The following is a 106583-nucleotide window of genomic DNA, read 5'->3' as shown; positions in this document are numbered from 1 at the left end:
TCCTATCATATTATTATATTTTAATTTCCTCATATTTATTACATATCCTACCTTGAACCGATTGTCTCACTTGGACCATAGGAATACCTAGGACAGAGCTTGTCAAGATGAATAGCTGATTACTGCAAATCTCTGGAAAACGTACATATATAGTATTCACATGTGTAATTCACATGTTTTTGACAATGATACAGAGGTTTTCCCAAAAATGGAGTGGATGTATGAACAGCCATATCTCAGGATCCAGCAGATTTCAGTAATTTTGACAATGCGGCTCTCTAACCCTGCCAAGAAAACTCAAAGCTCATCAGCCGTTTTACACCTTGCACCGATCAACCACAAAATTAAAACCAGTTACATATTGTTTTAATGTTGCAGATTATCACATTTATTAGTTTTAAAGGGCGCTAAGATTATTGAAAAATGGAGTCGTGCAACATTAATTGCAAATTGAATTTTCGAGAAAATGTCTCGTAATAGACAAACACATTTTAATTGTTATTTTTATGATGAGGGTTGACTGTGTGGAGACAGCAGGGACAGACAGCTTTGAACCCTGTGGTACTGTTATTCTGTATGTGATGTATTAAAGATAATAGATTAAATCTAGATGAGAGGCAGAGAGAAGAGAAGATGGTAAAAAAGTTCTGCTAGGGTATTCAGTGATGTAACGTTTTCCACTTCATCGACCAGGATGGCCTTAAAAGAGCAGACACCTGAATAACCACATACACAAAGATGATCATTTGCAATATCTTAAGGTTGATCCTGACAAATGTTACCCCGACCCGCATATGTTCTTGGTCCCGTTCTTTAACTTCTTTAATGGAGCTATTATTAACTTTCCTGCAGAGGTGAAGCACTTTCTGGCTCTCAGACATTAATGAAAAGGTAGTCAGCACATGAATAATTCAGGCTGATCCTCCTCATTCATTGCTGAACTCGGGCACATATACCCTCTTCACCCAACACTTTCTCCTCCTTCAAGATCTTTCATTCTGCTGGTGAGATTTTCATTACGCGACTGTGAGGTTTTATAGAAAGAGAAAACTCGTTGCAGGATTATGATCATATGTGCACCGTGAACACAAAGAGGAATCTATGATCAGTGATCGGCATCACTTAAGGCCGGCGCATGCTTCTGCGTTTTCACGGGCCCGCAAGCGCAAGAGCCCTTCCGGGCCCCTTACGTGCTTATGTATCTCTTCTTAAGTGCTTACGTGCGTCGCCCAATTTTTCTAACTATACGACAAAGCGACGCGAGCCTCACGCAGCCCGCAAGGCTTGTGATTGGTCTGCCTACTACATCCCGTCCGGAGTCTAGTTTCCGGTTTCATGTCCCATAATACCGGCAGAAACAACGGAAGATTTAGAAGAACGAATATGGACCAAATAGAAGAGCACTTGGAAGAAGAGATCCGGTAGTATGACCGCTTGTATAACCCGTCACTGACTGGCGGATTTGTCCGCTAGAAAAAGGCTACGAGGAGCCGCAGTGGCTATGTAAATAAACAATCGACGAAGAGGAAAGAAGGCGTCTCTAAGGTCGTCTTCGTCAAAAAAAATTACTCCGCCTAGTGTTCTGGCGGGGAATTGCTGTATAAGACGCGCAGTGCTTAGGGAAGGTTGGGGAAGCATGAATGACAAAGAGTCCTGCGACACAGCTGCATGATATGCCGCCGACGCAGTTGCAGAAGCATGCGCCGGCCTTTAGTAATGCGTTAAGGCCGGCGCATGCTTCTGCGTTTTCACGGGTCTGCAAGCGCAAGAGCCCTTCCGGGCCCCTTACGTGCTTATGTATCTCATCTTACGTGCTTACGTGCGTCGCCCAATTTTTCTAACTATACTGCAAAGCTCCGTGAGCCTTACGCAGCCCGCAAGGGATGTGATTGGTCTGCTAACTACATCCTTTCCGGAGTCGCATTTCCGGTATCATGCCACATAATACCGGCAGAAACAACGGAAGATTTAGAAGAACGAATATGGACCAAATAGAAGAGCCTTTGGCAGAAGAGATCCGAAAGTATGACCACTTGGATAACCCGTCACTGACTGGCGGATTTGTCCGCCAGAAAAAGGCTACGAGGAGCCTCAGTGGCTATGTAAATAAACAATCGACGAAGAAGAAAGAAGTCTTCTCTAAGGTCGTCTTCGTTAAAAAACATTACTCCGCCTAGTGTTCTTGCGGGGAATTGCTTTGTAAGAGGCGCAACGCTTGGGGAAGCTTCGGGAAGCATGAATGACAAAGAGTCCTGCGACACAGCTGCATGAAATGCCGCCGATGCAGTTGCAGAAGCATGCGCCGGCCTTTACTCTAATCTGACCACTTGTTTCAGTAATGAGTAATCTAACGCGTTACTATTTCCAAACCAGTAATCAGATTAAAGTTACTTGTCCAAGTCACTGTGCGTTACTATTTTGGTATTTGTGGTTAAACCGCTGGGCACGAGCCGCGGCTGGGGGAGCAGTCGCCCCATCGCCCTCTTCTCTACGCCGCCGGAGGCTCGGTGTGCGGCACACCTCAATGTTATTTTCGGGGGGGAGGTCCTCGTCCGCGGCGCCGCTGGTGCGGGGGCTTTCCTTCTCTTGGGCCGCGGGGCGGAGTCCATCGGCGGTGCGGAAGGCGGGGACCGGTTGGAGGGGACCGGGTACGGCGGTCGGCGGCAGCGACTCTGGACGCGTGTCGGTCCCTTCTCGCGGATCACCTCAGCTACGGCGCCCACTGGGGGAACCCTCCGTTCGCGCGGGGGGGCCCCCTCCAGCGGCTTCTAATAAAGTGCGTGTTGGCAAAACCGGTTGTCATTTTTATGTTGAGGCGGCGGGGGTGTTGTTGGCTGCTGCTGAATGTAACTAATAAAGTAACTTGTAATCTAACTTAGTTACTTTAAGTAATCTGTAAAGTAACTAAGTTACTTTTTCAAAGTAACTGTGGCAACACTGTCTATGATAATGTGAGACTTTCAAATTGTTAAGCCTCAGCAGTTCAGAGCTGTTAGGAAATCATCATTTGAGATTTGTCTCACAAATTCTTTCTTTATACTATAACTTCAAAGAATTTATAGATGCTTATTTGTAAGTTGTTTATTTATCTTCAAACACAATTCTTTTAACAAAGTCCCAGTGATTTTGATTCATTTTAACGCTGCAATACATTGAAAGTGTTGGGTTGTCGGATTGTTACAGAGCAGTCATCAGTTTAATTTCATTAAAAGGCGTTTTCAGACATGACTTGCGGGGTAAAGTTCAGAAAATTGACTATGGAGTTTACCCAGAGTTTCCCTTTCACACATGCACAGGACAGCAGGAGTTTTTTTAGCATTTCTCTTTTTTGCGTCTGTTAGAAGTATCATCTACCCCCCCACACTCATTCGCGATGAATCCAGATGGGGATACCCCCGGTGTGTTTACACATCGGATTCTCCTGGATTTCTACTGATTTTATAGTAGGAGGCCAGGTAGAGAAAGTCCACAGAGACTGTGGAGCATCTCTCTCTGACTTTTGTGTTCACACCTCTTCCAGGAGAAAATACAGAGGGAGTAAGGAGTTCAGTGCATGTCTGAAAGCAACTTTAATCTGCTTGCATCCTCACTGAGAGCACAGAGACTGTTATTAAATGACACAGCAGAACTGCAACTTGTTTTATTTTTAAAGGTTAAAGTCTTGCAATGCCAAACCACCCAAAAAGATATGAGTCTCAAAGGCAGTTTTAGTTACAGCCTTTCAATCTATGCACCCTTGAAAGCAGCGGGGACCTACTTGACTACTGCAGCCTCGTCAGTAAAAATAATGCAGTACAATGACATCATAGCAAGGCTTGGGAAAGCATGCAGAGCATTTGCAAGACTCCAGACAATCTGGAGAACAAAAGTCAAACTCTACAACATCATCATTGGAAACATGGTCTCCTTCATGGTTCAGAAATGCTGGCGCGTGACATGAACAAGACCCTTCACCTTACAAGATGGATGCCTCAGGAAGACATGCTGCATCTTCTTACCTGAAACAATCTCAAATGAGGAACTTCACAAGAAGAGAGTGTGGTGCTAGAGATCAGATCCTGGCATATACAATTGCTTGGGCATGTGCTCAGAATGGACCAGAACTGCAGACCTGAAGGCCATGAAAGAGAGGGGTCTGACAGGGAGAGATCCAACACATAGCCCATGAAGACAGGCTCACATGGATGCTGATTGTGGATAACTTTCGCCCTTCAAGGGATAAAGAGGACTAGGTCTAGAGTCATTTTTTCAGTCTATACATCAATCACAAAATTACAACTGTTATTACCAATAGAAAAGAAGGAGTTGGTTTCATGTTGACAATTAGATAATTTTGAAGGAACATATCTGATCTGACATGGAGGTCTATCTAAATGTTGAATGACCTCAACACTTCATTAGCTTGATAACATTAGCCTCCCCACTGCCTGGGAATCAGTACACTGTGATTATAGAATCAATGGCTATAATCAATGTGTATGTGCAGCGCTGTATCACTGGGAAAATCCCTTGTCCCAAACCACAGAGGTGCTTCCTATTATCCGAAGTTCAAAGTTATTTTTAAGCTGTTGTCCTCTAGTTCCTCAACATCTGACCCTAACCCAGCGTTTTCTGAGCAGTCTCTTGGGGCCAACATTCACTCTGCAAGAGGATTGATTACAGCTTGAGGGTTAACTTCAGAGATGCAGCACGTGTGCTAGAGGGTCCTCTAGTCCCTCGGCTAAAAGCTTGAAGGCAACAAAGGACAGTGTTTTGTTCCTCAGCGATGATGGATGTCAGAGAACCTGCTATGGAGGATATTGAATATTGTTAGTGTATCTCCCTGGATGGTTCTGTTTATCCAAGCTATGAAAATCCACCAAGTACGATTCATTTTGCCAGTAGACAATGCCCAGTGTAAAGAAAAGAAGGGCAGATGATCAATACACAATGGCAAGCTGCTAGATTCAGCTTCAGTACCAAGACACGATGGCCCTGATGCCTTTTTTTTCGACCAAGGTGAACCATTGTCTGTCTCGTAGTTCGTGAAACTTACAAACATTTTAAGAACCAGTTTGCTTTTCTACAGGCTAGAGGCACCATAATCTCTATTAACAGATTCTGCATGTGAATATGCCGAAGTAAGACATCTACAAAAAGTATCACTGTTTGTGTGGAGAAACATTTGACTTGGGTTAGCAAAGATACTAATTGGATTGTACATTACAGCGAACAGTGTACAGTGAATAGAATTTGGAGTCTTGGTCCAAATATCAACTGTTTACACCAGAAGCCCTTAGAATATTGTCCGCTGCCCCCAGAGGCTTATTCATCATCAATTCACAACTATAGCCAATCGCATCGAAGATTGGAACCACGTCACTGTGTCACTGTATCTAAAACTCCATATACTCACACTATCCTAGTTGTATGTGCTCGAACACAGACTTTGTTCATGAAGCTCCCTTCTAGTTTGGTCTGCACTTCAGCTGGCGACAGGACACAGTGGACAGTGTCAATGAACCGTTGCTGTTTTGCTTTGACATTTTGAGTTAAAAATCTTCAATCTTCTTTGGAGACTACAAATGACAAGCTGTATTTATTTTTTTAAATGGTGGTCAGAATGTTTTGGTTGGTGTCATGGGTTTTGTTGTTCACTATAATCCTGTACCCAGCACCTGATGTAAGCAGAGTGGAACTAGCTTCTTGTGCTGAAACCCAAAGAGCTGGTTTGAGATGAGGCACTGGCTCCTGACCGGCCCTTGAACTGCCGCGATACAAAAGCGATATTTGTTTCTGCCAATTGTCTTCATGACTCTTGTGCTACACCATGTTTTACTTGGAATTGCAAGTAGGAGTCAGATGTGAGTGTTTTTTTTTTCTCATTCAGCTGCTTCTAATTATGATCTGAATGATATGATGTTAACATTATAGCCTCTTAGCAGGGGAGAATATGTGGAGGAGTATGATATATATTGAATGGGAGTGGTTTCCAATCTAGTGCAGGAACCATCCATGTTTTTATCTGTGAGAGACATCTTTCCTGAGACCTAACTGAGATGCATAAACATGAGTCACCTTCTAGATATTCTGCAGCAGCACATCTCTAAACAGTCATTCATATCATATCATGTAACTGCACAAATGATTACAGCTGTAGTCTCTCCTGGCATATTTCAGAAGCTGATGTGCCGTCCCAGTGACCTTGGCATGTATAGATTAAGAAGGTTGTCCTTAGTGTCTCTTTCATATGTGGTTAATACAAACAGATGGAACGGCGGTCCATTCAAAATGAGGATTCATGACTCTTTTTGCCTGGTGTTACCGGCAAATGGTAAATGCCCACTGTTGTTGCTCCCAGTTTTAAAGACAACACCACACACAGTAATTTAAGACACTTACGTGGGCATGTAAGGTAAAAAATCCGCCAGAGAGACTGGTGATGAATCACGGGGTCTTTTTTTTCCTGCAGATTTCCTGTCGAGTAAATGCATTTTTTTTTCTCAGTTGTTTCTACAGATGCCAGTAATTTTGCATGAAGTTAACCTATGCTTCACTTCGGCACAACTAAATCTTTTACATGCTAAATTCCACTGATCTTACATCAAATAATTTAATCATTTCCAGGATTTTCACGAGAATTATGTCTGTAAGTAAATTGGCCATATATATCCAGTGTCACCTAAGGTTAGTGCAAAGAAAGAATGAGATATCAATGGATTTCTTTGTGCCATCTGAGCGTTTGAACTGAAGACAAAGAGGCCCCAATACCCTGGATCAAACTGGTTCACCCTGACAGAGTTAGTTAAAGAGCTATGTTCTTTTAAACTGTCTGAAAGAACAGCAATATTATCAGTCTGCATTGTTATTCAAAATTTGCACCATTAAACAACTAACTCTCCGTAACTGAGAAATGTGATAAATGCATTAACACTACAAAGCTGTGAAGATTCACTCAGCAGGGGAACAGGAGGACGCCCAAACCTCCGCCTCCGCCAACCTGACAAATTGCAAGAAATATGGTCCCATCCTCGCTTCTGCTGCTGAGTTGTGGTGTTAAATCGTGGTGAGAAAAGTGTTTTTTGTTTTTGTTATATCGCAGTGAAGGTGACCGTTGACCCTTAGGATACAACATTTCATCGCTTCTTCATAGATAGATCTTGGTGTGATACTTTGTCAGAATTAGAATGCAAATTCCAGAGTTGTAGCCAAAACACCTATTTTGTGAAGTCACAGTGAAGGATTTCACTCAAACATAACCTTTGACCGACAAATTATAATTAGTTCATCCTTGAGTGTATTCCTGAGAGTTTGCTTTCACAGGAATGGTATTGATAGATGAATGGACAAATGGACAACCAGCACCAGCATGGATACATACAAAATGTGGAGGCTCCATGTACCCCAAACTGCATGACACATCCTGGTGACTAATGTCTAAGTAGCCTCATGGACCTGCACCACCTACTTACCGAGTGTCTATATGAGGGTAGGAATGATTTGAATCAACCTGATCTGTAAATCCTTTAAATGTCATGGCTAATTTTCAGTGCAGTGCTTCCACAGAACAAATCCATGATTTATCTGTAATAAAACTCCCTTATTAAGCTACCTGCTAAGGATCCAATGTTTTCAAGCCTCTCTGTTCGTTAGTTGGTTTGCAAACAAGATTACGCAAAAAACTACATTGGCACTGATTTCCCAAGGAAGAATGCATGGATCTTGATAAAAAAAAATCTAATATCTAGAGTTGCAAAGGGGCGGAAAATTTCCGGTAAATTTCCGGGAACTTTCCATGGGAATATTAAGCTCGGGAATTTTGGGGAATTTTGAAAAAAAAAAATACATTTAAATACAATTAAATGCTGAGCAATAAAAACATCCTTCAAAACTCTATTTTGAAGATGTATGGAATGCAGCACACGATGCACGTTGAATTTCAACCCTGCACTGTGCAGATAATTCCCAGCACCCTGCACACTACAGCAGGGCTATTGAGGCCTGCTGTAGTGTGCAGGACTAGTCAGGTAAATTTCTATGATATTACTGGGGGAAATATATTAGCATGCTGATTGAGGATTGTTCATCTGTTCATCTAGCCTATTTCTATTCATTTATCCATCAATTTTTAAATATTTTTAAAGACGATTCCAATTGGCCAACTATTTATATCTCTGCCATTGCTTTAGTGTTACAAGCTTTTTTCTCATCTTATTCTACAGAACAATTCCACGTGCACTATCTCATGTGTGGAGACATTTCACCCCAGCGAATGTAGAAGGAAAGGCCGTGTACATTTGCAAATATTGTGCAAAGACCTATGTTAAGAATGACAAAAAGATGCAGAAGCATATAGTCAAGTGCCCAAAGTTTCCTGAGGGCTCAAATCAGCCTATGACAAAACAAAATGTTATATTTATGTCTGTATATGACAAGGTAAATACAGTTAGTATAAACTACCAACACAATTTCCAGTTTATTCCCGTTAATTCCCATGGAAAGTTTCCAACTTTGAATATTCCTGGAATTTTGCAACCCTACTAATATCTACAAGTAGGCAATTGAATCCAAAGGGACCGTGCACTCTATTAAGGATATATCAGAGAGATATTTAGTTTTATGATTATTGGTCACTTTTCCTTGTTGACTCCAGATGGCTCTATCTGATTTTCTAGTTACTCTAATATAATATACCATTTATTAGATAATGGTGTGTGTGTAAAGTGATGTTTATGCGTTGTTTTTAAACACCATGTGTTCTTCTGGAAATCTCTCGGGTCTTCTCTCTCTCATTTTTTGTCCTATATAATAACTCAAAACGTGGGTACATCCATAACAGAAGGCAACACAAGATATTAATAATGCGCGATATGGTTCAAGTTTTGAATCAAAGGAGGAGATGAATATATTTAGTCTCTAAATTACACAGAAGAAGAAACTTCAGAGATCATCTGTTCTGCGTGACACTCTGTGTTCGCCATATGCAAATTCATGTTCCTTCCATGTCAATAGTAAATCACGCCCCCTCACAGAGAGTCAGAGGAGACTGCTGGACCAGAGTGGGAGTGAGCCTATGATTTGAGGAATCTCTCTCACAATCGGCAGGCGCCGACTTAAATACCTCTGCTTAATTGCTGTGTCATGACGGGGTAATTACCACTGTCGTTCCAACCATTCACAGTGACTGACAGACCCGCACACTACCCAATGCTCCTGCCTGTTTGCATGGTTCTGCAGGGAACTGTGGGGGCTCGTTGGCGGCTAAACAACAGCAGAAGAGAAATTAACATAAGAGTCAAGGTGTGTTTCAGGATTAGTGTGTGTGAACATCAGAAGAGGGAGAAATGTGCAACTCAATTCCACCTCAGGTTGACGCTTTTTCATTTGTGCTAATGTAGCCTCCTCACACTTCACACAGCCACAGCAACACCATCCATGTGTCAGACATCGGAGGGCTTTAACACATATCTTGAGGGACAGTTGCCATATTTGCATTGAGTTAAAACCTTCAAAACTTCCACCTCACCTTAACTGCCTTCTGCCATTGAAAAAACGACATCAATCTAACACTCAAATGGGGGTTTATAGATGTACTTACTTATTAACCCCTGTGGCACATCTGTCTGGTAATAACTTTCTTCCTCCTTGTGCAAGTCGAATTTACTTGTGCTATCTAGCTGGTTACTTTCGCTGTTGGTTCTGTTCCCAAGAAATTCAAGCGCAAAGAAGAAACAGAATGGCATCAATCTTGTTTTTGACAGACGTGTTGCCTAAATATAAAAGAAGGGCAGAAGAGAACTATAATCAACGTGAGCATGAACTGAAGCTGGGTGCAAGTGTGTAGTTTTAATACAAGCAGAGCAAATGTAAGCACAAACAGGGGATATTTGATTGTGAATGCATGGTTTTGAATGCATCATAAAATCTGAATGTGAAATCAATAAGTCCTGCTGTCAAACTGAACACGCCCTTGAATAAAGATAGGGGAAAAGAACCATATTCTTGTACATGTCCTCATTGGATATTTAGTATGGCCAGTAGATAATGATTCTCAGGCTGATGTTGTGGAGGTTGTTGACTCTCTGTACTGCTCTCCACCAATCGGAGCTGGAAAGGAACACTGACTTAACATCACTGTTATAAACCCCAATCTATGTTTTGATGTTAATATTGTTTAAACTTCCAGATGCTCCGCAGTTGACTTCTGTGTTATGTTTTATGGGTTTGACCGGATAAATTGCAGGCACCAAGGGCAGCAGAAGCCGTTCAGTTACACACAAAGACTTTGAGTCCATCAACACAGGAAAAAACCTGAAACAAGGTTAGAAACACAGAAACACTGGAAAGAGAAACATCGCAAGGAAACAATTACTCACAGAATAGAGCGCGAATTGAGCAGACGGACTGACACAGAATAATGCAAGCAGAGAGACTATATACACAAGGGAGGCTGCAGAGATAACTGAATGCAGGTGAAACACAAAAGGTTAAACAAAGACAAGAAATTACTCTTAGTGTTAGGGAAGTACATACTTGGGACACTTCTAGGAATTTATCATAGTAGCAAAATGCCTAGAAATGTTGCGACCAATCACAATGAGCCGGACACTTCTAGACACTTATCATTGAGGAAAAATGCCTAGAAATGTCCATCTCTTGTGGTTAGGGATCTGCAATACTTGGGACACTTGTAGGAACTTATCATAGCAAAATGCCTTTCAATTGTCCCACACTTGTGGTTAGGGATGAACAATACGTGGGACAATGGTAGGCACTTAACATTACAGCAAAAATGCCTAGAAATGTCCCGACCAATCAGAATGAGCCGGACACATCTAGGCACTTATCATTGAGGCAAAATAGCCTGGAAATGTCCCACTCTTGGTGTTAGGGAAGTACAATACGTGGGACAATTGTAGGCACTTTACATACTCACTTATCATTGAGGCAAAATGGGTTAGGGTTAGGTTAGCACAATAGTATCCAGAGCCTGACTTAACAGGGCCGCTGTAATGCTCGGGCCATCCAAGGACCTCAGGTGGTGCTCCTAAGCTGATAATACAGTTATAAAATTCTGAAATTACAGATATATGGAAATTTATTATTGAACTCTGAAAATACAGTTAAACAAACAGTAACAAAGCATTTATGCATGGTTATGTCTCTCTCTAAATCACCATTGATGGTAATTCATGGGTTAGGAATTTATAAACAGCTCTCAGTTACTCTGTTCCAATTTAGTATATTTGTTTTATAACTGTTATGTCACAAATGTTTTCATCTTATGTCTTTAACAATAAGGGCTAGATGATTTAAAAAAAAAAAACTTGATTATTTCCCCTTTAATCATTTATGTCGAAATCTGACTTTATGAACTGTAGTTTTCCAAGTCTGAATATTTTCCTTTCCTGGGTGAGCAGCATCTTTATCTTTATCTCAAGAGAACTGAGTGTTCAAGGACAGAATGTTTAAAAAAAAAATGTGTGTGTGTGTGTTTTAAAGGAAGTAGGTAGCTTGTTTGCAGGCTAAAAATACACTTCAACACCGATGTACCAATGAGTGACTGCCACAGTCAGAACCAGACTTGTGGTGTTTGGCTTCTTTCCTCTTATTGTGTAACATAATGTAACTCAACACACATGCTCAGTCTGTATCACCATTTGTCATTTATACGAGAAGAAATTTCTCTCCAGCCTCAGACATTCAGCTGCAGTCTTTTACCTGATGTTGACAGTAACAAACACGTGGCTGCATTTGTTAGGAGACTCCGCAGATTTAAAAAAAACTGTTAAACACACTAATAAATTATAAATGCGACGCGTAAAACCTGCATCTTAACTGTGATTGCTGGGACAGGGTGACGCTCAGCATGAGCCGATAAGATCAACATCAGCTGTCTCCAGCACTACTGTCACATGGCTGACCACTCCCAGGACAAGAGACCAAAGGACAATAGTAAGTTTCATGGAGGTTAAGAGACGTGAAAGGTCATGCCAAATGGATGAATTAAATTAATAACGTGAAAGCAATGTAAACTCAGAGTGAATTTCACAGGATTCTTAGCTGTGATTTTCTTGGCAAGCTGAAGCAGTCGGGGGAGCTGGATGCATTTCAGGTTCTATGGAGGAGAGAGGGAACAGAAAAAGGAATAGGTGATGAGAGGGATTTGTGACTGTGCTGTGCAGCGCAACGTGGACACAACACCTGCTCCTTATTTATCAAGTCAATAACCTGTATAATCAATAACCTGTGCACCTATACACCAAGGAGATTAAAGGCTAACTGCAGTTTCCTCTGGTCATGATGAACCATATTTGAGCTTTCTTATATGTGGTCACTGTGCTTTGGCCTCGTGTTGGTGAGCAGGAAAGATTCATTGAAATCTGCAATGATCCCTGTGGAGTTTATTTCCATTTAATCTGACGTCTATGAAAAAAAGCTGAACTTCCTTGTTTCTATCATAATAAAGTCTCAAAATGGGATTCAAATGTTTGTGATATTCAACTGTTTTCCTTTGATAAATGTTATATTTCTAAAAGATGTGCAGTAAATTATAGGAAATAAAGGCACCAAACGGCAAATTCTTCATTCGGCAGAAAATTATTCCAACATATTTTTATCGTATGTACACAAGTTATTGCTTCATGCACATGAGAAAAAAAAAAGATCACACATTTCAAGACATAAGGGGCTCTGTAGTTTTTCTACAATACTCCTTTCAGGTTTTAAGGGTTTGAAGACACCATTTTCCACACTGAGGCACATTTGTAAATAAAATAAGTTTATAAAAAATGACATCATGTAGAAACAGGTCTGTACTGGCAGGGTTGAACTCAGAAGAGTGTCTGCAACACAATTCACATGACAGATAAACAGCTTTTCAGTCACAGAGCTGTGTTGATGAGAACACAATGCCCTCATCAGAAAACACAGCCCCTCTGACACGTAGGTCCTATTGATAGCTTTGTGGGAAATTATTGCTTTTTTTTTTAATCTACATGGACTGGGCTGCAGGTGGACAAGAGAATAGAATGATCACAAAGGTGATTACTGAAGCAGCATATTGGTACTTTACATCCATCACCCCACCTCTACTTAATGTAGACTCTAAACAGCAAACAGTTTGTCATTTGATGTCATTTCATACATGAGCTAGGTTGGTTATGCTGAGATTTAAGAAAAAATGACTCCAAAATAAAAATCTCAACTCCCCACAGAATGTCAAGATTGTACTGCCCTCTAGTGGATAAATTACACACATCAAGATAAGGCCGTTTTGCATCTGTTACATTTTTTGTTTGAATAGGACAAATCAAATATTTCACAGGGAAACATGTACTTTATTTCTAAACTAATGTCTGATGAAATCGGCATACTGTTATTGTTTGTCAAAAATGTTTTGAAACATGGCCCAAATCAATCACGTGAACATGTGTTTGTTCCATTTGTCGCAGAGCACTGCACGGACATTGTGAGAGCATTTCAAACCACTTCACAGTGAGCACAAGCTTTGAGGTTTGAAAAAAATCTAATCTAGGTTCACTGCAGATTTTCCTCGGCTTTTAGCCACATCTCGGTTGTCATGGAGATGGTTCAGTTGAAACACATGACTTAAGCTTGAAATTTCATTCACATGATGTCAGGATCATTTCACCACTTGTTTTGTGCTGTTGAAATTAGACAAGGTGAATGATGGGTTGTGTAAAAAAGCACATGGGTCATCATCTTCTGTGTGACCATCAGCAACAGTAGATTAATAGTTCCCTGTATTTCTCTAGGGCCTTGTATTACTGTACCTAAATGTAATTGTGATTTACTGAGTACACAAATCAAACAGTGTGGTCAGATTTATTGCAAATGATGAATATATTCTTTTAAAAATCTCCTTGTGGGAGATTACAGATAGAGATTTGTGTGGATGACACAGTGGTTTGTGTGGTATTATAAACATATGTTGCATTCTTGTAATTGGACAAGATATGTCACAATAATCTCAACTCAAAAGTTAAATGACAATCATTTTGGGAGATTTTACTTGTTTCTTACAGTCGTCACGTTTATAAAGAGTTAACCTGCCTCAAGTGTCACGATGCTCTGACCTAAAGAACATCTGTCACATGATAACGGAGAGTTGTATACAGGAAATGGATGGTCAGGAGGTCAACTGTCACAAGGGCATTAGAAAAGAGTGAAGGCCCCAGCTGCCCCAGGTATTGTCATGATAAACGCAAACTGAAAAGTCATATTGTATTATATTATTATAGGCTATGTCGTTTTACTTGATGTATTTGCATAATCTTAATTATTCTTCTTACATATTAAGTATTCTAAGACGTCTGAGCCTCTTTAAAGTGTGGTCTGTAATTATTACCGTTTTTTATTATTTATTTGTTTGAGTCACTTACAGGTGAAAAACAATAGACTGTGCATAAATAAATCTTAACGAGCCGCTTGTGGGGAGCCGAAGCTAAGTTTAGCCTCCAGACTACACTACCCAGCATGCAGCAGCACGTACACTGGCTCTATTGGTTGACGTGCGCACGCCCCTGACAGCGTGCTGCTCCTCTGCTGCTAACTGAGGTGTCTGAAGAAGCCTGCAGAGCTGCAGTGGACATTCCAGCCAGTCAGCAGCATGGCGGCTCCCAGCAGCGTCTTCTGTCGCTTATTACACAGGCACAACTCTTCTCCTCTGAGGAAACTCTACCCGCGGCTCGTGAGCAGCGGCGCGCGGCGGCCATACTCGCACCAGGAGACTGAAGTTGAACTTGGGGAGTCGCGTGAAGCCGCTGCAGCCAACTTCGGTCCAACTGTGACGAGCAACCAGAGACAGGTAAACACGCAGGATTGGTTCTGAACATGGGGCTGTGACACGCGAGCTGACGTCGGGGCTCCGGTCGCTCACAGGCCAACACGGGCGCAACTCGGTAAACCAGCAATAGCGATTGCGACACAGTCCTCACTCGCACCACCTTTAAAGGTCAGTAAGTTGAGCCTGTATATAGTGTATGTGGAGAAAGCACCAGCTCCACTCACATGTGCGGACCATCCTCTGGTCAACTGGATATCCCTCAAAACACCAACACAGGCTCGGAACTCATGTCTGCAACTAAATGTGCATTGTTTCACAGCCACGAAACTATTGGTTAATATTGTAATCTTAAAGTGGTTCTTATACTGTATATCCTATTAGATTGTATGTATGTGATCTCAGGGTTAAAAAGTATTTTATGTTCAAACAAAAATATATAAATGGAGACATAAATAGCAGCAATTGTATTTTAGGGTGAGGTGATATCATATTCTTTGTGTAGCTCCTCCAGAGTTTAATGGTGCTTAGCAGAGAGAGAAAAGGAGAAAATTCTAAGAATATCTACAATTGAATAACCAGTTCATAACAGACAGAGAAAAGTAAAATGAGGTTACACTCAAAAAGATAAACGCCCATAAAAGCCTGTTTGTCTCATCTTAATAGGTAAATGTCCTGATCTGGGAAAAACCAGCAGAGCTCCATTGGCCAAACACAGGATTTAAAAAATGAATTGAAAAGTTGTTACACATTCAGATATAGTTACTAATCAATAATAAAGATCAATAATTCCAATTTAAGATAATAAAATATGTAAAACCAGCATTACAAGTTTAGAAATGCAACAAATAAATACTGATAGAAATATCAGTATAAACAATTAAAACAGTTAAAGTGTTACTAGCTTCCCAAATAAGAAAATAAGAATGAAACAAGAGGAATGCACTCAAGTTAAATATCTAACCTGCTGCCGAGTCCCATGCTGGCCTTTGTGCGTCTGACATAACAGCAGCCCACTGTAGAATGTCAAAGGTCTGGATCAACTCGCAGTGTGACTGATCCTCTCAAGCCTTTTAATGTGTGGATGCTTTTATTCTAAGGTCACAAAATCAGGATTGTCACCTGTTCCATGTTATAACACACAGACAACACAGAACTGCTGTTTCATACTCTGCAGGGAAATCCCTCAGCCACAGACTGAGCACAAATATTCCCAGACAAGACACCGATAAGGAGAAAATAAACATACTAGTGTGTCAATAGTAGAAGTTCTTGTGGTTGACGAAAGAAAAGTAAAAACACTGCAAGACACAGTGGTGCTAGTGTACCCTCATTTCTACTGGGTTTTTGTGTCAGATCAGCTTATATCTTCCCTGTTTTCTTCATCTCCAGAAGCGACTGAGAGACGACAGTTTACTTCCCTTCTCAGCGTTCTTGACCGACAACTTTGGCCGGAGGCACAGTTACCTACGGATCTCCCTGACAGAGAAATGCAACCTGCGCTGTGAGTACATGTTCTTGCTGAGATGTATTAAAGATGTCATTAAACATTTTGGTTATTTAGTGACAAATGCATCTACAGCTGCTACTGCTACAACACCTCATTTAATTCTCATGGGAAGACCGGTGTCAGTGTCAGTTGTCAAATTCTAAAATGCTTTAGCAGACGGATATCTGTTGACCAGGCTGTAGAACTTGGATCTTTGTCATCTTACTGAAAGACAGCTCCATGCGTCCAAACATATTGGGAGTCTGTTACAAAGAAGAAGATACAGCGGAAGAGGGGAAGTGGCGTTATAGTTTTTCAAAAAGCCATGTATCTTTTCTTAAAGCCAAAGTTTTGCTCAAGGCATGTTATTTGAAATAATTTCCCTGCATTATAAATGGAATGCAATTTTGTATTGTTTCTAGCAATAAAGGCAGATCAGTTTCATAAAAAACTGGTTTAACTTGTATGTAATGGCTTGCCGCAAAATAGTGTTAAAAATCTAATCCTATCAAGATGGCACTGACGTGAGTGGCAGCCAGACCCCCCCTCAAAGCACACTGACTGGGCAGAGGAGTACATACAGTGGCAGAGTGCTGTCTCAGTCCTGCTCAACAGACAGACTGAGGTGGTCTTTCATCCCCCAGTCCATACAACTTGCACACATTAACCGTGTCACCATTACAGCCTATGTTTATCTTTTATTGACTTTATAGTTTTTATATCTCTAGTCTTGTATTTTAAGTTTTACTCTTGCACCTTTTTTCTCTTAAAAAAAAAATACACTTAGATCTGATGTTCTACTTGTACTCAAATTTCAATGCAAGTTGTGATGACACAAAAACCCTGAGAAGACAATGTAGGATGTATTCAAATTTAGATCTCTGGTTTAATATTTTCCTCATGTTACCTGCAAATCATGTTAATCCACCTCAAATCTACTGCTAATGTAAAAAGACTTTACAATTACATCAGCACAATTATCAAAAATACAAATCAAATCTGCTCACTATGGGGCCATCAAACAAGGCAAACTCAGAGCTGTCATGTACACAGTTCAAACCTGAAAGGATGAGGCATCCGCCATGTGGCCAGCCAGGTCTCTTTGTTCAGTAAGGAGTGTGCCAGGTCAGGTGACTTCTTATATGGGTTCTGTAGGTGGAGCCACAGGAGGAAGTAGTAGGCCAGGTAAGCGAGAGGAGGGGAAGTAGAAGATTATCCAAAGAGTTGTTTGATGAGTAGGAAAATGATGGGAACAGAAAGATGGTAGTCAGTGCTCTAAAACACATCCTTCAAAACAACAAATGAGATAATATACTTGGTTGAATGGACTGAATATTATGGGTTAAAGTCTTGAGAAGTTTTTTTTATATTTCACTCCTCTTTCACTTATCAGGTCAGTACTGTATGCCAGAGGACGGGGTGAAGCTTACACCACGGAGCCAGCTGCTGTCCACCTCGGAGGTCCTGACCCTGGCTCGCCTCTTTGTCCAGGAGGGGGTGGACAAAATCCGCCTCACCGGAGGGGAGCCCCTCATTCGACCCGATATTGTGGAGATCATTTGTAAGAATCCATTTTTGGTTGAAAAGGGGATCCTATCCCCCACTGATTCCTCAAATGATTGTGCTTGACACTTTTCATAATACAGTAAAAGCAGATGTAGTGACAGTCTTTTCAGAGGAAAGATTCAGCATTTGGTTTAAGACTGAAGATTCAATATCATTTTTAGCCTATTGACAAGATTAAAGTTTTCGTGACGTGAGGAGAGAACAAGAGAGGAAAACGATTTTTCAATGCAAGTCTTTGTGTAGAGACACGATGCAGGAGCAAATTAGTTTTCACAGCTTGGCTATGTGATTCGCCGAATGACCATTGTCACCTAATTCTACTGTAACAGGCTAATTAAGCGATGAATGGGTTCAGTCTCAGCCAAAACAAAGCAGTGTGACCGGTAGCTAATGTGTTTGTAGAAAGAGGAGCATGGCCTCGTAGAGTTTAGCAATTATGACTCATCATGTGCCTGGCCTCACATAACTCCCATTAAGTTTAGTGGAGTGGATCATTTTGATTAAGTGGAACCAGTATCTCAATAGTACATCTACCACAGTTGTTTCCTGGAAAAAAAATAGTTAAGAGCCATGCGGAGAATCATGAGATCATCCATGACATTTGCTAAATTTTTGGAATCAAGCAAGTGACGCATCTATTCACATCTTTGAATTGACTTTATATTCAATCTTATCAGGCTTTGTGTTTGGTCTAAACACACCATCCTGCCTCATGTATGGTTCAATTATTTTCAATTTATTAACACATTCTTCTCGACTTAATTAAGACCTGTATTGGGATTAGGTTAAGTTTGACCTTGAGAACTTCCCTGAGGATTTCTTTACTCACGTCCTCATGCTCCACCACAGTTTTCTCTCTTTGGGTCTCATACTCACTCTCCTGTTCCTCTTTCTCATTCCTATTTTCCCTCTATAGCAGAACTGAAGAAGCTGAAGGGCCTGAAAACCGTAGCGGTAACAACCAACGGCATGAACCTGGCCAAACTTCTGCCCAAGCTGAAAGATGCCGGCCTTGACCTTATTAACATCAGCCTGGATTCACTGGTCCCCGTCAAATTTGAGTTTATCGTCAGGCGGAAAGGTAGAGAAAACTATTTGATCCATAATATCAGCTGAAAGACATTAGAAACAGTTAAGTTTGGAAAGGTAATGGCACAAAAAACAGGGATGAATATAGGACAAAGAGATAAAGTACAGAAGGTCAGTGTAAAGTCGTTATTGCTGTCAATATTTAATTTGATTCAGTCTGCAGTTTCTTCAACAAATTCCAGCTTTACCTCTAGTATATGATGTAATATCCTCTTACTCTCCTGATTCTCTAATCCTTAATATGATGTTAACTAAATGAATACTGTATATATGTGGCTACAGTTGTGGTTCCATTAAGTTACAGAAGGAGCCTGTTAGCTCTGAACACTTAACAGCAGGTGAGCGCGCTGAGGAGTTGGCTTGTAGGAGGCAGACACAGATGGATTGGCAGAGATTAGGGAAATGATGGAGAGAGAAAATAGAGTAATGGCAACATTGGTAAAAAGAAGCAGCTTTCTGAGCCAGTCCTTTTCTCTAACATCTGATTTTGAATTTGTCTAGAAACAAATGCCCAGCCTCAAGATGGAAGGCCAAAGCAAATTATTATTATTCAAATCCTTCAATATTTCTGAATGCAGTGAGGAGTCTTTCATTTCAGTTCCTTTTCTCACTTCAGCTAATGGGTAATCCTTAATGAGATCATTGTTACAACCCAGTCCAGAAGAAAACCCAGTTGCAACATGATGAATGAGTCTCCCTTCTTCTCAGCTCCCAAGAACCACCATCAACAAATTATTACATCCTGTTTACAGGCTTATTAAAACTCTTTCATCAGGCTGGGCCAACAGCTTAAACTTACCTACTCAAATGAAAGAAACAAAATGACAAGTTACTAACCTAACTCCTAATCCAAAAAACAGGAGAACCCTAGGGTCAGGTCTTAACACATTTCACAAATTACAAGTCTGGCTTGCAGGAGCTGGGGAAAGCCGTCTTCTTAACCTGTGAGTTGGGAGGCTGGAACCAATCAGCTCGCTGGAGACGAACCCACACACTCCCAGTCAATCATCCACTCAGTCAGTCATTGAGCCAAACATAACTGCAACACATCACAAACAAGCACCACCCCAGGGAGAGAGATCCACACGGCAGATCAAAGTACATACACCTATGCACAGGACCTCTCACACGACCTCTGGGTTGTTACATCATAAAAACATTTGTTGCTTTTTATACACATTTTCTAGCTGTTGGCAACGACTTATACAGGTCCTCCTCTGCCCTCTATTGATCGTGACTCTGAAGTGATACCAAAGCCAATGTCACATCATGATCTTTAATATTTAGCTGTCAAGAATACTTTTTCGTCTTATTTGTTATGTTTCCCATGGTTTGGATGGTTGAGTTACTCCTTTGCATAAAGGCAGTGAAAAATCAACGCTCAAAAGTTGCATAATTATATATAATTATATCCAGGGATTTTTGTGAAGCTACAGAACCTCACCTTGTTCAAATTCAAAAGGTGTCCCACAAGGCTCAGCCCTAGGACCTGTAAGTGACTGTTTTGCAAAGAAGTGCTCACAGAGGTACAAACTCTAGTTCATATCTCCTCTGACGTACAGTTCAGAACATTTGAGCAGAAGGGGGCTTTTTGCACTGACCTCTAACCTTGTTGTTGCTTGTGTTTCATAAACTCACCAGCATATTCCGACATAATAGCAGACGTTTTTTTCTTGCACAGTAGGAACATAGCAGTTACCAATTAGTTGGGGTCTAGTTAGTTCAAACAAAGAAGCCCATGCTGAGAGGTGACAGTGCAAACCACTTGCTCCAGTATGCTGCTCCTTCTAAAATACACAAAAATATCCCAATTAATCACACACCATGTCCATCTTTCATTTGAAATGATAGCTCTAAATTTGAAGATACCACACTATGCTGACATGTTGGATGCAAAGTGTTGATTTCTTGTCTGAGCTAATTTCTGTTTTTTTCCTCAGGGTTCCACAAGGTGATGGAGGGCATTGATAAGGCCATTGAAATGGGCTACAACCCTGTCAAGGTATCTCATTCAGCTTTGCTTGCACCTGTTTACTTTTAACCTTCCCCACATTATTAACTTTTGCAAATGATTTCACTTGTTTTAAATCTGTATTTGTGTTAAGAATAGAGCAGTAAGTGGAGCCAAACACACAACTAAGAAAACGGTGCTCTGTGAATAAAAGTTTAATGAGAAGATTTCTCAGAGTGGTTATACGGTGACTGGTTATAGGAAGTCTCTGGCACGGTCGTCGTGCTTTGCGTTGTTGTGGATGAAGCCAGGGAGATCACAGAGTGATCAATAGGAGACAGGGAGAAAACAGGAAGCTGGTGTTACAAATCCCCCCCCCATGTTGTTCTCCTTTTGTAGTTCCTTACGGCTACTCCCTCACATCTTTCCTTTAGCTTGTGACGTATTCCATAGGGGTCAACAAATAGTGGTCAGGAAAGGAGATTATCTGACTTTCCAACCGCAGCCTCAGTATTAGATGGTGTCAGATGTGTGATGAGTTGTTAGGAGTTCCAGGGACCCAGAGAGGGGAGACCATGACAATCTGTCCTCTTTTTCTTAATGCTGTTTTTAATGATTTTTTCCCTCCATCATTTTCACAACGTGAACAAATGTGTCAGGATCACAGAAGCACTTTTTCTCAAACAAATGTGAGCAAGAACTATTTTTCGTGAAAAGTTCCCTAATGCTGTCTTGATTATTGTCAGAAGCAACAGTGAAGCTCTTTATAAAACCGAATTATAGATTTGTATAATTTTGTCTTGAGGAAAACATTGGCTGTTACTTCCTTTTGATTGAAAACTGCTGTGGCAGCAGAGTGTGGTAGAAAATAGTGCTGATGTAACCTTTCATCCGACACTTTGCCCTCAAACCTTAGTTACTTGGCTGCTTCCTGATTTTACTATATAACACAGCTAATATCTCAACAATATTAAACTGTGCATTGAAGAAATGTTATGACAAACACACTAATGAACACATTTACATCTAAACATCACTTGCATAAGCATCAGCCTTTGAAAATCCCTCACTGACTATAAAGCAGTGGAGGAAACATTTAGCGAGCAGCTTCTAATTTTATACCAGGAATGAGCTTATTCATGTTAATTCTGTCAATAAGTGAACGACCGGCCTAAAGTGAACCTGGTTATTGTTTGTGTGATCTCAGCTCGCCATTGTCAGAGTTCGTAAATCATAGTTTGTGAGGGAAGATTCTTCACACTGTAACATCACTGTACAACCACAAGTGTTTCTCTATTACCAACAAATCCAGCAGAGTGAGACATCTTCTTTCTAGCAGAGAGTATCACGTCTCTGAACTTTCCCCATCGAACTTTCATTCATATCATATCAACAATTTCATCATATACAAAAACTATGATAAAAGCATTTATTTAAAAACATGTGAGATTATGTACGAGATCCAAATTGTGGGCTCGTTGCAGAATTAAACCACATGTCTTATTTTAGACTGCAAAAAATATGTCTGAATGAGATATCAGGGACATCATTAAGCTGTCGGTTTATTTTGGCAATGTCTTGTCGTTTGAACTAATTGATACTTTCATTTCCATTAAGTAATTTGACCTGTGCGGGTGCTAAAGTATCTCACCACTGTGGGACTTATCCTTGCAGCTGAGAAACAACAGGTTTCTGAGCCATGTCTGAGCAGCTGAGTGATATGTGGCTTATTGTTCTGTGCTGCCCCCTGCAGGTCAACGTTGTGATCATGCGAGGCTTCAATGAGGACGAGCTACTAGATTTCGTGGCGCTGACAGAGAAGAAGCCTGTGGAGGTTCGCTTCATCGAGTACATGCCCTTCGATGGTGGGTGCTCACTTCAGTCTCTGTTTTACTCTACAGGTCAGAATTCGTATATAGGCTTCTTTTACCGGGCCGAACATGATTTACTACTTTGACATTCAAGGTAATTTAAATATGGGAATTTTGCAAGAATAATTCTGCCTACAGTGCCCATAGCTGCTACAACAGATTTGTTCACAGTGTTCACAATGTTCACAGTGTTCTGGTTTGTTTCTGGTGACTCAGCATAGCTTGAATTTTTGCTACAGTTTGTTCTTATTGTGTATGTTTTTAATAGTTTTTCTTTATTTGTGCTTGTATTTACATTATTAACGTGCTGCTCATGCAGAAGTCACTTTGGTGCTGGTTGTAAAGTTAGTGTAAGATACCACAGCTTGTGCTATGCTGCACGCTACACTGACCCCCACTGGTTCGTCCCCTCTCTGCAGGCAACAAGTGGAACTTTAAGAAGATGGTGAGTTACCAGGAGATGCTGGACCGCATTAAGCAGCAGTGGCCCCAACTGGAAATGGTTCAAACTGTACCCACAGACACAGCAAAGGTCAGTGAATACAACTGTATTGCAGATTAGTAGGAATTCAGTTCATCACGGCATGAATTCCACAAGATGTTAGAAATATTTCCTTTGGGATTCTGGTATTTTATCAGCTGACACAAGAAATAATTCTCAACCACGTTTCTGTGTCTTGTTCCAGATATTTAAAGTGCAAGGCTTCGAAGGTCAGGTGGGCTTCATCACCTCCATGTCCGAGCATTTCTGTGGCTCCTGCAATCGCCTGCGCATCACTGCAGACGGGAACCTCAAGGTAAAGCTACAGTGCTTCTCCAATGATTTAATAGAAAGATTGTTTTTTCTAATTAAGGGTCTCACTCCTCGCTGTTTGTCTTCTCTAAGGTGTGTTTGTTTGGCAACTCTGAGGTGTCTCTCAGAGACGTCCTGCGTTCCGGAGCACCAGATGAAGAGCTACTGCAAATCATCGGAGCAGCAGTGGGCAGGAAGAAGAAACAGCACGCAGGTAGATTTGTGTGAAGTTCATTCATACACATCGATAGTGGGGTGTGATTACTGGAGAGTGTGAAGTGATCTCTCCCTGTTTGTCATTTTAGGCATGATGAGTATCTCCCAGATGAAGAACAGGCCTATGATCCTCATTGGTGGGTGACATGGCTGTACGTACAAATGTCACACACTCACTCTGTTCTCTCACTGCTCACTTCAATACCAGTGTTAAGATGATACGTTTAAAACCGCAGCGATACCTAAACCGCGCCGGAACACGACGATTCATAAGAACTGCTTTTTGATTACTAGTATAAATTGGAAGTTGACAATTAAAAAGTTACAAGTTTAAAGTTTACTTAACTTAAATATACAAATATCAATATTTAAAATTGATGACGCTTTAAACATGCAACAGATGCGAAAAGAAATACGATTTTGTAGGCTAACAATATGTTGAGTGTCTGAGTGGCACCGGATCTCTACTCATGATTTATTGTATCATTGTCATCGCAGCACCACTGTACATGTTTATTTTGACATGAATGTTGTTTGTTTATGTTGAGCAGTTTCAGTGACTGATGTCCTTTTGCCAACAGAGTCTTTGACAGCTTCTCTGACAAACTCACATGAGAGTCAGAGGGCTTCCTCCATTGTTCCCCGGCTCGCAAACGACACACTCCCCTCTCGCACAACGGCTCCTCACGCAGGTCTTTCAAGCAGCAGAGTCCTGAGTAGAGAGCGGTTTCTGTGCCTTTCAGATCACATCGCTTCAACACCAGCAGACATCGTTGGCTGCTCTACAACCTTAACGAGTGGGGGAACCCATTTGTGGAGGGAGAAAGAAAAACCTAACGTTACGGACGACCTCCACAGTGTAGCACCGCCCCTCCGCACCACACGCACAAATGTCACAGGCCACATTAATGAAGACTGTCTCAGGTACGCACAAGCCAGGGGTCCTAAAGCTTTTAGGAGCCATGTACACAGGGACCCAGGAATATCGATTTTTTGCACATTGATGAATCCCAAAATATATCTTAACCATCGCAGTGTTCGACTGTGCCTCAACCACAACTCCAGCCAAGACCCCAGCGCCAAACTAAGACAATCCGTGAGTGATCAGAACAACACTCACCTGAATGGAACCACCGAGGTCCAGCTGACACACACAGACGCCCAGGGCCGAGCCACCATGGTGAACGTCGGGGGGAAACTTCCCACACGTCGGACAGCCACAGCACGTGCCACTGTCGTCTTGGGTCCCACCGCTTTCCAGCTGCTTCGAGATAACCAGCTGGCGAAGGGTGACGCCTTGTCAGTGGCGCAGTTGGCTGGCATCATGGCTTCCAAGCAGACCTCGGCCCTCATCCCGCTCTGCCACCCGCTCCCTTTAGACCACACCTCTGTCACCTTTGACCTGGAGGAGCTGCAGCACGCCGCGGTCATAACAGCAACGTGTAGCACCACGGGCAGGACCGGGGTCGAGATGGAGGCTTTGACGGCTGTGTCCGTGGCAGCGCTGACCGTCTATGACATGTGCAAGGCAGTGAGCCATGACATCATCATCACGGATGTGAAACTGGTCAGTAAGACGGGCGGGAAGAGGGACTTTCATCGACATCCATGAACACATCCTCAAACAGTGAATCTGACGCAGGAAAACTGAGAAGCTTCAAAACTGACTGTTTGAATTTTCACTTGGATCTTAATATTTTTCTACTAAATCAAATGAATACCATGAAAGTGATTTAAAAGAGGTTATAATCTCAAAGAAATGCCACATTAAGTGTTTTTGCCTGCATCTGCTAAACTCTGGCTGTAGCTCACTTTATAACCAGTGATATTTGACCTGTTTAGTTACTAAAACCGCACTTATCTCCATGGACCGTATCTAAAGATGGACGACGCATCACCACGACTTCCAAATATCCAGAAATGACTTAAACTTAAAATATCCCAGATACAAACGCCATGTTGCACATTTGTAGCCATAGTCTGTGCAGCACCAATCAGGACAGTAGCAAGGTAAGATAACGGAACTCGACCAATCACGGGTCAGTACCAGCTGACTACCAGTCAGTCATGATGTTGCCTTGTTATCATGTCATCAACAAACTAATTTAAAACAAATTTAGCAAAAAAAGTTTGCACTTGAGCAAACATCAATGAAAATTAGAACTTTACTTTAACTTTAGTTTGGTTCATGCCCCATCAACTAACATGGAGGAGGCATGGTTTATGACTTAAAGTGCAGCCAGCCACTAGAGGGCGATCAAGATGCTTTGGCTGTGACGTTGTCCACCTTTATATACAGTCTATGCTTCTCTTACACTAAATGAATCATGTTATTTAAACAGCATTACATGTTATCATGTATCTAACAGTGTTAAGCAAACAATTACAGTGTCATATAAGAGATCGTTTATTTTAATACATTAACAGTACGATCAACAAGTGGAGGGTTTGGAATAGATTTAGGGCTGCAACGTTTCTCTTTGCCTCTAGAGGGCAGCCTAGTATTCCTTTTAAAAAGCCTCGGGGAGGTTTTCAATGAAGAGCAAACGACATGAATGTTAAAGTTGATTGAATAACTTATGAAGGTCTACACAGAATGAAACAGAGTGACGAGAGCAGAGAAGTGTGTGTTTCTGTGTCCTGGCTGTTTCTCTCAGGTTTGTGTCAAACCTATGTCTTCCTCTCAGTACCTGCTGGAATTAACAGAAGGTTTTTGTGATTTTAATTAATTTGTATGTTACGTGAACCTTCTCAGTTATTTGTCAATGACATAATTAGTGAAGAAATTGTCTCGAATTGAGCATTTAATTGACTTTCATTCTTTTTCTTTGTTTCAGTTTACCTCTGATATAAAATGTTAATGACTAAAATGACAAATAACAAATTACACTGCCTAAAAGAGTGTAATTAATATTATTTGTTGTTTAATATCGGCTTAATATATATATAATATTATATGAGCATGAATGAAAACCCTGATGCAGCGTATTTCACAGTTACAAACTCTAGAGCAGCAGCTCTAACATATTGTCTTTGAAGAACTCAGTATTGCCATTTTTGTATTATAGCTTTATTGCCTCCAGTTCACTGAAATGCACCGCTCTGTTTGAAAGAATTTAATACAAACTGTGAGTCACTGGAGGCTTGTAGAGCATCTAGGCACCATTTTCTAACATCAAGCATTCTACTGTTTCCTATATGATGTCTTAGCTTAGAAGATGAGAGTTGTGTGACTCCACAAGTGTCTGGCGTGTCCAGCACTCACCTGGATGTAACCACAGGAGTCACAAAGTACAGACTTTTCTGTTTATCAACAAAGGACATCATGAAATCTTTCAGCTGAAAAATCCTTGTTTTTGTAACAAAATATATTTTTAAGACTAGCAGACAGTTAATCCTTCAGCTCCTGAATCACAGACTATTTGCCACTCTAGGTGAAGTCCCCTGGCTGGAGGAGAAGGATAGCGGTGTCCTGTTGTCCTTTCTGGTGATTCTTTATTTGAACAATCGGTTGCTGCTTGTTCTCACTTTCCTGGGATTATACCACCGTTGCCCTTTTTATACATATTAAGTAATTTCTCATGCTGTTAATCCCTCTGTTGTCCATGGTGGAGGTTTATCCAACCATCTCTTCCAGTACACATGTCATATAACAGTTTGTCATTCTCTGAATTATCAACTTCTTAACTGACTATAGGATTGATTAAATATAATCTGGAGTCAATACAGTAGGTAAGACATGTAGGTAAAGAAATGCACCAGTCTCGATACTCAAGCCTCAGCTCAGGACAGACGTGTCTGAAGTTGAATACTTTAAGATCCAATAATCTTTGGACTATTCTTTATTATAAATGCTTTGACATTAGCATATATTTAAACAGCTTTAGTTTGTATATATGCTAATGTAACAGGAACTCATATATATTGAAGAATAGACTTAAGGTTATTGGATATTAAAGTATGCAACATCAAACACGTATTATCTCACCTGAGGCTTGAGCTTTAGTCTACTCTTCATTATATGTGAGGTCCTTTAACATTAGCATGTATTAAAAACCTAATATAACTGAATGTACAGTATTGTTAGATCTTATGATAAATTTATCAAACACATTTTACTTCCACAATGTCTCAAAGTCTACAGGTTGTTTTATTCCACTGCATCTATAATTTGATAATTTATACAATTATATCAAACTAAATTATACTTTTTTAGGCCTGCAAAAGATGTGGGTGTGGTCAAAAACACAGTAGAATTTGTTGTGATAATTGACACTAACCAATATGTAATTAAATTATTTGAATTGATTCTGTTGATGAACAAATCAATGAAATCAACCATAGTTTCAGCACCTTTATAGATTAGATTAGATTAGATTACTGCACTGAACTCCAACACTCAATACCATCACCATCCATGTGCAACATCATATCCATGCTATTGATTTCCATAGCAAAGAATATCTAAGTCTATACTTAAGTATATTTGTATATGTTGTGTTTCTTTAAATGTATTTGTTTTTAATGCACCAAAGAGGATCAGTGATACTAATTGTTTTACATGGAGCACTGAATCCAGCTTTACAGTACAATATACTGTATATACTTGTACTTAAAGCATGTAAGCATTATTCTCACATTGAGTTCTGGTGATAGTGACTGAAAAAAATAAACAATCACTTGTAAGGGACAAAACTTTATTGTAACCCTACAAAAAGACACAGGGTGAGAAAAAAATACAAAACAAAAATAAAATTATGGAAACGAAAAAGAAAAAAAAGATTCTCATTCTTATACAAGTCTCAAAACTATCCATCATACACGGACCACAGTTTAATTATTCATATTTCATATTTTTAATATAACATTTTGCTGTAATGCTGTGTGTACATACAAAATATAGCAAACTAAATAAGGCAAATAAATAGAGGTACAATATACAGGAAAATTGAACATTCCTCAACATTTTAATATCTTTTTTTGTATTTTTTTTTAATCAATCGAATCTCAAACATCAAGCATGGTGTACAAAATGTTATTTTTTCCAACTGTACATTTTCTGTTGAGGATCATTTTTTTCCCAACCATAAAAATACTGACTCCTCACAATTATACAACCTCTGAAAAGTGGGTGCAACTTTTTTCTCAGGCAGAACTGATTGTGTAACGGGTTCGTTCCATGTCGTAGGCAATCCTCGACCAGAGTCCACACGTCACAATCACGTTTTCTCAGGCATGCGGGTCAATGCCAAGTGTGTCGGAGTGGACAGAGATGTTGAGGGGACAGAGACCGACGCCCACCCCGCCATTTTCTTTTTATTCTACAAAGTGGGTGACAGACAGGCGAGGATTTTAAACTTAACGTAGGAGTGTCACCTCTTCCCACAAATCCCATCTCTGCCATCTGACAGACTACTGATGTGTTTCCAGCGGCCCAGCCGGGGTCCCCAACACCTCACGTGCCCTTTTCCGTTTTTCCTAGCCCCGCTCTTCAGTTGCACCCTTCATTCGTTCCGAGGAGTCTCAGCCCTCAACTAGGCGCCGCAAATGGAAATGTCCCATAATAAAAAAGTGCATTGAACAAGCTACTAATTTCATTCCTCTGATTTCCATCTTTACACTCCAAAAAAACAAAACAATAATCAGCCAGTCAATGGCCAAATAAAACATCCAAACATGTAACAACACAAACATGAAATAATACTGACAATGTTGCGATACCCCTCAGTAAATAGTCTGCACTAGGATACGGGTTAAAGCTCTGGATTAGGGAGTTTAAAGGGCCTGGTATACGAACTCTGATTAACTCGGAAAAAGACATAGGAGAAGAGGTTAGAAAATAGAAGAGCTCGAATATACATGAGATGCTGGTTAAAGAATAGGCATTCATACCACATTTCCCCCCTTCAGACCCTACAGGGGCTTTTCTGATTTCTTTTTAAAGTGTCGGAGAGTTTCAGTCTTTTTGGTTTCCTGGTTAATCTCTGAAGTGTGTGGGGGACACGGCAGCTCAAAGATCCTCTTTGCAGTGTCTCACATCGTCTTGACAGCCTCACGTCAGCTTCTCTCTGCTGCAGTTTGACTAATATCGGAGGAATAAACTTGTGATGGGAGTTAACTCCTGATCTCTGGGACAGAACTCAGTTAAAGCTTAAGTGCAGTGAGTTGGGTTTTCTCTGAACGGGTAATGGAGGAAAGGGCAGCCGCACTGAAGAACACCACATGGGTTATTTGGGAGTTTTAGTTACCTAGAGCCAGGGTCAAGTGTCACACTCTGTGGAAGCCACAAGATGGCGCCAGTTCATGAATGTGTATTGAAAAGCGACTAGCACTTAAACAAGAGGGAATGGAACATGTGAAAACAGCGTCAGAGGCACTTAAAGGTGAAAAAAATGACAAAGAACAGAAAATAAATGGGAACGTCATTATGAGAGATACATATAAATACATAAGGAAAATGGGTGATAAGGATGATGTCCGTCAGTTCTTTCAGAAATGCTACAAAGGAAAAACACAACTGCATTTCTTTGGAAATCTCTTGTTCTTGTGTCTTGTAACACTTCTGAAAATGCAAAATGTGATTGTTGAATGAAGTGCAGTGGGAACAATTTCTACTTTGAGATGGTGGTGAGTGGGTTTTACTGTTTTTTTACTGTAATCTTTCAAACCTATGGGATTAAAATCAATTTTTATTAATCAAATAAACCGAACCAGGTATTGTTCTACAAAACCTAGTCATTTTAGATGAATCTATATGACAAACGGTGACAAGCCAAAACATAAAGAAACATTAGGATTTACACGTGTTATAGATTATTATAACACACGTATGACAGGGATACCAGAGGAGACTCTAACATCTCGTATCTAGCCCTATACTGGACTACATTAAACATACATGTTGCCATGAGGATGAAACAAAATAGATCATCCAAAACTAAAAAAGGTGACAATCACTATCTTTCCATTGAACTTAAACCCTCTAATGGCTTACATGTAGATGTAGGCTCAGACGTGGTGTATGTTTCTGGTTTTAAACCGATCCTTGCTTTCATTCCAGGTCCCTTAATGCAGTCTGAGCCCATCAGCTTACTTATCCTCCTAAGCACCGGGAGCAGGAAGACGTCCGAGCCACCGCAGTGGGCTCGCCCCACGGTTCAGACGCCGCTCTGTGCGGAAGCTTCCAGCCCTTCTCTGCAGCACGATACTCTTATGTCCATTTCAATACTTTACTGAGGTGACCACATACATTCCAGCCTCCTTCATGCCTGCTGCTAAAGTCTTACGGCTGTAAATAAGCATATTTTTCCATGTAAAGTTGGAAGTATCATGTGAGGCTTTTCCTCAGTTGTTGTAGAAATGAACACATCCTAGAAAGAGCGTCTCGCCCGATGTAAACAAACATGTGAGAGGAGCTGGAAGGACAGATGTTTCCTGTGATCTCTGAGGCCGAAAAACCCTGAACACGGCAACAAGCCTCAAGGAAGAATGTCAACAGACTGCAAGTGCTTTCGTTGATCCCTGACTTCGCAGTAACAGACTGAATACGCGGGGCGGTCCCATATCACAACGTCAACTCAAATACAAACACAGATACTGTGTGAGGATGACTGAGCGATCATGCACTCCTTAAAAGTGAGGGTGACAATCCTGAACTGGACTCGTGGCTCTGTGCAGAGACCACATGTTTTAGCACCAGTGAAACAGATCCCACACACCGTACATGAGAACGGCTGTGTACACACAGTCCGATGTGAATCAGACAGTGCAGCAGGCAGAGAGCATTGTGATCTCACTGCAGGCTGATCCCGTGAGACTAAATGATGGCGTTCCTTCATAAACCTTGTTGTGGATAAAGTTAATTTAAGTACAGAGGGGACACGGTGGGTCGGCGTGTGGAAAAGCTACAGTGCAAACAAGACGTACGTGTGTGAAAGGACGAGCGATTATCTTTCTGTTTTTTTACCTAAAGCGCAAAAATGTATAGAAATTCACTTCAACAGCAATGTGAACTTGCAACACCAACAAATAATGCATCGTGTGTACAAAACCCCAGAAAATGCCATGAAAAACATAAAAAACCTCTACATCTTTGCAATTAGCTTGTCTGCATCTAAATATAAATATATATATCAAGGTCTAATTGCAGTATGTTTTTTCGTATTAATACATTTACACGTGTTTTTTCTCTTTGCTTTGGCACTGCATCATGCCAGAACAAACGTTGAACCACTGAAGAGTGTTTGGCGAGACTCGACCCTCGTGGCACAGTCATGATTTTTATTTTTCTTCGGGTGGATCAAGCAACGAAGCGTTGCCTCCTCTGAAGTGGAAACCTGGGGAGGATTTGTGCAGCACATCCTGCCTGGGAATGCTGTGTGCTGGGTCGAATCCTCTGTTTTAGAGCCATCACCTCAACAACTTGTGTCCATTCTCCACTCTTTTAGAAGCCTACCAAGCATTCTGAGACCTCCATGTCCTTCTTTGTAGAAAATGAAGTCCATGAAAATCTATTCTGTGCCAAAAACTCTCTTTTCCGGGGAACACTTGAAGCAGCCATGACTGTGGAGGTTTATTCCCCCTTTCTTCCACCTTCTTGTTCTCTCTTTCTTTCTGACTCGAGTTTCCTCCAAGTCCTTTTCTCTTTGTCTCTTGTCTATGTACAGTGTGACAAGCGGATCCCAATGTTTAAGAGACAGGTAGCAAAAAGACGGGGCAGGTCCAGCTCCAAAGATCTTACTGGGGAACGCTGCAGGGTTTGCAAAGGGATAAGAAAAGGAGAAGTGGAGTGAAGGACACAGTGTTAAAGGATATGGTCATAAGACAGGGGATAATGTGTCACAGTGGTCTGTCCGTCAATTCCATCAATGTCCCTTGTCCTTCGTCCAGCTCAGGAGATCACACAACTTCCAGGACTAACCAATCAGAGGAGATCCTTCAATCAATGGTGTGGCCGTCCATACACGTCCAGTCCAGCCATTATTTACATCCTCTCCAGCGTCACTGTTCAGAGGACCTGGACTAAAAGGTGCTAACAGATCTACGCCACGGCAGAATTTAGGTGTCTAGTGTTTTTTTTTTTGTCCCCTTCTTTTTCCCAGCCTAGTAGTTGACCTTGGTGACGGCTCGCTCACGGCCACCTCCCTCCACCAGCTGGTTGACCGAGCGCTTGCGGTTGCGCTTGAACTTGTTCAGGTCCTTGTCGAAGACCTCGCCTGAACGCAGGGCCGACACCAGGTCGTCGAACTCGCCGCCGACCTCGTCTGAGGTGCCGGTCTTCTTTGCCCGTCGCTCCCGCTCCCTCTGCTCTTTGAGCTGGAAAAGATAAACACATGGCAAACGTTTCAGCATCGAAAGCTATCATGAAAATTTAACAACAACCTGACAGCAAAACAGCCTGATGCACAACAACGCAACGTACATCGTAAGAATGCCTCAGGTCTAGCATGTGTATCTCACCATGGCCTCCATCCGGGCCCGCCGCTCCTCCTCGTCCTTGCGCCGCTGCATGTTCTCAAGGTCTTGCCGTGCTTCGCTGAACGACTGTAGGAAAGTGTCGAAGATCCCGAAGAACTCATCAGGCTGCATCCTCCCTTCGTCCTCCCCAAAGTGCTTCAGAGATTTGGAGAACTACGCAGGAAAAAAGACATGTATTTTATTAATATATTTTAAAGTGACCTGTACACACCTATCGGTAGAGAAACATAGGGGACATACACAACCGCTTTTGTTGTATTTGACTCTGTGCTTTACCAGATTTCTTTTTAAGTCTGCACTGCATAAGTATGTCTTTGCGCAAACTCATATGCTGGCATGCATACTTGATCTTCCCCCGAAAAAACAGTAGAGACACACACACACACACGCACGCACGCACGCACACACAAACTGACTGCATGATTTGACCACCGTATTTCCACCCTCTTCTCTTCAAGCTGTTCAGTGTTCTGTGCCAGGACGACGCCTGCAGCCAAACTTCCTCTACATTCCAACACGCCAAGCTTTGTACTGCAGTGTTCGGCACAACACACAGATGGACCCCATCAATATCCTTATATAATATCAAACAATATAACACAACAAGTATAATATTGTTACTTTAATTCAAAAGGTCCAAGTTAGTTTCACTGGCTTATTAAAAGACACCTGCAGGACATGAGGACAGATTTGCAATTTGATACAAGTGGCTGAACAATTCTGCTGAGTTCTAAAAATTATTATTGATGCTCATAATACTTATTATGATTATCTAATTATTTCTATTAGAAGAAGCACCTTCATTAGTTGTCTCCTTATTGCAGCTCTTATTTTCTTAATTAACAAATGAGGTTGGTGGAAAAAAAATAGAAAATAAAATCCTTTATTAATTAATTTAGGTGAACTATTATTAAAGTGTAGGTGATGGTATTATCAGCAACATGTATATGTTGCGTATATTTTGGCTATGTGGGGGTGACAGAACCCCCCCCGCCGAAGGGAACAACACCGTGATATAATCATCAATAAAGTTGATATGGTGGTTAACAATCCAGCAGACCCACAAGAACATTAGCTTTCATGTGATGGATCTAAATCCGGTTTTACTTTATCGCTGTCTTGGTCTCCACTAACGACTAAGTTCAACAGATACTTCATAACATTGGTCAACTGTTCAGTGCTGTGCAGGTAACAAACAGTGGGTTCACCAGAGCTGATGGCAGCTGTGAAGTAGGGGGCTGTAGAACCAACCAACTCTGGTGATAACAGGGGTGGATCCAGGGGCAGCGGCAGGGGGGGACTGTCCCCTAGCTGAAAGCTGATTGGTCCCTTAAGTGCCCCTGTCCGGTCAGTACGCTCAAGAACGTGATGTGTGTCTTTGCTCAAAGTTATAGAGCTAGCAGTAAACAAGGAATGACTTAAATATGAGCCTTACTAAATCAGGAGTTGTGCATGGAGGTTGGACATATAATTGGGCCACTGGGTGGTAATTCTCTATTAACTGCTTTAAAAATATTGATTAAAACTACTATTATTACTAAAAGCACTACCTAGAATATCATTCAATGCTTATTTAATTCATTGTGATGTATTTAATAAAACATTTACATAAGTTGAATGAAATATTATCTATAAATCTATATCTATAAATATCCCCTACACTATTGTCTGCTTCCTTATGTTCACTTTTACTTTGGATGTTGCTCATTATAAGGTCGTGATCAGACAGAGACGCACAGGAACTTTCAGTGAAGCTGAAAATATCCCAAGTCAAACAGGCAGTGAAGAAAAATGAAAAGTGACAACCCTTCACGTGTCCATTAATGTGCCCTGTAATCCAAGGATTACTATTGATATGAAAACAAGTTTCCCAGTGAGAAAGCTGCAGCCTCTGCTTGATTCTCATCGTATGTGGGATTAAAGTGACAGAAAACATCACATCACTCCAGTTTATTTGAGGAGAGTAAACTGTATGTGGTCCTCGTGTTGTGATATGAAGGAGTTGGGGCTCGCTCTTTTCTGAAGAATCAAAACCATCCTGTTATTATGGGCTGGTCACCCCGGCAACCTCCACCATCATCATCCCTCTCTCTCTCTCTCCTGTAATTATGTGTCTGGTCAAATCTGTTTCCTCTCGTCCCCTCGGGTCTGTGCTAAATGAGTAAAAACACACACACACAGACAGACACACAATCATACACACAAAGTGGAACGGGAAATAAGAAGTCACACACATTGAGCTCACCTCACACAGACAGACACACAAAACACTGCAGCGCTCTCTGAGATGCTAATTACATTTTTCTCTTAAACTCCGTGGAGAGTTTCTTGGGCTCTGACGGTTTGAGTTCAACAGTTCTCATATTTTTTAACTATTAAAGTTGACATGAAACATTTTCAGACACTTAAGATTTAAAGTTATCAGAAATCTATAGATTTTTTGGATCTGAAAACTGTTTCAGTCCATGTCCATTGCAGCAGCTCCTCTTTTCAGCCTCTGACTGAAACACTTGGTTTAAGCTCCTGTCCCTTTAAGGGTCCCCTTCTGATAAAGCCAGGCCTGCTCTGATTGGCCAGCTTGTTTACTGTGTTGTGATTGGTCAACTGCTAACAGCTTGTGTAAGAAATCACTTTATCTGGTTTCCTAAGGGGACGCGCCAAACTAGCTGCTAGGCAGGCATTATGCAAATGTGAGGCATGTGACATCACAAAGGTACAGGCCAGAGTATTGAGGCGTTTCAGGTTTAATGTGGAGAGAGGAGCTGCCATCCTCCCATGTTGGGCTTTGAATTTGTTGAACTTTTCAAAAACTATTTCAAAAACTAACACTAGAGAAGAGAAACCCTAAAGAAGAATAAAACTCTTTGTGTAATTTAAATCACATTAATTACTATGCAGATTCAAAAAATTAAATAATTATGAAACAAAATTTTGCATCTTTTTATAAACATGGAGCTCGTTCTTTTTTTAAATCCAGTACAAAGACCAGCTGTCCTCAGACAATCACTGTTTTTTCATTAAATGTGATCCCTCATCCTCCACAGACACTAATCCAGTGAAGAGCAGCCAAAACAAATAAAGCTCTTCTTAGCCCCACACCTGTGAGGTGAAAAGTTCAATGATAGTGGGCAAGTGGGAAATAACCCTTGGAAATTGCTGCTGAGCTACAAATACACACATGAACATTTCATATTTGGGGACAAAAAAAAAGCAGTGGAGTCAGTTCCTGATTTGCTCAGATGCTGATGTAGAAAAGGAAGCAATACACTTTTTAAATGTATTTCATAGCTAAGACCCTTTTATCAAACAAAAGACTAGACTCCACATGCTGATTTAATGTTAAAAATCTGTTTTTCCATTAAGGTGATATGAAAACTCTGCATACTGCCCATTCGCTGTATGACAAGTTACATAAAGGATTTGCCAAATCAAAACCACAGTGTTTGCAGAAATGCAGATATCTTGTCCTCTGACATTCAATGTTTGTTTTGTTTACGTTTGAAGCCCTCTACCCACCCCTCCTTCAGCATAGTGGTGAGTAGATAATGAGTGAGTTTTCATTTTGTGGTTAACTATCCCTTCAAAGTGACTGAAGTGACCAACTGGCACAATACCAATAGCCAGGGTGGTAAATGGTTCAGAGTTCTTGACGCGCAAACCGTTTGTTTTGTCCTCGTAACTCGTCTTGCTGCTACGTTGCAGTTGCCAGGATGCTATTGGGAATGTGTTGAATTCAAAAATGACCTTTGTTTGTGCCTTTAACCGTTGCTCCATGTGCAGTAAGAACCAGATCATCCCCGCGATCCAGACACACAGAGCCCACACCACTGTGTCTACTTGTGACTGCCCCCTTGTGGCATGGCATAGCAATAACCACAAAATAAACAATCTAAACAAATCTCAAATCAAGCTGCATTTACAATTGAATGACTTGAATGACAATAAATGTTGTAGTAGATAAAGTCTGGTACCAGGGGCAGAACGGTATCTGTAACTCACATATCATATACGAGTAACTCTGCTACACACCTGTATTAACCAATAACCATATTTACCTAAATCAATAAAAGCCTCATTCTTACAGTGATATTCATTTTAGGCATTAGTGATTATCGAACAGGGGCCTGTGAAATACAAATATTGTGATCATAATTAAAGTAAAATAATGTGCTTGTAAGGAGGAAAAACACAAACAACACCTCAGTGATGTGAAGTTAACAGCAAAATGGGCTAAAACATGAAGGGACATTTGTCTGACTGATCAAATCGCACAGGCAGATCGATGATACACTTCTTGAAGGTGTTTATATATAAATGACATTTTTTTTTCTAATCCACCATTCACCATTGCTGCTCATATCTCTCCCTGTCATCTTCATATTTCTCCTTGATCGGCACATGTGGGATCGTGAAGCGCTCTCTGTTCTGTTTGGAGCTTAGCTGTGTTGCTCATGGATAGATAAAAATAAAAATCTTGTGTTGTCTCTGAACATGCCGATGTGATGAATGTGTGTGATTGTGCTGTCAAGAGTAAATCCAACAAATCTCTCTGGATGAAAGAAGAAAAAAATCCCCTCACGCCTCTGGAAATCTCTGTCCCAATAACCCACATGGCCCCGGACAACTGTAATCCTTTGTAATGTATGTAGTAGTGTCTGGCGAGGGTGTGTGTGTGTATGTGTTTGTCTTTCTTACACACACATGCACACGCACACAGATTTGTTGCCATGGAGCTTCATGAGCCTCAGCAGACTGCCTGCTCTGTTTAGTCACCCTCCTCCTCCCTTCTGAACGCCTGGTGCACACCCACACTTCCATATTTGTATTCCCCTGGAAACCTGACAGAGAGCGTCAAACAGCCTCGACAAGCACTGAGTTGATGCGTCACGCTGCCCATTTACCAACCACACACTCTCACATACACACAGTTGTGCTAAAGAAAAGTGCGTGTTGGGAGTCTGGGCCGGCGAACACAGGTTCTTTTGTTTTACAGCAGCAACCGGTGGCCCGCTCCTCCAGCTCTTTCTCCCGTGACGTCCCGACTGACCTGTTTTCCCTCCATATTTTCACCGACCTCCTCCTTGAACAAATAATTAAGAAGTAGGGAGGCTCTGCACAGAAAACCAATGGCCCTGTCCTCCCGTCTCTCTCTCACAGCCTGTTGATCCTTTACAGCAGTTTGGGGCGTGCAGCATCATTATGTCAATTATTTTGGAAACAGGACATGCCTCATAATAAAGCATTTATTACTGCAGAATTGCAACTATTGAACTCAGCCTGCAGGATTCCAAAAGCTTTCACTGCGTCAGCATCACAATGCTGAATGTGCAACAGAGCACCGAAGACTTGGATGTTCAATAACGTGTCTGCATAAATCTTTTCATCGCTGTCTTACTTTGGGATTCCCACAGTCCCAATGATGTCTTCAGCTGACATGCTTCCTATAATACATCAGCACATGAGCCAGCAGGGTTCAAAGGTTTCGTCCCAGTTGGGCAAAAAAAAGGGCGCAGATTTAAAACGGTAAATTTTACCACACAGAGAGAAAATGTGGGCGGAAATCCAGGGTCATCTGTCAGTGCTGGGTTTCACCAGCGCTGCTGAACTCATCACAACATACGAAGAAGAACGTACAGAGGTTTCCCCTTCAGTAATTTATCCCTCCTGTGTCAGTCCCACATGAAGCTAGGGGCGATGCATTAAAGCCACCCACATGGACATATGATTTTCTGTCAGGCTAAATCCATACCTTTCATTTGAAAACCGCATTTTGGCTCAATATCTGTTTTAATTCATGTCAGCACAAACACGCCTGAAAACGCACATCACATTATTTCACAGACACTGGGCATGCACGTGCTGTTGTGAACAGGAAGGTTTGCACGTCCCGTTTCGACACAATTGTCGCGGATTGCTCGAATAACAGTTCTTCTCCTACACATGTAAACAGTTGTATCATTGTAAGATATGGAATTTAACTGCACAGCAGCTGTTAGCAAAGACAACAGGGTCAGCTACACTTGTAATTGATTATCCATGTTGGGTTCTCCACTGGAAGCCAAGGCTGATGGGAGGTCATGTGATAGGACCCTGACAATTAAGCGAAGACTACATCATGACCGAAACGACCCAATCAGCAAGTTGTTGTGTCTGCATGATTGTTTTCTAACGTCTCCGCTTCTGCCCTTCCAGATTTAATTGGTGTGCCAGAATTTTCAAAGCGACCCTAAAACTCCAGAGTAGTGTGGACAAGTCGTAGCCGTTGCGATTGAATGTGTTTTTCAAACAAACACGTAGTGGTATGGATGCAGCCTCGTATTTCCCACTTGACAGGTTACACTGGCACCTACCTTGTCCTTAGCTTCACTCAGCTGGTCCTCCAGTTCAGAGAAACTGAAGCCCGCCACCGTGATGAAGTCACCGATCACAGCCACAAACTTATCCCCACGTTCCCTTGTCCTGCTCTGCTGGTAGAGCAGCTCCTGGAGGTGGACAAGCAAACAACGAAAAAAACATATGAGCACGTTATTCATCTCAGTTTTGCCTTGAAGTGCAATGTATGCACATTTGTTTCTGTGTGTGGCTGCAATGCCAATGTGACATTTGCTGTTCCATGTCACGGTGCGTGGAACGATACCAGCGTTTAAAACACCTCACCCTGCCGTCTGCCTCTGCCCAGCTCCAAAACATAATAACAGACGAGAGAAGACCCACAGGGAGGGAACATGACACAAACACACAACAACTCACCGCTTCCAGAGCCTTTAGTCCACTTTTAATATTGTGCACTTCTTTTTCCAACTCAGACAAACTAAGAGAAAAACCGAAAAACAGATGCTGAGACAATATTTACTTAACTATATTATATTCTAATGCACTCTAAACATGTATAAACTATTGGCAATACAGCAAAAGTTGCATTGAGAGATACACACAGGTTTAGTCAAAGTTCATTGTCCCCTCATCCCTACAGTGGAATGCTGTGCACTGCACTCACTTGACTTTGGCCGCCTCTGATAAGCTGCAGAGGTCCTGCTGGATTTGAAGCGTGTCCGGGTAGTTCTTCTCAAAGATCATGATCAGGTAGTGCAACATGGTGATGTTCCTGGTCAATCAGAAGTAAAGACGTCAACGCAGAGTCAAGCAAACTCTACCTAGAGATTTATCTTGGTAACATTATTTCATGAAGAGCTGCAAAGAAACAGTATATTATTCTTTCTTTAAATCTGCTGGTTTTGATTTGTAGTTGTTGTCCGTCTCTTTATTATGTCTCAGCAGTGAATTCCTCTTTAGCAACCGTTGAAATGACACTGATCAGTGATTGAGTGGCAGCCTGTTACATTATTTAAATTTTTACAGATTTGAGCAGAAATAAACATGATTTAACCACTCATTCATTGAATTTATAAAAATGTATTTTCTGATTTTGTGGGAAGATTTTAAAAGTTCATGAGTCATGACAATAAAAGGGGAGTTTTTACCTCCATCAATGAGGTTATGTTTTCATTTGGGTGTGTTTGTCAGTTTGTAAACTGGATATTCAAAGACTATGAATGGACTGGAAACCTGGTGGAAGGAGGTGGTATGGGTCAGGGAAAACCCATTAGATGATGATGCAGATTTGGATCAGGAAGTGGATCCATGATTTCTTTTCACTTTACTTAACATTGCAAGATTTCTCAGAGAATAATTCAAGTATCTTGATTAAAAAAACTTTAAGGGGGGGATTTTTCTTCTACTGAATGTCTATTTCTAGTTTTTGATGTTTTTAAATGTGCTGGCAGCTGCTGTCTACAACAGAGGTTAAGGAAACTGAGAAACTAGCGCTATAAATAGTATCTTATTTAATATTTTATAGTACAGAATATATTGATGAGGTGCTGAAGTGTACAGTCCCCCTGTGACCCACCTGTCTATGCTGGACTTTGTGTCTGCGATCTTGTTAAGGCTGGAGACCTTGAAGCCGAAGGCATTGCCTCTCTGGCCCTTGTTCATGAAGTTGCCGAAGGCCAGCACCACCTCCAGGATCTGAGTCAGCCGCTTGCTCTGAACAACCTCCTTGGATGCGTTCAGGATGGCTGCAAAAAACAATGGAGAGTGAGAAACAGCTGGAAAGATCATATAGTTAGCGTAGGATATGCATGCATTTTGAGTAGCCCCGTCAATTAAACTTTCATCTTGCATAACAAACTGGCCTTTCTCCATTCCCTGTCATGGTTTCAACCCATCACTGACTCATGAAACTTAAGGCTCAGTGGTCTGTGGCCTTAAAGTTCTCATCCCATCCTTCAATTTTAAAACACCCTTGTAATGATTGATCAATATTCCCCACAACGACTGGGCAGCTCAGTGGGGAAACCCATAAAGTTCTTCCATCCAGCCATTAAACAGCAGGGGGAGGGCAGTATTCCAATGCAATCCCCTGCTGTCCACTCCTTCACCCCCTGAGAACGCGCTCGTCTGGCAGAGCGCAGGTGCTTCCCGCTCTCCGCGGAGGAAATCGCGGCGTGAATGTGAAAATCATTAACAGAATCCATATTGTTATTTTTACAGTCCTTCCTGCCGTAATAAAACATGGGAACTAGTCCCCTGGCTCTGCCAGCCGTATTCTGTTGGATGTGGACAGGCTTGGCCAGACCCTCTACTGAAATACGTCTTTTTGAACATGTTGGGTGGTCCGGAGAAACATCCAGAGTGTATTTCAAAGTAAGATGAATAATAGATGAACACGAGAACTCTTCTGTATTAGGGGCACTGATGAGGAGTCTGGGAACATTCTGAATCCAACTACACGTTTTCTGGAATCAATACTCACTGGATTACGCTGGCACAAGACAAAATGTGTTGTGCTCATCAGTGCCCAGAAAGACATTAACCCCACCAGAGACGTGACTTTCAAGTAGCTGGGGCTCAGAGAGACACTTCGACAGCGCGGGGGAACACAAGTGTAATGCACACATGTCTCACTGGAAGCATTTTCCCCTCAGACTTTGAAGTGAGCAGCAGTGTTTACGAGAGAGGCTCTCCCCCTCTCAACGTGGGCCAGCTTTCCAAAACAGCCTCCCTGGTAACCTGGAAGCTGCTCTGGCGAGGGAAAAACTGCAGAAGCCCAATATACAGTTGGCCACTGCAGCTCTCTCAGTGCACAAACACACATGCACGTGCACACACACTTACACACTTTACACACAGAAGGGATTTCACGAGGCACTGGGAAAAGCATCGGTCAGAGTGTTCGAAGGTGATGACATTTTTAGTGTTTGAGACCTCGTCTTTTTGTTTGTTTGTAATCTTTGTTTCCGGGAGTGTAACTGGGAGCAGAATCGGTGTGGTGTGACCTCCGAACATGTTCTTATCTTCTTGCTCCAAAAGCCTGTACAGCTGCTTTTAGACATGCACCGAAGTCAGGACATTTTCCTGAAATTTTCCAGAGAGCCTGTACTTGAGAACACAAATGTAAGAGTCAGTTCCTCCAGACGTTTTCCTGAACTTTTCCTGCCAGCCCCCCACTCAATCCTTTGCCCACTGACTCCTACTCAAATGGATGTACAGCTTCATCTTGTTAAAAGGGGGAACTATGTGCATTTGTTGCACTGTATGAGTGAGTGAAAATAAATGTAAGCGGTTGTCGTCATGATATGTTTTTAGCAGATCTTCTTAAACAAAAATAAAGCTCCATGTCACAGGGATGTAAGCTATATCAGGCTTTGGCATAAAATACTTGTTATTATGATCAATTAGCTTTTGTTTTTGGTCTTTTCTTGGATTTGTTGACATTAAAATCACAGAGAGTTCACCTCTGCTTCCTCTGTATTTTTCAGTGGCGTCTAAAGTCTTTGTCCTTACCTTCAACTTTAGGCTTGGTTTCACCCAGACGCTCGGCGAACTTCTTCTTAAAGAACAGAGCCTGCAGTCTCTGCTGGTAGTGGTCAATTCTGGGGAAGGAGAAAAGGGGGAAACATGAAGGGAGGTGAGTTACATTTGTCTCCAGGGGAGTGTCGATTCAAAGCTCGAAGTCAATCAGGCGTACAAAATTCCCTCTCTCTGTTTTCACAGGGCTTTTATCGTCCAATAGGCTGCCATCAAGCTGGAAAGTTGACAAATGGGTTTGTTAAACTTGCTCAAAAGTTCACCAAAGAGGAAGTGGGAATTTCAAAGAGGGACCAGGGATATTAAATGGTGTTCAAAAAAAGAAGGAAATAACTAATTCCCAAATGCATTCCTTCAGACCAAAGGAGATGTGGTCAAAAGGAAAGGAAGGGGACAAGGTCATATTTCAGAAAAGGAAATGAAAAGGTTTAATTATCTCTGATACAGCAGATTCAGAGATGGTTTGAGTTAAAATGCCTCTGCTCTCTGATGTGACTGCAGCCACAACTTCTTTTCTCAGCTTAATGATGAATCACCCTGAAGTTCAAGGCTTGCTCTCGGGTCCAAACTCCCCTCACTGCTTCAAAAGCTCAATCTTATCGAAAAGACGTCACACTCGTGACTGCTTGATGTCCTGATTTGGGAGTACCATCAAAATTCTCAGTGTTGGACTCGTTCATTTAACTACACGCCATAAGACTGTTGGACACTGAGGCAGATACTGACTTTATGTAGCCGATTCATCACTTTTATGTCTCTCTTTCTTAAAAATCCAACACCATAAGAGTTTCTGTGCAGCTTCATGGACCATCAGTGTTTCCAATTTATTAGCTGGAGTATTGTGCTCTGCCATATTCTAATTTGTCCTGCCACAAATGTTTCACAATTAAAAAAAAGGAAAGTACACCTCTCATAATAACATAAGAGATCTTTGACGAATTGTTTTTCTCTGTATATTCCATATAGAGCTTTCTGCAAGCTTGCTGCCTCACGCTCAAGTTTTTACCATCCACGCAGACAGTCAGACCTTATAGTTTCAGCTTCAGCTGTGTACAAACCTGCAAGTGGCATCAGTGGAGTTATCTTACAAAAGAATCTTACAAATCAATCCTGTTGGAAACTCTGCATCATCACACAGATATATAGTCCTGCGTACCTGCTCATTTCAAAGAGGAAGCGATCAGCCCGGGCCATGCGCTCCAACTCATGTTTGTGCTCCTCCAGCAGGTCGATGTCGCTTTTCTCAGGGATAAACTTCAGCAGCTGCAAATACGCAAAGTAACTGTTAATACAAATGTAAGTGTCTGATTGCCAAACTGTTTTCTTCCCAGGACATTCTGAATGAGTTTTCACTGTGTTTGATTAGCTGTATTACTTTGAGTGTGAGTAATAATTGAAATCTATATACATTATACAAAAGTACACACAGAAATAAATCACATTTCTCTGTTTCCTTGCCAGGAATAATGGCACCTAAACTGTCACTTTAATTGGACTTGCTGTAAATTGCATCAAAACCCATTGAAGGGGTATTTTACCCCTTCTTGATTGGACAGCATGAGTCTGAAGTGGGGAGGGAGAGTGGAGAGGACATATGGGATGCCCGCTAGCTCACCTGGAAGAGCGGATGCCCAATATACGGACGCTTGAGCCCTCCTGCAGCCTCTTTATGAAAACTAAAAATTCTAGTTTCTTGTCCTTTATTTAATTAAATCCATACGCACTGTCAGCCAGTAATAATAGACCTGTTCCTGCCTGCTGCTACATTGCTACCTCCCATATGTCCCCTATCATCCATCAAACACTGAACCGTACCTGCTCCAGCATATCTTTGGCCAGCTCCTCCCTCTCATCCATCTCCAGGATCGCCCTCTTAATCTCTTCATTGCTCATTTTTAACCTGAAAAGGAGAAAAAACTTTTTATTCAAAGTTGTTTCAATTACAATCGTTCTTTTAAATGTGAATCATTACGACACAACAACAGATTCTGAATCATTGAACACGATGAGCAGGATTCTAATACTCTGATCAGCTGCTCTGGCCCATTGTCAAGCCCCGGGAGCCCTGCCAGCTGTTATCAATGCATCTGTTCAGTGTTAAGTGTGCTGGGTTGTGATCAATAACAACATTGGAGTCCTATTGACATACCACTGACCCCATTAGGGTCTGGTGTGCACCCCCGGGTAATTTTCTATGGATTGGAAAGTGAGTTGAGGGACCACGTATCAGAGAGGTCTCAGAACGCCTGTTTATTGATCTGTGATGGGACTCTTTGGACCGTCAGCTGGTCGGAGATGGTACGTTGTCGAGTAAATGGGGACAATTGATTCCACTTCAGATATAGTGGAACTCTATGTCCCTCTGGAAAGGGGTCAATTTTATGCGTCTTAATTGATTTCACATGGCTTCATGTTGAAAATGGGAAACTTCGAAAACAGACAAAAGCCTTGTGGAAATCTGAGCACTGAACTTCCTGAGATGCAGCCTCTCTCCTGGGCCATGTTTTGTGTCTGCTATAAGACAGAGACAGGATGGTAATTCACTTACACTGACAGATGTCCTAGTGGGTCTATTAAAAAACCATTTCCTTGTACCAGACGCACTGAGCACCTGCCTCAAGCAGCTCCACATCCAGCTACCTCTCAGCCTCGTGACCCAAACACTGCAGTGCCACAGGTTTCGTAACAGGCTGTGCTGGGGCAGCTTCACCAGAGTTATATTCCAACTAGTGCAGTGCTCAATCTAAACCTGCCTGTTGGGAATGGGCTGTGTTATTGTTAATGCTGTGGAGCAACTTCAGAATTATTCCTTGTCATTAGTGAGTCCTTCTCAAACAGTTCCACAATATAATGTCCCTTTTTATTGTTTGTGTGCTGGATGTTGTGTGCAGAGGTTTTTATAAACAGTCTATGGTGCAGAGAGAATGAATTTGCTCTGTTACCTGTGTGGCTCCTAAATAAGTTTGAATGATTTATTGGACTGCTGTTATTTTTTCATACATAACATGTCAGCCATTTCTGATGTCTGTTCAGCAATTGACACAATCTTCTGACCCAAGTTCACAGCTTTTCAAAATAAAAGCTCTGTAATTCAGCTCAATAGAAAACATTGCAGTAACAAAATCAACATTATGGTTTTACTCGGAAGACAACTTGCTAGAGACAAAGGGATTCCATTAGGGATGCACCGATATGGAAATTCTTGGCCGATACCGATATTTGTTTATTTTTTTGTTGTTGTTATCATTCACCCTTTTGTGCCAGAAAATAATTAAATAATTATTTAAAAAGCACTATTAAAAAAAAATTCAGCCCTTTATCACTCTTATCTTTTAATGAGCCGTGAGGCGCCACCGGACAAGGAACTCCCCCCCCCCCAAAGACCTTGAGGTGTGCCGCACACTAAGCCTCCGGCGGCGCGGAGAGGAGGGCGACGGGGCGACTGCTCCCCCAGCCGCGGCACGGGCCCAGCGGTTTAACCACAAATATGAACATCGGCCAATGATATCGGTGAAAGTCATGTATCGGCCGATGTTCGGCCGATACATCGGTGCATCACTAGATTCCATGAATGTTGCTGCCATAATGGAGATCATCACCATCAACCCTTGTGAATATCTGTGTCAGTCTGATATGGTGAAATAAAAAGAATGTGACGGCTATTTTGACCTGTAGTTTGAACATGCTGCAGACAAATGCTGTAGTTTATCCAAGGACATAGAAGAAGACATGTTCAACACGGTCCACAGACTGAAGGCACGCTGCTCCGCCCCCAATAGCTGCTACAGAGCGCTGGTGGCCTGTTTATTCATGGGCCCTAATGCATCAAATTCAGCACTGCACCACAGGCCAAGTGTGAAGCAAATAAGATCAACGGTTTGCGGGATGTGTTGGAACGTTTGTGGAATTAGAAGGTAGATGAACAGTCTACTAGCATCCCTCCAGCTGTCCACTGTGCGTACGGTACAGCATCATCCATCCTCCTGACTGGGAGCCTTACTTTGAAAGCAGGATGACACAATTCTGTGCACGTCTCCCGTCGATGACTGACAGCTCCTTGACCTTCCGCGTGCTGACGTATAAGTCGTCCATAGAGCCCGTCTCCTTCTGCAGGAAAATACAAAATAAAGACACATTCACTTTGCGAAACAGTTGCATTTATGTGCTCTTATAAAATGCAAAGCCAGCACAGCAAGAGCTATCCTCCCCACATCTGTTTGGCATCTTTACCTCGATGAGGGCTGACATGACCTCCTTCTAAGCATTTAACATCGTGTTAATTTGGAGCAGATTAAATAAAAAACAAACTCAAACAGAAACATGGCCAGTAGTTACAGTTTGATCACTGCCTCAGAGTCGATATAAAGTGCAGTCAAAAAGCCTACGATGCAGCCAAAGACTTCACTTGGCCTCAGGTCAAGTTCCCTGACCTGTTTTTGCACTGAATGCGACTGTCAAGTGTTATGCATCAATTCTCAGAGGCCGCAATGCACGTCTCATTAAAAGTTATAAACCCTGGACTGGGTTTATAGGAAAACACATTTAAAAAATTCGTGGAAATTAGAAAAAAAAACGGTGCAAGAAAAAGATCTAAAGCAGTTCTTCGGAGTTTTTTTTGAGTGATTCACCTCAGCAAAAACAAAGGAGGCAGAAAGGCAAGCTGCACACAAATGTAGTAAATTACAAATCCACAAGGGGAAAGTATACACGTCTGAGAAAAAAAAATGTCTGAAGCTGCACGTTAAACACATTCTATTTATGGTGCGAGCTGCTGCCTGCCAGAAAATGTCCATTTTGAGGTTGCTGGGTATGACGTATGTAAAACAGATGCGGCTTGTAAAGAAAGTGTTGTTTTTCCGTTGGAGGGGTTGGCACTGGTTGGGGGGGGGGGGGGGGGGGGGCTACTCCTGTTCACTGTGCCAGCCAAAGCCAAACTCTGCCAACGCACTAAAGGCAACTTTGCCAACTTGTGTGTTGCATGTTAACTTAATCCAATAAAAGCCAAGACTAGCACTTTCGTCCTTTGACAGTTATTAAGTGATCACACTGTGGTCAACTGGTTTTTTTCTCTTACGCAAGACGACGAGATTGAAAGCAATTTAAAGCCATGAAAGATGATGATGTAATGATGGTAATCAACTCCATAACTTGGAAATGGAGATGATAATGAAAAATTGGATTATGATGATTAATGCTCCATTTACATTTGGATTGTCAGAGCCTAAACAAAGGCAAAGTGTCTAAGTCTAAGTCTAGCGGCCGACAAGCTGTAAGCCTTCATTCATTTGCTTTATTATTTAAGTTCAGCGGAGCTTTACTCAGTACATCGCCTCAGTGATCACCTGAGTTTAGTAATACTGAGCAATTTGCATGTCAAAATTGGACACTACACTTCCTTGGGCCCTTTACAATGCACATGCTAAGTGTGATGTCAAAATACATGAATGTCCTGGAAGCAGTGAGACTGAACCAAAACTGTTTTAGATGTAAAACTAGGACATTTTGAGCTGAAAGATGCTGAGAAGCTCTGTAGGGCTGAGGAGAAACTGCTGATTCATAAAGAAAAAAAATAACTGAATTGCTGGCTGACATTGCAGAGGAGAAGATAAGAGACCATGAGAAACGTTGCCAGAAGACCTTTGACTTACCTGTTTGAAGGATTGGTTAGTGAGCAGGTCCTACCAGGGCAGTCGGAGCGAGCGCAGAGACACAAACAAATTGAAAACACATGCAAAGATTAGCACTTCAAGCAGAAAAAAGTGGTGGCTATAGAGCAAAGAAGAATAACTCTGCACACTACAAGCTGAGGCTGGGAAGCCCTCTGTGAGAAAAACAATAATCATGTGCCGTCCAAGTCATCAGGAGCTCATGAAACTTGCACTCAAATATCTCTGTGTTGCGGAGTCGAAAAAGCTTTCCGCCCTGTTATGATTTATTCTTCTGATTGCATCTACATACTGTCTTGACATGCAAAAACAAGAGCATGAAAAATGAGCGATGTAACTAATCCTACAGAGGCCAAATGTAAACAAAAAGCCAAATTTTTGTAAGAAAAACCAACGACGGGCTTTAAAAAAATGACGAGGGGGGCCATGACATGTATAAACACTGCAATAATGTCCTGTTCAACTGAACGTCGCTCTTGCCAAATGCAACTGACATGTCAAAGCCAGGAAGATCTTGGGATTTTATGTGGCGACATCCACAAAGATCTGCATTTAACCGCTCGACCAGTGCCAATAAAAACCTGCCCCGTATAAATAAATAGCTGCAGTATATCACTGTCAGCAACTGCCTCAAATGAGCCATTACTCTTAAATAAAAGCCTGTAAAATACAGTTGTTCTTTCAGCTGTCATGGGACTGTCAAGCAAGGCAGTAAATACTTTATACATGAATTCAACAGGTTCAATACTATTACAGGGATTATTATAATGTATTGCTCCTCAATCGGAGGTTACTAGGAATACATTTGGGTGCATTAAGATTCCAATTAAGACCACTTGTAAAATACATCAATTCGTGCAATCGCACCCAAGATAATCGTATGACAAGTGGTGTGTAATTAGTTTGTAGCACAGAGAGAAGTAATTGCTATGTGCTGAATGGTGTTACCCCAAAGGCACTCATACCATAATTATCCTATTAATGCACACGCTTCAGGACGAGGTTTCCTGTATCGACTCTACTCGTGACTTTCAGCTGTGTTGCTGCTTTGACTCATGAGCCCCATGAAGACCCGGGCAGTTCAACAGTTCTCACACACAAAGCTGTGCAGATACGAGGGCAAAGCTTGAGCTCTGTGGCATCTCTACAGTGAAGCACTTAGCAGTGAACAGCTGCTCGTGTTAGCCCAGAGCTGGACCCCCAGGCCCTCCACCTCCCATCCCATCTGCCCACACACACACACACACTCACTCACTCACTGTGTTTACATGAGCACTACTATCCTGGTTATGAGGCTTATCCCGGTTTTGACCATATTCAGGATATGGTGTTATGGTTATACATATCCTGGTTATTTATTACTGTCTGTTGTTTGAGCAGGTGCCTATGACGTTTAATGTTACCGTCAATGTAAACACGGTGGTACAGTGGTTAGCGTTAAAACAAGAAGGTTCCTGTTCTCCATGTTCTCCCTGTGTCTGCTTTGGTTTTCTCTGGATACCCTAGGTCCCTCCCAGCATGTGCAGACATGCAGGTTGGGTTAATTGGGTTCAGTTCAGTGTTCAGTGACAACAAATGATGACAAAATGTCAGTGTGAGTAGCGCATCATTTAACCAGCTGTGTGTGACAGTTGACCCGTTCATGAGCCTGAAGGAAAACAACAGTATGAGCATCAGGTCCGTTACCGTGTGGTCACAGTGTTGTACAAACTGGTCAGTGGGGGGACTTGGCTGAAGTCACGTCTGCGCTGATAGTCCGCAGTGGTCAGAAATCAGGATAAGATGTGTACATGCTGCAGAGCCCCAATTACTTACAGAGCCTTAAAATCGGATTACTTGTAACTGAGATAAGGGCTTAACTGGGATACTGAAATGGGGATATGACATTTACATGCTCCAACCTAAAAACGGGTTACTTAAAAAACCAGGATACCGGTATGAGTGCACATGTAAACCCAGTCACTTAAACACAAACACACACACATTAAAATAATCAAAATAAAAACATATTGAAATTCAAAATTGAAATGCAGCTCTACAAGCAAACAGCCATTATAATGGATTTCTGTTCCTCTTCTGTTAATTCTCGCCAAAACAACCTCAAGTCATGAAACTAATTTCCACAATAGAGTAACAAATCCGAACCTGCTGTCTCTGATAGGCTGAAAACATCTTCTCTATGTCCTTGAGGTCGAGAATCTTGAAAGCTCTCACGTCATCAATGTCATTCCAGATGGTGCCATTGATCAGGTTCTAGAAAAGGCACAAAAGAGATTAACATTCAAACACTGATTCACACTGAATAAAAAACAACTCAGTTTCTATATCTTAGTTCATTCATATCAGGGATGAATAGATGCTTTGACTTTGTTGCGTAATCAAGTTAAATCAGCTACGAGAACATATCTATATATAAAACCATGCAATTATAACATCTGTTGAGTCCTAAATCTCTGATGTGAAACTCAAATGACCCTTTATGTTAAGTTGATTTGAAATTATCTTGTGTTTTGTACAGTGAAGTCTTTAATACAGTTGGCTGCAAAATGACATGTTTTCCTTCGTAATATAGATGTTCCATCTAACCTCTCCCAGTTTGGACCAATTGAAGGACTTCAGCGGGTGAGAAGGCTGAGGGATGGACTTGGAGTGCAGTGTGGACGCTGAGTTGAAGGAGGAAAGAAGAGGAGGAGGCGGGGCTCCGAACATAGGAGGGGCTCCCGGTGGAGGAGGTGGGCCACCGGGCGGCGGCGGAGGCGGTGGAGGAGGCGGGCAGCTGAACGGTAGAGGAGGAGGCGGTGGAGGGAAGCCACCAGCCATGGGCGGTGGAGGGGGTGGGACGGGCCCGCCAGGAGGAGGAAGAGGCGGGAAAGACACGCTGCCACCCTATAGCATGGGAAACGGACAAAAATACAAATTTTAGTTATCACAAATTTATATTTTAAAAACATATTTGGACATTTATTTGCAGACACTTATGTATATTGCAACTTTCAACAAGTGAATTTGGGGAAAAAAGGAAGATGACATCAAATCTAAGAGTATCTCCTCTGAATATTCTTTCTTGAAGAAAATTGTACTTTCTGTATTCATGTTGTTCTGGGTTTGTACCCGCATGGTAGAATGCACTTATATCGCCTTGGATATAAGCCTCAGCTAAATGAAAAGTAAAGTAATGTTATGTAAATAAACAGCTCAAAGCAAGTTAGAGTACAAATTAGATAAGAAGATGGATTATCTTGGGTAAACTTTGGAGAAGTGGAAAAATTCTAAATATAATTATGATAATATATGATATATTTAATCAATTAAATTCATTATCAATGGTTATTAATAAAATGAACACATATTAAAAAAAGCATATATGTGATTACAGAGCAATATATTAGTGGCTTGTACATTGTTTCGTGTGTCATATTGAAAGACAATATTGTAAAAAGCAGAACTGCTCACAGCTATGTCATGGATGCGTGACGATAGATCCAGGACTTGTTCCTTGGCTGAGCGCAGCTCCACACCCTCACGCAGTAGCTTGTCCTTCATCTTGTTCAATGTCTTCATCATATCATCCTTTTCTTGGGTCTTGGTATCACATTCCCGCTCCTTCTTCTCTAGTTTAGCCATCAGCTCTACATGATCTGAAAGGAAGCAATGGCACCAACATGTGATCACGTGATGCAGATTCATATAGGTAATGTACATACAGATAGGCAGGTAATGATTTAGAGGCAAAATATATTTGAAAAACTTGACTAATGGAGATAAAATGCACAAAGCATTATCTCTGTTAACCTGCAGAGTGCAGTGTATCAAAGACAGTTTACCTTTCCTGAACTTTTCTGCCTGGTCTCGCCACTGTTTCACCTCATTCTCATTGACCAACCTGTAGAGCAGGCAGACACAAATAAGAAGCAGGAACAGATAAACAAAGTGCAGCCTTTCACAAAATGCTCGCAACTGCCGTCCAACCAAGTCAAGCTTCCACTTTTTAAAAGGGAAATTGCATCATTGGATTTGAGAACAATTGGTCCCTGACAGTAATTGTACTTTATTTTGGTAAGAGAGGATCAGATTCATTCGCAGCATTGACTGGGTTGGTACAGATTGCTCTTTTAAGCTACACAGTGTAACATTAGTGATAACATAAATCCTGTGTGGCTGGAATCAATTCAGTTATGAAGTCTGGCATTTAGTTCTGCCAGAGGCTTGAAGTTAAACAGGGTTACGCTGCCGTTGTGTTATTGCTGAAATGTAGTAGTGACAAATGAGTGTTTTTGATAATGAAGTAATCAGAAAGGGAAAACCATGAAGGCAATATAAAAGCTGAAAAGTGAAAAATGGGAGAAATTAACTTAGATGAATATAGTGGAAAGTGAAAACCTTGAGCCTCGGCCGTTGCCATAGCTGGAGTGGAGAGAATAGACATGTTTCAGTGTCACTAAGCAGAGTGTGTAAACAAAGAATAAGAAAGAGAGTGAGAGGCAGAACTACTTAGAACAAACACAGCTGAGTAGGATGCCAATGAGGATCAAGTTACACGTGGAAATCCACAAGGCCATTTTAAGGTAAATTGGTCATTAATCAGTTGTCGGTGCTCTAAGTGCTGGTGTTAGTGAACAGGACAGTTTGAACTTGATTACATAGGACTGTTTTAATTAGAGCTCCAGTAACAATCAATGGATCCAGCTCAATAAAACTAAAAGACACAATGACTTTATGTTGAATAGTCAAATAAATGCCTTCACATAGCTGTGGAAAAAATATGATTTGTGCGAGAGTGTTAATTTTGGGTCACGCACACGTGTGAATAGTCAGTCGTCGTCATGGTAACCGCAGATGATGAATGACTTTGTCTCCCAGTTGTTTTAACAGTTGTTTTAGGGCCCTCCACCCACCAACCCACCCACCTACCTACATTCAACTCTCGCTACGAGCTGCGGCACGAGACTGTACGTATTCACCCGATAACAGTCTGGGCCTCCGGCACAGAGCTAACACAATGAGGAAATCTCAGTTTATGCACTATTTTTCCAGGCACAATATAGTCAAGGATAGTTTATGGAAACACAGCCATTGCTTGGCAGTAATGTAAAGCGAGGGCTAGGTTTTGACCGCTGTGATGGATCTGCAATGGACACTAATGGACGTCCGGGCGGGCGTAGATGCAGGTTTGCTTTCTGCACGCTGTGGAAAGAATTACACTGGAGTGTGCTGATTGCACAAACAATAGAGGAATGAATTAGCGAACAAAGTAGGAGTTTGCTGGGGCCAAGTTGACAAGGCTACATATTTTATGGTGATTTCCCCACTGAGACTAGACACATTCATCACTGAGCTGAGAAGTTGAACAGAAATAACAAGAAGGAGCAGAGTGGAGGAGAAAGAAGATGGTGAAAGAATAAAGAATGACAGCATGTTGACTAAAAGAAACTGAGGTCCACTGGTAGAGGAAACACTAACTAAACGTGTTTTTATGTACAAAGCTCTGAATACCATCCTTTAAAAATACCTAATCTCTTAAAATATTCAGACATGTGTGTATATATATATAAAATCAGATGCAGAAGTCTTCTGGTTTGTGTATTTAGTTTGACCAATCACGTTTGAGCAGTCTTTGTGGTGGGGACCGAAAGAGGTGGAATATATTGAAAGATATTAAATACATCTGCTATCTGACTTTTTTCTTTTATCTGCATTAATATACAGATAACTGTTAATACAGATTATCCAACTGTGTCTGGACCCAAAACACATACAAAAAGTTTAACTTTTGTTTAATGTGGAGAAATGTTTGACTTGGGCTGTGAACCGTGTACAGTCCTCCTACTTCACGTTGCAACATTGCTTACTCAGATTCTGCGCACGATTCCTTGCTGCCACCTTCACTCAACCACCACCTCTGTCATAGGTAAAACAGCTCGAAATTAAAAAACTACAGACTGAGAGCGGTAAATCTACACCGTAGCTCTGATGCATCACTCATTTATTCCACGGCCTCTTTGCCCTCGAGCAGAGCCTCAATCATTCTGACATAAAAGTGCATAATGCTGCTATCAGGCTTGTGTTTGATCCAAGTTAGAAATTATGCTGATTGGATGCATTAACCACAGGAACTTTCCATAAATGAGTGTGTTTACAGCTTCAAAAGGATAATGAGAGACTTTAAAATCGAATTGGAGGGGAGCACCGGAACTCCAGTGGATAACAGTAGTAGTGTCTTCAAATGCTGAGTAAACAAATGATAACAATTACTAACAGTTGACATTTAAATTTGTCAGAATATAGTGTGTGACCAACTTCCTTAAACAAGCTATGTCGTCATTTTGTTCACTGCTGTATAGAAATCAACTGTGTGGTTCCAGAAGGGAAAATCTCATACATTCTCTGAATAGAGTATCAGCCATAATATTTTAACCATCCAAGGTAGACTCACCACAAGCTACGAGATTGTGAAACAATGTTATATGCTCCTGTAAAAGCTAAAGTCTGAATAATATCAACTGCTGTGATTCACTACACTACCCACCATCCAAACAATCAGTTGTAATAGCAACGCCTCTGATTGGTGGAGCTAGCCTTTACCATGGAAATGTTTACCACAAACACGAAAGAGATGTATCATACAATTAGTTCAGTGATTCATTATGTTTACCACAGAGCAACTGTGATTTCCCTTTCTAAAATGCTGTGGTGTTTTTGTTTTTAGACAAATCACAACAAGGGACATTCAGAAAGGGATAATTCCCAATGGTTTATGATTGAGTGGTTTCCTCTCATTGTTCTAGTTAGAACTGAGCTAAGCTGTTCTAACAGTGGACAGTCACTTTGATGCTTTATACTTTACACAGTCTGTTTTTGTATGTGCTTTGGTTGCGTATTACAAGATTCCACTTACAGGCGAATGATGTTCTTAACACTGAAGTTGTCCAGAGGAGAGATGTCTGGATCCTCTCCCTTCTCATCCTGTAGAACAATCTGTTGGAGGATCCTGTCTAAGAGCTGCCAGTGCTGCAGGCTGCCACCACCGCGCTTATCTGGATGTGAGGTCACAGGCAGAACCAGTGAGGTAAGGCCAATTAGGTCATTATCAAAAGTTGATCTGATGAGCAGGTTTTTCACACCTCAGATACAAGAATATATGCAGCTACTCACATGGCATCTGCAGGCAGTGTTGTAGGATGGAGATGAGGTGAGGGTAGGAGTCTGAGTGGCTCAGCTTCTTCTTGATCAGTTCAAACATGGCACCGGCACTCTTGGTATCTACGTGGCTCTGTCAAAGGAATAAGAAGATAACCACTTGTAAATGGAATTTTAAATCTGATATCTATTTTGGCAAATTGAGTCACACAGACAAAACAGTGTCATGTCTGACAGGATAACGTGACGACAACAAAATAGACTGTTGTCTAAGGGTAATTGTAGATTACTCACCATATCAAAACGTTTGGCCAGCTCTGAGTCATCCTCATTCCGCACCATCTCAAAGAAGTCCAAATGCCTGGGGAGAGAGAAGTAACAGCCGGTGATTAAAGAATTTTCTACGCCTTCGTTTAACCCTAATACTGCATTTGAAGGCCAAGAGACCTGAAGCAGTCTTTGACAGGCCAAGTCTGCACTTAACTTTATCATCTTAATACTGGTTACCCCTCAACTCTTTCCAACTAATGCTTGGAGTCTCAGAAACTCCATATATAAAGCTTAGTTAAATACAATGATGATTGACAGAACTTCAAGGACTTGTGTCAATGAAGTTCAAATACACTAAAAATAGATCTTAGTTTGACCTCTCAGATATAAGTGCCATCATTAACAAAGGATAATTTGCATTTCTGTATGCAAATCAAAAAATGATTAATACATAAAGTACATAAGTTCATGTGTTGCCCAGAACATTTGTTGTGCAATAACAATGCTATTACAGTAACTTATTCCTTCACATTCATCATACGCATGAGTCAAAGGTAAGGGTTACCACTTCCAGTACTTTTCTACAACCTTTAACAAGGCAGAGAGAGCCTCTAGCTGACCAAGAGGTTTGAACCCAGAACCTTTTCTACTGTGAGGTAACAAAACTAACCATCGCACCATACATTTTTTAAACACAAATCAGTGCGGTGTATGGGAACACAGGGGTGACATTTTTTTTATCTGGTCGAGGAGTAATCGCTGTACTTCATTGGTCGCTGTTCATTAGGCTCAGTCTCACCTATCCAGGGTGGCGTTTTCATGTTCTCTGAGTTTGTCGATGACCGGCTGGATGCCCAACATCAGGAACTCGTACCTTAGGTGGAGGCGAAACTCCAGGTTGTCCTGGAAAAAGTTAACAACAAGACAGGAGATTGTTATGAATCTTATCTGCAAAATACTGAGGAAAGTTTTACAGGTGATACAGTCTGTTTAGAAGGATGACAAATCAATAGAGGACAATCAATGGCAGTGGAAAACAGGCAGTTGCAACTTTTATCAATAAGCACAATAGGATTAAAATGATTTATGTGGTTATAAAATATTACAATCACCGAACAACCCCTAATGAATTCAAACTAACAGGCAACTGGGCTGCTAGCTGTTGCTTCATCTTTACTGTACAAACAAAACACTTGAATGTAACTTTTGCAGAAAATCTGATCTGATAATTACCATGACTTATTTTACTGCTAGATTCAACTAAGTTTTTCTCAATAGACTGACAGTGTTTTTAAGATAAGACGTTTACACTGACCTCCCCAGCTCCAGCGTTCAGCACAGCATTGATGAAGGACATGATGGCCGTCTTCAGGTTGACCTCGTCTCTGTAGCGGCCTGTGCTCTTGTCCAGTTCATTCAGTAGAGTCTAAATGATGAAGATTGACGGGAATATTAGTCGATGAACTTCTGTGACACAACATGCTTGAAAAGCTGGTAGCTTCTCACACCCTTAGCTCGCTCTGGCCCCCAGCATACTTCGGCAGCTTAATCATAACTCAAATCACAATTAAAAAGCCTCTTAGGTTCGGGATCACTCAGCCCCTGTGGTGTTAGCTTAGCACGAGGTGGTGTGATTTACCACAAAGCCCTGGGGATGTGTTAGATGTGGTTTGTTGACTCAGTCCTGCTAGTCACTAAAGCATCACACATTCCCTGACCTCCATAACTCTGGATGTCCTCACCTGGCTTAAATATGGCCTGTGTGTTGACTTAACCTCAGGCTAACAGTCTGAGGCGCTAAAGCACGAGTCTCCAACTAATCAAAATGACCACAGCTTGATTCATTGGAGCGTTGCACTCAAATATTGTGTCTGCCCTTTCTCATAGTCACATAGTCTGCACCATGTCTCCAGCAAAGGCTTCCCGAGTATGCGTGGAATGTTAGAGCTGTTTTCTCCTCTTTCGATAAAGATTGCCTCAGCTCCTCTCACCTGGAACCGAGTCCTCTCAGCAGCGTATTTCTGGTAGTGTGCCATGGCCTGCAGCACCTTCTTGTGTCCGTCAGGCACCAGGCACACTGCCCCGAGGATCTCCAGCACCGCCACTTTGGTCTTGATGTTCTCCGTCCGCAAGCTCTGTGAGATGGTGTTGATGCTCTGCGGGTGGGCCAGGACGTGAGCTCGGCCCTGAGAGTTGTTCATCAGGGCCTTGATGCAGCCAATGACCGAGGTGTGGACGCGGCTCTCAGACGTCTCGTAGTCCATGCTGCGCAGGAAGTTGAGGAGGCAGGTGAGGCCATCCAGCTCGATGAAGCGTGTGACAAACCTGATGGAGACATGGAGAACAAAGAGTATATATTAAGACAAGTATATTAGTTGAAAGGCACAAGTCTATGGAATGGCAAGTTAATTATTTTTCCACAGCTTGGCAGTACCATCCACAGAAGCAGTATAATAAACAAAATAAAAACCACAGATCGAAATATCACAGAGCTCTAGGTATCGAATTTACTGCTTTTTCTGACCAACAGTCAAAAACTAAAATACATTAACTTTACAATAATCTGTATCTAACATGTATAGATTAAAGCAGTAAGATTTTAAGGGAATCAGTAAATCATAGTTTCAATAAATAATTCAGAAATCAGTGGTCCTAATTGATTGTTAAAGTTAAGACTTACATTTGGTTATTTGTACAATTCAACATGGGCCAACATTTAAGTAGCAGACTCTGTGATTTATTCTGACTTTTAGTGCCTTAAAAAATCCTGATTCCTACATAATGGCTTTTGCTCTACCCGTCAAACTGAGCCAGCAATGATGGTGATAACATCACTAATGAGATCACAGGGGCTCATTTTCTCAATTCTGAAATTCATCCTTGTTGAATAGATAATTCACAGGAAAGTTACCTTACTGTGTCAGACTGGTGAGTTCCCCTTTCATAGACAAAGCATCCTAGCAAAACTGAGGTGAATCCTTTTTATAGATGAGGTAATGTATTAATTAATAATGTGGATAATAGATTATGTATTATTCCAAATAATGGAAGATAAAAACAGATGCCTGGCTAACTGGATGGCAGTGTGATATCCCATTGTCATATGTTGTTTGCCCAAGATGTTACAGCAGAGATGGAAAAAGCCACAGATAAATCAGATATTACGTAATTAAAAGGCTACAAAAATAAAGAATAGTTACTTATTATATATTTCAACTTTAAAGATTTGACACACAAATGTTATCTAAATTCCTGCTGAAAGCCCTTAATAGCTGAACCAATTAGAGGTCCAGGGCCTCTCTGGGAAAGAAGAAGATCTGCTGAATGACAGACGGGACATGTAAACATTGAGGGATGTCACATCTACTGAGTACACTGTGGGCTGATCTTCCCACTTGCTGAGATTCCAGATAGTTCTCATAAATTATTTCAAACAAATGAGGGCTTGTAAGACCAAATGAGAAAGAGGAGACAAGGACAAACAGGGAAGAGAAAAGAAGGACGGAGACGGTCTGAGAGTGGAGATTTATCGCCACTCATGGTAACGGATATGTTGTTTTGATGTCAAAAGCTTCATCGCCTCCCACTGCAGTCTTTGCTCAGGCAAGCATGCATAAAAAAACATGAACAAAAATGTAAATCATCCAATTATTTTCCTATACTCCCAACCACACATGATCAATCCCAGATTTCCAGTACTCACGTAAGCACTCACACACACACACACAAACACACACAGAGACGTTACCTGGCATGACCAGTAAATCTCTCAGAGATAATCCACTCATTCCCGGAGGCGCATGGATGAGATCAAGAAGATCATACTACATGCATGCATGCATACAGACAGCCGTCCTTGACAGAGAACCCAAATCATAGAGAACACACACAGGCTTTCAGCAGACACTGGACTTCTTGTTTTAGATGATGTCTTGGACTCCACTCGACACCAAGGGGACGAAAAATACATTTCCAATATATTAGATATGGCTTTATTATGATGTAAACCAGACATTGGAATCAAGGCAAGGTGAGACCGATCCAGCTGTTAAAAGATTCTCATCTCGGAGCAGTGGCAAGCCTTTAGCCTGTCAGACGAGTCAGGGGATAGTAATACGCCTGTGCATGCGTTACAGGGCCACCTCAGAGTCTCCTGAGTGCAGGAGAAATTAGGCTGAACATCCTTGTGATTAATGCATGGAAAGCAGAGGGTGAGAGTTGCTGTTCTTGGAGCCTAGATTCAAAGGGATGGTCGGGATTCAAAGCTTCGCTCGTTGGCTTCTTCGCTCTGTTGGTTTGCAAGGAGCTCGCCAGAAAAACACACACACGAGCATCATCACCCAATGCATGTGCATATACAGTGGAAGTGGAAGGGCAGATGCATCCATGCAAACATACATGTGACAATCCAATGATATTCAACAGTGACTGATAATGTGCACTGTTAACTAAACCCAGGAAGCTGAAATCCAGCCACTCTCCCTCCTCCTTGTCTTTCATTCTCCCTCCAGTGAGCACTTCAATCAATGGATCCCATCTCCTCCGACTTTGGAGTCTCCTCTTGTCTCCTCCGATCCGCTGACATTCACGCTCAGTCGAATGGCGTGCAGGCCTCCTCTTTTTTTCCCCTTTTCTTTTCTCCCTCTCTCTTTTTTTCTGTTTTTGGAACAACCACTGCATTCTTGAAAACCCGCTGGGGTTGCGTTCAAGACAACTGCAGCATACGATATGAGCTTAGGCAGAGCTGAACAATACACAGGACGAGCCAACCCCATGCAAACACACACACAAAGATCTCCAGACAGACAAAAGAAAGACGTGTGGACTAACACTTGGAATGAGACAAGATTAAACACAAGTGAACAAAAAACGACTGCTATGTGCGTTGAGTCAGGGCCAAGCCTGGTCGCAGGTAATGTTAGGATAGCTGCAGATCAAAATTCTGATGGAACCCAGAGATATTTACTTTTATTATATCATTAAATGTTGCATGAGATCCATCTTTATAGAGACCATTAATCTCTGTTTATCAGTAAAGCGTAAAACCCCCTCAACCAGAGGCAGACGATAATCAGAATGAGTAGGACAATGTTAGAAACTAATCCAGATGCTCAGAAGTAAGTTCAGAAATTCATCCCAACAAAATGGTATGTTAGGGGTTTGAGCTACACAGACAAAACAGTCCGGCTCTTCAAACTAAGGATGACCCCTGTGTGGCAGACAGTCGGTCAAGAGTTCACCCTGCGCCATCAAAGCCTGACCACACACCTCCACACACACACAAACTCAATTGACCATATGCTCTCATGCCTCTCCTCGGTCCTGCATGTAATCACCACGTTCACACACACAGACACTTTACATCTCCTTCAAACATCCACTTACCTAACCCAAAGAACATGAACGCACGCGCACGCACGCACGCACGCACACACCTGTTCTACTATAAAGGGTCAGAATGTGGACAAGAACACAGGAAATTCTACAGAGGTTGCGGTAAAAACTAGATGATTGAGACACACAATATCACCACCACTCTCACTAAAATAAATGTTACTTGATGTGAAGCCCAGTGTGTAACTGTGATAAAATAAAAGGGCCGAACAAAGACTAATAAACAGAAAACTGACACACATGGACGCATATGTGGAGCTAACAGTAAAAGCCCTGGACACCATGCACATCTAACGTGAGGTAAAGTTGCATGGCATGGACAAGATGTTTTAATGGACTGGGTTTATCACTGAATCCACAAGGAGCAGTTTATATATGTTTATACTGTATATGTGTAGGACGCAAGCTCTGGCTCCTGTAACTTAAAGCGAAGAGCACACAGAGCCGTTAATCAAACACTTAAATACACCACTGATTTACTATTGCACTCTTATAACAATAGCATAAGGCTGTTGGACTCTAGATGGACAGTAAAAAAGGATAAAGAAATCCACTTTTCTGTACCACATTCTTTTTTTCTAATAAAAACCTTCCATTTGTCTTACCCACAATGCAACTTGAATGCATTGCAGACAGTCTGTATGGAGATTCAGGTGTGCTATGCTAGTAATGGCTAGCTAAAACTAGCCACATATAACGTCCACTCCAGCGACATCACTTGAGGTGCTCTATTTGAGCTGCAAAGATTTCCCCATCTCTCCCTTTGCTTTAAAATGCCTGTCCATTCAGCCCCTTCACCACCCCAGCCTCCACATGTAGGCTCAAATAGGGTTGAAAATATACACTTGGTGCCAAACTGCAGTACAACTCACCGACACCTGTAAACAGGCTTCTGAGGATTTTCACTTCATCAAACATTAGCTGAGAAAGTAGATGAACAGTTTACCTACCTGTTACTCTAGTGCTCTTAACAGGGGCAAAGAGGACGTATGTAGTTAGATGAAAAGCCAAATGTAATGGGGATTACAGTAAAAGCAGATTATAACCCCTGTGCCTCACGCCATTATTTTCCCCCACCCTCCATCTGTAGACACAAACCTGCCTGAGCGGCTGGATCAATCTCTTTTAACCTGCCTGTATCTACCCACCCGGCCCTCTCTTCTCTCCACTTTCCCCCTTAGGAGCAAAGAGTGAGAAATCTGCGCTCTGAGAGAAGCAAAAACATGGTTCCATCCAAGACCCCTTCAAGGTGCGATACTCCACTCCCCCCGCTAATGTAACTAGTAATATGTATAAACAGATATAAAGTTCACCCTCTTCTAACAGAGCCTTTGAGAGATCCGGCGGCAAAATGTTTTGAGTGATAATATTTGCATGTGGTGGTCGCGAATCGTCCAAAGGGTTATTGACACAGGAGCGAGGGGAACGGCTGCAGTCGACTCGAGTCAATATTCTTGCTGGAAGAGATCTGCGGACACAATGTGCCTGAGAGCCGTTCTGGGAAGCATCGCAAAGCTCCAATGACGTGAGCCCGGGACTGCAGTGCATCCTGGGCCAGCGCAGCCTCCGTGACCTCCGTGAAAATCGTCCCAGTCCTTTTGGAGTTATTCCACCGACGACGTGACAGTGATTGAGGGGCACGATGTTTTGGATAGAAGAATGCCCACACAGCAGGCTCATCAACGCAGACATAGAGCAGATGTGCAGATGACTCAGTAGGTCAACAGTGCTCGTGTAAGTGCACTTAACAGCGTAGTTAAAACACACTGAGCTCCTATGTATTTCAATATCTGGAAGCGAAAGTGCAATGTACACCAGGGCATGCAGATGTGATTCGACTACACAGCTGGCTGTGGCAGTTTGTCTTCACATACTGGCCCTCACATGCACACTCAGTCTTCTGTGAGTAAACATACATTCCCGTTGTGAGCGTTCAAGCTCGATTTGCCAGCTGATAAACAAAGCAATAACTGCTGGCAGGGGAACATTTTCGGCTGTAAATTCAAGTGGAAGAATAATTCAGCCAGTTTTCCGAGTGTCTCATTTTTTATGGCTGTTTATCACATCTGGGCCATTAAATTAGATGAACAATTATAGCTATCAAAAGCTAAATCCTGGTAAATGGGAAAGTATGGCATCACTCGGTTGTAGGAATAAGATCTGCCTGCTTACAAACAGTCAGGGTTCTCTGAAAAAGTGATGCGTTTTCAGTTGTGTTGTACCAAGTTATCCTGCCCTCATCAGTTCAGTTCCTGCATAAGTTGCTGTGCTTCTGACATGTTAAAACACAAAAGGACTGATACAAGTGAAGAAAGCTCTCTCCTAAGCAGATGTATAACATGTTTTAGTTTGACTTATTCCTGCTTGCGTAATACTTAATGATTTACTGGTCACCTCTTAAAGCCTTGATTGACGTTTATAATTAAACAACCTGAGAAAAAGACAGAAAGGATTTAGATTTAGAAAACTACAGCCACAGGGTAACATGTGATGAGGATCATAAGTAGGCCATGAAGTTACAGCATCACAAATAAAAAAGATGCAGTACCACATCAGTTTGAATTAGTTTACACAAAACACACATTTTAACATTAAGGGGATCTAATGAGGTTTGGGTGTTGGAAATGAACATGCACACTTTTAAATAACTTTTTTGTCTTTGTTCACATCACATTCCATATACGGTAACTTGCAAGTCACCTTGTCATTTCAATGCCTTATAATCTGCCTGTGAGTGAAAGTGACATCAGTGAGTGGCTTGTTGTCGATGATGTGCTGCCTTTGTGCCCTCCGCCTGGCACCCTGCACCCCAGCGATGCGCTTGGGTCCTATGGCCCTGCAGAGCGGGCTGAGGGCACAAGGACACCTCTTCACAACCAGACCCAGCTGCCTCTGTGAAATGCCAGAAGGAAGGAGGGTGGGGGCTGTTTCAGGCAGTCATCCAAAGGCAGGCATGAATCAAGGCTCAATACGGATGGACACCACCATGTCTCACAAAATGCCGCCATAAAGACAATATGCGTACACAAAGGGGATACAGAAGTGTCCCTTTCCCACAAAAGGGACACACTGCGTCTCTCTGTGTAGGATACATAAAGAGGCTGCTTAGGTGAGGTGCTCAGATGTCAGCCAGACATCTTTTCACCAATTTGTCACAAAGCTGAGACTTGGCGGGACATGAACACACTGCCCAGGCTTTCCCTGAACACCCATATTCTGTGGGACACACCTGCTACCCCCATCACCGCAGTACTTAAAAACATCTGCGGGCTAATGAGCTATAACTAACAGAATGGGTGCATTACTGTGTTGACCGAGTCACTTCAGCCCCCTTTGATGAGGTAAATTGAATACAGTTAATAGAGGGAGTGAAAGTGAATACATGAGAGAAAGGAAAACCTGGAAACAAGGTTGGGGTATTTATTCTCCTTTCTGACACGCTGGCATAACTCAGCAACCAGTTTTTTTACTGTGTCCATCACACCTCGATATGCATAACAAGTAAGTGTTCACAACCCCCCCCTCTTAACGTTAAACCTTATACCTTTCAGACTGCACTTTATATGTTGTACATTACTTTAAGTAAATATAACATATATCCTCTGTGGTTGATTATAAACACTTATTCCAATATTGGGCTAATCCTTTGTCTTGTTTTAGCTGTTTTAGAGGCATCATGTTTTCAGGTTGTCCATCCATCCCATTCTTGGTAACACAATATCTGAAGAACATCAACATGTGTAGGGAATTTTTCTAGGACTCAAAGATTACCCGACAGGATCTCATTGGTATCAGGTATAGGTCACAGTAACCTTATACGAGTCTGGAAAATATATTTATGTAGACTGAAACTGCACTGGTTGGCAGAGACATACAACCACTGTGCAGTGTTTCTAGTTTGTGAAGGGTGTTGTTATAACATAGCTTTGTGCATAGTGTTAAAATATTAAATATAGCTAAAGCAATTAGTGTGAGCTTTTCCATACCCATATTTAACCGTTGGGATTTAAAAAAAACACTTCCATCCATGATGAAAGCATATACTGCAACATCATTAAGAGGAGATCATTCTCCACTGTATAGAATACATTCATAGATTAGCTTTATGTACAATTATCGTTTAAAAAAAATAAGGTTAACCTTGAAGGGCTGGAAACAGCATCCTTTCTAATGACTTCCTTGTTAGATCTAGAAGCAGCCTCTGGCCAACCTTGTTTCCAGGATGAGTGGTTTGAAAGCCCATACGTACAGAGATACAAACACAATTATGGTTACAGGCGTGTGCTAAAACACACACAACCCAGACATGACCCAGACAATTAAACTGTCCTGAGTTTTTTTGTCCTTCTGCAAATTAGTCCTGTCACTTAATAGCTCCCCTTGAGAAAACTCAACAACCCTAGTTCGGTCCAGACCACTGCATCACACAACTGGCACGATTGACAGCTCCAAAGCAGCTGCTGACGTGACGTGGAGAGACAGAGGCAGTTTGTATTAGCGGGTTGTCCAACGTCCTTGAATGTATCTTATTGGTGATGAGTGAGCCTAACAGCTGCAGTGTAGGGGTAGACAAACTTGAGTCTAGATATATATAAATATAATCTAAAAATATATTTAATTGCTGGTATTTCAGTTGTAAGTATGTAGGACCCTTTGCCCTGACAACAGAAAGTGATATCTTTACTGTAGCATGTTACAAAATTAACTGGATTTAATATGTGTGAAATTTCCTCAACAAGTCAAATAGTAGGAGTACATGACGGATAAGGATCACACCATACGATACTCAGAATGGTCAGGCAGCAGAAGAAAAGTGCTGGTAAACGGGGAGATTCACTCACCTCATTGGCTGAGTCCGAAGGGCTGTCTTGAGATCTTCCACCACCTTGTTCCTCATTTCCATTTCCTCCTCATCAAAAGCAAACAGGGTCTGCATCTGCAAAAAAAGATTCATACTTCTGAATTCTAGCCCAACCGTAGCCCCCACTGGATGCATTACTTATTGGCATGCACTCAGATTTTTTCACTTTTAAGAAAGCTTTTTGTTGTTCCTACTAGGTCAACCTTAATCATAACTTGGCTGCAATATGACAGCACCAGTACAAACTCCAAGTAAATGTGCTTCTGTCACTTAGTCCTAGCAGCACACAATCAGAGCCTCATTCATAGGCTGATGTTTCAGGCACCACAAATCTACAGTTCAAGTGTATTCCCTCTGTACTTTTATACGTCTTTGAAAAAACTGTTTGAAGTTATAGACACAAGCCAAAACAAGCCATGCAGACAATTAGCTCCAATCACGCTTTCAACAAAAAAGGGTGATTAATAAAAATACACATAGACCAGGGGTGTAGTGTTAATGCATTTCTACATCACTCAAATGCTTCCCTCAACAACATTAAAGAGCTACTGTGCTCCCATTAGTCAGGGCCATAGGGCTTCTGTTTAGCCTCTGCAGGCTTTTTTCCATGTCAGCCCACTGCCAAGGGCTAAGGTTCAAACAATGAGTGGTTCACTAGTGGAGAGATCTAGTCACAGTGGCAGTCCATTGATTTGCTTAAATGTCACCCTGTTTTCCAGCCTTTAAACCCTTGAAAAAAAGAAGACATGCGGGTCAAAAACAGGGTGGAAATATTCTCAATATGACTGCTTTGGACATACTGCACCCACATGGCAAACTGGAGCCACCCCATGTTTGACTACCTAACAGCAGCTCTGGTCTGTCCAGTGAGCGAGAGTGTTTAATCTAGAAACAGCGCAGTCAAAACATCCATCGTGTCAACTTAGCCTCAACTCCAGATGGTTCAGGGACCATGTGCCAAGAAGTAAAAGCTCTGGCTCCGGTTTCTCTCAACGAATATGCTCGTAGTCAATGGGAAGTTGGATACAACAAGTGTTGGAGCGAGTGAATGATTTGGTCGTGCTGCGAGCCAGTTCACCATGTCAATGAGTCTGGCCAAATGACTCCTTCCTACATCTGTTATTTGTCAGCTCATCTAACCTGTGGCCAACATTCACATAAGGATATTATTAAAGCTGGTTGGTAAACCAGCAGAAGGCATTTCCCTAAATCCTTATTATGGGAAGAGCCCCCTAGAGCCAGAACTGCACCTTCAAGCTAGTCGTCAGTGCGTCGTTAACTGGGTGAGTGATGAGTGCAGCTCATCAAAACCTTAATTTCATCCATGTGCGTTACCAAGGCTTCCAGTATAAAAAGCATTTGTTTAAAATAAATGAAGGCAAAACAACATTGTTTATTCACTGAAATTGCCCTGCAAAGTCAGACATAGGCACAAAACCTAATTAAGCTAACAAAGTACTGGCTGTAACCGAACTAATATCCTGTTGTTCCCCTGTGGCTAAAAACTAACAACTGAAATTGAGTGTAATGATGTGACTGGAAACAAGTGGATTAACTGTCCTGTTGAAAGACATTAAAATCATAATGTGGTAAAAATTACTAATATCTTTTCTCCTCCCAAGCTTTTGTTTGATAGCTTTTGAAAACTGAACAGAATGTTCAGTTCTCAAGTGGAAGAAATTGTTTGACTAAGTGCTAATGAGTTGAAAAAAGCGTGTTATTTTAATGTAGAACATAAAATTGACTTGGGTCAATAACACAAAGGCAGGTTTTCTCCACTACCTAACTGACTGATCAATGGCCCCAAGGTTGTGTTAGCATTTTGAAATGCTAGCTTGAATCCCTATTTTGAGGTTGTGAGGTGCAATTGTGATTTCTGTGCATTTATTCACATCACTGATAAATTATAGGCCTTTCTCCTTGCCATTGTTTTGGATCTCTTTTTCTGTCCATCTTCAGAAAAGCCCATCCAGGTGGGCGTTGTGAGACTCCGCACACGAGCTAGACACAGCAGGGCTGCAGAAACTCTTGTCATTGCACGAGGACATTTCACTCATCACTCAATGGCCAACAAGAAGCCCCAGGGCTCTGACATGCTTTTATGAATGAACATCCAAGATGCTGGTTGTACACTAATCTCTCTGGGCGGCAAAGCGAAAATGAGCTCATCCAGTAAACTCGGCTACTGTGGAAGGGGCTGTCCCTGGTGAGTGAGCTTGTATCTGTGAGCCAAGCTATGAAGTCATGGACAAGTGGAGCACCTCCAAATTTGAAAAATGCTCTCTTGTCAAGATTCTGTCTGGAGCACAGTGGTGGAGCAAATGGAGGACTGTAAGTGGGGCTGAAAAAGTGATTCAGGAAGGCGAGGAAATTGGTTGGAGTTATGGTGAATAAAGGAGACGTTGCTGAAGTGGGGCTTAAACAAGAGACTACTTGTGCAACAAAAGGGAATAGGGGCCGCAAAAAATATTTTCAACAAGTTCTTTCATCTGTTACAGAGTCGTAAAATCGGAATTGTCTTTTTGAATGGAAAACCAATTCTTTCAAGGATTTAATTTCAGGTGTTTCCAGTGAAAATCAACTTGTTTTACTTTCTTTTCTTCAAACAAGGTTCCCCTACCTCCTATACAGTATTAGTGCAATTACTTATACTGACAATGTTTTAAACCAGTTGAATAAAATTGAAATATCTTATACCAGCAAAATTTTACACTAGCTTTAAAGCAATGCCAACATTTTAAAACTCTCCACATACCATATATCAGACTATAAACAGATGATTTGCAGAGTGCAAAGACCTGCTTTACAGTAGTATGGCAAAAAGAAAGAAAAATAAATGCTCAAACATAACTCTGACAGTGTGTCTGACATCTAATAGCACAGAGGCACCGCTACAGTCCCTGCGGATTTTAAGTTCTTGGCAACTTACAAATCAGTGCTTTCCCTTTACCTAACTCAAAATAAAGTTTATGTCTATGTGAGTCTGCGTTTGTGCGTATGTGCAGTCTAGGCTTTAAGAAAATGGCAGAAAAATACTTTCTCCAGAGCTCAGGTAGCGGTGCTCTGTTCAGAGGTAACTCCTTCTCGTCCCATGAACAAAAACAGCTGTTAAAAATAGCAACATTCACTGTAGGTTGTTGGCCCAGGCATGTTTGCCAGAACAACAAACAAAATAGCAATAAACAGATATTAGTTGCAATTACATTTTGGCCCTAAGTTTAAGGTGGTCTATATAAGCTATTGTTGAACTGTTTATCTGACCCATGGCCTGGAAAGATTGGTAAAAACTAGACTACATTAACAAAATCAACCAACTGAAATGCGGAAAAATTCATTACTGAAACAAGCGGCTCTTGCTAGACTGTCTCCACTATTAACTTGTAAGTCTCTAAGTTTCACATTTACTTGTCATCTTTTAAGTGCCACTCCAAAAAAAATGTCATGTTTTACGATTTCTAAACATTTGGGGGCCAACTCGTCGTCTACATATGGTCTCAGGGTCAGAGGCCATATGCAGGGACCAGTCAATGGCCAAATAAGATAATCTTACACAACAGCAGTAACTGTATAAAGTATAACTGAGATCATGGAAGAAGACAGTTTTTTAAGTGGTATCGTGTTGTTTATATTGGCAGCGACGAAGGCCAGAAATAATGAATCTGGTCATCCTGGCTCTGCTCCGTGTCTTTGACAGTCATTCCCACTGACTCGACTGCTGAGTGTCTAAATAGCCTGTTTGTCATCACAGTGTGTGTGAATGCTGGGGTCACAGCAAAGGAATGTGGTTATGCACTTATGACAAGGAGTCAGCGGGGAGATGATAAAAAGCGAGCCAAGAGAGAAATCTGAGAAAGAATGGCTGAGTGAACATTGACCTCTCAGAAGTGCAAGTCAGAAGCCTGAAGTAAAGTTAAACACGCTCTCTTCAAATAGAGGGAGACAGACATTCAGACAATGAATTTGACTTACAGCAGCCATGGAGTTGATGCGGTCAATGTAGTAGTCGGGCCAGCTGGTGGCCAGCTTGTTGGGGTCCTCTTGCTCCTGTGAGTGGACACAAAGACAGACTGAATCAAACCCAGCAACATTAAATCAGCTTTTACACGCATCCACACTGGTCAACATTTCTCTGTTGCCCTTTGAATGGAGCTTAGGTGGATACCTAAATATGAAGGATTCCTTTCCAATCCCACCATCAAAACTTTGACTGATCCTTTTTCTAACAGGGAGAAGAAGCTGTCATTGAATACGTTAAATGGACATCAATATTCTGACCTCTGACCATATTCTGAATAACACCGTTTTTGAATGCTTTTGACAGAGGTCTGGAATCAGTCTATTCCTAATGATTATGATGCCCTGACCTTTCCTGTAGAACCTTACTGGGATTTTATTCCATGACAAGTTATCTAAAGGACAGAATGATTGATTTAAATGGAATTTGATGAGAATATTCATGTTTCATATTCATGTAACCCAGTGAGTTCTCTATAAGATGCAACATCAGCCCCAAACTACTTCTTGTGCACCAGGAACATGGGCCAACTAGACGTATGCTGTTCAGGTGGCCAACATTTTCCATCGTGGACACCATCATGTTCATTACATCCAACATGCGGGTTGACTGTGATGAACCCTGCAGCCTCTTTGGGTTGCAGTGGCACTTCTGCAAGGGAGCTACTAAAATTTCATACTTTTTTACTTTCTGCTTTCTACCTTAACTCCATACCTCAATATCCACATGAAGCCTAAATGGATCGGCCAGTGCAGCCCATAACACTGCTCACTTGTCTTATATTGCACAGAGATAAAATAGCCCGTCAGAGATATAGTTTGTCCAGAAAAATCCGGGGAAGCGTGATGACACGAGCAAACCAAGGCACAGGGGAATACTGAGACCACGTTCCTCGTTTACATCTGGTCTTGTTTAGCTTGGAGAGCTTGTGGAGCGTACTGGTTGCTCTGTGTGCATGTCAGCAAGGGGTGAAATGAATAGTATGCCACATTCGTGTTAAACTGGTTTTGCAATATACAAGAGTAATCCTATACCAATGCTTTAAGTGTATGTTTCTTCAAAGGCCCTTTCTTCAATACACTCAGTGGGAATTCAGGGTCTTGGCTGTATTCAGGGTTGAAGAGACTTTTTTTTCTTCTGCTCTGTCATGTATTGAGTGTGAAAGCCATATTACATACGTGCAAGAGCTCATCATGTCCTTTTCTGTACCCTCTTTATATGGAAAATCTATATTTTGTGCCAACTAACGCCTTCATTTCTAAAACGATAATTCAATATTTGCATTGCAGCACGACAGACAAAAGCAAATGAAATTTTGTGTTGATTCAACCAGGTGAATTATTTTATTGTGCCAGGACATAAAATCCTTATATTTGCTCCGGTAACCTAAATAAACTTCGAGAGCTAAACTGGGCAGCAGAAACAGCAACACTTAAATGCATATGGCTGGGCTGGTGTATGTGGATTGCGGTCCTTGACCAGCGTTTCTGATCTGCAGCATTCTGTGCCAGAATTTGAGCTGAAAGCTAAATCGCTCAACTGAAACAAAAACAATAAGGCTCACTGTACCACTCAGCTTGTGTTTTCCACCATGCTGCTGACACACTCAGGACACAATGCCAGACAGATCCTGACGCTGAGATTAACAACTTAACTGCCTCGCTCTCCGGCCCTTCAGCCAAATTACAGCTGCCGACACACCCTCAAAAACATGTCTAGTCCAATGCAACATTTACTCTGGCAGTTTCACGAGCCCCAAAAAAAAGCAAAATACTGTAATTATCGTCTCGTTTTGGCGCAAATGAAAAAATCCCGACAATGTAAGGTTTGTCTTGGGGGTCCTAGGCACATTTCCTGCATATTTACCCTTTAAATGGAAATTCCAGGAGCTGCAGTGATGCTAAGTTTGTTCTTGTGCACTGCTTGCATGATCAGACCCTTCTGGGAGTTAATCACATTTGATGACTGGTATTAAAATCTTATGATAAGACGCCAGTTTCCATAGAGTGGAGCCTGGATTAAAACAAAAGTGCAAACCCCAGACGACGTTGGATGTGGAGTTTGGCTGTAAGTGCACACATTTGAATGAAAGTGCTGAACACTCATGTTCAGAGAGATCTTCTGCTTTTGGTTTTCTGGGTGAAAACATCCCCGTCGCGTGCTCCACTGCAACAGTTTAAGGTCAAGCCCATCACTCTATTACAGCAATTACACACTTTCACTATACCGTACATTCCTTGTGTCTGGTGACATTAAATATGATTTACAGGAGGACAAGAATCCCCAAGAGTGTATCAGCTATATTTGCTTAAGGTGCTCCTCTTGTTACAAGCATCTGTTGAGGGATATATATTGTTTCTGTGAAGACTCAAATACCTGACGAAAATACACACTTCAAGAATATGTCCCCGTGTTTTGGCAGACGCTTACATTTGGGGGGGGCACCTGTTGAAAGAGCAGATGGAATTACATATTTCCGCACCCCTGCTGTCTTGTAACATGCCGCCTAAAAGATTTCAAACTTCCTCAAATGTTTGCACTGAGACGATAACTGAGCTCAGACACTTTAGGAGTCCTACAAACATAGAGAATACATTTTAAGTCATCACTTTAGGAACAACAGGGGAAAGAAACACGAAATCCTCCATTTGCCATAGTTGCATGTTAGGAATTTGGAAGGGCCAGAGATTTTAACTTGTTTAACTCTAAAGCTTTCAGTCACTTACACTCTTAATAATGAGCAACATGTCTGCACTGTGGTGCAGTGGGTAGCACTGTCACAGCAAGAAGGTTCCTGGTTTGAATTCTGCCTCAAGCTTCTCCTTGTTCTTATTCATGTTCTCCCCATAGGTTTTCTCCGGGTACTCTTGCATCCTCCAGCCGTCCAATTAACCAAACACCCACTTAATGTCAGCAGGGATTGGCTCCAGCTTTCCTAGCCACCCTCAAAGGGATAAGGGGTATGGAGGATGGATGGATGATGTGTAGGAGTATATGAAATAGTCCAAAAACGTATGGTGTTTCACTGGCTGATGACTCCACGCTCCTAACTCCATCATGTGCTTTGTCGTAACTCCTATTTACATCCATGTAAGCATCTTCTGCACATCAGCACATTTTCACCTTCAAGTCTTCCAGTCTCTGTACTTTGGCAGACCAACTTGTTCTCATCCATCCTCCGAAAGCTTTTCAACCGCTCTGGGTCTCAGACAGGCTTCTGATCTATACATTGGCGATCAGCGAAATGTTTCCACAAGGTCTCCAGTTTCTCTGGCAATGGGAGTTCTCATCGGGCTTCAAACACTCTGTTCCCATGTGCTCAGAGAGGCCCGGGGGGACCCTGGCTGCGATGTGGGGACTTTCATGAGCCGTCCAAAATCATGAGCGCAAAGGCAAGCAGCACAATACAGAGTGAAATACCCTATATTCAAAGAGCACTTCATGGACAAAAGGAGAGAACTGCAAAAGCCTGCATTTAAAGGGGGAAAAAAGCCCTGCAAAAATAATTTGTCCTTGGCAAGAAATTATAAAAAAGACCTGAATGTTGTGTAGTCACTTCTAAAATACAACACAGAGGTTAATTTGTAGACCAAAACAAAAACGCACATAGGTTTTTCAGGTTCTCCTGCCTACTCCCACAGTCCAAAAAACATGCAAGGAAGGTTAATTGGAGACACTGAATTGTCTGACTGTGAAAAACGTTGTATGTCTCTGTATGTTGGCCCTGCTACATGCTGGCAATCTGTCCAGGGTCCACCTGCCTCTCTCCCAATGTCAGTTGGGATTGACTCTAGATACCTCTGCGACCCTCAAAGTAGAAGTGGTATAAACCATTAAATGCAGCCTTAATTCCGCTAACTATTCCAGAGGGATGCCTTTATATGCAAAGAGTTTTAGGCACTAAAAGTAAAGTGAGGATGCTTTAAAAAAATAATGCCACGGATTTTTGTTATTAATCACTTAACTTTTGTTCCAGGCATCTTGGAGAACTTGGAGTACTGCAGATAACTAAATATGCTAACACAGAGATTGAGAATAATACTAGTTTAAAATGCAATCATCTCTTTGGCAATATCGAATGTACCAGAGTCAAATATTCAGGCAGAAATGGAACCCACTGGATTCTCCAGTGAAACAAATATTTATTTATAACAAAAGTAAATTATGTTAAATATTCGATGTGCAAATTATTCATATGGTAGCCCCTGTCTAAGACAACGTACACGGGCCATCCAGAAACTTATCCAGAAACTGCTGCAGGACTTTGTTACAGGAAGCCATTGGGATGCATTAACTGTCATTTAAGTCAATATTTTCCTCATATTCTCTGCTCCAGCTGTCATCACAAATATTCCTGTCTGTGCAACGAGGGGGATTGTCCAACATTCCAAAGAGCCATTCCCTCTGCAGGGAATATTTATCTACGGAAGCCGGGATATAGAGTCTCACCTAGAGAGGCAGGAAATGGACAGGATATTGAATTCTGGAAGATTATGTAACGCTCGCCATCTCTGACATGTAGCTAACATTACACAAGTTATAGCACGCTCTCAAGCAGTAATCTTTGCTCTGGGTTACATTAGTTTAGGTGATGGGGATAAAGCACATGTGGCTGATAATTGAAGAAATGTGCTTTGGCTTCTTTGGGAGGGGAGAACGGCATCAGCCAGCTTGTGTTAAGCGATGGCATTCCCATTGAAGCATATGAGAATAACATTGGATGATTTTGGACAGCCAAACAAATACTGCAGTAAATAGTATAATCCTATTTAAGCTACATTTAGTAAAGTAGAAAACAGATCTGTGCTATTTTTTTCAGTGTTTAGATGCTGGTGAAGAATCGTGTTTTGTGATCAGGGGCTGAAAACAGTGTATGTGTGTGTGTCTCTCTTTGTGTGTGCGTGTGGTCAGTGGAGCGCTACAAATATGAGTCAGGAGACCCTGTTTGGCTCCCGGCACTGAACGATTATCAGAAGTTATTAGATGTTACATCGTGTTCTCTAACTGGAGGCTGCTGGATAAGAGTCACGCTAGCAAAAACAATTAGACACACACACGAAAACACACACACACACACACACACACAAACACACTTACAGGTAGGAATGTGAGTAAAACATTTAAGTCATCCATCTCTGTTGACGTTGTATGCTGCACATATACTGTATGTAACCATCTCACGCTTGCCATAAATGCAGACCACACTCTCTCCTTCACAAACACACACGCACACACGCACACACACAGTCTGACTGGGTGGCTGAGATCAGTTGGTTTATGTTTAGTCTGAAGGCCTCCACAAGATGTTCGAGTTAGTCATGGTACACAGAGGCCATATTCACTAATTCTTTTACAGCTCTGCTGACTGATATTGGCCGAACACCCTAAAAGGACCTGTGTCCAATAAACTAAACAAACAGCTTTATTTAAACAATAACACAAGTTGATGTCGGAGCGCAAACTCATCATGGATGTAAAACATATATGTTCTAAAGACATTGAACGTCAAACCAAGCTGAAATCACTTACCGGAAAATATCACCTGGATATGAGGAGGTTAAGAAATGTGAAACTTGAAAATGTTAATTATCAATATGTCTAAAATATCCATTTTGTCTTAATTGCATCAATTTGGTAAAGGTGAACTCCAATTCATTTAGATTAAGACAATTTCACTAGGAAGAGCAGTCAATTGTTTTTCACGATTCATGAGTCTTATTTGTATACCTGCAAGAAAGAAGACATTTGGTGATATTGCCAAAAATTGTTCTTTAAGTGCTACATATATCGAATGAATCGAAGAATGAATAGGTTTGTAAGAGGCCTAATGATTTTTATGATTCCATGTTATGTCAAAAATGTATCTTGAAGTTATACATTTATTGAGAGTTTTTGAATAAGCAGTTAGCTGGTCAATGGGGCTTTTAGGCGTCTTGCAGCTTATTGTTTTGGTCCCTGTGAAACACTAATGTTACTTAATGTGTGATTCTGTCTGACGTCTCATCAACCTTGTTCCAAGCAGCAGCAGGACAAGTTTTTCAGCAAACGAGTCCTGTTAAAATGCCTGTGTCCAGAAGCGAAGAGCAGTCAGACAAAATTAGCAAGTTGCTAGAGATGAAAGTCTAAAGACCCCTGAGATGTTCTTCTCAGAACTTCAAAAAGACCAAACCACTTGTAAAAACTGAGTTTAGATGATGTTTTATTCATTAGATGGCCAAAACCCCAACTCAATGAAAATGCTTCTCTGTCTCTCTGTATGTAGCATGTGATCGCTATGTTAGCCACAAAAACTAAGGATACAACGTTGTGTGTGTGTGTGTGTGTGTGTGTGTGTGTGTGTGTGTGTGTGTGTGTGTGTGTGTGTGTGTTTCTAAGTTTTATTGGTTGAATTGGTTTCTAGACTCATATAACCCATTTTTGGTTGCATGTCCAAAAACTGTGTATGAAATGCCAAAAAGTAAATAAGTGCGGTTTAAGTTTTTTTATTAGCCCAAGAAGTAAGGGAACTTTCTCTGGCTAGAAAGAAGCATTTAGTCTTCACTTGAGGTGAACACGTACAATTTTTTATTTATAATATGCAGTTTTCACTGGACGGAAACAGATTGGCCATTGGCAACAATTTAGCGGTAAATGTGTTGGACAGTTTGTTTTGCAGGTGAACAAAAACTTAGTTTGTCCCTTTGTTGTGCGTACTGTTGCACCCTCCAAGTGTTATCTAACTCTAACAACTGGAGCAGTCGCTTGGCTGGAGGAAACAAGGGGACCAGTGTTTGTCGCCGACAGGAACGGCTAAAGGGAAATTCTGCTGTCCTCGGCTCTCCATTCCAATCACTCTCATGCTGTAATTCTAGGGAACACAGTGCAAGTACTGTTGATGTGTCTGAATAACCTGCAGGTCTTTCCTAAGTCTACGTCTGTCATGTCTGTGTGGGTATTTGCATGCGAGTAAACCAGTTGTCATTTCCCTCATTCTCTATTACATGTATCCATGAATAAAGAGTTTATTTGGTTTTTCCTTCGACTTTCCGCTGTGCACATTTACCCCAGTTTTGCTCTACATTTCCTTGGCTGGGCACACGTCTGTTTTTTTCACATTAGTCTTACAGGAAATTACTTCTGACTAAGAGATGGGGGGGAACAACAAATTTCTATCCTACCTTTGAACCTGGCTTATGTGCACACTGCAACCCAGTTTGGTTCTCATTTGCCCAAGCCACAGTCAAAACCCTGTTTCCGCTTCCTTTCACGACAGCACAAAGAGTCCTCATAACAATCCCTGTGGTTGCTTTAGTGAGATATTCAATAGGTGATATTTGAGTATTATTGAACTAGAGGCTCTCATGTGGGTTCACATGTGCAAATAAGGATTCTGCCAACAATTCAGTCCCCTATGATACAAAGTAATGTATTCAAGGGCAATAGCACATTGCAAGGCCAATGGTTATCATAGCGTGTTAAAAGAAAGACTATATGTCCCTCTTCTATTATATTTTACCCGTATTCCATTTCATTGCAAACTGTTGTGGTGCTCCAGCTTCCATCCTCGCCTTGACATCCCTCTAAACAGAAGGACTGCGCTCCTCGTCTTTTTCCTCGTAACTCAATACTGGCCTGAGTACAAGTACAAACTTTTACACATGCAGGTGCATACACCCCCCCCCCCCCCCCCCCCACACACACACACACCAGTGTGTATTTACTCCTCCTTTAAAAAGGTTGTCAGAGCATATCACATCAGCTAAGCTGGGCCTGCATGCCTAGGAAAGTGGAAGGAGGGTTAGGGTTTGATACTCGTCTTCCTTCCAAAACAAAACCTAAGCCAAATAAACAAATTAGCAAAGAGACACCAGGGTGGGTTTATGACTATCTGTTCAATTTGAGAGAGAGAGAGAGAGAGAGAGAGAGAGAGAGAGAGAGAGAGAGAGAGAGAGAGAGGGAAAGAGACTTCTTCAAGTACATTGTCATTTCCTGGTGGATATTCGACCACAAAGACCAGAGACCAGAGTTGTTGTGGAGCTACACGCCAAAGGGTACGAAGACAGAGAGAGACATTTTGGCGAGTGCAGAGGGGTGAAAGAGAGGGCTAACCAGAATGTTCTAGTCCTCCCATGGTATGTTGACAATTCCTTAAGGAGCGTGAGGAAATTGCTTTCTCTGACGTGAGGAGGAGATTTGATAATTGGGGGCTTGCAGAAAGAAACGGGAGCTATGGGAGTGCCTTTTATACACAGAGTTGTTTGTATATGTGTAGTGTACATGCATTTAGAGTATCCCACATATTAGAGCCTTGCAAATGGGTTCCGGAAAGAGACTGTCCTTCAATAACATTCACCGCTGACAGTTAAGCTATGAACTGTGGGTTGAGGCAGCCAGTAAACAGAGGGCCAGCCAGAGCTTGGAGCTGATGTATGGTAAAGTACAGCAGAGGAAGACTCACCTTCTTCTTGCTGCAGTAGATTTGCCATTTCTTCTCATCAGGCAGAGCGAACATGGCCTCCCTGTTCTTATCCGTCAGGTCCAGCTCATCCTACAACAACAAGGGAGGTTGTTTTATCGACACAGTAAAATCATACATTTAACAAAAAAATCAACAAACAAAATAGTCAAGCACCATTTTAAGTAATTGCTATTGCAGTTTCCAGACATAATCTCCAGAAAGATTTTGAGTGTTTGACATTAAGAAGAATAGAAGCAAGAGATTGTCCGATTCAGTGCCCGTTCCAAACAACCAGAACAACATTCAGGTGAGGAGTGATATTTTGGTTGAAAATGGAAATGTTTAGGAAAAGGCCAGAGTATGTCTAATTACAGCTTATGAGAGAAGAGAATATAATCTACCTATCCGTCAGTACATGTTGTTTTCTTGTCTCTGCAGCAATACAGAGAAATAAATGACTACAGATGACCAGGGGAGTGAAGTTTACACAGTGTCATTTGATTGTCCAACCTTCCCACTGCCTAACCAGGGACTGGTCTCCACAGACTACAGAGGAGGTGTTTTGATATTCACCCTGCTGCTCCTCTCAATTCTTCAACTTGGTACAAGGAGCCTCCTGCACCTTTTGAAATGCATATGAACCCAGGAAATGAGTCTACGTGTGCCAGAAAGGAAAAGTGTATTCTTGGGAGAGAGAAATGGATAAACCAGGGTATAAAAAAAGAGATGCATTGATAGAAAAAGAGGAAGGTGTTCAATAAAGGAGAGAAAAGAAGCTATGAAGTTCTGGAAATGGATATGCACAAAAACATAGTGGAGAGGGTGAGATGCTAGAGCACCCGAGCATTGTGTACAAGCTCACACTAATCTCATCACAATGGTTTTGCTACCATGACGTCAGCCAGAAGTGCTGGGCCCCCAGGGCCCCCCAGAGTGAAGATGGCTACTGGTGCCAGAGCTGGGGCCCCTCAAACCCGGCCAGTAGATTCACAGGATTTGTTTTCAGCCATTCAGCTGGACAGGGTGGGCTGAGGTGGCCCACATTCCAAGTGTCTGACACTACACTGTGAAGAATGACATCATCTCTCACCCAGTCCTTTCAATGGGACGGCCAGAATAAGCTTTTGCAGTGGCTTGGAAAAAAAGGCTAAAATTCCAAGGGTGTGAACTTCATGGAGGCTAATGCGGACAGAAACCACAATAAAGCTTTGAACTCTTTTATTTAAAAACTTTTCATCTTAACTCTCTTTTCACTGATTGTCTGTGACTCATGAACCGATCCTCCAGAGTCTACGTTAATTTACCATAATGGCTGCTGTGTATGTGACACCGAATGGTCTTGAGCATTGACTGTACATAAAGATGGACATCTCTACCCTCCCAAAGTGAAGCCAAAGTGTCTTGGCCACCCTCTAGGGGCTGGCTGCAGTATAGCTTAAGAATACCACCTTCTCCATGCTAGTGGATTCAACAAGGACCAAAAGCACAAATAAAATGAATTGTTCTCAAAGAAGGTGTCTAGTGTATGTTTTAGATTTTTAGAATTTTATCACAATGTTTTTTCTGGAAGTTTAGTGTTAACTATTTGATGCAGTAAAAATGGGATGAAACCTAATGATAAAAAGCTGAGACTGACACATGATTGGTTATGTGTGTGTGTCCCACTATCCCCCAATTGCTACTGCAAAGTCTGGCTCCAAATGAGAAAGATGGCCGCATTCGTTGGGGGATATTTTGTCTTCATTTCTGGATACTGGGAGGCAGGGGAGAAACGTCATCCATCTTTATATAAACAGTCTATATATGTTCTTGACTGTCAAGAAGGAAACCAGTCGCCATGTGCCAACTGAACATCATCACTCTCTGCACTTCAATCATTACAGATTTCAGCTTTGGCTTGGATCTCAATCCTTTCTCCACATCCTCCAGCTTGGTAACAGAGGACTCGAAGCGAGCTCGTCTCTGGCCTGTGGCCTGCTCGCTGGGTCAAAGCCCTCCCATATAAGCTGCTGCTGTTTGGAGGACCTGATACTGAGAGCTGGTGGGGAAATCAGTGAGATTGAGACCCTCTGGATTTGAACCAGATGGGAGCTGAGCCCGGTAGCTGATCTCCACGCTTCACGTTCAATCTGTCCAACCGCCCCCCCCCCCCCCAAACAACCCCTCAAGCCTCTCAATTTAAGGTCTTATATGGTGGGGGAGTTATGTGAGGAGGCAATATACGTCAGCAATGAAATGAGGATTTAGGATGCTTTTTATGAAGGAATTCCATTAAGAAATGGATAAATAATGACATAATTTGTATTAATAGAATGTTGTCACAATCAAGAACAAGAGCAAAGAGGAAAAAAAAGAAAAGGAGTGGCAGGGTGGACTATGGCCTAATGCATGTTGAGGGCTTAAAATGAGGGCTGCCTGCTTCACTTAGTTATTTTCAAAAAGAAGAGGCATCAGTTTTAATCAGAGAAGATGGAAAAGAGAGATGAAGTCGGGGATGAGGACATTGGGTGGGTGGAGGAATGTTCCTGTCATGCCAGCCAGAGGACTTTTCAGTTTTCCAGTTATGCAACATCTTCCACCTTCTATCCCTGGTTTCTCCCCCCCCACGCCATTGAAACCTTGCTCCAATACCACATCCGCGTCACATGGCCTGTCTTCATGACTACCAAAAAACACCCGCTCCCTCTCGGTTTTCCAAAACATAACCACTTTGCTGCGTAAAATCCTTCCCTTGATGTGCCCCCGTCCTCCTGCAGCAGCACGCTCCAGTTGGGAATTCACATAAACCAAAGCTAATATTGTTACACCTGCTGCTCCAGAGGGGGGAAAAACACACATACCTAAGGCTCCTGAACCCTTTCTTTCATATTTCATACAGCACTGCCTATCGAATAATGTTACAAATTAAAAAGGGTGTCGTGGCTGTGAGTCTTTGACTGTCACGTCCGCTCCAGACTGACTGACCTTCTCTGTCTCTCAATTTCCTGTTTCTGAAGACGGGCGGGCTACATCAGCTGAGCTGGGATAATAGAAAAGATGTGGTGGAGAGAGATGGAGCTCGGAAAGCAATACATATAGATTTAGTCTCTAGTTAAATTTTGTGTGAGAAGATTTAATGAATTAACACAATGGAAAAGACACAGAATTATAATTTATTGTCATTCTCTCCATTGATTGTTACATATTGTAACTGTGTTTATTAGAAATTGTAATTTTTTATATATTTATTCCCATTTTCCCCCTCTTTCTCACTGGAATCTTTGTGTACTTAGCATTTATATGGCACTTTAACTGCTCATGCATGAACTGTAACTGAATAATCGAAAAAAACAACTTAATAACCAATCATTCATTTCCCCCAGTCTCTCCTCTTTGGCGTCATCTCTGTTTATTAAATAGATTCCTAGATTCCAAGCAAAGCCCACATTCTGAGTTTGGGCCCACTTGAGTTCTTTCCATATGAATTCCTGAAAACACTACACTACATCTGTAATTCATGCACAAAGAAGAGACCGATCCATCCTCTTTAGTTGCTCTTGGAATCACTGAAAATATGTGTATTGGCGAAAGTGATATTTTAATCCTCCACACGCCATCATTTATCTTTGACCTGAGATCTCAAAGGTGAAAGTTAGCGTATTAAAAAAATTCATGAACATAATGAAGTGTATCACCCCTCTCGGATTATGCTATGAATCATTGGCTAAATAGTTTCAGTTGACATAACAGGAGTCGATGACACAATATCTCAGTGGGTGAATTAAACATGTGAATCTACACCATATGCAAAGATTGTTACGGTAAAAAGTGTTGAGTTGCAATGAACCATGGGAGTGCAATACCTGTCCCGGCTGTTCAGACCATAGATCTACTCCAGATCTGTTTGGGTGGATGGTACTTCAAGTTTAAAGGACCTTTGTTGTCATGGTTACAAGAATAACACGCAGTTAAGGTTGTGGACCAGTAATGGGTAAAACAAATCCTGATCATATGAAAGTCGTGGTTTTGAGTTGGACCCATTAATCCGGCTCAAGAGCCTCCCAACTCTTCTATCGCATCATATGGCCCGACACCACTATTGGTTGTAACCAGATGCTTACACTCAAACCTATGGGGTCATTTTTTCAGGAAGGACAATTTTACTTTGGAGGCTGACAAAAATATGCACTAGATAAACGAGTTGTCACTGAATGACTAAAGGTGTGATTGGTGAGCATCGCCATCACTGAATGTGAAGTGTGTGGTCCATGAATGACAGCCTTTAGCGTGCATGTGCAACTATGATGTGGCGTTTCCACACAGGATATGAATGTCGAGAAGTGTCACAGCCCTAGCTGAGAGGGTCAGTGTGGCACATACTATACACATATATATACATATACAGACACAGAAACATATACGTATAAATACGTACAAATATCCTGCAGGAGTCTCTTGATGGTACAGAAAGGCAGAGGAAAGACAGGCAAGATGGCAGGAAGTCATATGAGGCCTCAAGGGGACCCACAGGAAGCTGTAGCTGCCATTATTGACCCAAACGAGATTCAATCAGTGGGTGTTAGCCAAAGTCAGGCCTTGAATCATGGCCACAACCAAAAAAAGACAGACTTCTTATTCTGACGATATGGTGAGAACATATTTAGCTACTTAACATCACCCGACAAATCACAAACAAACGCACGGTGGCTGCTCTCAAACCACTTTGCAGCGTTCAGATGAGTCAGAGTATCCTCTCTTTGATGAGTCAGCCATTAGCCGCTGCTAACCTAATGCTTCTTTGTCCCTTCAAATAAGGTTTGACTGTAAGTTTCATTGATGACAGTGAGAGCTGGCGTCTACACATAGTTCAGACAAGAATATTACAAATGGAAAAGAGGGAGGTGGGAACAAGAAAGAGAGGGTGCACCCCAGGGTGTACACTGGAGGAAACCCACTCCCAATGAGGCAGAGGGTGGAGAACATTTCCATTCCCTCTCCTTACGCAACACATTGATTTGCGTCCGGCTTGAGAGTCACACTGAAGGGAACATTAGTATGAGATTTATGTTTTAAAGAGTCCAGTTTTCCTGGAAATACAAGTGGAGGTTTCAAATGAGAAAGGATAATTTTACCTTCGCAGCTTTGAGATCGTAATTTACATGCTTCTAAAAACAGCGACGGGGAGTTATATGGAGTGGAAGCTATGAGAGGTTGTGGCGCACAGATGCAGTGCCTTACACTGGACAGCTGGACCACGGCCCAGAGTGGTTGGATTAAAACTGTCCCAAATAACGACAGAGAAAAAGAAGAACGAGGCTCCCACATAGTGAAATAGATAAAGCAGATATAAAAAGAGGGCAGAGCAACACACATTCATATGATCTCTGCCAGTACTTTACTTGCCTAATGTTGGCTCAATAGACCGGACTCAGTTGTGCCAATTTGGCTTCATATGCTGTACACTATAACTTCTCTCCTTTCAATTTGGTGCAGAGGGTAAAAGATCGTGTCTTCCCTTTTACTAATAAGTGAAACACATGGATGCATTTGTTGCATTTTACTGCATGCAAACAAATAATGCCATACAGATGCTGAGTCAGGCTGAGCATATTTCCATTTACAATCTAAACTGAGCAACTAAGCTTCTTTATCTGTTGCATTTGCATTTACTTTTCTTCAGAGGCACTGTTTAGTTGAGTTCAGAACCCTGTGTCAAATGTGTTGGCAACACAGACTGTACATAAAGATGGACAATGCCTCTCTATTTCCAGAAATTAAGCCAAATGTCCTGGATACGAAAGCCACCATCCTGCGCATTTGGAGCCAGAGTCTGTGGAGTAGTGATCAGGGGAGGGATCAGTGGTTTGAAAGTGCTGACCAATCATGAGTCTCAGCTGTCAATCGTTACATCCTTCACTGTTTACTAAGCATCAAATAAATAAACTTATAGAAATAAACACACAAACAATAACATTTGAATTGTGCTTTCACTTTTTAGTTTGGTCCATGTCCCATCTGCAGACAAGGTGGAGATTGGGTATCTGACCTCACCCGCAGCAAACCAAAAGGACGCTTTGTTTTCATTATTGGGGAGCTTGTCTTTATATACAGTGGTTGGCACAGATATTTGTGTATTCGACGGAATGTCGATCTTTCCATGGAAGCTTGTTTATTGCCATGAGTTGAAACTAGTAAATGCTCATCTAGTTGTCCCCAAACAACCTCAATCTTTGGTTTCTCTTTGAGAAACAAATACTGCATTTGGTTTACCAAGCTGCCACCAGTGCAAAACGTTGCCAAGTAACTGAGCAGAACCCATTTTTTAATTACCAACATATGAGAGCGACTCCACATCTGATGATGAAATGTTATTAGCAGGGAATTGCTTCGACTAACAAGATAAAGCTGTCATTGTTCTTGAAGCACGGCCACACTTCACACATGGTGTATATAAAAAATATCAACTGTGCGTGCAAGCGTTGAAACACGGGTGGAAAGAATCTGTAGCACCCAGATCTAAGGAACAGACTCCCGAACTGCGGCACATTTGCATCTGACCGCAGAATTTCCTGATAGCAAATGTTTAGTTTAATTGATGCGATCCATTAGCCCCTCTGATGTGGTGATTCTTCATTTTGTCCAAATCAGGGGCGATTGCTTCCAGGTTCATTTCCATGGGTTTGTGGAGTTCATTACCAGGCAGAAGGCTTTCATATGGTTTATGACGGACTTGGAAGCGTGTTTATTACTCATACGTTCTGTAGGATGAGAGGCTTATTCTGGAATATTAGGTTATATATGCAAGTTAAAGACCAAGGACAACAAGCAATTTCTTTTGCATTATTACATTCGTTATATAATGCTTATATATTCATCGCCATGGCAATATGCCTGTGTTATGTTCACCACTATATTATCCAAAGTAGGTTATCCACCAAACAAGCGCAAGGGAGAGACGCATCAAATCACATGTTCCATTTACTATTCCAAGCAACAGCAAAGAGCAGGGAGGCAAGTTACAGCTAAGGATTTTCTGGCTCACAGTTTTACATATAATATTCCTGAGACAAGTCTTTTCCTCCACAAACAGTGTAAGATGAGTACGCACTGTGGAGTCTCTAGACACAGTGGAAGACCCCATTATGGATCTGAAGACACGTGGAGGTGGTTTACTACTCCGTCTGGCCCAGATCTGTCGCTCCCACAACAGAGGCTCCATTGAGTCTCATTCTCCTCCTCAGGAAAGGCTTTCATAACAATAATCCCCATCCACCATTGCCATGGAAACACACCATGTTATGTTATTTCCTATTTTTTTTCTTAATATCCTCCCCTGTGGTGCAGGTCCTTGCCTCCCTTCATCGACTCTGCTTGCATTTCAAGCAGTGTGTCCAGACTGAGTGACTGCGCGAGTTCTGCATGTACAGATACTTGGACACATGGTCAAATATGTCAGCATGTCGGCTGGAGGATCAATAAAACAGATGTGGAGAACCAATGGCTTGGCCAGATGACCATCGTTAGGTAGAAGTTGTTCGGTCGTCCAATCAAAGCAGACATGAATCAAACTGTCACAGGTTGAGTGATCATCTCACTGGAACATCACAATTTATTTTTCCAACTTTCTAGCAGGAGATTTTAACTAGAGCCTGACCAATACTGGATTTTTGGGGCCGATGGTGAAACTGATTTAAGTTCGTAATAAAAGTCTCATTTATTCTTCTATATAGGTTGTTGGTCCATTTGAAGTGGAAGAGAATAGGATTTGATGTAATTTATTTTTAACCATTTCCAAAGGGACCCCAAGCATAATTTTCTTCAACCTGTCCAGGGTGTGCCCTGCCTCTCGCCCAATGTCTACTTGGATTGAATGGATGAATCTTTTTCTGCATTGTGTTCTCTAAAATTATATCATATACAACGATTCAATGATCGACAACTATCTGCCAATAACACTGGCCAACAATATAATGGTCAGGCTCTAATTTTAACTTTAAAATGTAAGTTTTTAATGCAGAAATTCCACAGTTGAGCAAAGACAAGATGAAGCAGAGCCCAACCACGACATTGCTCCAAAGACAAACTCTCTAAGCTTGAGAGCGACACTGTCAGATGCAGCCGTCCAACAGCCATCTTCAGAATAATCTATTCACAACATGTGCAAGGGCCCAGATCCAGCAAGAAAATGCCAAATCCTCTTTCTCTCAAGGGCCGAAAAGCTGCAAGTCAAGACGTTTTGAAATCAGGGACGAATCCTTTCTGCTCTGGTTCTTCCTTAGCTCATGCATCTGTGTAAACTCCATCGCATGCTCCGATATTTACCTCAGAATAAGCTGTGGGTCATTTGGTCTTCTCAACCGTGAGGACTGCCGTAATTTGTGTAAGCGCTTCCATATGAAAAACATGTTTCTGTTTATTTCAGCAATACACTGACTCTGTGAGCTTTCTGAAAGTTTTCTCCATGCCAAAACACGATTCACGTTAGTTCATCTCTGCACAGACACAAAAGGGCATCAAGTAGGTCAAAAAGCAACCTGCAGGTCCTTCAGAACTAAGCTTTGGAACAGCTGTATGAGCATTATGTCATTCTAGTTGAAGAGTACTTGATTAAGGCAATCAATGTTTGATTGCTACAATCCTACCATTTAATGTTCTCTAATCAAGCCTATAAATATGCTTGAACTTCCTATGCTTAATGGCTTGTTTTAGCAGTGAGTATAAAATAAATGCATACAGCTAATTTAGGGTCAAATTGGGTTATTGAGATGGAAAAGGGGGAAATGCTCATCAGGGAAAAATCTGCATTGATAAGAATAAATAATTTCCTATTATAAATGGAATTTCACTTAATCTCTTGAGTAGATTTTGACAGTTTTAAGAGTGATGTATCCTGCAGGCAGTGAGGTTCAACATCCACAGAGACTTAAACTCAATTGCGTCAGAGGCTGTCCTGTTAGGGTGCTGCTGAAAATATTGTTAAGAGAGACGGAGACAGAAAGAAGCCGGAAATCTGAGATTGAGGGAGACCGACAGAAACACTATGACGGACAGGTCTGAAAAACACCAAGAGACAGACACTGAAAAAACAGAGACAGAAACAGCAAAGCCCTGTTCCTCCAGCAAACCCAGAACCAGCTTGCATGGCAGCTGAAACCCACAGAGGACTTCTCCAGCTTCTGACAGCTGTGCCCTGATCCCTCGGCACACCATGGACACATGCCAACACAGACAAGCCAGTTTGGCACCGCAACAGACCAACAACCTTTGCTAACAAGCGTGTTCTGTGCACGAGATGGGAACCGTATGAAAAGGGTGGGCTGCTTGTAGGGCGATAGATGAGCTCCTGAATTAGTTTAATGGAGTGTTAGTGGTGGGGTTTGGCCTCACCCAACCATCGAGACGCCGTGTGCATTACCCAATCCCTTCCAATTCCTGTCGCTAATCCTGTTTAGTCGGGACAATGAGTGACACGCAAAGGAAAATAGTTGGGCTACTCTGCATTGGTGTAGAAAAAAAAGAAGAAAAAACTCCAGGAACTATGATGTGCCAATGTTTTCCCTTTTTTATGAAATGAGTCACCTAAATTAGTTTGTTAATTAACAGGTTAATTAAAATTTCAATGGTGACAGGTGCAGTATATCTAGACATAATACAAACATGAACTTTATCTGGTTATCTGTTTACATTGAAGTTAGACTGTTTGCACGATTATGCAAAAACCATTGAACAATCTTCTTCAAACTTTGTGAAGGGTCGGTTATAGGCCAAGGAAGAACCCATTAACTTTTGACGTGGATTGCGAGATAGGGTGTTAGCCTTGGCAGAGGGAATCGCTCTCTGGTTTCTATTGCACGAAGAGGGTGCCTAGTTATTTGAAAAGTGATGCGTTGGTTTGATTTGATGCTGATCCGTTACTGAAATAACTGAAGGGTTTATGGATCCAAAGCTTTAAACCAATAAGACACTGCGTCATTACAGATCAAATCCCGAAATGTGTTTGTTTTAAAGGGATAGTTCACTCAGAAAGGAAAATTCACTCATGATCTCCTCACCCCTATGCTGATGGGGTCAGTGATTGAGTGCTGCTGGAGATTCAGGGGTAAACAGCGCTACAGCCAATTCCAATTAATTTGAAGAAATAAGTAAACCATCTTCAGTCGTAAAAAAAGAACAGAAACTCCAAAAGTGTTTTGATGAATAAAACACTTAACCTGCCCCTCCATCGGCACAGGGGTGAGTAGATAATGAGGGAAATTTCATTTCTGGGTGAACTATCCCTTTAAGATGATTGAAGTCCAGGCCTAGCGGATTTAGCTATGCATTTAGATTATGTTGTGTCTACTCACCACCAATTCCGAGAAACGTGCATGCAGCTCCTCAGCTAGTGGCATGGGGGCGCTGAACTCCAGAAGCTGCAAGGGAACAGTGTCCTTCAAGTTGATCTCTGGGGGCTCGCTGCTGCCGAAGCAGCACAGGAAGCCCAGGCCCGGCCGCGTCCTCTTCCTGGGGGGCATGATGGCTATGGTGACACACGTGGCAGTGGTGGCGCTGGACCAGGATGGTAAAGGAAGGGGCCAAGGGCAGGGATGGGGAGTGGAGAGGAGGATGAGGCTGCTATCTAGGGGGCATGATCTGAAAGAGAGAGGAGAAAGAGCGAAACATGTTACACAGAGGAAATGCAATCGGACCTATGATTGGTTTGCCGAGTATTATTAAGAATTACTTGCAATGATTTATACATGAATGTTTAATGTCAGAATGCATTACACTTCCATGTGCAGCACAACAGAGATTCAAGGTCAGGTCGATGATTCCCTGGAATTAATTATTTGTAGTGCACAGGAAGCAAAGCAATTTATGTTTCCAGCACCCACAGTTTGTTTGGATGAAATACAGGAACATGAGCAGCAACAGCCAACAAGGCCAAACAAAGGAAAACTGCTCCCTCAAGAATCTTCATCAACAGAAAATAACAAGCAGCAAGACGTTACAGCACTGGAAATGGAAAGTGTGCAGCAAAAATCCTTTGACATGAGGGCCTACCAATACAAATGACACTAAACTCTACAGGATGGAAGTCGCAAGTGCAAGACTGTTAACACCTGGTCGTTTCTGGTATTTTGTCCCCTTATATTGTGTCCATATTTATGTGCCAGGGTAGAGAGGTTCTTGCTGTGAGACCAGAGAGCACAGAGGCGGCAGGGGCTGCCATCATATCCTTGTCTTGACGTCGGTCGCTCTTGTGCCTCGACAAAGAAACCTCTTGTCCGTGAGGTACAATGGTGCCCCTGCAGTGTGTGTGTCTGTGTGTGTTGTTTATGCAGAAACGCTGTGAGAGCTGCCCCAGCAGTGTCCTCACTCCTTCAATGGTGCAGAAGCTGTATATGTGTTTGTGTAATGAATGACACCCACTGCAACAGCTGAATGGGCCAAGACACCCAGGAGGATTTCCTCGGTGCTACCGAAGGGATATGGGTGGTCTTCACTGTATGAACAATACTCTACACTAGATTACATCTCATCAGGCATACACCCACTTACAGAATGAGACCGTACACCCACAATGGCTGGCACAGATGCCAAAGCTCTTCTTTATGCAAAAGATTTCCGCATTTGTGAATGAATGGACTTCAAGCCTTTTATGCTAATACCATGGACGTGGAACATCAGGCAGCAATATTTCACCAAGAAATCATTTTTGGATCCATTCATGTTTGATACAATGATAGAATAAAAACATGTATAGATTTTGAAAACAGCAAATGCAAAATGTTATGCCTCGTTTGATATCGGCACATAATCAAACAAGCATTAAGTAATGGCTGGAGCTTTGCACTCGTCAGCTTAATGAGACTGCAAAGGTTCACGACTTCAGTTTCCACATGAAGCCACAATCTACTACGTCTTGACTGAGCACAGCTCTCCGCCATCGCTCTGTCACACGCTTGTTCAGCGTAGGAGTTCTCACTACACCATCTAAAAATAGACGGATGTTAAATTCTTTATGAACGAGCCGGGCCCTCAGCAGCAGCTTAAAGGGGGAAGGTGTTGGGGGTGCAGAGAGAAAACACCACATTTCCATTTTGCCCTCTCTTCTCTTGCTCATTTGCTTTTTCCGCTTCTTTGAATCTGCCATCCCGCTTAAGGCGGTATAGACGCAGAGCGTTGCACAGCTACAAACCAACTGGAGGCTATGTTAAATGAAAAGCAACCACAGTTTTTTTGGAGTTTTCTTTTTGGAATAAGGGAAATTCTTGTGCAACTACCAGTGAACTTATTTTGTATTCTAACTTAAATTATTCTGTATAATCACCTTCCAACATTTGGACTGTTTCACAGGCATTGCGTCAGTGTGCTGAATGTCACTAATAGCTTGTGAGGTATCTTGTATATGTGTGTGGCGGTTATTTGATACTGAAACAGCGTGTTTCTTAATAGCCGAGGTGACAATCCCTGAATGAAGCCAACCCCCCCCGGGATGAAAAAAAGAGCTGTGCGCCCTCATTTCCAGTGAAAAATCTGGGTCTCCAATTGGCTGCAATAGACCTCATATAAGGTTTGAGTGAACATAGGAATGTATTTTTTGTTAAAAATGGGGATTGTAAATCTAGTCCACTATCTGCTGTTATATGAACATGTGTAAGGGGGGATTTAAAACTAGTCTGCAGAAATGTGGTGCGTTATATTGGGTGTGCGGTTATCTTACCCAACAAGTTTGCACTTGTTTCTCATTGACTTGTTTGTGGTACAATTATGTTTCGCCTAGTGTTACGTGGTTCGACAACAATCAGCTTTAAACACTCTTTCAATGAATACTCTGGATAATGTCGTTCTTCCAAATTGCTAAATTGTTTCATTTCTTTATTTCATATCAGTCACCAGTGCATGGCTGTAACACTGTTTCCACACTGAGGTAGGACGTCTGCCATGCATGAAGACCTTTATCATGCTTTCTATATTTTCTGTAATATATAAGATGTTCCACAGTCAGATATTTATATTAAAGGTTGAACTAATGTAGTAAATAGTCCAAGCAAGACTTAAGATTCCAACAAGTTCCTTGTCATGGATTTATAAATACAGTTACCTTCTATCTCAGATTTACAGTTTGCTTCCGGATCCAGATTCTGGTCAAGTTGCTGCCAACAAGTGCAGGGTGCACATGGCAGACTCACAAATGTTCAGTCAAAGACCAGGTAATATTGTGGGCTGTGAATCATCCAGAGCTTCTCTAGTTGAGTACCAAAATAAATATGTAGGAGCTGGTCACTTTTAAATAAATAATTGAAAAAGGTACTGAAATGGATAAATCCATCAATCTTGTCTTAATCTGAATTTATCAACCACCGACAGTGTCCTTATCCTCTCTCATCTTTTCCTACAGCAATATTGAAATTGAAGCAAAGTCACAGTCTTAAGCTTTTGCAAAAATATTCAGTTTTTCAGTAGCCTATCCAGTTTGTTCCCTTACAAAAGGCATATAGTGCTAACAATCAAAGATGGCTCTCCTGGGGTGTATATGGGGTGTTCTGCTCAACATGTTGTAGAGATTCTGCATTAACTTATATAAAACCAGATGTACCCGAGCCTGGCACGGATGAGAATTGACTGTGGTGGGTCAGTGGGAGAGAAGAAACAGTAAAGCACTGTAAAACAACGAGATGACAGAATAGATGAAGCTTACTCCATAGGGAGGTAAATTATGGATATGTCCCCCCAAATACATTTACACTTGAAAAAAGTTCTGTACTCGTGCCATTAACAGTGACAGTGTTTCATCATCTGTATTGCTGTAAGATAAAGTATGAGCTGGTGCCAAATCTTTGTGCTGGTGATTTCTTTGTGGACAGCTGGTGCAGCCTAATGGAAAAGAGGCCGCTCTACAGGGGTTTTAAAGCTATTCAGCAGAATATACAACCTAAACCTCCTGTCCAGTGTGTGTGTATACGCCTGAGTGTGTGTGTGTGTGTGTGTGTGTGTGTGAGCTTCAATCTTCACTCTCCCACAGAGCCCCACATGCGGCCAGTCCTCACTCAACACCACCTCTGGTGGCCTGCGTCCAGTCAATGCCAATGGAAAGTAGGCCAATGAACTGAGAAGTATAAACACTGAAATATAGTAATACAGTGTAAATAAGAGGAAACAGGAACAGTATTAAGTTTGTGCATGTGTAACCTTTATCATTCTCTTTGTGGTGGGGTCACTACCCAAACACAACCCCAAATGACCATGTCCCCTGCCATAAGCTCTTATCTGTCCTCCTGTCATCCCCCTCTCTCTCCGATTTACTGTCATCCCTCATTATTCCTCTTTCTTTTCTCCATCAATCCCCCTCTGACGGTAACATCTGTCATTCTCCTTACCACATCCCCCCATCATCTTCATTCCCAATTTTCTAATTCTTCTCTCCCTTCCCTAAGGGCACTCATGGATTTCCTGGTCAAGATATTGTAGTTCCTTTCTGTCATATTCATTAATGGAAAGAAGTGATTAAAAAAATAAAATCTAAACTTAACTTTAAATAAACACAAATATAATGTAATAAATAGGTGGGAGAACCATTTCTTAGCTGGCAATGGCCTGGCCTAGTGACTCAGCACAGCCCCCCTCTTGTCATCACAGTCGGTGCCAGGTTAAGTGTAATCTTGCAATAAAAGAGAACAAACCCAAAACCTGTGCTCAACAGCCCTATCACTAAAGTAGCATTAGAGCTATAAATCCTACACTTAAATACTGGGAGAATGAATTAGGTCAAGAAACTGCTCCAACATATAGCCTCATAGTCATACAATGACTATGGTTACATGGAGTGCAACACTGGGATATTTACCCAATTGAGGCATGGTTTGAATAAGATACTGCAATGTAAACAGTATTTTCAGATTTCCTTCATCTAAACCAGGTAATACTAGGAATACGCCATTAAGACATGTGAAGTATCTTGTGCCCTATTTGGATAAATGCGGTGACACATGGGTGGAAACAGGATGGAAAATTCAAAAGGAGTTGTAGCTTTTGCAATATTAGAAGGAAAAAATTGTATCGTAAAACATCTGACGTCACGGCATTCTAGACGTAATTGCACGGGTCATACTTGGGCTATCAATTACGATACATTCTGTAAAGAAGACTGCATCAAAAGGTTCTGGTTAAGCATGTTTTTAGTCAACACACATGATTTGCTGAACATATGTGCACTCACAGACACACACAGACTTATTATCCCCTGCTCATCACTGGGTAACAGATGTACGTATGATGGCGCTATCAGCCGCAGGAAAAGGGACCAACACTGGAGGAGTGAGAATTCGCAGACTTCTATAGGCTAACGCTTATTAAAACCATCTTCCTGGGTGTCACACTGGGAGATGCAGGAAGAAGTGGGCAGACATTTGTCACTGCTAACTGCTTCTAATGACAGGCGAGAATCTCTCTGAACGCACACATTCAGATTAGTCCCTGCTTACATGCAGTTGCCACAAACACACTGCATTGTGTGCGCACAGCCCCACAGTCGCATGCTCACAGGTTTCAAGATTCGGACACACCCACAGTCAGATGTGAGCACATGCACACACCAGTGTTGTCAGACTCACACTTACTCAAGAGCCCTGAAGCAGAGAGAGGAGCCTGCTGACTGCTCTGTGTTTGAAGGGTGTGCAGAGCAACCGAGCACAGAAAAGAGAGACAGGGAAATGAGAAGGAGGCAAGGGAGGGAGGCAGGGATAAAAGGAGATACTGCTGCCACTTCTCATTCAGCCCACTACCTCATCGCCTCATCCCCAGCGCCGGGAAGTAGGTCATTGGAGGAGAAGGAGGAGGAGGTGGGGGCGGCAGTGAGGAGGGAAAGGCTGCTGCTGCTGCTGATGTGTGTATGTGAGTGTGTACAGGCAAAAAGACACCAGAATAGAATAAAGGAATAATACAGCAATGTGTAGATCAGTCTCGGAAACATCTGTGCCTGTGTTATTTCAATACTCTCCCAAACATCTGCCAAAAGAGCGCAATGCTTTCAGAACCAAATACAGAATCGGATAGAAATTGAGCGCCTGTGTTTCCCTAATCCCTCCTGAATACATGCACTACACTTAAAACACAATACACACACATGGGATAAAAATAAACCCGACATCGTCCATCCACCATCTCTCCACTACTTTTCTATCCAGCGCACTATCCTCCTTGTTTCTCCTCAAACTACAGCTCGCTTCCTTTCTGCTCTAGCTCACCTTTCAATCCCTCCTCCCCACTTTACCTCCACCATTCAAACTACTTTTCTCATCTTTTAACAATACACGGATGGATGAATGCATCCTGGCTCTTTTTGACCAAATGCTGCCAACTGGATTCAGACACGGAAAGAAAGGAAGTCAAGAAAAATAGGAAGCAATTATAAAAAAAAGTAGAAAACATAGACAAGAGGCACCGGATAAAAAATTTGATCCTTCAGAACAATTATTTCTTGTTTCAGGGTCCCACAAGTGGGAACAATTCCTCAATACAGCTGGATCATGGAGGAGGGCACAGGCAGGCTAACATAACCACCTGGCAATGGAGATGGGGCAGCAGTGCTACACTGACTGCCAGAGTGCAGATTTGGGGATTGACATTGTTTTGGCCCACTCTTGGTATGCGAATGGTGAGGGTGGGCTCACAACTGGTTGGGCCAATACCAGTGTTGAATGTCAAAACAAGTACCAGACCACAAAAAGATATCAGGCTTTGTTGATATGGTAACACCTATGAATACATTGGAACAGCAGGTGCATTTTAATTATAGCGTTACCAGTGTCATTAAGGGGAATTAGAAAACACTGCCTAAGGAGCTTATCTGCAAGAAATAAGAGCAAATTGCAATTGTGTTTATTGTTTGCATCCTCAAATAAACTCTCCATTAAGGCCAGTCGTGAGTAGGATCCTCAATCCGCATTTCCTCAAATCAGAACAGGTAACACTGGATGAAAAACTCAATATAATAGTAATACCCTGACTGTCTTTTGGACCAAAAACCTCCTTTACTGGCAAACATGAGTCCCTGTACAGGATTTCTGGGAACTGAAGACAAAAGTCTTCTGGAGATGCCAACATTCAGGATAAACTTGCCCGAAAAAGATCTCAACTGTCTTGTTTTGGCATGTCTCCCCATATTTTAGGTAGCCATGGTTGTCTACTGGAATGTAAAGATCTCATGTGTCCTTTGACTGGGAAGTGAACTACTCGCACTCATTAATTTGACATAAAGTTGCAATTCAACCCAGCCATTGGACACACTGGAGACATGCCAGCCTTTGGATAGTGTTGCCCCAGACATGCCCTCTCCAACATGCCCTCCCTTTCTACTGACTGCCTGTCAGTCCAATGAATAATGGACCTTCTCTTCAATTATTTTTCCTCCCTGCAAAACCACTGGCTTTGGGCCAATCGCCTGGGACCCTGAAAAAAATAATTCTCTCATGCATCCCATAGGATCCTTGGCCCACCCACAATAATGCTTCTTCCTTGGGGAGGGCATGTACACATCATACATCTTACCATGTTAGGGTCAGAGGCCACACTGGAGAGCTAATCAGTTACTCTGACACACACACAGTGGTACAAACACACACGTAATTGTTTGTCTCACACTAATTAGATGATTGTATTCATGCATTACTTCCTCAGTCACCAGGGCTAGCACCATGGGCGGTCATGTTACGAGATTGAGGTAAATAAATAACAATATATGATTGGTCCGTAACAACAGACATAACTAATAGACAAATTACATCCACAATCATATTGATATAAACACGATAAACGCACTGTGCAATAGAAACACACGGTAGAGTGCACTACACACACACACTCACATGGAATCCTAACCGATGACATCACCCATCTATTCCAGCACAGTTCTCCGTGGTTAACAGTGAGTTACAACCTTAGCTGACAAATGACCAGAGCTGATATCATTTCACGCTACATTTGATGCATTCCTGCACTCCTTCTAAAGCACACACACTCCGGTTGGGAGATATCATGAGAATCTGTCTGTCTTCCCAACATGGCCTACTGGCTTTCCTGTGCAGACCTGGACAATGGGCCAGAGGATTTGGCTTGGACAATTCTGCTGTGGCCTGAGAGGGTTGGCCAATGCAGGCTAGGATAGTCCTTTCAGTCTCTGCAATGCTTTAGCCCATCCCCCAGCACTGGACCCCATGTGCATCTGATCTTCAAGGGAACAGTTATTTTTAGCTATGACAGCATGGTCACTCCAAAATATTCATGGCTTATTTGATTGTCACAGGAGCAGGAGTAGAATTATTTTAGAGACAAAGAAAGAATTATTCTCGCCATTTCTACAATATCGATGTCGACTCACAAGTGATGGGTGAGTAACAAAGATAAAGATGTCGTCTGTGCTCGTATGCCTACACGCATCTTCCAGGAAATTAATCAAAAGAGCCCAAAATCAGAACATCGGAAACCCACCCTTCCCTTTCTACCATTCAGCCAGTCCTCCCTCATTCCTTTGCTAATGTTAACCCTCGATCCTTTTCTCTCTGTCCTGAAATCAGATAGGGGAAGCTATGAAGAGGAAACAGCCAAAAAGATTTCAACTGGTACTCCAAGAGCATGCCTTCAGTTGGTGTAATCAGGAGCAAGACTGTCAAACAGCTCATTACGACCATATCTACATTTATTTTTAGGTGACCTCTAGAGGCTATAATCATTTTGATGTTATCAGAGAATGAAATAAAGTGGCATAGTATAGCAAGCATCAAAGTCCTCATTCAGAGGAGGTGGAAAGATGGTTCCATAAAGCACAAGACGATCGATAAAGCACGAGACCACACTGTTTCCTGTCTGAAACCAACAGTTACTTTGACTGCTCCATAACCTTAACTGTGTGTTTATTACTGTAGCCATGCCAACCTGGTCCTCTAACCATTAGGAATAACTTGTTTTAATGTATGTGAAGATTCTCAGTCATCCTGCTCAAGCTGAATCATGGGCAACTGGACTTGGTTGCAGTAACAAGACGTTTCATCTCATCCAAGAGGCGTCTTCAGTTCCTTGTTCCAAGCCTAACCATTGGTTAACCATTGTTATCATAAAAACCCGGGCTTCTTCCCTTTTAAAAAAAAAAAATTAAGTTTGAATGAATTTGACACTGACTTAGTTTGAATATATTTGACAGCCACCTTTTTGGAGCAAAACAGCGACACGTCACAGAATGTCTTTACTGATAGGTCAAGAGGGCATGCAATTGGTCAAAATCATAGTAGGCATCCTCTTCTGGATCAAACTGCAAACTACATCAGACAGTCGGATATGCTTGTAGACTGTATAATTTGAATTCAAACAAGTCATTACACCAACATACGCTTTGGAATGATACAATTTCGAATAACACTGCAGACCCCTAATGATGACAAAGGTCTACTGCCACATATAAACCTGTGGCAGCCCATAGGGTCCCCAACGTTGCTATGGGACAGACAATCTATATGTACATTCAGACTCTTGCTGAGTCGGTGAAACATACGATAGGAAACAAGTGTAATGATACTTTTGAAACGTGAGAATTACTTTTAAGTACATGTTTCAAAAATGAACTCACAATTCTTCTCGCTGTTTATAACAATCTTTAGATAGATAGATAGATGGATGCTTTAACTAAACAATGTGAAAGATGTGTTGCTGAGTTGGTTCCATTAGGCTACCATATAATAGAGATCCAGCACTGTGCATATCATAAGAAAGACATTAGTAAGTCAGACTACCTCAATTAAAATGACCACAGCAATAATTACTATTAATTACTTTAATAGTTCATGGTTAATACTCTTGCTTAAATATTTCCAGACTGTCTCCGAGGCAAATGCAATCACATTTGGACAAAGAAGCATTTTTCATTTTCTTTTGTTTACAAATAGATTAGTAAATGCAAGGACGGTCACGTCGCCCTGGATTTGCACCATGGTTACTGATCTTGCACAGCAAGAACATAGATATTCTCTTCAGAACAAAAACGGCTCAGGCTGATAAACGCTCTTCATATCCGTCTAGCGTCTGTTGTTATTCCACCACTGGGGACTCACTTGCTATACATCGGTAATTCTAGACAATCTCTTCAAACTGTCTAAGATGTCCACATTGTGTAAATTCTTACAAATCAACTTTTGTTTAAATAACACAGAGCAGCCAGATCTCTACCAGCTATAAATGTCAGTCTCTCAATATCACATTAAAACCTTTTAAACTGTCAACTCTCTCACAGCCAACATTTGAGAATTCTCAGAAACCGTATAGGCTTATAGCTTCATTCAAAGCAAACATATAAGCACTATTGGTTTTAATGGGACCATGAGGCATAGAAACCCACCTCACCCATAAAGGAGGGAATGCCTCGACTAAACCACTGGAAAAAGAGGGGGGGGGGGGGTGGTGTTTCCAATCCTCTGGGGATGTCATTAATAGCCATTTCATTTAGTTTGATTCATTACAATAAGCCACTTCCTGATGCGAGGAACATTCATAATGGCACAGTCCATATGAGGAAGCCAGGGGTTGTTACAACTCTACTTTTAGACTGAGTGTTGTTTTGCCGTGATCAAACAGATGCAGCAGTTCCACACTGCAGTGAAAGCCCCAAGTAGCCATCCATGCACAGCTGCAGTTTGAAGCAAACTATTATAAACATGGTAAACCCCTTCATACAAGCCACGGACCACAGACACGAGTTGCATGAACAATGGTTGAAATAAGAACCCAAGCAGAAGCATACGACTTGGGTGGAGGGATTAGCAAAAGTTTGCCGGGAACCATTTGGGAGGCTTGGTGCGGTAAAAAGCTGTTTTTGAGACTCTTCTGTGTTGTTTTTAAGAAGTGCATTTCATTTATTTTTTTCAGTAGTACTCAGTATAGGTCATCCACATGCTGCTGTGCGGGACCTCAACAATAAAGATGTTAATGTTGGCTCAGGAAAGAAGGTTGTATCAAGTAGAGAGACCATAACATCAGAAGCACAGACCCACTGCTGACCCACTTTCCCACTGGCCAAGAGGCGCATCTCCGCGAGTCACATCTCGGCTCATCAAACAGACCGGATCACTGGGATAACTACGCTATTAATACTGGGATAAGAAGAAAGTCGGCCATGCCACATTCCACAGGCCCCAAAATTCCCACATATTAACAGGGCCTCGGAACGAAATCCAATACTTGGCATCCCTTTTGCTCAAACCCCAAAACGCTACCCTGCCGTGTCAAATCTTGTTCTTATTTCATATGGGAGGGTCGTGCCAGAGTCGCAAGCTCTTAGTCTAACGAAAGACATGTTATTATATTTGTGGAAAAAAAACATTTGGCACGAGTACAACCTCAGAGTTCAATATAATGACTCTCGAGAGGGAAGGGATGCTGGACTTCCCAGAGACTCCACATTCTTTATAACACCTTTGAAAGATGTCCTATGGGGGGAAAGACTGTCTCCATTAGTGCAGTACACTAACACTGATGCTGGATAATCTAGCTTTTCTGAGTGGTGAAAGTGGCAACTTCTGCACATTCAAAACAAAAACACTGACTCACAGCTCCGCTTCCATACGCTCTGGTGCTCACAACAAAACTCACTGGTTAGCTCAGCAGTTCAGCAGGAGATGTGTTTGTCAGCTCGCTTTTGTTTGGCTTCTCATGCTTTGCACCAGGGATTGAATATGTCCATCAATTTCAGCAAGCCGACCGGGGCGCTCCATATTGTGCATTGTTAAGCTATTAATCTTGCCTGGGTGAGAGGTCAACAGCTGCAGCAGAGAGGACAGAGGGCTTCTGGGTAATGTCTGGAATGCTCCTCTGGGACAGTTATAGCAACTCAGATAGGGACAGCCCTGTGACGTGACCAACATTTTTTTCTAAATAGCCTCCAGTAATACAGCATTGAACTGAGGCACTGTAAAAAAAAAAAGATATGCTTACACATCATACCAGAAGTGTGTCACTGGCACAAATACAATGGTGCCATTTGACAAACGCTCAGTGTGTGGACTTCCAGTAAAGGGGAGGAACAGCAGCTTCTCTCCCACAGTCTCCTCGACTTGTGTCCATCAGACACTGTAACTACTCTACTGCAAAATACTACATGATGATAATCCCATCAAAATGATCAGATAGTTGAATTTAAGCAGCTTTACAGACCTCATCTCCTCCCCCCCCCCCTGTCCCTATTCTAATGAGAAAGCATTTGAGCTGCCAGTCAGCAGCAGGGCTGAAGCGATAAAAGGCCGACCGTCGCTCACCAACTCTGCGTCGCACTCCCTCTAATCCTGAGAGAGCAGTTCATGCATCCGTAATGGTCAATAAAATATGAAAAGCCCTGAGAGCGCTGACGGCAGCAGAGGATGGGTGTGAGCGGACTCACACACAGTTTGTGTGTGTGAGTCCACAACTTTTGTTGATGCCTTTCCCAGCACACCAAATATTGTTGCAATGTCACTCTGCTTGACCCCTAGTGCACGTGAATGTTTGAGGATTTCCAGCAGACCGGAGGGTAAGCCGTTAATGTGGCGGAAAAGGATACTATCTTGTTCACATCACAAAAAGACATCAAAAGAAACTACACGGCACCATGACTGTAGGAACATTTTCACAATAGATGAGGCATCCCTTTGGATCATTTTTCACCCATAAACCATCAGGCAAACCCTTAAGCAGGAACCCAAAACCAATTTCACAGGTGGAAATTTGGAGGGGTGGCGCTTGAACTTTCTGCACCATGGTTTCAACACACGCAAAGGATTTACAGTTTGGATGACAGCCTCTCAATCAGGATATAGGCAATGCTTCCACACAGGAAAGGAGGGCTTCATGATTTCTTCAAATGAGGAAGCCAAGGAGATAAGAGCAGGGTGTTTATGTTGGTCTGAGCTGCCGCTGAGTATTGGCTTCCCCTGAGGAAAATGTGGAAGGTCTATTTAAAAAAAAAGTGCTGCCAGCATCCCGAGCAAAAGCAGACTGTATTTAAGGGTAAGTTTAAGTCTGGTTCCCCCAGTTCCTTATAGGGTTGAGTTGTTGCTGGGAGGAAATGTACAGCATATATGGAATGTCTGGCTGCCGGACCACAGCTTAGACCAGTGAGCCTTCTGTGTGATTGATGAACATGTATGATTGGCCCATGACGACGAAACTAAATAGGCTTGACGCCTTCAATTCCTGACATGCCATGCATTTCCTCAAGGTTTGGTCCAAGACATCACAAGTTTTTTCGGGTGTAAACCAAATGTGGATTTCACTCGCCTCTAACTCTCTCCTCCGGCAGTGCCAAACCCTGATCCATCCTTGAACTCATGGATGGATCATGAAATCACAATCTCTTCCAAAGAAAATGAACCTCTGAACAGCCTCAGCTGTAACCGTATCCAAGACTAGCACCAACATGCAAAAAAGCTCTGCTCATATAATGCACCAGCACACTCAGGGGTAAAGCAAGGCAAACTGTCAACACCGCCAGAGCAACAGCCCAAATATAAAGACTGCACACATTCTGTTTATGACCCATAAAGCAGTAATAAAAGTAATAAAAAAAACTGGACAAAAAAATACAGACGTTCACACCAATTACAACCGCAGAAAAATGTGGAAACTTTATCATTTTAGTGGGATTAGTTTCCCCTGTTGCCCACCAGCTCCTCTCTTGTACAGCTTTCTACAGTCTACTGACTAATGTTTATTTTATTGGCTGCAGTAGTTTGTGTTTTCCTGGCTAAGCAGAGCAGGATGACGCGGCGCATAGGCAAACTGCGTTCAGACATAAACATCTGTAGCCTGCCGTGTGGAGTGAGCTCCTGCAAGGTGAACAGTGCAGTATCAGTATCAAGATCAAATATCTCTCTACTTACCCACTTCAGACGGGCTGCCCTGAGAAATGGATTGTCCTCGAGAAACGTCACCAGCGATGGAAAAATAAGGATTCTCTCAGTAAAGCAGGTTTAGAAAAAGGTTTTTAAAGCGTTCCTACATCCTCCGAAATTGAACCTCTCATTTGGCCATTTAAAAAACGCAGGTCTGATTTTTCCGGCTAAAGCTGCTGCATTTTTTCTGCTTCCCCTCTCTGAGCTTCTGAGCCGTGCTCAGGATTTCAGCTGACTGTGCTGGGAGCTGAGCTGTTGACACTGTCACAGCTCTCTCTCTCTGGCTCTCTCTCTCTCTCTCTCTCTCTCCCCTGCTCTCTCTTACCCCGTCCCTCTCGTGCTCACTCTCCCTCTCTCATGTTCTGTCTTTAGATCACTTGCCTGCCCACCCTCCCGTTCTGGATTCCAAAGAGAGAGCAATGGATTTTATGTGGAAATACACGCATGTGTACAGTACATATCTGTGTCTGCCTGCTGCTACAGGGCCATGGAAGAGGGCAAGATGAAAGGAAGTGACCCACAGCAACCTGTGCCTCACACCCCTGTCTGCAATCCATACTCCACCCAATGCATTCCCTCACTGGGCAGACTGTTCATGAGGTGGATATCAGACACAACGCCCAAAAAGGAAACCCCTTTTCCTGTCATGCCTTTTCATCGCCAACATGCATAAAAGCACACACGCCCATGAAAGCGCACGCAAACCAAATATGGGTTCCTGCATTAGGAATTACCCTGTGACCCACACAGGAAAAGGATTTCCCTGAAGTCCAATCAGTTTTCATTGAGAAGAGGTCGAGACGGGATACTCGATTGTATAAAGTTCTGATGGCCTTGTCAACTTCACACCATGAGCTGTGTGTGTTTGTGTGTGTGTGTGTTGCGTGTGGGGGGGTGGTCAGCTGAAAAGGCCACACCACAGGATCTGTGAAGTGGAATTCAAGTATGTTACCATGACATAATGAGGGGTCTTCAAGTGCAAACATTAGCATAAAAATGTCAAGAGTCCTGCTGCACTGACCTGGACACAGATATGACCTCTGACCCCACACAGCGCCAAACAGATGAGAAAATCAACACAGTGAAATGAAAAACAAGACGACGTGAAGAAAAACGGAAGTGCAACATTTCCGAGCATTGCACTACCCAAAGGTTATTGAGGAATTTTTTAACTTACATCACTGTGTGTGGACAAAAGGTCTACACGTCAAACACAGAGACCTTAAGACATCACCGGCAAACTCTGGACCCAAAGCTGATGAATCAATGCAAATTCCATGACGTTTTACTTTTCCCTTTACTGACCAACACTTTGAAGACAAGGGTCAAATGTGAATTGATTTCAAAGAGGGATCTTATCTGTCTCTAGACACAGGTTGGCCGAGGTGACGTCTCATCTAGTGGTGACCTCATGCTACACTATTGATTCCTGCTTTGCTTGTATAATGTGCATTTGCTGTAGGCAAGGAGCTCCAGACCATATTTCAGCTACGGAATTTAACCTGAAGGACAATATCAGTGTATCACAAAGTTATAATTACCTCTCCGTTGTCTGCAGAGTTTACCTCATCATTATAAGACTTAGGCACAGTGTGTAAACATTTCTGATTAGCACATAAAACTAATTAATGGACATTTACTAAGCTAAGATAGGACCCTTAAATAAGACAATACAAATGGGGGTGGTCATTTGTTTCCGAATTAAACAATAAGGTGTTTATTGATTATGACAGATATTGCTTTTAGACTTAAGTCCGGAAAGTGAAGCCAATACAGAATTGGCTGAAACGTGTATTCTCTAAAATGACCAGCAGAGGGCAACTGCCCTGGTTGCAATAAGAAAGTGTGTTGTGTTTTTTTTTAAGTCTGAATATGTTTGCAAGTGTTTAGTAGTCTGTCTCAAGAGAGCCTTTCAGAGTTAATCAGCCTTTAAAGTGTTTGGTTAGTCCAGTTTAACCTGCAGGTGTTTCTGAAGTTCTGCAGTAACATGTGCTGCTTCCGAGGAAATAAATTAATGACGAGTGAAAACAAGTATTTAGCTTCTCTCGATGATTCAGACACTTCACAGGAAATTTGTCAGACAGCCAAGAATGATGACCGTCACAGATAATGAGCTCAAGAACACTGAAGTGTCAAGACTGTTGACTGTCGCGGAAAATAATTAGGAATGTGAATGACAGATTGATCGGCTCAGTACAGAGATTCAGCCACCGGGAGAGTGAGCTGTCGACAGACGTCCAACTCAAACAAAGACTTTGGAAAAAAGCCAAATGCTGTTAGCCTGTCAGATGGTTGTGAGAGAAAAAGAAATCAGTGTGATCACTCACAAAAAGCACTCAATTCATCAGTGAGTGTATTTGGTTCACTTTTCCTCTCACTAATGTCTGAGTATTTCTGTGACAAACTACAAAAGTTGTGTTTTTATAAATATGTAATGATGATGGTTCAAAATTATGTCATAATGCATATTTAATGCATACTTTCCACAATGCATAATGTACAAAGACTCTAACCAAACCACGGCCTCAGACTCACTTTTTCTCCGGCAGAGCTGGGGCAACATTCTCTTATGTTATACCAACACTTTTGTAATAATATAGCTGCTGTAAAACTGAAATTACACAGTACATTACACAGAAAGCCAACAAACAGAAACACCTTATCTTCTGAATGCACTTGTTTATGGCCAGGAATAGACCACCTCACATTTGTTGATGGATACATTGGTGGCACCATCTATCACAAAAAAATTGTAGTGGGCAAAGGTCATTTTATCACCAATCTTTACCCGGAGGCGGCCTCACTCCCTTAAACTGCAACTTCCGTTGGCAAAGGTGGAATTCACATTGAACCAATATATTTGTATTATCTTCCATTAGGCGATTACTCTCATCTAAACACAGAAAAGAGTTGGGAGCTGTAGTGTTGCATCTTTGCGCTGCAACTACAGGTGCTGTGTTAGCTAATAGTTATCATGTTCACATGAAAAGTGCATGTATGGAGAGACCGACTGAGCAATGTCAACCACATTGGTGAACCAAGTAACCATACCGAAAAGGGCATCAAAACAGCATAATGATCTTAACGCACTCACATGCATGTGACCATCTGAGATTTTACCTAACACACTCAAAAAATGGTTGTATAGATGGTTGTATGCTTCAGGTCCATAAAAATACCACATTCATAAAAACATAGCCCATAAACGAAGACCCAAACCCACATCCATTCTCAGCCATTTAAACTCACACACAAAGAACTGCAGCCACTGATATGACAAAGAGAGGAGAAAGGAGGAGTCATAATAACATTTGTCATTTTCTCCAGGGACAGAAGACAGATGACACCAAGTCGCTGGCGGTAATTTCCCCGGTGCATTCCTGAGCAAGCCCTTGGGACAAATACATTTAGCCCGAAACCACCTTATCTCCTTACAGCCTCTTTCTTTCTCTTTCTGTGCAGCATCACAGTAAAGTTTTGCATCACCTCTCTCTTCTTCTCTGGTGTGATGTCTTCATCTCTAAAACAAAAGGAATGATTCCTGAGGAATAGGCTGAGCTCATGCTCCAGTGGAGCAAAGTGCTCTTCAGCTACCCCTGTATCTTCCATCACAGCCTGGTAATTACGGCTAACTGACGTAAATTCAACGGGCTAGGCGTGCTTGGGATAAACATCATGCCTCCTTTTCAAAAAGGGGGGGAAAGGATTCAGAGGGTATGTTTGTTTTCACTTGTCTTGGACAACATGCATTTTGACGGAGAGAAAGCAAGTAAGAGGTTAGACACTCATTTGCAACTCCACATTATCACTCAGTATGCCAAGGAGA

General features: G+C 42.0%; 2 protein-coding genes across 4 annotated transcripts; one reads left to right on the top strand and one right to left on the bottom strand.

Annotated features, from left to right (window-relative positions):
• The first annotated feature begins 14541 nt into the window (after positions 1-14541).
• mocs1 (molybdenum cofactor synthesis 1) lies at positions 14542-27096 on the top strand. 2 transcript variants are annotated; one of them, XM_053433834.1, is made up of 11 exons: positions 14542-14809; positions 16178-16289; positions 17668-17835; positions 18757-18921; positions 20870-20931; positions 22634-22745; positions 23171-23283; positions 23438-23548; positions 23638-23758; positions 23850-23897; positions 24342-27096. In XM_053433834.1, exons 1-11 carry the CDS (start codon positions 14612-14614, stop codon positions 25370-25372), a joined length of 2241 nt encoding a protein of 746 aa, XP_053289809.1. In that variant the 5' UTR covers positions 14542-14611; the 3' UTR covers positions 25373-27096. The 2 variants fall into 2 exon arrangements, with proteins under 2 accessions (XP_053289809.1, XP_053289810.1); XM_053433835.1 differs by having other exon boundaries at positions 23850-23912; positions 24342-24483.
• Positions 27097-28440: 1344 nt separating this feature from the next.
• Positions 28441-103104, bottom strand: daam2 (dishevelled associated activator of morphogenesis 2). 2 transcript variants are annotated; one of them, XM_053433832.1, is made up of 26 exons: positions 102746-103104; positions 89213-89498; positions 78888-78977; positions 70405-70479; positions 66416-66510; positions 58172-58505; positions 57496-57606; positions 56980-57083; positions 56205-56271; positions 55926-56043; positions 55669-55807; positions 52598-52656; positions 52227-52411; positions 51360-51659; positions 50919-51026; positions 48756-48785; positions 47108-47214; positions 44923-45007; positions 44264-44370; positions 43084-43172; positions 41147-41315; positions 40235-40342; positions 39988-40048; positions 39588-39719; positions 33220-33390; positions 28441-33075 (listed from the first exon to the last, which is right to left on the bottom strand). In XM_053433832.1, exons 2-26 carry the CDS (start codon positions 89378-89380, stop codon positions 32863-32865), a joined length of 3225 nt encoding a protein of 1074 aa, XP_053289807.1. In that variant the 5' UTR covers positions 89381-89498; positions 102746-103104; the 3' UTR covers positions 28441-32862. The 2 variants fall into 2 exon arrangements, with proteins under 2 accessions (XP_053289807.1, XP_053289808.1); XM_053433833.1 differs by lacking the exon at positions 48756-48785.
• Between the last annotated feature and the right edge of the window lie 3479 nt (positions 103105-106583).

The sequence above is a fragment of the Pleuronectes platessa genome, chromosome 11 (assembly GCF_947347685.1).
Source record: "Pleuronectes platessa chromosome 11, fPlePla1.1, whole genome shotgun sequence".
In the NCBI taxonomy this organism is placed as follows: domain Eukaryota; kingdom Metazoa; phylum Chordata; class Actinopteri; order Pleuronectiformes; family Pleuronectidae; genus Pleuronectes; species Pleuronectes platessa.
This window is presented reverse-complemented; position numbering and strand designations above follow the sequence as displayed.

Coding starts and splice junctions, on each gene's coding strand:
- mocs1 (XM_053433834.1), top strand. CDS start 14,612: ATGGCGGCTCCCAGCAGCGTCTTCTGTCGCTTATTACACAGGCACAAC. Junction 20,932..22,633: donor TGGGCTACAACCCTGTCAAG/GTATCTCATTCA, acceptor TGCCCCCTGCAG/GTCAACGTTGTGATCATGCG. Junction 23,549..23,637: donor CTGCAGACGGGAACCTCAAG/GTAAAGCTACAG, acceptor GTCTTCTCTAAG/GTGTGTTTGTTTGGCAACTC.
- daam2 (XM_053433832.1), bottom strand. CDS start 89,380: ATGCCCCCCAGGAAGAGGACGCGGCCGGGCCTGGGCTTCCTGTGCTGC. Junction 58,506..66,415: donor CTTCGGACTCAGCCAATGAG/GTGAGTGAATCT, acceptor TGTCTCCATCAG/GTTTGTCACACGCTTCATCG. Junction 56,044..56,204: donor TGGCCAAACGTTTTGATATG/GTGAGTAATCTA, acceptor TTCCTTTGACAG/AGCCACGTAGATACCAAGAG.